The 144179-nt window shown below is 42.4% G+C and overlaps 1 protein-coding gene across 1 annotated transcript; it reads right to left on the bottom strand.

Moving 5' to 3' along the window:
- Positions 1-24511: 24511 nt before the first annotated feature.
- ADGRG4 (adhesion G protein-coupled receptor G4) lies at positions 24512-141434 on the bottom strand (the record flags this gene model as incomplete). Its single annotated transcript, XM_082264164.1, has 23 exons — positions 24512-24625; positions 27189-27353; positions 29461-29562; positions 31955-32235; positions 36912-37020; positions 42006-42274; positions 49431-49552; positions 60102-60205; positions 61866-61911; positions 63520-63642; positions 64137-64268; positions 69004-69169; positions 81694-81898; positions 85076-85194; positions 86491-86614; positions 92588-92733; positions 106479-106543; positions 110872-110957; positions 111335-111715; positions 118772-119293; positions 120606-121118; positions 123377-123464; positions 141144-141434. The coding sequence occupies 23 exons, from the start codon at positions 141432-141434 to the stop codon at positions 24519-24521; spliced, it is 4266 nt and encodes a 1421-aa protein (XP_082120290.1). The 3' UTR covers positions 24512-24518.
- Between the last annotated feature and the right edge of the window lie 2745 nt (positions 141435-144179).

The raw sequence follows: 144179 nt of genomic DNA, 5'->3' as shown, positions 1-144179 counted from the left end.
AAGATTCTACAAATAGATATTGCAAACCTCTGATGTTTCAATGTAACCTGTCAGGAAAGCAAAATGGATGGTACAATGATATCTATCTATATATATATATATATATATATATATATACAGTGCCTTGCGAAACGCTCTCCATCCAACCTCACCGAGCTTGAGCTGTTTTGCAAGGAGGAATGGGCAAAAATTTCTGTCTCTCGATGTGCAAAACTGATAGAGACATACCCCAAGCGTCTTACAGCTGTAATCGCAGCAAAAGGTGGCGCTACAAAGTATTAACTTAAGGGGGCTGAATAATTTTACACGCCCAATTTTTCAGTTTTTTATTTATTAACAAAGTTTGAAATATCCAATAAATTTAGTTCCACTTCATGATTGTGTCCCACTTGTTGATTCTTCACAAAAAATTACAGTTTTATATCTTTGTTTGAAGCCTGAAATGAGGCAAAAGGTTGCAAAGTTCAAGGGGGCCGAATACTTTCGCAAGGCACTGTATATACACACAGTATATATATAGTGATTTACCAATACCTAAATGTGGTGACTGCATTAGTTTTATTGTTTTCTATATTTAAACCTGCCAGTAATACATTTCTGGTCCTAGGGTATTTCCACTCGGGATGGACAAGCAATAGAGACACCTTTGGACAGCAGCATTGTTCATCTGGGGAGAGTTTAGTGTTATATGGACTAGCAGATTTAGATGGGCTTGAATTTAAAGTTGAACTCCAGCTAATAACTTTTGAGCAGCGACAGCAGTTTTTTTCCTTTTAGTATAAAGGCTTTATATACACTGATACAAGTTGACCATTGTAAGCACCCCTGTCAGTGTTAAATTGTTTATCTAATCCCTCACACTTTCCCTTTTGCTAGACAGCATGGTCTAATAAAGAGGTTGTAACCCTAAAAAAAGAAAAAAAAGGAGATCCTGTTCCTTTAAAGCAAGTTAAACAGTGGTTTAACCTGGTTGATCCTGTCTGATCTATGATACCATGGTCAGTTTATGTGACTCTGTCATCCTGCAGTCTCTCCTCTCTCCCCCTTTCTCCCTGCCTATCAGCTCCTTTGTGTGAGTGATCTCCTCCCTGCCCCTCCCCTCCTGCCCCTATTAGTAGCTGACAGTAAAGTCAGGGTAGGATTATTACCAGCCCCTCTGTTTTACCAAGGTATACTACACAGTGTAAATGTTTGTTTTAAATGATGCTGCTAAATACCTTCTTTCACATTGCCTCTGTGGGGGTCTCGTTTTGTTTTAATGCCGCATTAATACAGGGCTCTTTGTACACGGCCACGTCAGATAGGGAGAGTGACAACACCAGAGCCAGCCACCAGAGCCACCTGTGCAGCAAGATGATAGCTCAGTCCTCCTCTTCCACCTCCAGATTGCTGACAGACTGGAAAAAAGGCACACACTGGCACCTGTACAGAACTCCACTCCGGGACTTTCTGCTGACAGTGGTTGGAATCCGGTTGGTGCATGCATCCACCCACTGTTCTTGTTCCTGGATAGGGACTCAATAAACTTTGAAGGACCTGTGGCAATGGGCTTTGGGCTTATGTCTATGGCATCAGATTGACAACAGTCTAGAAGCTTCTTAGATCTATTAGAATTCATTGACAGGAGCATTTTACATTTGTGGGAATGCAAAACCCATCATATTGTGGCGTAACCGGTATAAAGTCAAAGAAAGTCTTCACTGACAGTCATTTCGGTGGAGCCTGGGGGATACCGTTACATTAGAGCCAGCTTTTTTCAGGTAGTTGTGAGAATATGCTACCATACATGAGTGGGACCATCTCTCCTTGCTTTCAGGGTGGGTTTCTTTAGTCGGCCATATTGTAAAGTTGATTTTATATCTGTGAGACACGTGCCTTCGATAATAAATTGATAGTTTAATTATCATGGGCACATATGTAAGCATTTCAGCCTAGAAGCATGGTTATATATACTTTGCAAGATGCAACTAGGTTCAGCTGTTCAGTCTCCTATGCTATTTACTATTTAGACCAGCCTTTCTCAACCTTTTCAACACAGAGCAACCCTTGAAATAAATTTCTGGTCTCTGGGAACCCTTGCTAAAAATTAAAAATCTACAACTCATGACACATTAGTGTGACAGTTAGTGGGAAGAATTCTCCTTACTCTTGTCATCATCGGGAAGAATTACCCCCTTATAGCTAAAAGGAACAAAGGTGTCCTTGGGAACTTATCTGAGAGAAATTGCCCATTTCTCAAGGAACCCCTAGCAACCTCAGGACGAACCCTAGGGTTCCATGGAACCGTGGTTGAGAAACCCTGATTTAGACCCTCTTTCACTGCCCTTGTTAATGTGACATTTTGTTTATCTCCAACAGCTCTTGTGGACCTTGTAAGCACCCTTCTCTGTAATCCACCCTGCGTCCCCCTTCTCAGGTTTTTCATTTATGATTCTAAATCTAATTGTTTACAGGGGACACTGTTGGCCACAAATTATGAAAGACATTTTTTTTTTTTTTTGCTTACACGTCTTATGGTGTAGAGGGGGGGGGGGGGTACAGTGTCTATCTCTGCACCCTTAAAATCAGTCAGCTTTGCCAGCAACCTTATTTTTATCCTGATATGTGCTTTGTAAATCTGAACTTCATGAAAACAATTAAATACATGGCTAAAATAAATAAATAAATAAACGTGAAAAGTATTTCTAGCCAATATTTTTGCAACTCTGTTCTGCCACTCTTGCGATTTACCTCAACCTCTGGACTATAGAGTCAGGGATATTTTTTTTTTTAATTTACATTTTTATTGAATTATATAGAACATATAAAAAAAGAATACTCAATAATAAAACATTTCTAATTGATTTTGCAAGAAAAACCCCATCCCATCCTCCCCCCCCCCCTCTTCAAACCTCCTTCCAATATCATCTCCTTTAGTCTGACTCTACTTCTTTTCTTAATTTTATATACTTTTTTAATAATAGTTGAATATGTTAACCCAAACTAATTTTTCTCAGTAATTCTCCTCCTATTAGGAATACCACATTCAAACTCTTCTGATATTCCTATATTCCTATCACAACAATGGGTACTAAATATTAATTTACAATGGGTACTAAATATTAATTTACAATGGGTACTAAATATTAATTTCTATAAATTTACTAGTTTTTTTAAATTCCGCCCATTTTTCCCATTTTTTGATCATATGCATTGGATATTCCTCTTGTCTGCTACTGATATACTCCATATTATAGACATGGTTAATTCTACTGCACCATTCCTTGAAATTTGGATCTTCTACTTCGCACCACCTTCTGGGGATTGTTCCCTTTGCTGCATTTAATAAGGTTGGAACCAAGGTTGTTTTATATTGTTTTAGTGGAAGTGTCGTTTTATGGAATAAACAAACCCATGGGTCATTGGGAATTACTGTTTCAGTGATCTCACCAATGATTTGCCGCACATTTATCCAATATTCCCTGATCTTGGGGCAATCCCACCAGATATGGGGGGGGGGGGTGACTACACTATTTCCAGCTTCCTGTCACCTGACTAGTCATGGGTCATTAGTATAACAAAGCTGACTGGCTCTCCAATGAGTAGGCATGAAGTGCATATGATATGGAAGAATACATCAGGGGGCAATCTGATAAAAACTTTTCATGTCACTAATGCCTCGTTTCCACTGAGTGGTACCGTACGTTTCGGTTCAGTACGGTACAGTTCGGAATGGTACACATTGCGTTTCCACTGCCAATAGTACCCTTTCATGATAGGCGTGGTGTAGCAGGAAAGCTGTGATAGATGATTCTCTGTCAACCAATCAAAGTTCTGCAAAGTGTAGCTCCACCCTGTTGGTACGGTACTAATGTGCTTGTTACCCCAACGAAAGAGTACCAAAAAGTGGTACGGTACGGTTCAGAATTAGGGTACCATTCACAATGGAAACGGCATAAATAGCGTACCGTACCGAACCAAGCCGTACCAGAAAGCTCAGTGGAAACTAGCCATAAGGCTTCCCATTAATGCGTTTTACCAGTCATAATTGCCCATGGTTTTGCGGTGTGACCCAACTCTCATAGTTACCTTAGCTACTTTAGTGGATTCAGACTACTAATTGAAGTACTCACCAACAAAAAAGAGGGGATTTGTAAAAAATGGAAGTCAATGTAGTTTGTTACACATGTCACAGTGACTGTTGAATTATCACCTAATGGCAGAATGATTATTTTACATATCACACTTTCACAACACAGGGCTTCCATTGACATATAATCATTCATACATGTCAGTCTCCTCCCTCCCCTTGTCACTATGACATGTGTCATGAATAATAACATTCTCTACAGATTTAATATGTTAATGAAATAACACTTCAGATGAATTGCCACCTCATTTTGCTGAGATGTGTGTGCACAATGCTGTCCTACAATGTCATGTATATATTATAGAGAACATGTGGGAACTACCATTCCTACCTTCTGATATCTACAGTATGTATATACTGTATAATTAATATATATTATGCTGCCAGGAAGAACATTCCACCACTTCCAGTCCAGGGTATTGCTTCCAGGGTCACCATGCTCCTAACTGATCAGTGGTGTTGATGCTGATTTACTAATAATAAACCAGTGTAGCACAACCAAAATCAACCAATAAACTAAAAAACTATACTACAAAAAATCTGAAAATTCCCATAAACTCAAATTATACTGTGTACAACAAAAATGATGTTCACATTCTATAATTGTGCAAAATCAAACTCTAAAGTCCAATCAATAAATAGCGCGATAGCCACTGTGCCACTGCTATCCAAATAAAAGTGCTCCGTATCTGCACCACCATAGAAGTTGGCCACTCACCTCATGGCCATGACCCCTGCATTATTGCACTCCTACTGAATAAGTCCCGTTTTCGGAGTAATGTGTTTAGGGGGGAAGAGCCTTGGGCATAACTGGCCATCTTGCTACAGAGCCGAATGCCAGCATATGTGTTTGACATGTGCATTTAAGTTAGCACTGGCGGAAGTGCTTTACTGTGTAAGTGTGATACTTATCTTATATTATATATTAAAACTTTTCAACCGAGAGCATTAGATCTAGTGAGCTTCCCTTTCCTTCTCATATATATCTGGTGTTCCATAGTGTCTGAGGACCTTTGTATTCCATTGTGAGGAGAAAGAAGTAAGGACATTCCAAGCGTCTTTCAGAACCAATATCCCTGAGGGGAACACAGCTTTCTTAGACCTTTCTGGTAATGCAGGGATCTAGGCCATGAGGTGAGGGGCCAACTTATATGGTGGTGGAGATATGGAGCACTTTTATTTGGATAACAGAGCACAATGGGGATAGTACTATTTATTGATTGGACTTTAAGCACTTAAGGCCCGGAAGGTTTTACCCCCTTAATGACTAGGCCATTTTTTGCGATACGGCACTGCGTTATTTTAACTGGCAATTGCGCGGTCATGCGATGCTGTACCCCAAAAGAATTGATGTCCTTTTTTTTCCCACAAATGGAGCTTTTGGTGGTATTTGATCACCTCTGCGATTTTTATTTTATGCGCTATAAACAAAAAAGGGGCAACAATTCTGGAAAAAAAAAACAATATTTTTTACTTTCTGCTATGAAACATTCCCAATTAAAAAATGTAAAAAAATCAAATTTTTTTCTTCAATTTAGGCCAATATGTATTCTGGCACATATTTTTGGTAAAAAAATCCCAATAAGTGTATATTGATTGGTTTGCTCAAAAGTTATTGCATCTACAAACTATGGGATAGATTTATGCCATTTTTATTTATTTATTTTTTTACTAGTAATAGCGGTGATCAGCGATTTTTAGTGGGACTGCTACATTGCAGAGGACAGTTCGGACACCTGACACTTTTGACACTTTTGAGGGGACCAGTGACATTAATACAGTGATCAGTGCTAAAAATATGCCCTGTTCTGTACTAATGACACTGGCAGGGAAGGGGTTAACACCAGGGGCAATCAAAGGGTTAGGTGTGCTCCCAGGGGATGCTTTCTAACTGTGTGAGGGATCGACTCACTGGATGAACACAGAGACCTATGTTTCTAAATAGTAGGAACACAGGATCCCTGTGTTCATCTCTGACAGAACAGTGGTCTGCCCTGTTTACATAGGCAGACCGTCATTCTGTCTTCATGGGGAGCGATGGTGGGTGGCCAGTGATTGGCTCCCCAACGGCTAATTGGCGCGCGGGTCCCCACTATCTATTACATGAAGCAGCGTATATCGTTTTGCGTAATAGAGCCAACCTGCCACAGTAAAACAACAGCGGCTGGTCAGCAAGTGAGTAAGGGCCTGGTGCGATGGAAGACATTGCATGGGATTCACACAGCACTGCTCTGCAATTCACATGCAATGTCTTTGCCATGCAAATTCAGCCATACAGATTGTATGGCAGAATTTGCATCGCATTTGGACCAAAGTCGAGCAGGACCCTTTTTTTCTTCCGCACCAGAATCGGATCGCAGGGGTGTGAACACCCCTGCGATCCGATTCCTGTCCAAATTGACAGTTCATACTGCAATATGCGAACTAATCTGGGGATGTCATTAACTTTGTATTGAAACTCTCAGCAGTTTACATATGAGTTGGGTGCTATGCGGGAACCTACAGTGGATTTGCAGGGTTCCCGCATCGCACCAGTGTGAACCGGCCCTAAAGTTTGATTTTACACAGTTCTGGATTGTGAATGTCATTTCTGTTGTACACTGTATAATTGTCACATTTTTTGTAGCATAGTTTTTTTTATTATATTGTAGATTTTGGTTGCGCTACACTGCTTTTTTAAACATGTATGCCATCATTATTAAAGCGGAGTTTCACCCAGTGCACGTTTTTTTTAATAAAAATACCCCCGGGACAGTCAGGGCTAGTGCATTCCACAATGGCTAGCCTCTGATCTGTCCCGGGTTGCACTTACCTGCAAGAAGAAATACTTACCTTGAAAATGTATTCTCCAACGCTGCCATCTCAGGTGTGGGCAGCTTGAAGCCATCGCAATCCTCTTCTGTGTCCTCTTCCGTCTTCTTCGGTCCCATGATGCACTGCACCAGGCCCGCCGTCACTTCCGGTGCCTCAGCGTCATCCCTTCACAGCTTCTGGGCATGCCCAGAAGCTGTTTTGCAAGGTATGACACGCCTACACCGGAACTGACGTCGGGGCCGGTGCAGGCACATTGATTCCTGGGAGCGATAACGTTCAGCTCCCAGGAATCATTGCAAAGCGGAAGTGACGGCGCGGGCCGCGGCCGAGGAAGGAGGAAGTGGATGGTAAGGTAAGTATATTTTCTTCTAAACGAGGTTAGTAAAAAAAAAAAAAAATTAATTGCGATTATCCATTTGTTTTTCAGGTGACCCGGAGCGAGAAGATGGAGGTAAGTATCATTTTAGGGTGGAACTCCACTTTAAGTGTTGTGAATTCACCTAATTGGCGTTAGCTGGAAACATAACTTTAAATATTCTGATTATTTTGAGCACAGGTAACTCATTTATTACTGTTGCTACGCTAATTGATTTTGTATCACATTGATGCTGATTTACTGTCCAAATAATAGGCTGGAGAAGGAGAGGGGACATAGAAAGTTGAATGGCTCAGCTAGCAAATACACGTACAATGGTGTTCCACCTTTCCTGTCTGTGCAGTGTGTAAATCACAGCATTAGCCAAACAGAGTTATAAACCCAAACTGCATTTAAATGTTTGCCTGGACGTATCCTTTAAGAATAATTAGGGACATTCTTGCATGTACCATATAATGCAGACCATATAGTACAGGCTGGAGCATTAAAAGAGTTAAAATGCATTTCTTTTCTTTATATGGCTCATGGCTTTGGGTATAGCTTTTGACACTCACTTAAAATAATAATTGTAGACATCATGAATGTAAATCATTTTCAATTGGTCTCTTTTCTATTGTGTATTATGTATTATGTATTCTGTTTTCTATTCTGTTCTAACAATCCTGCACGCAATTATGTAACAGGATGTGAGCATTAATGCAGCGGAAGAATGTACTTTTCTATTCTATCCTACTTCAGTATAAAGACAATTACACATTTTCATTCAAAGTGACAAGTTAAACAGTTTGAAACATGCAGAATATCCAACCTGGTTACAAAGAAAACTAAAACAGAAAACAATAAAAATGTTATAACAGACCTAAAAGGTACTTGCAGATATCGAGTGGATTTAAAGTCACTGTGGGAATTATTGGTCTCTTCTAACGTTTTTGATTAGAACTCCAAACATTTGTTAGAAACACAACTAATATGCTTATACAGTATTTTATAGGCATAGCAATGATGTACCTACAGTGTCTAACACCCAAAATGTATACTTACTTTTTATACCCCATTCTCTATACAACTAAATTATTTTCAGTCAGTATCACAAAATGAAAGAAATGTTAATAATGGACTGAAAAGAAAAGCAAGCAGTGCAGCAGTTAGGAGTATGTAATGCATAGCACAACTTGCATAGTGAGATGGTCAGGAATATGTAATACATAGCACAGCTCATAGAGTAAAGCCGCCAAGAGTATGCTATTTACTGCTCAGCTTACAGCACAGCAGTCTAGGATATGCAGTGTGCTGAGTAAAAGTTGTGGTCCATGAAGAAGTGTCCTCTTACACTTGAGGTCAATGGTTAAATGCATAATTACAGTACATTGGTTGTCACTCAGAGCAAATTTTTTAAAAGCTTCATTTAGTACTAACATTAAGCCACACACAATCTGCAGTTACTTCTATGGTCCTAAGCTTCCACAAAAACCTTGTACTGCAAAAAGGCACTTGAGGTTTAGTGTGCAAATGGCATAGGAGCTCTTTGACACCCTCATAGAGAAAAAGTGTGGTGTACCACAAATTAAAAAGTAGGCATGGTTAACTCATATGAACAAAAGGGGGTGAATATTGCGCTCAACAATATAGCTCACAATAAAGTGCTAATGTGCATAATATAAAGCCAATATAAGATCTAAAATGCTAAAACCATAAATAGCAACAACTGCAATAATGGATAAGAGCAAAAGACCAGCTTAAATGAAATTAAGAAATATAAATAAATATATTGTGAATAAATATATGGTTAACTCATAGAATGGTTTAAGTTGCCCACATATGGTAGTCAATGTGCTTACATGTACTATTTTTTGTTCTGCCATTTTGAAGAGATTGCCATGTGCAGATACTGTCTTGAGAATTCCTGTCATATGAAGCAACTGCTTTGAGGGGGGCTTTTATTTTGCAGACTGCCCTGAGAGAACCTGTCATGCATAGAGACTGTTCTGAGAGCTTACATTATGCAGGATTGTCCAAAAGGGGGGCCATATGAGATGATTACACTGACAGAGCTTGTCATTTGTAGAGGCTGCCCTATGAAAGCCTAGCATGTGTGGAGGCTGTCCTCAGAGAGCTTGCCATGTGCAAAAACTTCCCTTAGAGTCTGCTGCCATATGTAGAGGTGGCTCTGAGGGAGCCTGTCATGTGTAGAGACTGCTCTATGAAAAGATTGTCATGTGTAGAGACTGCTCTATAAAAAGCTTGTCATGTGTAGAGACTGCTCTAAGAAAAGTTTGGCATGTGTAGAGACTGCTCTAAGAAAAGCTTGTCATGTGTAGAGACTGCTCTAAGAATAGCTTGTCATGTGTAGAGACTGCTCTAAGAAAGGCTTGCCATGTGTAGAGACTGCTCTAAAAAAAAGCGTGTCATGTGTAGAGACTGCTCTATGAAAAGATTGTCATGTGTAGAGACTGCTCTATGAAAAGCTTGTCATGTGTAGAGACTGCTCTAAGAAAAGTTTGGCATGTGTAGAGACTGCTCTATGAAAAGCTTGTCATGTGTACAGACTGCTCTAAGAATAGCTTGTCATGTGTACAGACTGCTCTAAGAAAGGCTTGCCATGTGTAGAGACTGCTCTAAAAAAAGCGTGTCATGTGTAGAGACTGCTCTATGAAAAGATTGTCATGTGTAGAGACTGCTCTATGAAAAGCTTGTCATGTGTAGAGACTGCTCTAAGAATAGCTTGTCATGTGTAGAGACTGCTCTATGAAAAGTTTGTCATGTGTAGAGACTGCTCTAAGAAAGGCTTGTCATGTGTAGAGACTGCTCTATGAAAAGATTGTCATGTGTAGAGACTGCTCTAAGAAAGGCTTGCCATGTGTAGAGACTGCTCTAAGAAAAGCGTGTCATGTGTAGAGACTGCTCTATGAAAAGCTTGTCATGTGTAGAGACTGCTCTAAGAATAGCTTGTCATGTGTAGAGACTGCTCTATGAAAAGTTTGGCATGTGTAGAGACTGCTCTAAGAAAAGTTTGGCATGTGTAGAGACTGCTCTATGAAAAGTTTGTCATGTGTAGAGACTGCTCTAAGAAAGGCTTGTCATGTGTAGAGACTGCTCTAAGAAAGGCTTGTCATGTGTAGAGACTGCTCTATGAAAAGATTGTCATGTGTAGAGACTGCTCTAAGAAAAGCTTGTTATGTGTAGAGACTGCTCTAAGAAAAGCTTGTCATGTGTAGAGACTGCTTTAAGAAAATGTTGTCATGTGTAGAGACTGCTCTAAGAAAAGCTTGTTATGTGTAGAGACTGCTCTAAGAAAAGCTTGTCATGTGTAGAGACTGCTTTAAGAAAATGTTGTCATGTGTAGAGACTGCTCTAAGAAAAGCGTGTCATGTGTAGAGACTGCTCCAAGAAAAGATTGTCATGTGTAGAGACTGCTCTAAGAAAAGCTTGTCATGTGCAGAGACTGCTCTAAGAAAAGCTTGTCATGTGTAGAGATTGCTCTAAGAAAAGCTTGTCATGTGTAGAGACTGCTCTATGAAAAGATTGTCATGTGTAGAGACTGCTCTAAGAAAAGCTTGTCATGTGTAGAGACTGCTCCAAGAAAAGCTTGTCATGTGTAGAGACTGCTCTAAGAAAAGTTTGTCATGTGTAGAGACTGCTCTAAGAAAAGCTTGTCATGTGTAGAGACTTAAAATCAAGGGGGGAATCCTGCGCTTAATGGTAGATGAGTTCAATATAGTGAAATGACATAAGCAAATGACATAAGCAAATAGCAGCTAGAACACTGGAATCATAGCAATCCCATTCAGTATATATATCAAGTAGTGCAGCGCTATGAACAACAAAATAAATTGTGCTTAAAAAAGGATAAACAAATGCAATATGGTGACATAATATGCATCAAAAACGTGAGTCCATTCAGCACATGGAGATATAAAGAGTCCACTTAAAGAATGAAGATCCCAAGATGTGGAAAACAGAATGGAAAACAGGCACCCGTGCAGATAGACAAGGTGGCAGCTTACCACAATGCGTGGGCCTCCAAATTAATGGAAAGGCCACTGAAAGTATAAGATGTTAGCTCTTATGGGCTGGACTCTCTCCTCTGCACGAACAGACCAGGTTTGCACTTCAGTTATCCTCCGCCTATTCATAGATCCAGGAATGACTCCGGAGTATATGGCAATATGTGGAGGAATGAAGATAACATAGTGTACTCCCGTATGGTAAAAAATGCAGCTTTATTACAAGTTCTACTTACAAGAGGATGAATATGCACAAGCGACTGGATATAAAAAGCGGCGTCCCGCTATGGTAAGCATGCAGCCGGCGTCCTGGGGGCGTGGCAAGCGCGATGTCCGGAACCTCCCGACCGGTTTCGTCAGAGTGACGTCGTCAGGGGCGTGGTTACCGGACATCGCGGGCATGCCTCACATATACCCCATACAGTAATTACATCCGGAACTTCGTCCAATCACGGACGAGAAAGGGCGGAAGTGACGCACCCGATGTCTGGCCATTGAGGGCGGAAGTGTCCGGAGACACAACAGCGATCAAGGAGGACACAAAACTCAAATCAAATGAGTAATCCGCCATCCTCAATATACAGAAAATATAAAAACAAGGGCTACTACCACTTGCGCGGTAATATAAATTATGAAAAAATAAACATATATGGATAAAAAACGGGACTCTATAAATATACCACCGATATAAGAAAAACGCCATCTGGTGGCCAAACAAAGTATTGTCCCGGGAGAGATGTTAGAAAAAAGAGACCAGGCCAGAAAACGAATTGCAGCACTTTTCCCTTTAACATACAATCCATCTAAATGACATAACAGTAATCTCTAACAAATCGATAAAAGGACCATAAAAGATTAAATGCCACTTACTGATAAATGGAAACAATAAACAATGAATAAAAAAATATATAAAATTCCGTAATAGTGTACATATAATAATGAAAGGAAAAAACGTGGCTTTACCTTTCCTGTCTTTGGCAACACTGTTATTAATGAAACAGTTAATGTCCCATTCGACATTAAGGCCATGAGGTACATAGGTTTTCAAAATATAAATCCATCGCGTCTCGGCGCGAGATAATTCCCTTTTTGCGTTCGCCCCTCGCCAATTAGGAGTAAACTTGTCAAAAGCCACAAACAACGTGTTTCTGGGGTCTTTGTGTCGACAGTGGTCAAAATGTTTTGACACGCTGTGGCCAGGGAACCCTTTACGAATATTTGCCACGTGTTCTCCCATGCAAATTTGCATATTCCTCAGGGTTCGTCCGATGTACTGCTTCCCACATTTACATTGAAGTAAATACACAACATTTTGTGTTGAGCATGTGATGAAGGATTTTATCGGATATTCTCTCCCGGTGACATGGGACCTAATTTTCTCAATCTTTCTACCTTTAAATACATTTAAGGCGCAAATATTGCATCTCTTGCAGGGATAAAACCCTTTTAGTTCGGGTAGAAACATGGGCCTCTCTGGTTTTTCAATGACATTGTGGGCCACCTGGTGTCGTAGTGATGGAGCACCTCTAAAAATAACATTAGGTCGGTCTGGGAGAGCCGGACCCAATACTCTGTCATTCTTAATAACTGACCAGTGTTTCAGCATAATTTTCTTAACCTCATAGTGCTGTATGCTAAAAGAGGTGATAAAACAATTTTTAAATGGTTGACAGTCATTGTTTCTAATGCGTAGGGCTAATAGGTCAGATCTATTCATATCAGCTACTTCCCTGATGGTCTTATCCAGGGAGTCAGCATGATAGCCCCTGTCCAAAAATTTACTTTTGAGTTGTGAGGCCTGTGTGAGAAAAGTATCGAGATGGGTACAATTCCGCCGTAGCCTCATAAACTGTCCCTTAGAGACAGCTTGTAACCATGATTTATGGTGACAGCTGTCAACTGGGATGAAGCTATTACGGTCGGTTTGTTTGAAGAAGGTGGAAGGGACCAACCTGTCCTCTTCAACTACCAGGTTAAGATCCAGAAAGTTGACACTGGTTGTACTACTGGTACAGTCAAGTTTAATGCCTCTATTGTTCTCGTTTAAGGTAGACATGAATCGGTCAAGGGAACATTGATCTCCATCCCATAGGAGGAGGATGTCGTCTATGTACCTACGCCACAGCACCAGCTGGGGCGGCCGGTCCCTATAGACGACATCCTCCTCCTACCTGGCCATAAACAAATTGGCCAGGCTGGGGGCAAATTTTGCCCCCATAGCCACACCACGACATTGTAAGAAATACGTATTATTGAACCAGAAAAAATTGTGAGTCATTGCAAAGTTCAAGATCTCAAGAATGAACTCAATCTGTACTCTATCTAAACCCCTGAGAGTGTTCAAACAGTATTGTACTGCCTCATATCCTAATTGGTGCGGTATGATCGTGTACAGGGACATGACGTCCGCTGTAGCCACGATCATGCCTTCCTTCCATGTGATATCTTTAAAGATATTGAGGACATGTGTTGTATCCTTAAGGTAGGAGGGCATCTGCGATACCAATGGTTGGAGGAAAGAGTCCACGTATCTTCCGACACGGGAACAAAGGGAGTCTATCCCGCTGATAATAGGGCAGCTGGGAGGTTTGATAGGATTTTTATGTACTTTTGGAAGGAAGTACATGACCGGCAGGCGGGGAGCCAGAGGTACTAAGAATAATTTCTCCTTCTCCTTCAAGATGCCTTTATCAAAGGCTTGGTTTACAAGAACCTGAAGCTCTTTTTTGTATTTAATTGTTGGGTTCCCTTTAAGGATTTTATAAGTGTCCCTATCACTCAAAATGTTATTCATCTCAAGGACATAGTCATCCTTGTCGAGCACGACAATACCACCGCCTTTGTCGGCCGGGCGGATGACTATGTCCTTGTGTTTACACAATGTTTGCAACCCAATTTGTAAAGAGTTGTTGGTTGGTGGCTTTTTTATTTTAATCCTTTCAAGGTCTCCCAGCACCAGTTCCTTGAAGACCTGTACAGAGGAGGAGACCTTACCGCGTGGATTAAAAAGGGAGGCGTTGGCCAGGGTGGTATGAGTATATTTACTACCATTATTTGATGTTGTTCTGGGGTTAGACAATATATGTCTTTGTATATTCAACTTCCTGATGTATTTTTGGACATCAATAAAGGTGTCAAACTTATTGAGTGTCCTAGGAGGTGCAAACTTTAACCCGCGGTTTAGCACGGATTGTTCCTCTTTTGTGAAAGAGGCTTTAGAAAGGTTGAATATACCCGCATCATTTAGAGTCGCCTTCTTTTTTGCCCTCGCCTTCCGCCCCCCTCTGGTCCCTCTCTTAGTTTGGTGTCCCTCTGGATATTTTGGTTGCCCCTGGGAAAATCCCCCTGGTATGTATTAGTATTAAATGGTGGAAGTGGACGGAAATTTCGTGGTGACTCAAATTGTTCATATTCAGAACCGAAGCGGTCACCGAAACGATCACCGTTATCATTCCACCCCCTAGGTTCCATCCTAGGATGTCGGGTAATGACCCTGTTATTATTAGGGGAATCCCATCCACCATCATCCAAAGGGGTGAACCGATTGAAGGTGGGCACAGTGTATCCTGGTCTAGGTGTATAAGGGGCATTCTGATAATCATACTGCGGTGGGCCCCGTCTGTTATTAACAAACGGTTTTTGTCGGTTGGTAGATTGGGGTCTATTAACATTTTTGGTGTTATTGTAATTTTTAAACCCTCTATTAGGTAAAGCACCTAGGGGAAATTTAAGGTTTTGACCTCTCCCACCACCAATAGGTCTATTGTTAGCCCCTCCAGCAATGTCCTGACTGTTAGGTATAGAGGTGGTTGCTGTAACCGTGTCCATGGGTTCACCCTGAAGGTTATTACTAGTGTTGGTATTACCAGCAGCCCTAGTAATTTGCCATTTAAACACTGTATCGTTTTTGTAGTCACCCACATCACGATTAAATTTCCGTTTTTTCTTATTTTTTTGATCAGAGGTTTCCTTCTCTAGATGTCTCACAAGGAGCTCAGACTGTTTTTTATAGTCATCCTTCTCCTTAAATTCCTCCAGAGATTTTTTCAAATCACTGATTTCGCTATCAATCTTGGATAGCTTACTTCTTTTCCTACTGATGAGGAATTGTAGAAAATGGATCCCAGCCTCATTGAAGTATTTAAACCAGCCATCCAGATCTAGTTCGTCATTCTGAGGATTGACCTCCCACCTGAGACTCCTGGGTACCATCTTGTCTGCGATATATCGTTCTAAGAACGCTATATCCCAGTTGGTGTGTACTTCGGTAGTCATCAGGTTCTTGAGTCTCGTAAATCGACTCCCAATATCATCAGTAGAGACGGGGGTGCCGGTAAAGACATCCTCCATATCAAGAACCTGCTGGGTTCTAAACTCAAAAATATCCATGTTGAAATGAGTGATAAAAAATGAGTAGAGACTGCTCTAAGAAAAGCTTGTCATGTGTAGAGACTGCTCTAAGAATAGCTTGTCATGTGTAGAGACTGCTCCAAGAAAAGTTTGTCATGTGTAGAGACTGCTCTAAGAAAAGTTTGTCATGTGTAGAGACTGCTCTAAGAAAAGCTTGTCATGTGTAGAGACTGCTCTAAGAATAGCTTGTCATGTGTAGAGACTGCTCCAAGAAAAGTTTGTCATGTGTAGAGACTGCTCTAAGAAAAGCTTGTCATGTGTAGAGACTGCTCTAAGAAAAGCTTGTCATGTGTAGAGACTGCTCTAAGAAAAGCTTGTCATGTGTAGAGACTGCTCTAAGAAAAGATTGTCATGTGTAGAGACTGCTCTAAGAAAAGCTTGTCATGTGTAGAGACTGCTCTAAGAAAAGCTTGTTATGTGTAGAGACTGCTCTAAGAAAAGCTTGTCATGTGTAGAGACTGCTCTAAGAAAAGTTTGTCATGTGTAGAGACTGCTCTAAGAAAAGCTTGTTATGTGTAGAGACTGCTCTAAGAAAAGCTTGTCACGTGTAGAGACTGCTCCAAGAAAAGCTTGTCATGTGTAGAGACTGCTCTAAGAAAAGCTTGTCATGTGTAGACTGCTCTAACAGAGTCTGCCATGTGCAAAGACTTTCCTGAGTGCAGAGAGAATGCCTGCCGTGTGAAGAGAGTGCCCTAAGAGAACCTGCCACATGAAAAGACTGCCTTGTGAGTGCCTGAGATGCGGTGGAACTCCTCTGAAATAACCTGCCATGCCTAGAGTGATATCGACCAGTTTATGCATAGTTGCCAACATTTAAAAAACATTTTAGGGACACTTTTTTTTGTGTGTCCAGAAAGCTGCTGTAGGCAGAGCATGTACTTTAATGAGGGGCGGGGCATTAATTAAATATGGGTGTGGTTCTACAACAAGGTTAATCATGTGCTTCCACCAGGGATCTGACAGCAATGAAATAGTTAATCATGTCCAGCCACCAGGGATCTGCAAGCCATAAAAGGTTTAATCATGGCTGTAGCCACGAGGAATCTTAGGTTAGTAATATCTCTGGTGGCTAGAGACATGATTAACCCTTTTATTGCCAGCAGATCCTTTCTGGCCTGGTGGCTGGACATAATTAACAATTTATTTGCTGTCAGATCTCTGATGGAAGCACATGATTAACCCTTTCTTTAATGGCTGAGCCCTGGTAGAAATGCATGATTATCCCTTTATTTTAGATAATAAAGGAGTAAATGTGCATTTGCAAGAGGGATCTGATAGCAATAAAATGGTTAATAATCACGACTTTCAACACACAGATCTTGGAGCAAACAAAGAGTTGATCACACATTTCCAACTCATCTGCCAGCAAAAAGAGGGTGAATGTCACCAGGGAACATCTTCTAGGAATGAATGGACACAGTGCTGCCTCCATTGCCCCCCCCCCCCTCCCTCCAGCAAAACACTGCCTGAAAATGTGCCCCCCTTCCCTCGTTACAACTCTGTGTCCAAGAACCTCATCCCCATTGTTTGTGCAGTTACAGTACCTACACACCATCTTCTTCCTCATTCTCCTATTCTGGCAGGAGTACATGCTGAGGCAGACCTATAGTGTTTTAGCAGCCCACATGTGCACAAGCAACGTATCTATGCAGAAGCTGATGCCTGCTTAGGAGGAAAGGTCCCACTCACTCCCTCTTCTGTACTGCGGCTACTAATGGAGAGAAGAGGTACTGCAAGGCTGTATCCATAGACTGTCAGGCTGTGAGCTCAGCTGGAATCATCTCGCAAATAAAACACTTTATACAGCCTGTATCTCCGGGACAACAGCCGGGACAAAGTTGAGGCGGGACATTGAGCTCATTTTCCGGACTGTCCCAGCGAATTCTTGAGTGTTGGCAAGTATGGTTTATGCGCTTGAAAAATTGCATGGGAAACTACATGTACCTATTATGACAGATCAGACCTGATTCCGTGTGTATTTTATGAACATTGTTATGAAAAGTCTGTATATTTGACGGCTTGACAAATGTCAGTTGCAAGTAGTTCAAAATTTAATTTGCTTTTTATTTTCAATCTTGGATTCTCTACACCAGGGGTGTCAAACTCAATTTCATTGCGGGCCGCATCAACATTATGGTTTCCCTCAAAGGGCCAGTTATATCTGTAGGATTAGATATCCAAAGCACCCCCCCTTACATGAGATGTCAAGAGCCCCCCCCCCACCATCAGAAGTCAAGAGTCCCCCACCCTTCCTTACATCACAATGCACCCCCTTACCTTGTGCTACTGCCAGGAAGAAGATGCGGATGGAGGACCAGAGGAGGGCTGGAGTCAGCTTACAGAGTCTGCTGAATGCTGAGACCAGGGGAGGCAGAGACAAGGTGGTGTTGTGACTGCAAAGAGATGTGCAGGATCTGTAGGAGGAGCTCTGCCCTCCCTGCTGCTGACTACTGAGACGAGGTGGGAGCAGAGATAAGGGGGGTGCCGTAGCTGCAGGAGAGGTGTGAGGGCCACATGAAATGACCTGGGGGGCCCGCATTTGGCCCGCGGGCCTTGTGTTTGACACCTGTGCTCTACACTGTTCGACATTTGTTCATTCAAGGAAACCATCCTGCTTCTTCCAATTTTCTCATCACTGCAGTTAAAAACGAATGTTGATTTTACCCCACTAATGATTGGAAAATTTAACAAATGTTTTTAAAATGAACAATCTCAAATGAAATTTTACTAGTGTATAGCCAACTTTATTACCTAGTTATGTCTCCTATAATGCTACATTCTTGGCATGTTCAGCACCCGATATTGGCAGCAATCTCCTGCTGGAAGAGGAGCTTTCTTTCCCTTAGAAACTCAGCAGGTCAGTGAAGCTGATATTATGCATTAGGCCGCAGTAATTTCATCCCATGGTACCACCTTTAGCAATCATAGGGCCAAGACCTAGAACATTTTCTAAGAGAAGCCACTATAGTGAATAAAAATTTGATTTGTATTATTAATTCATTTGCCAACCAGTGCATTCAAGAGGCAAAATGCAGACCCAGGAAAGCAGCTGTTATTATAGCATGGCTTATTTTTTAATCAGTCTTGTAACATTTCTCTAGTTTTTACTCATCCCTTAGCGGAAAGAAGATTAGGCATACCCTATTTGACACATCATATTATTTTTACATCAGAGAACATGGGAGTAGCATACAGAACACATTTTAGGTAACTTTATTTGTCTTCCACATTAATAGAATATTTATTGCAATATTTTTTGCAACAGATTTACAAGAAGCATTAAGCAACATAAATAATTCTATGCTCGTAGTTTAATCATTAAACAATTCCTCATTGCAACAGATACAATTATTAAATAGGATTCTATTGGTTATTCAAAAATTTGGATTACACTTTAAGGTATAAAATAGTTGTTATAAATGTTTTCCTATACACAGTTAAAAAGGCAAATCTGACCACAGAAAACATATTCAATCGTCAGCTAACCCAAAAGCAATTTTTAAGTTATAGGTAAAGCATGATAGAATATGTCTCCATCTGACTTAGTATTTCTCTTGTTGGGGGCAAAACCCCACTTCTATAGTGCCCGACACTATTACCACCCTCCTCAGGGTCATGAAAATTAAGTTGACTGCTCTCTTTCCTTCTTAAGAGCCCCTTCGAACTTTAGTGTTTTTATGTTTTTTGTTTTTTATAAATTCATGTATTTCAGAGTGCTGAGAGGCAGGTATGCTTGTTTTGGCCCTTAAAGGGGGGGGGGGGGGGGGCACGCTCAGTACAATGTGCATGACCCTATAGTATACATACGTCAGAGTTGAAGAGCTTAAAGTGACACTAAATGATATTCTCCAAAAACAATTCATACACATCCACCACTTATTGGCCCTGTAATGTGTTTTAATGAAAACTTTATTACTATGTTTTTCTGCTTTCTTGTAACATGCTCTGTGAGCTCCTAAGCATTGTACACATGAAGATACAAAATCTTCAGTATGCAGCACCCCCACAGCCCTCCCCAATTCTTACCTGAGCTCGATCATGATCCAGCAATGTGCATGGAAACGGGTGCTCTACTGGGTTTCTGCCTCCCGATTGGCCGAGAGACAGCAGAGGAAGCCATTAGCTCATGCTGCTGTCAATCACAGCCAGTGAGGGGGGAGCAGGGGACAGGGCTGAGCCCCATTCCTTGTGTCTTATGGACACACAGAGTGCAGATCAGGAGCGGGCATGCACTATTGCCCCCATAGCAAGCAGCTTGCCATGCAGACACTCAAAGAGGAGGAGGGACCAGGATTGATGGCAGGGAACCCGAGAAGAGGAGGATCAGGGCTGTTCTGTGCAAAAGCATTGCACAGAGCAGGTAAGTATAACATGTTTGTTATTTTTTTTAAATGAAACTTGTATCTTTATGATCACTTTAAAGCGTAACTCCACTTTTGTTGAGAAAAAAACATTCCCCTCTGGGTGATCTCTGTACATTACAAGGATTTTAACAAAGTTTTTTGCTGATTCCTACCTTTTGTTATTCTGAACAAATCATTGTTTGTTCCTCTGTGTCTCTGTGCTGAGTGGGTCTAATGGGAGTGGTTTCAAAATGATCTGTCAGCTGTGGCAGCTGCATGGCTCTAATGAGGAAAGCTGCTGGGCCTGCGTTCCTATTGGGAATATCTCACCAAAAATGACATTTTTGTTGCAGAGGATGCCAGAAATCTGACTTGTATCTTAGGCAGACTTCTGGGAAAATTGGTGAGCCAATCACACAAGTAGGAAATTATGTTTATGGGGTGTGGTCAGTACACATTTTGTGTACAGAACAACTCCAGGTAGCCATATTGCATTGCATTTTCAGAAAATTACAACAGCTGCAGATTGAAAAAGAAAGGTCATTTTTAATAACATTCAGTTGCAATATGATTTGTGTCGCATATGTATACGCTATATTGTTTTTTCTTTATTTGCTATTTTTTTCCCCACGAAAGTGGAGTTACCCTTTAAGAATATATACTTGAATACAAGTTTTGGTTTTAAAAGCCAGAGATTAGTGTTACTTTTGGGGACAGTCTGCCCAAAAGTGGGACAGTCTGCCCAAAAGTAGTATGACAAACTGGTGAAATGAGTCAGGCTTGTTATATCAGCATTTCTTACATCAGCAGAAAGATCTTCTTGCAGACAGACATTCCTTGGTATTTGCTCTCAAACTTTTACATTTTCCATAACTTTTATTTTATGACTTTTACTTTATTTTAATAAGAAAATAAAATAAAAGTCAAATAATGAGAGAAAAAAATCCCTCATAATAGGTATGGACCTGGGAACTCACATGAATAAATATCGCTGTCATCTAAGAGATGTAAAAAGCAGTTTGGCTGATTTAAATCTTCAATGTCCATCAAAAAATAAAATACGTGTTCTAAGAAGACTGACCCTTTCAAGGTTATTCGAATAAGGCAGTGAAAATGCATAAATTATGTACTAGCGAATAAAAATCAATCATGTTTCTGTTTAGTGTTCTAAATTGTAAAGCTCAACTTCCTCTTTTAAAAACAATTTAAAAATGAGTTGGCCCAACAGTTGTAAAAAATGCAGTTTTGCTACAATATTTACTTTCCTCCCAGCTCTGTCCCCTGTAGAAACTCCACGTAGTAGCTGCAATCCCACTTCTAGGTGGAACGACACCCAGTCTCACTCAACCTGGAAGTCACCACATAGTCTTGGCCCACCCCTTGTAGTCCACTGGACACCAAAAAGTGTCATCAGCCCACATGCACTGGCAGCCAGTCTCTGTGTACAGCTCTACTCACTGGCACCTGCTAAATAGGGAAGGTCAGAGGTCACGTAGGTGACACTTAAAAAAAGGTTCAGTTAGGTAGAAAGGAATTTTGTAAAAATGAAAAAACACACTATGTGTAGGGAGTGGGAAGGAAAAGGGTTAAGGGTTTTTAATGAATGTTGATGCTATGGGGCACAGCACTTTGCGCATAGTCTCTGCACTTTGTACTGTGCACATTTTTATCTCATTGTGCTTTGCTACACTTGCTATATTTATGCATTTATGAGAAAATTTGTGAATAATGAGCATTATATATACCCTTCATCAAAACACATATAAACACTGCATTTAAAAAAAAAGGAAATGCTTGAAAAACAGATATGTTTAAATAAATTTTAAAATAAAAATGAAAGCCCCAAAAACACCCCTCCTTAATGACTTGTAGGATCCCCGTGGGTTGACAATGACAGTTGGGATGTTGCAATGTTTTTCCACTAGTTTGTGCTCCCCCACCCCCCAGGATCAGATGTCCTCAGGAAGATCTGGCAGTGTGACAGTGACTTCAGTGTAGTAACAAGCAAATGTTACTGATACAAGATGGGTAATTGGATACGTTGTCATGGCAGCAGAACTTGAGAACGCTTCTTACTTGTAATCTATTATAGGCTTAGTTGTAGCTTTGAAAATATTTTGCCGGATGAGAGGGAATTTGGCATCTCATTCGTAATCTGTAATTTGTGCCAAACTCTTTACTGCTAAGAGGAACCTCAAAATGTAATTTAACGTGCTAATACCAAAATCTCCCCAGCATCCTACAGAGTACTAAAAGTGGTTCACATTATAAATAGCTGAAGAATAGAAGATCTGGAAGATCTGTTCTTTCCTTCACAACATTGTCATACTAAATTTAATAGCAAATTTCTCCATACTGCCAAATAAGACTACCTTCTTTGACATAAGTATAATGAAATGTACTGACACCAAAATAACACAAGCTCACACACTAGTACTTACAGATTACTGTGTAATGGTGCCATTTACTTCTTATGATCAACAAAGTAATTTGATTTTTATAGTTATTTTCCCTTTTTAGACTTTCTTTTAGCCTAGTTTTAAAGCCTAGGGTACAGGGATGTTGATGCTTGTGCATTTCTGTGCTTTTGTCTTCCATTCATTTTGACTAACATGGAGGAATAAATGCAAAGCACAAAGCCAAAGTATAGTAACCATTAGTGTGCTTCCCAGATAATTAGCTGTTTGGAGCCTAAAGCCTCATACACATGCAACGAATTTCCGCCGACCGCTCGTCCGTCTTTTGTCCAGAGTGGGTGTCTGTTGGTTGGAATGTGCTCTAGACTGCACACGAATTTTCCCGCACGACAGAATTCTACTTCAGAAGTGATGTCATGTTTGGATTGCTTTCTATGTGTTCTTTCATCTCTGAGCATGCCTAGTCTTGCTCATAAGATTTTTCCCTGTCGAAATCTGTACTAATGAGACGAAAATCGGACGTGTTTTGAAGGAGGAAAAAAATTTTATTGCCTGCACACAAGGATTTTTTCAGCCGAAAAGTCTAAGTCGGCTGTCGGAAGCACCATACTAACAAGCCGGAAATCGGCAGATCGGTCGTCGGACGACATTTCCCGGCCGAATTTCTTCTCGTTTGTACGGGGCTTTAGTAAGCATTGCAAACAAATGAAAGCTAGGTGAGAGGTAACTCTAGCTTCAGCCAAAACTGTTTTTTTTTTCCTGCAGTAGGGTCTTAACACCTGTCAGCTTTTTTAGCTTTCTGTATCCCTGTTAAGAAAGTTTCCTCTCATTTCAAGTTGCAGGAAGTTGGAGGAAATATACATATCAGAACTAATTATCCCTCCCCATTCCATCAACAGCAGCACTAAATGTTTTTGCTGAAGTTTCACTTTAATATACGCTATGTATACCGGCCACTTGATAGAGATGTCGGTGGGTGCGGGACTAGACCTGGAGTTGTATCAGCCTATCAGCATTTCCCATGTTCCTTATCACATTTACACTCAGACGGAATATGTTAGCTGACCTGTGTCAGAGATCTCTGCTTTCTGGACCATGGGTGGGTTGTTTGCTTGATTACCATGTTAGCTTTTATGAGTTCTGTATTATCTTTGTTCCACTTGTCATGCTAGTCTGATTTTATGCAATTGTTCTCGACTGTACTGTATGCCTTATACCTCTACTATAAATAAAGAATTTGAAAAAAAAAAATATATATATACGGTATGTATGTCTTGGTCACCATGTCCCTTCTCTTCAGATGATAGGTAGCATCTAAAAATGGAGGAGAAGATCACCAAAGCAGCTCTTTGGTTAGCCAGGAAATAAAAGTATGTTACTGCTTTCTCATTTCTCCTACTGACATATTCCTTTTTCAGAAAATTAGTTTTGTTGGCCAACAATGACATTCCACTGCCTATGCTTGATATAAACAATGTCTTCTGTCTAGACCAGCCTTTCTCAGCCTTGTTTTCCCCCCAGAAGGACCCATAATAAATATTTTCAGGTCTCAGGGAACCCCAGTTAAAATAATTTCATTAGTGGTCAGTGGGAAGCATGCTCCTTACAGTGGTGATCAGAATTTCATCCATACAAACAGACAGAAAGATCATTGGTGTTATGCCAAGTGGCGCTGGACCCAAAACCATGCAGGCATTATCAGATTGGAGGTCAATTAGCCGCAGCTCTAGGAACCCCTAGCAAACTCCGGAGGTACCCTAGTTAATGGTTGGTCTAGGCACTAGCCTTGTGTGAATTTTTGGTGTTAAGCATTACTTCTGAATGGTACATCATCTTCTAGTATGCACAAAATTCTCCTCTCCTTGTGGCCTTCTGAATAACTAACTTGAAACATGAAGATTCAGAGTGAAAATGTATTTTTGTGTCTGACAGTAAATTCACTTAAAAGCTTTTTTCATGTTTTTTTAGCAAACAGAAAACATGTATTTTCATGGGAGGGGAGGGGGGATGCTATGTCAGTTCCATTTAGTGTGTGCCAAAATCCAAAAATGGCAATGTTCTTCTGGAGTCCGGATAGGTGGTGGCACCATTGAAAGGTGCTGCATGAGCTGAACTGATGAATATTCCTCCTCCTACACAAAAGAAAACAATAAATTCAGCTACAATTTTGGCTCATGCTATATAAAACTTAAAAGCGACAGTCAATTATTTTAAATGACAACTATGAATTTCTAAATAGAGCAACAGCTATTTTTTGCACTTGTCAAAAAAAAAAAATACAGTATAGCAAAATGTGAGCAAGTAAGAGAAGTTCATTGTTAGGGTTTACATTAACTTTAACCACTTGCCTACAGAGCACGTTCACCCACTTCCTGCCCAGGCCAAATTTGAGCTTTCAGTGCTCTCGCACTTTGAATGACAATTGCACGGTTATGCAGCGCTGTACCCAAACAATGTTTTGGTCATTTTTTTGGAGACAGATAGAGCTTTCTTTTTTTGGTATTTAATCACCACTGGGTTTTTTATTTTTTGCTAAACAAATGAAAAAAGACTGAAATTTTGAAAAAAAAAAAAGTTTTTCTAGGTTTCTATTATAACATTTTGTAAATAAATAATTTTTCTCTACTGATGTGCGCTGATGAGGCTGCACTGATATGCTGCACTAATAGGCACTGATAGGCTGCACTGATGGGCCCTGATAGGCAGCACTGATTAGGCCGCACTGATGGGCACCAATGAGGAGGCAAAGATGAGGCTGCATTGATATGTGGCACTGATGGGCATTGATAGGCGGCACTGATAGATGGCACTGATGGGCACCTATAGGGAGCACTGATAGATGGCATTGATGAGCGGCACTGATAGGCAGCACTGATAGATGGCACTGATTGACACTGACAGGAATCACTGATGGGCACTGATTGGCAGTATTGATGGCACTGATGGGCACTGATAAGGTGGCACTGATGGGCATTGATAAGACGGCACGAATGAGGCTGCATTGATATGCGGCAATAATGGGTGGCACTGATAGATTGCACTGATAGGCGGCACTCATGGACATCACTGATAAGTGGCACTGAAAGGCATCACTGATGGGCACTGATTGGCAGTACTGGTGGGCACTGATTGGCAGCACTGGTGGGCACAGATTGGCAGCACTGGTGAGAACTGTTGATCAGGATACTGATAATCAGTGCCCTAATTGTTAGTGCGGATGTCCCCTGTGTAGATTTGCCAGTTTTTGGCTCTCCTCTCCTCACATCCTGTGAGAGGAAGATTGCCAATAACTGGCAAATTCTACTTACATCCGTGATCAGCTGTGATTGGACACAGCTGATCACTTGGTAAAGAGACGCCGTGATTTGCTCTTTAACCTGATCTGTGATCAGCTGCATCCGAAGGACACAGCAATTATAAATCACTGCTGATGTGTGCTGCAGGGAGTGAAAAGGTAGTGGAGCACAGGAACACAGGAGGACGTCATATGATGGTCTTCTGGCAAAGTGCAGTTGCGCTGTAGCCATCATTCAGCTATTGCGTGGTCATGAAGGAGGTAAATACATTTAACTCATTGTTTAAGCTGGTCATACACGACTCGAATATTGGCCAATTCCTGTTTAATTGTCTGAAATTCAAAATGTGAATGGCCCTCTTGGCACCATCCAGCTCGACGAAAGACAATTTCAGAATCAAAGGAACCAGGTTGATTCCTCCATCCATACTGTTTAGCATGCAAGGGACAATTGATTACCTAGAGAAATATAAGCATGTATGCCTATCGTTAGTGCTGTACCTGCCTTTGTTTGCTGACAGAGAACTGCCGTGCTGAACATGATGCATTCCATAGCACTCATTGTTAAAACAGTTGTAAAGGCTAAAAGTTTTCTTCTAAAATAACAAATGATATATTTACCTGCTCTGTACAAACTGCTCTTCTGGGGTCCTTCGGCAGGGCTCTTTGCTCCTCCTAATCCATGTGTGCCACCATATCAAGCCTCTTGCTATGGTGGCACACCTGCGGGCTCATCCCCAAACAGGACTGTGTGCTTCCATAGATGCACACAACACGTTACAGTTCACCCACTCCCTCCTCACAAGATTTGATTGACAGCAGCAGGAGGAAATAGCTACCGCTGTTGCCACTATGCCTGTGAGGAGAGAAAGAGAGAGCAGCGCAACTGCAGGTGGGCACAGCGCTTCATCGAGATAGGACTCAAGTAAGTATATAGAGAGGTAAGGGGGGCGATACAAATCCTGGACCATTTTTTACCTTAATGCAGGGAATGCATTAAGGTAAAAAATGTCTTACCTTTACAATCACTTTACCTGGCTGGCAGCTGCTACTGAACACACCCCACTTTGCCTCATTAATTGGCTTTGGTATTATCTACCAATGTCATAGAATTTACTAAAACTGGAGCAGACATAATCTGAATCAGCTATGTATGGCAACCAATCAGCTTCTAGCTTTCATTTTCAAAGATTAATTGAACCGGTTGATAGCCTGATCCCTGGCTGGTTGGGCAAAAATATTTCCACACAATCTTTCTAAATATGTGGCAATGACCAGCCAGACCTAAGTACCATCAAAGGCTCCAGAGTCATTGTACCTCCCCCCCCCCCCCCCTCAGTTAGGCCTTCCAGACGCCTTTTTGCAGGCCTAGACTATGAATCAGAAATCTTCCCACTTACCATTTTTATAGGTCCATCCAGAGTAGCCATCTCTAGAGAAGCCTGACAGACTGGATGAATTAGTAGAGGCTGTGTTGTTTGATCTTGTTGACTGATAGGAATCGGAGGGTGACTGATTTATGCGGCCAATATATTTTGTGTCGGCATTGCTCAACCTGCTCCAGTCTGAAAAAAAATAAAATATCACAGCTTATTACATACTTAAATGAACATAACAGACAGACATGTAGTATATGACTCAACACTTGCATTAGCACCTCAGAGTCTCTTGCTTCACACATGCTATATTATATACTGTGCCCACATTGTATAATATAAAAATCAATGCAGAGAAGTATCTGAGATTACGCTATTTGGAATCCAATTTTAATTTATCATAGTTGGACTAATGAAACCTTGTTCCTGATCTTTAATGTTTTGTGCACATGCCTAATTATTCACTGTTTAGCATTTCTGATATATGAAGTATATTATAACAATTATAACATACCACCATGTGGGATATGTGGAGAAACTTAAATAACTGACTTCTAGTGAAATTACTTCATTAAAACAGGTTTGATTTTGCCCAGATATGGACAAGGTTTGGCATTCAATGTGGTTCTGATTTTTTTGTTTTTTGATGATTAGATTCACAGTGTGAAAATTGGGTTGAGGGGCATGCACATACACTAAAGTAACAGCTATTGTATGACTGCAGCAGGAAACCACACAACAAGGTACATATTATGGAACATATTATGTCACACAACTGCCAGGTGAACTTTACAGAAGTATCATACTGACAGAAAGTCTTGACACAGAGGAAACTGCCAGGACCTGGCAAAATTTCTAGCTAAGAACAAACCTTAAAAAGTAGAACAACAAGAGGAGATTCAAGGACCACTTGGTATAGGAGCTTGCAGCTCCTAATGGGTGTGGCAGGGCTTAACTTAGGGACCCTCAAGCATCACTAACCTCCCTGATAGCTGGGGAATATACTCAACTTGCCTTACACGTTATTCGACTTGGATTAACAAGAGGAATGGTTGCAGCAGCCACTGCTGTCTCATCTCATAGTTGAGTATTGGAATGTACAATCACACCCATGGAATTTTAGAACTGTTTTCTGCCAGCCCAGCCACACAGACATATCTTAACTGTGCACACGAAGGACGGATTTCAAAACTCCCAAAGTACTCTGCCCAATCTGCCCCTCAAAATGTCACATGGAGTCTTCCGTGCGCAAAAAAAAAAAAAAAAAAAATATATATATATATATATATATATATATATATATATACACAGTATCTCACAAAAGTGAATACACCCCTCACATTTTTGTAAATATTTTATTACATCTTTTCATGTGACAACACTGTAGAAATGACACTTTGCTACAATATAAAGTAGTGAATATACAGCTTGTACAGTGTAAATTTGCTGTCACCTCAAAATAACTCAACACACAGCCATTATTGTCTAAACCGCTGGCAACAAAAGTGAGTACACCCTAAGTTAAAATGTCCAAATTGGGCCCAAAGTAATGCCTCGTACACACACATTGATTATTGGCCGGGAATTTTCGGCCAACGTCCGATCGGCCGATTTTCGGCTTGTTAGTATGATGCTTTCGACAACCGACTCCGACTTTTCGGCCGAATAAAATCTGGTGTGCAGGCTATAAAATTTTTGTTGGCCGACAAAAATCTGATGAGCAAGACTGGGCATGCTCAGAGAAGAAAAAACACACGGAAAGTAAACCAGCACATGACATCACTTCTGAAGTAGATTTTTGTTGGCCGAGAAAATTCGTGTGCAGTCTAGGCACATTCCAACCAACAAAACACAACTCCGGACAAAAGTCGAACGACCGGTCGGCCGATAATCGTTGCGTGTGTACGAGGCTTAAGTGTCAATATATATATATTTATTTTAGAGTATTGAATACATCTGGCTGGCAGCTCCACACATGATCTGCCTAGAGCTCACTAGTAGCTAAAGCTGTTTGAGTAGCCTTGACTTCCTCAATTTATCTATCCCTTGCTGTCTCCCATGTTGACTTCAAAGAAAGACCTATGTTCATTCAGGGCTGGGGAAAATGGAGTTTGTAGACATTACATAACCAGCACATCAAGAAGTTACAGGTCAAGCAGCAATCAACAATGTGCAGTGGCAAGGGCCAGGCACTAGAAAGCATAGCACACTTTTCACAAAAAGTTCAATAACACAGAATTATTATATTTTTTTTAATGCAAGGCCCACTTTAACCTAATATAAAATAGGTTTTTACCTGAATAATTGTCAAGTTGGCACCTTCCACAGCATAGGTACATCCTCCAGTGTTTTCTTACATTCTCCTTAATCAGACAGTGAAATACAAAAATAAAAAATCCTAATAAAAAGAGAAAAAAGAATTGTAATGCTTTAAAACAAACTTGTTTTTATATAGGTTGTATAGACATGAATAAAAAGCTTAATGTTCCCTAATTAATTTTATCTTTTTGTATGACTACCTACATAATGGTTAACAAAAAGGCGTACTAAATAGCCAAATGCAAAGAGCAGCAGTGTTTAGTAACCAATAGCAACCAATTACAGATTCATTATTAACTGCCTAGCTACATTAGACTGGTAAAAGGTCAATTCAGCATTCAATTTTGTTTTTAGTCAAATCAAATCACTTTCGCTCTCAGGTCCGCAAAGGATGTAAATCTTTGATTTTGCAAATCTAACTTAATTTATATAAAACTGTCCCCTGGAGCAACCACTAATGTTACAGTTGTGGCAACCACCTAAACACCAATTGCTCAAATATAAAAGCACCGCCAAATGTGCTAAGCACTCCATTGGCTTTGGAACTATTAAGCCAGTGGAGTGCTATTAAAATAAATGGACATAGGAAGAAAAAAAAAGCCAGGAGGAGAGCTCAGGCATGACCTGCCAAAGTTATGTAAGCAACCTCTCAATCGTGAAGTTTTCTATGATGCGGTAAGTAGAGAGAACTGTGTGGGAGACTGCAGGATCCGCATCGCTTGCCTGCATTTTATGAACTAGTTGTAAAATGCCAGTCGCAGTGTAGACTAACATTGCGGTGTATAGCAGAGAACATGTAGGGAAATCCACTCTCCATTATAAGAGCCTGATTTACTAAAGAGCACATTTTAAAATTGTCTATGATCATTTTATATACTCAGCTGCTTTCACAGAAGTTGTAATAGGGCATGTTATGAAGATAGATTTCAAATTTCTCAGATTTGCTGGGACAGTCCATTGCCTTGACCCTAGACATGTGCGGTTCGTTTTGTTCCAAATAAATATTCTGACAACGTTTTTGTTATTCTGAGATTCGGATATATCCGAATCCCCAAATTACGGTACAAATGAATTTGACTGAATTCTCAGAATAACGAAATTAAATTTGAATAGAAATTCGACTCGAATTTTACATCAAATTTCATTCAAATTTGAACTGTAAACATGTTGTTGTAATCAAAGACTGTGTGTGTTGTTAGTGTACCGTTTCAAAATAATGCTGTTTTTGTTAAGCCAAAGGTGAGCCATTGTAATTATTTAATGAAGATTTTTCTTTTGTTTGTTCACTTGTGTATTTTTATTAAATGTAATATTAATACATACAAGAATAATGTGTATAAATAACAATCAGATGTTTAGTTACTTGGCTGCCGCATTTGAATCGAAAAACATTATACAATTTTAAATTCGATCAATTTGAAATTTATCGATTCGAACACTTTGAACTAAAGCCTCGTACACACGTACCGAATGTCGGCCGAACGATCGGCCGTCTTTTGTCCAGTGCTGTCCTGTCGGTTGAAAAGTGCTAAAGACTGCACACGAATTTTGTCGGCCAACAAAAGCCGACTGCAGAAGTGATGTCATGTGATGGTTAACTTTCCGTGTGTTTTTTCTTCTCTGAGCATGCCCAGTCTTGCTCATCTGCTGTTTGTCAACCGAATTCTGTACTGACTGGGGAACAATCGGCCATTCTGGTGTTGGCCAACAAAAATTTTAATGCCTGCACACCAGATTCTGTTCGGCCGTAAAGTTGCAGTCGGTTGTCGGAAGCATCATACTAACAAGCCGACAATCGGCCGATCGTTCGGCGGCCGAATATTTACGGCCAACAATCGCTACGTGTGTACGGGGCTTAAGAAAAAAAAAATTAGTAAATTTGAAGAAAATAGGAAAAATACATAGAACTAATTCCCAATACGGAAACTAAATAACTAGATTAACTAATCTAAATGAGACTAAACTAAACAATTTTTTTCATCATGCACATGTCTACTTGACCCTCTACTTGACCCTCTATTCTGCAAATGTCCTGGGCTATGTCCTGGAATCAAAGCATCAACCTTTTCTGAGTAACTGCACATGTGCAGTAGCACAAAAAGGCATTAATTGCAGGAAACAAGGCCATGAGTGGGCGGTCCCTGAATGGAGATCAAGGTCTGGGCAGGATCAACACGATGTGGACATTATTGGCAGTCCCTGAATATTTTAAGGAGGAGCCTAGGTAATTCAAACCCATAAAGTGGGCATGATGGCTAGTCTTCACATATTAGGAGGTGGGGTCTGGGTGGGACAATCCTAAAATGAGTGTACTTCTTTGTGTGTTCACGTAGAAAGGGAACTAAATGCTGACCATGGGCAGGGTTAACAGTGTCCTGGTATCTGGATTTTATAATGTTGGCAAGTATGTATGTGACCATATTAAATTGTTTCAACTACCTCTCTTTATTCTGTAGAAATCATGTACTTACCCTGTAAAGTATTAAAAATAGTGAAAAGGTACATGAAGGCAATTCGAACAGGATCCCAGGCAAAGAAGGCAAAGCCCCAGGTTAATCCAAGCAAGAAGGCAAGACTGAGGGTGCTTTTAATATCATGGAAGAAGAGAGTCTTCCAATCCTTTATCTTTGTAGACTTCAGTGACTTGATTTGAAGAAGTACAACAATGAACATGGCTATATTGGTCAGAAATATAATGCAGAAATAAGCCACGACTGTAACATAGAAAACTACATTGTCTCGGATCCAGCAGCTGAAAAAAAAGACAAAATATGAAAATGCTTTTCATTTCCATAGAGATTCTACACTCTCTCTCTTGAACAATGCATAAAACAAGAATCGTCTTCTGTAGACCCTCTGGGGAGAACAGGTGAAGAAGGCATTGTCAGAGAAGTACTGCAATCTCTTTAAACAGACTAAATACACAAAAGTGCTACACTTAGCATGCTGAGGGTTAGAGTTGAGTTGAAATTGTAAGCTGAATTTATATTGTTTTTAATAGCATTTAAGTTATTGGTATTGCTCTCAGTGCCAAAACTTCTAAGCCAAAAACAGCCAGCAGGAGGGGTGCCTACAGTATCTCACAAAAGTGAGTACACCCCTCACATTTTTTTAAATATTTTATCATATCTTTTCATGTGACAACACTGAAGAAATGACAGTTTGCTACAATGTAAAGCAGTGAGTGTACAGTGTAAATTTGCTACAGCCATTAATGTCTAAACTGCTGGCAACAAAAGTGAGTACACCCATAAGTGGCACTGTCCAAATTGGGCCTAATTAGCCATTTTCCCTCCCCAGTGTCATGTGACTCATTAGTGTTACAAGGTCTCAGGTGTGAATAGGGAGCATATGTGTTCAATTTGGTGTTATCGCTCTCACGCACTCATACTGGTCACTAGAAGTTCAACATGGCACCTCATGGCAAAGAACTCTCTGAGGATCTGAAAAAAAGAATTGTCACTCTACATAAAGATGGCCTAGGCTAAAGGAAGATTGCCAAGACCCTGAAACTGAGCTGCAGCACGGTGGCCAGGACCATACAGCAGTTTAACAGGACAAGTTCCACTTAGAACAGGCCTCACCATAGTCGACCAAAGAAGTTGAGTGCACATGCTCAGCGTCATATCCAGAGGTTGTCTTTGGGAAATAGACGTATGAGTGCTGCAAGCATTGCTGCAGAAGTTAAAGGGGTGGGAGTCAGCCTGTCAGTGCTTAGACCATATGCCGCACACTGCATCAAATTGGTCTGCATGGCTGTCGTCCTAGAAGGAAGCCTCTTCTAAAGATAGTCTAGCCTACAGCAAGCATGGTGGTGGGAGTGTCATGGTCTGGGGCTGCATGAGTGCTGCCGGCACTGGGGAGCTACAGTTCATTGAAGGAACTATGAATGCCAATATGTACCGTGACATACTGAAGCAGAGCATGATCCCCTCCCTTCGGAGACTTGGCAGCAGGGCAGTATTCCAACCTGATAACGACCCCAAACACACCTCCAAGACGACCACTGCCTTGCTAAAGAAGCTGAGGGTAAAGGTGATGGACTAGCCAAGCATGTCTCCAGACCTAAACCCTATTGAGCATCTGTGGGGCATCCTCAAACGGAAGGTGGAGGAGCGCAAGGTCTCTAACATCCACCAGCTCCATGATTGACACTTTGGGCCCAATTTGGACATTTTCACGTAGAGGTGTACTCAAGTTTGTTGCCAGCGGTTTAAACATTAATGGCAGTGTGTTAAGTTATTTTGAGGGGACAGCAAATTGACACTGTTATACAAGCTGTACACTCACTGTTTTACATTGTAGCAAAGTGTAATTTCTTCAGTGTTGTCATATACAAAGATATAATAACATATTTACAAAAATGTAAGGGGTGTAATCCCTTTTGTGAGATACTGTAAGTCCCAGGAAAAGCTAAACAGTTATACAAATATTTTGGAAGGTAAGACAATTCATGCACAGCTTCTTTTTTTTTTTTTTTTGTATCCTTTAAATACTCGTTATTTAGTTTGCCTAAAGAAGTTCAGCATTAAATTGTATGTATCGCCAAAGTGGTACAACCCTGCCAGTTTATTTTTTGCACGCTTTGCACCATTGGGAAAATGTACCTTTACTTCCTGTTCCACAGATACAGCAGGAAATTAGAGGAAGTCTCCTAAAGTCAGGGGAATTCCACTTTAGGACAGTTTGTCCCGGAACAGTTTTCCGCATTGGAAGATTGCCCCTTAGCTCTTGTTCCTGGGTCAACTCTAAAATTTCAGATTTCTCATCCTTTTCTTTGACTATAATCACAAGTGCAAGCAGGGAAGCGAATCTCTATAATAGCGACATAGCCCAAAAGTTGACAGAGGGTCTAACCCTTCCCCTTTTTTCCCCCAAAAATTAAAAAAAAAATTTTTTTGCCTAGAGCTATACTTTAAAGCTGAACTCCAAGAATCCTAAAAATCCTTTATTACAGTGGGGCTGCTTCTGAGCTGCAAGGTTACCTGCGCGTTTCTTTTTAGGGGACTTGTAAAAGCACTTTTACTTATCCGATCCTCTGCTCCTGCAGACTGCTCTGTGCTACTAGTCCAGTGTTCTATCAGAATGGCGCTACCCATCAGATTGTGCAAAGGAAGTGACGTTGGGATCAAAAAACGCTTACTGCCCATGTGGGATAATGGGTAGCAGTAATCTGATAGAACACACATGTGGACATCTTATACATCCAACTATGTCTTTCATTTCAGAGTAATTTTAGCAATAAAGTGAGTGTATATAAATAGGCATAGCATATTGATATCTGTGATGCTGTTTGGGTGTTTCATTTTGAAAGCATAAAGTGTTAGCGATGAGGAGTGTGGGGTGTACCAACATGGCCTCCACCACTTTCCTACTGTTGGCGTCCAGCTTCTTTAAAAATGGAACATCAAAACAGCATCACAGATGTCAATATACTACATATTTTTTTTTTTATATATACGCTCATTTTATCGCTAAAATACAAGACGTAGCTGGGTGTAGTAAGATGTCTGCATGGGTGTTCTATCACATTAATGCTACCCATCAGATCATTTAAAAAACAAGGTGTAAACCCTCAACCTGCACACTCTAGGTTACACCAGTTGCAAACCCAACAGTGTATTAAAGTGAATATAATCAAACCATCAAATCATATTTACAAACAATACAAATTAATAAAGTTAAAATAATGTGATTACAAATATTAAAGCAGCTGGTTGTGAGGTTAGCAAGTCTGAAAATTGTGAAAATGACAAATTAGGCTACAGAGGCTGGTGTTCTATCAGAATGCCGCCACTCATCAGATTGTGCAATGAAAGTGACGTTCGGACCAAAAAACACTTACTGCGCATGCACGATGTGTTCCACGGCCTATGCATTCCAAACACTTAAACACTTCATGATCTAATAGGTAAAAGTGACAAATTAATAACTGCGCTCCCTTTTGCATAAGTTCCCCATCAAAAAATCAACTTATAAAACATTTGTAAAATGTCTATACACGACCACTCTGTGCTTCAAACAGTGAAAAATCGAGGTGTTATAAATCTTATCAAGTGGTTCCACACATAAAAGTGAGCTGTGCCCTCTTCCACCGCCATTAGGTACACTCCCTACTCCCCAGACACAGGGAATTAAATACGTAATAAATGCTATTACGCATTTAATTCCCTGTGTCTGGTGAGTAGGGAGTGTACCTAATGGTGGTGGAAGAAGGCACAACTCACCTTTATGTGTGAAACCACTTGAGAAGATTTATACCACCTCGATTTTTCACTGTTTGAAGCACATGGTGGTTGTGTATAGACATTTTACAAATGTTTTTATAGGTTAATTTTTTGATGGGGAATTTATGCAAAAGGGAGCACGGTTATTCATTTGTCACTTTTACCTATTAGATCATGAAGTGTTTGGAATGCACCGCCTAATGAAGGAGCACGGATGCTCCGAAAGCTAGCAACGCCCATCTTTCCCTCCGTCTAACAGGAAGTGATGTCGGGCTGACAGGAAGTAGGAAGTGGAGCCCCACTGAGAGTCCTCCACCACCACAGCACCATCAGACAGGCTGCCAGACAACAGCCTCCACGCACCACCGACACCCCGCACCCATCCTTTCTGCAACGGTATCCAGGACAAGAAGATAGATGATTCCATTCACCTACCGTACTGGCCTTTACTTACCTAAGAGTAAGTCACTATGTGTTTTTTGTACTGATATACCGTATGCTTCACTAAGCTGGCGTCGCTTTCTTTTTGTTTATTCTCCTCAGAGCCTCTCCTTGCTCTAGCTGGCAGCCGCTTTTCGTGGGCCCCTTCCCCCCTTCCACCTCATTCTTTTTTATATTTTTCTACCCATTTTTTACTTTCTATATTTTTACCTCTTTACCTCATGGTATGCCACCCACCATCAGAGAGCGCCATGTAATCATTGACTTTGGAACGCATCATGCATGCGCAGTAAGTGTTTTTTGGTCCGAACGTAACTTTCATTGCACAATCTGATGAGTGGCGGCATTCCGAAAGAACACCGGCCTCTGTAGTCTCTTCTCCCCTGCACTCCAGTAGTCTAGGGTCCTTCACTGAAAGTGAGGACACTGAAGAACAGTCCACTGCTGTCTCCTGGGGTAGGACAGAGAATCAGGTAAGAAAAAGTGCTTTATCATCTCCTAAATATAAACAAGCAATTAACCCTTGCAGTGTGGGTACGAGAGTTTTTAGGTTTACTAGAGTTGGGCTTTAGGGGAAACTTACAGTGTTTATTACTTACAGTACATAGTGACGTACATAGTAACTTACAAAGTATTTATTTTTTAGACTTGATAAAGTCACATTGAATGTCACATCAGGACCATATCTGTTTATGTGAAAAATTTACTTGTACAGTGTTTGGTGCCAAACTTATTTGTTAGGAAAGAAAGATTTACTCACAACGATGCAGAGTCGTCACTAGGATCGATGTATTGATTTGTTTTGGATACACCTCCATAGATATCAACATTTATACTGAGTGCAGCCACAACTATAACTGCTGGTATTCCTGTAAGAAGCAAAAACAGTTCATGTAATCTAAACAGGTAGAAAGTATATTTTTCATCTAATTTTAAGGCCCCATGTACACCGGATGTTTTTTTCAGCTGCTCCCAGGGGCTTTTTTTCCCCTGCCTCTAAACCCCTATGCATGTTAGCCTGTGTGTCCATGCACACATACAATCTGCCAGGAGAAGAGGCTTCGACCATATTTCCCCAAAAATAAGACCTACCCTGAAAAAAAGACCTATCGCGATTTTCAAGGATGGTTGCAATATAATCCCTACCCCAAAATTAAGCCCTAGTTAAAGTAGTTGTAAAATCCTGTAATATGCTCTGTTAAAGGATTATATAATGTGCAATGTGTGTGTTTGTGTAACATTATGCAAAATACCTTATGTACAGTGCTGCTGGGTGCTCACATGACCTCCCGGTGCTCTCCTCCTGTCCTTCCGAATGATGTGAGTGGGGGATCTCATGCCCCTCCCTCTGCAGTGCTTGGAGCGGGGAAGAGAGCTTCGGCAAGTTACGTGAGTACCAAACAAAGCTGTAAATAAGGTTAATTTGCACAATAATGTTACACAAACACCCGCATTGCACGTTATATAATCCTGTAACAGAGCGGATTACAGGATTTCTTAATGCTAATGCTAAATGCTAATGACTCCTGAACTGACAGGCAGGGAGAGAGGGGGAGAGACGACAGGGTACACGTACTGGCAAATGAGAGTAGAATGTTCAATAGCAAAATATGAAGCTACAGTAATTTATAGACAGTATTTATTCACTAAGAATGTTTTTTTAAAACAAATTTTATTGTTTTATTCCTGTAAAAAAAAAAAAAAGAACAAATGCGCAAAACAGATTTCCTTTCAATGCACAATTTGGCAATATTTTAACAATAATAATAGAATAAATAGGACATCCCCTAAAAATAATCCCTAATGCGTCTTTTGTAGCCAAAATTAATATAAGACCAGGTCTTGTTTTTGGTAGAAGAGTTTGCAAAACATCCACTGTGCATGATGCCTAAATCCTAAATGAATATAACCTGGCAGCCCTGGAAGTAGAATGAGAAAGATCTCCTACTTTCAGCCCTACTGATAGGGAACAACAAAAAAGCATCTACCTGGGATATAGTGGGCTCAAAGTTTTGGCTGACCTGGTTGCATACACTGTAGAACGTATCTCTGCAGCTAGCATAAATTCTACCAGATTGATACAAAATACATGCTGACCAAAAACATGTTCCTCTTGCTAAAGTATGCATTTTTTCAAACAAAGGTAAAAAAAAAAAAATGGTGGATATTATATGTGTAATATTAGGTTAACACATAATTAAAGATTACAAAAGTTTAGAGTTTTTTACTAGCAAGACAATTCCTCAACATACAGTATCTCACAAAAGTGAGTACACCCCTCACATTTGTGTAAATATTTTATTCTACCTTTTCATGTGGCAACACTGAAGAAATGACACTTTGCTAAAATGTAAAGTTGTTGTGAGTGTAAAGCTTGTATAACAGTGTAAATTTTCTGTCCCCTCAAAATAACTCAACACACAGCCATTAATGTCTAAACCGCTGGCAACAAAAGTGAGTACACCCCTAAGTAAACATGTCCAAATTGGCCCCAAAATGTCAATATTTTGTGTGGCCACCATTATTTTCCAGCACTGCTGTACCCTCTTGTGCATGGAGTTCACCAGAGCTTCACAGGTTGCCACCGGAGTCCTCTTCCACTCCTCTGTGACGATATCACGGTGCTGGTGGATGTTAGAGACCTTGCGCTCCTCCACCTTCCGTTTGAGGATTCCCAGTCCATCACCTTTACCCTCAGCTTCTTTAGCAAGGCAGTGGTCATCTTGGAGGTGTATTTGGGGTCATTATAAGGTTGGAATACTGCCCTGCGGCCCAGTCTCTGAAGGGAGGGGATCATGCTCTGCTTCAGTATGTCACAGTACATATTGGCATTCATGGTTCCCTTAATGAACTGTAGCTCCCTAGTGCCAGCAGCACTCATGCAGCCCCAGACAATGATGCTCTCACCACCATTTTTGACTGTAGGCAAAATACACTTGTCTTTGTACTCCTCTGAACCAAAAGGGTTTATCTTGGTCTCATCAGACCACAGGACATGGCTCCAGTAATCCATGTCCTTAGTCTGCTTGTCTTCAGCAAACTATTTTCGGGCTTTCTTGTGCATCATCTTTAGAAGAGGCTTCCTTCTGGGACAACGGCCATGCAGACCAATTTGATGCAATGTGCGGTGTATGGTCTGAGCACCGACAGGCTGAACCCCCACCCATTCAACCTTTGCAGCAATGCTGGCAGCACTCAAATGTCTACTTCCCAAAGACAACCACTGGATAGGACGCTGAGCACGTGCACTCAACTTCTTTGGTCGACCATGGCAAGGCCTGTTCTGAGTGGAACCTGTACTGTTAAACCACTGTATGGTCTTGGCCACCGTACTGCAGCTCAGTTTCAGGGTCTTGGCAATCTTCTTATAGTCACCTGAGACCTTCAAACACTAACAAGTCACATGACACTGGGGAGGGAAAATAGCTAATTGGAACCAATTTGGACATTATCACTTGGGGGTGTTCTCACTTTTGTTGCCAGCAGTTTAGACATTAATGGCTGTGTGTTAAGTTATTTTGAGGGGACAGCAAATTTACACTGTTATACAAGCTGTACACTCGCTACTTTACATTGTAGCAAAGTGTAATTTCTTTAGTGTTGTCACATTAAAAGATATAATAAAATATTTACAAAAATGTGAGGGGTGTACTCACTTTTGTAAGTACTGTAATTCCAAGACATAGTAGTCCAAGACTGAGAGAGCTAAGTACAGGAAGTGAGCACTGGACACAGGACAGCTCTGCATTTCGGACAGGTGTTTTTTGAACAGATATAACAAAACATTCTCAATTGTATATTTAACGTGATTCTAAGGCAGAACATTTTTTACCTGCATTTGACCTGATTGACACTGATGCACTTCTGCATGATGCATTTTTCATGGGCACAGCAGCCCATTCATTTTAATGTGCTGCTGTGCCTCTTGAAATGCAGGAAAAAGGTCCCTTCTCCTCTTTTGGAATCGCAGCCTGCACAGGAACTGCAAGTGCAGTGCAGTTCCCAATGTGGGAGCAATTTCCAGTGCATGTTGCAATCCATTAGGATTAATGGCACCTGCAAACATCTCCTGCATTTTTCTGTGTGGGAGGTTGCAGCTGCGGGAATAGGTGTGGTCCCACAGCAGCAATCACCTGACAGATGTAAACATAGCCTTAAGGTATTAAAACTTCGGCATGCTTCTCCCCCCCAGCCCCTCCTTATACTCACCTGAGCCTGACCTCGATCTTGCAATGTTTATGTGAGCAGAGGCTCTCTCGGCTCTCAGCCAATGGCTCCTACTGCCGTCAATCACAGCCAGTGAGGAGGGAGTGGGGGCACACAGAGCCAGCTTGGGAGCGAGCACCCACGAGTGCCCCCCTAGCAAGCAGCTTGTATGGGGCACTCTGTGTGAGGGGGGGGGGGTACTCAGTGAAAAGATGAGCCAATTACACTGGGAGCCAGTAGAGAAAATGCAGCTTACTTTGGTGATTAGTGGGAAAAAAAGCCCCCTAAAACAAGATAGCTAAAAAAATTATTGCTGTAAGTAGTTACTTATCTAAAAGGCAGAAATTGTTAAAAGAGATGTAGGGTCAAAACATTTTTTGACCATACTTCCCTTGTGGGTCACAGAAGTACACTTACTTTTGGTCTCTTGTGACCCAGAGTCAGCTTATAGCGGGCTATTGTCACTCTAAACTCTGGAAGGATCCCAACAGTATTGTCGGGATCCACACAGATGCCTAACTAGCAGCTGACTCAGCCTCTCAGTGCACTCAGAGCTAGCTGTTCTTGCCCCTCTCCTGCCCTGCGCTACTGCGAGCGCTGGAGGAGCAGAGTGGTGACTTACAAGATTTTCAGAGTTCTCCCCATCAAAACATAGGGGGTATCTGTGAATTTTAGGAGGATATTACTGAGCCAATGCTCGTAAAAGGTTATACTGTATATAAAAAATAAGCTTATGCTACTTCCAAAATTGTATTTCGAAAACCCTTTAGCTTTGCTAAATCTAATAACAGAAGTTTGTACAAATACTCAAATTCTTCTTTTGACATTTTTGTTTACTTACAATGTGTAAGTGATGGTCACTCTCAGTTGATCTTGTTGATGAGCATTGTGGATCCAGTGAGTGTGCCCAATGAGGTGACCTGTGCTATACTGTTTTTTTTTCTGTACTACTGTGTGTCTTAGGCCTTTTCCCATAGGTTGCCATGGGCAGTAAATACAGGTGGATAAGCTGCTTTATAGCCCCCAGTCACCCATTTAAAAGCTAAACAAAAGCCGGAGGAGACTGTTTACATGCTGCAGCCATGATGCTTTGCGTCATGGTCATGACAAATGTACCGCAACATGGCCTGTCAAGCTCGACTATTCAAGTCAATGGGGCTGATCCGGAAAAAAAAACAAACAGGCATTTAGATGGCAAGATCACCTACAGAACACCTTAGTGTGGCTGCTTAACTGTTCTCTAAAAAGTGATCGCTTTTCAAAGCATTGGGTAGTGTGAACCTAGCCTTAATTTACACTTTTCTTAATCTTCAATAAATATTTACTGAAACAAAGAAAAATGTGATATTTACTAATCTACACCGTTATTCATACATATTTACACTAATGATAATGTGTTTTATTATAAACATGATACGGTAAAACATTTTAACCAGTAGAAAACAATCAGACTTCCAATGTAGCCAGATAAGGAGTCTGTAATTAGCTGCTATGTCCTATTGCCATTTGCACACTTTTACTGCAATCCTAGCAACAAACAGCACAAAGTTGCCTGCTATGTCCTACTGCCACTTGCACACTTTCATAGCAATCCTAGCGACAGACAACATAGAGTAAAGATAAATAACTATTAGCACTGTGAACTTACCCCAACCAGCAATGCATAATTTTAAAATGTATTTATGGATGTATGAATTGAAAACCTTGACAAATGCAAAATACATATGTACAGCTTCCAGTCCCATCCATGTAAAGGACGTCAGTAGAAAATAATGCAGGAAGGCAGCAACAGTGACACACAGACCATGAATTCTGAACGTCGCCAGCCAATCATCAACCAAGAAAATCAGATTCAACATTAGCAGTGAAAATGACAGATTCATCAGTATTTTGGAAGGGTAGTCTCTTCTCAGCTGCCTGAAAAGAAGCAAATGTAGAATTAATAGACATCTATTTACACCGGCACAGGGTAATGTGTAAAGTGCAATACATAATAGCAATTCAATCTGTCTATGGCCAGCTTGTAGGTGGGACCCTGGCTGTCTTACAAGTGGCCTTAAAAAGTAGCTGGGTCACCAACACCACATAGTATACAGGTTAAAAGGGCCCAAACGACAGTCCAGACTAAACCACATGTTAAAACGTGTATAATTAAATTTGGGTCCTGGGTCTCGTACTAACGATTGGGAACTGGGACTCTCGGTTCGCGGGCACCTGATCACAGTGATACCCTCTTATTGGCTATCACAGTGATCAGTCACTTTGTTGCCCACTTAACGTTTTGTTTCTCTTCTGAATGGAGAAAAAGATACATTGGGGTTGGCTTACTTAAACTTGACAGTGAAAAATCAGGTGCAGCTGTGCATAGTAGCCAATCAGCTTCTAACTTAGCTTGTTCAATTTAGCTTTGACAAAAAAATACTGGAAGCTGGTTGGTTTTTATGCACAGCTTCACTAGATTTTTCACTCTCCAGTTTTAGTAAATAACCCCATTGTATCTTCCTCTCCTTGCTGGGGAGAATGATGTAAGCAAACAAAAGTGTATACAAAAAAATTAAAAAAAGAAAACAATAGCTAGAATCATGTTTGATCTAGGTCAGTGCCAGGGTTAGTGTTGGGGTCAAGGTAAGGGTCAAAGGTCTAAGTAAGGGCAAAGGTCAGTATCAAAGGTCGGGGGCATCAGCATATTTTAGGGAAGATTATTTTTTAAATTAAAATCAGTGTCAGTGTGTTTTAGGTAGGTTTAAAGTGGTAGTATCCCCGTACAGAAAAAAAAAAAAAAAAACCCTGCGAGACAATGGCATACTAGCACATTATGAAATACTTACCTTGGAACGAAGCCCCGACATGGTCGCCCAGACACCGCTAAGGGAGCTGTCATGTTCCCTCGGCATCTCTTCCTGGTTCGGCGACTCCGGCACTGTGAGTGGCCGGAGCCGCGATGACATCACTCCCGCGCATGCGTACGGGAGTTCACTTTCCAGCAAGGAGCCGTCAAGGAGCTCTGAAGGTCCGCTGGACCTTCAGGGTGCATGCGTCGCTGGTGTCAGCGGCTGTATGCAGGATGAATATCTCCTAAACCGTGAAGGTTTAGGAGATATTAAATTTACCTACAGGTAAGCCTTATTATAGGCTTACCTGTAGGTAAAAGTTAAAAAGCGGAGTATACTACCGCTTTAAAAAAAGAAAAACGTAATGCGCACTATTATTTCTGGGCCCTACTATGGGTGCAAACAGCAAATAATATACACATAGCTGGTATTGCTGCCATTGTCAGGAGAATTTATTTTGGGTTGTTCTTTGGTGGTAAGTTATGGTAATAGCAACAAATATACAGCTACATTTTTTAGAATAAATTAGTTTTTTTTACTATTTTGGGCCAATTTTCCTTTGATAATAACATAAGAATCATGGAATATCCATTACCATTTACCACCAAGCGAAAGCCCAATATGTCTTGAAAAAACAAGCTATAATCCACCTGGATACACAAAGTACTTGCGATGAAATGTACGGTTTTACTATCACATGTCAAAGTTGCAAAATTGCATGTGTGCAACTAAAACCCCGTTTTTAACGCATACTGTTGGACAGGTGAATTTGGTTGGTCGCAGGTAAGGAGAGCTTGGAAACCTTTTGTGTCTTGTTATATACGTTGCCCTTCCAATGCTCCTTGCTGCAGAGACCAGTTACAGGTGTGGGCAGTAACCATTTGTTTATGCTATGGATTATATTGACCAGGCAACGCACTGACACCTTTGCTGCCATTGTGCTATAGGCTGGGTGTTCAGTGTCCCCCTGTGTCTTTAAGAAGGGGTGGGCTCCCTTCAGGTATATCTGCCCTACACCTGTCCATATAAATGCATGTGCTTCCATTGTTGGAGACTCACAGAATTTAGAGTTAGGACCACAGATAGTGGGGTGCTTTGTCAGGGCTCTGTTGCTTATGCATGTATTTGCAAATGTGTGCAACTGGTGGTTTAATGCATACTGTTGGACAGGTCAATTTGGTTGGTCACAGACTGGTCATTAAGGAGAGCTTGGAAACTTTTTGAGAGATGTAGCGAGGCCTCCGGAGGAGTACAAGCATGTAGTTATAGTATATAGTGCACTTCCGGTATCCAGTAGCAACAGTTGGACATGTTAGTGGGAGTGAGGGGACAGGAATTGATATGTTGTTGGATTCCATTACAGGCTTTGCGGTACCGGATCAGGAATGTTGCACACCTGGGGATGTGGTGTTCCTTAACAGCAGCTGTGTTCAGATAGCTTAGTGTTAACATTGTAATAAGTTTGGCCACAGGTTACAAAATAGTTAACTGTGAAAGTTTCTGCTCGCATGTAAGTCTGAAGTTGTGCCTTATTGTTGATTTCACATGACTGCAAACTCCTGCTTAGTGTTTAGGCATTAGCAAGTGCTAATACACTAGGGTGTCTTAATGTAATGTTCTGGTACCTCTGGTACCCTTATTTCCACATTTCTCTCTTAATATTGCGTCCCATCTTGCTATCCAAATGGAACGCATACACCTTTAAGGGCAATGACGTCATCGCCGGGCGCCGATATGAGCGGCTATTTCAATCGCCGGCTTTCTCTCACTCATTGCTCGTTCAAACCGCATGTTGCCTTGTCTTGTCCAATGCTGCCGGAGCTTCAAGCTATTCCCCTTGCCTGAACAAGACCGGAACCTCGCTACCGATCCAGTATCTCGCTACCGGATTACTCCATTACTCTTGGACCTTGCTACTACTAACCCATCTAGTGATAAGTACCCCGCAGGGGATTCCTTCCTCAACCTAACTTTCACTATCTACTACTGCATACTAAAGGGACTATTGCTATCTAAGCTATTTCTATCATCTGCATAGGTGAAAAGAGAAATAGGTGCGCGAACCTTTATTGAGAAAAAGGAGTGAAAAAAAGCAGCACTGAAAAATTATAAATATGTGAGGGGTTGTAACAAATGAAAAACATCAATTACAGAGTGCGCTAAAAAATTATGGAACACAAATATTCACAAAAATGGTGATTGCTGATGTCCAGCTAAACACAAAGTCTATATTCTAAATGATGAGACTGTGCAAAAGTCTTGAAAATCCAAAGAATATAGTGAGGTTGGGGAGTGATGAAGGATAAGGGTAACCTCTTCCCAAACGGTGATCCAGACAGTGCTCAAATGTACACGTGATGCACCCAGTGTTAAGAAGGGACTCTTACCAGATGATGGAGAGATGCAAACATATAGTGTATAACCCTGGAGTCCGTTAGGTCAGCTTGTAGGAGAGAATTCACAATAGGAATAAAAGCGACCATCTGCTTCCAAAGTGTAGGGATCTAGAGGCTTCCACTCAAGGGGATATCGCCACCAAGAACATGCCCAAGGAAGAGAAGGGGACTATAGTGCATTACCTCACTTTATTGAACCAATAAGAAAGAGTAACACTTACATTGTCAGGAGAAAAAACAGCATATGTAAATTTTGGATCGAGGACCTCTGCAGTAGTCCGGGATCATAGGCAACACGGCTAGCTCCCCCCGACGCGTTTCCACTAACAAGTCGGCTTCTGGGACTGGAGCTGTAGCCGTGCTGCTCGCATCTCTCATGTAAATAGTGTGGCTGATGGACACTTCCGGTGCGGCCGTGGCGAGGACCCGGAAGTGTTGTGACGCACTTCCGGTTCAAATGTTAGCCAATCACGGTATGTTGAGATGAAGACCCGGAAGTTCTAAAAAGCGCTTCCGGAGGCTTCTGCGGCCAATCACATCGGATGTCAACAAAACTCATCATCCATAACACCGGAGTATAAATAACATAACTGTTCTTATCGGTGCCAAGAATATTGGAATTGTATATGAAGGCAAGCGATTCCATCTGTCTATATAATTATCAAAAAGGAATCCATTATAAATAAAAGGCAGACAGGATTCTCTTATTAGAAGTATATGTCAGATGTGTAGTCTATTCAGTTATATTAAAAAGGGTTTAAAATTAACACATAAATTCCCAAAAATGCCACAGATTTGGTCTAAGGACCCGGAAGTGGTTTTAATAATTGTGGCTAAAGCATTTACTATATAAAAAAATATGTAAAAAATATATAAAAAAATATATAAAAAATTTTTTTAAAAAAAATTTATTTTTAAAATTTATTTTTAAAAACATCTAGGGTCATCAAAATTACACAACGTTTGATGACCCTAGATGTTTTTAAAAATAAATTTTAAAAATAAATTTTTTTAAAAAAATTTTTTATATATTTTTTTATATATTTTTTACATATTTTTTTATATAGTAAATGCTTTAGCCACAATTATTAAAACCACTTCCGGGTCCTTAGACCAAATCTGTGGCATTTTTGGGAATTTATGTGTTAATTTTAAACCCTTTTTAATATAACTGAATAGACTACACATCTGACATATACTTCTAATAAGAGAATCCTGTCTGCCTTTTATTTATAATGGATTCCTTTTTGATAATTATATAGACAGATGGAATCGCTTGCCTTCATATACAATTCCAATATTCTTGGCACCGATAAGAACAGTTATGTTATTTATACTCCGGTGTTATGGATGATGAGTTTTGTTGACATCCGATGTGATTGGCCGCAGAAGCCTCCGGAAGCGCTTTTTAGAACTTCCGGGTCTTCATCTCAACATACCGTGATTGGCTAACATTTGAACCGGAAGTGCGTCACAACACTTCCGGGTCCTCGCCACGGCCGCACCGGAAGTGTCCATCAGCCACACTATTTACATGAGAGATGCGAGCAGCACGGCTACAGCTCCAGTCCCAGAAGCCGACTTGTTAGTGGAAACGCGTCGGGGGGAGCTAGCCGTGTTGCCTATGATCCCGGACTACTGCAGAGGTCCTCGATCCAAAATTTACATATGCTGTTTTTTCTCCTGACAATGTAAGTGTTACTCTTTCTTATTGGTTCAATAAAGTGAGGTAATGCACTATAGTCCCCTTCTCTTCCTTGGGCATGTTCTTGGTGGCGATATCCCCTTGAGTGGAAGCCTCTAGATCCCTACACTTTGGAAGCAGATGGTCGCTTTTATTCCTATTGTGAATTCTCTCCTACAAGCTGACCTAACGGACTCCAGGGTTATACACTATATGTTTGCATCTCTCCATCATCTGGTAAGAGTCCCTTCTTAACACTGGGTGCATCACGTGTACATTTGAGCACTGTCTGGATCACCGTTTGGGAAGAGGTTACCCTTATCCTTCATCACTCCCCAACCTCACTATATTCTTTGGATTTTCAAGACTTTTGCACAGTCTCATCATTTAGAATATAGACTTTGTGTTTAGCTGGACATCAGCAATCACCATTTTTGTGAATATTTGTGTTCCATAATTTTTTAGCGCACTCTGTAATTGATGTTTTTCATTTGTTACAACCCCTCACATATCATCTGCATAGATTGCTAGCTCTTGGGACTACCATCACCTATCATTGCACTAGGTTACTCTCTCTTGCATACTTCATCTGCTGTCCCCTACCACCTGTTACTATTCATGATTGCTAAAACCTATCTGCATACTATCATCACCTACCACTCTCCTGAATACTACTACTAAGTGCTCACCATTCTATTGCCTGTCTCTCACCTCTATTCTATCATATACATTCTATCACTCCAGGAACATCATATCGAGTGTATGTATATTTGCATAACAGGCTGTACACAGTGATGAAGTCCTGAGAGTTGGATATGTTGTTCAACACATTCTCTACATGACTACTGAGTGTAATAATTCTGCAGCTGCAAATCCATTCACTAACAAAAAACGCATGAGCGTTACACTTAATGTGCTTCTAAAGCCAAAATGTTTTTTTTTCTACCTTAATACATACCCTGCATTAAGGTATAAAACGTTTTATTGCTTCCTGTCCTTCTTCCCTGTGTAAGTTCCATCTCTTCTTCCCACTGTTCCTCTTCACACAGGCACTCAGGCAGCCATTGGCTCCTGCTTTTGTGAATCAAACGCCGTGAGGAGGAAGTGAAGGGCTGGGCTAAGTGCCATAAACCCACACAGCTGTGTGCCCCCCATAGCAAGTGGCTCACTATGGGGGCACATGAAGATGAGAAGCCAAGATTGCCGTGACAGAACACGAGAAGAGGAGGTTTGGGGCCGCTCATGTGCAAAATCATTGCACAGAGCAGGTGAGTATAACATGTTTATTATTGTAAAGGAAAAAAAAAATTACCCTTATTGTCACTAATTGACACTAAAGTCACGTTGGAACAGGAAGGGGCCATCCTCAAACTATTCCCACAAAGTTGGGAGCATTAAATTGTCCAAAATGTCTTGGTATGCGAATGCCTAAAGAGTTCCTTTCACTGGAACAAGCCCAACCGCTGAAAAACAATCCTACACCATAATCCCCCCTCCACCAAATGATTTTGGACCAGTGCACAAAGGAAGGTCCATAAAGACATTTTTGAGCAAGTTTGGGGTGGAGGAACTTGACTGGCCTGACCTCAATCCGATAGAACACCTTTGGAAAGAATTTAGAGCACAGAACTTCTCTCCAATATCAGTGTCTAACCTCACAAATGCACTTCTGGAAGAATGATCAAAAATTCCCATAGACACACTCCTAAACCTTGTGGACAGCCTTCCCAGAAGACAATTATAGCTGCAAAGGGTGGGCCAACTTATCATTTAACCCAACGGGCTAAGACTGGGATGCCATTAAAGTTCATGTAGGTGCAAAGGCAGGTGTCCCAATACTTTTGGTAATATAGTGTAACTTTTAGGAAACCAGACTTGTTCTTTAACACTACATAAATAAGAAACTCATCTTTAATATCTTTTTATGCTATAAAACTCACTGAGACATTCCATATGTTACAGAAGACAGCTATCATAGGAGAGATAAATAAGTATGAGAAAATATGAAAAACTTATTTTCACTACATTTTCATGGCATAAAACTAATTTAAACATTTCATACATCACAAGAGATAGCTATCATGGGAAAGATGAATAAGTAGGAGAAAATATGAAAATGTGAGAAACTTATTTTCATAATATTTTGAAGTCCTAAAACTCACTTAAACATTGCATAAGTCACAAGCGTGACCCCAAGAAACAGGGAGGTGATGCCACATCCCACATACGTCATCAGACTCATTACGTACTCATCAAATGGGTTCATAGGTTTTCTTGACAAATCCTGAAAAAAAAATTAAATTAAAAATTAGTATGCTTGTCTTCAGCATCTCACAAAAAATATATACCTTGACAGTATGGACAGAAGCAAATATCCCAAAAAGAATATGTAAACCCAACAATTCATATTCCTAATATGTGCCTGCTGTGCCAGTTGATTGAACATAGGCAAGGATTAAAAGGTAAAGAAGCTGCTTATGTAAGTCAGCTGCTTAAAGTGCTTAGAAACGGAGGGTTTATTATCACTTTAATAGTTTGGTAAATGTGCAATGGCTCAGTTATAATTTCTCCAGTCTCCAAGTCTCATCTTGTACCACTAGAGGTCATTTACAGATCACAAAAAATTGAGTTATATGACTTCTTCGAGCACAGTTTGCATTCATTTCCAATAACTGAATGGAACAAATGTGTCTGTGTTCCCATGGCATCCTACAAGGTCATATTGTATTGTCTAACTGACATAAACATGAAAACTGACTGCTGAAATATGGGTGTAATATGGTCTTAAAGCGGTTGTATCCTCACAACATAAAAAAATAAAAAATAAAAACCTGCAAGACAAAGGAATATTGAGCTAGGGTGCATCGCATACTAGCTTATTATGAAATACTTACGTTAGAACGAAGCCCCGACACGGTCCCCCGGACAACGCTGAGGGAGCCGTTATGTTCCCTCGGCGTCTCTTTCGGGTTCGGCCGCATGCATGCGCGCGGGAGTTTTCTTTCCGCCAAGGAGCCGGCAAAGAGCTCTAAAGGTGACACCGCTGCTGTCAGCAGCTGCATGCAGGGCGAATATCTCCTAAACTGTGCAGGTTTAGGAGATATTCATTTTACCTACAGGTAAGCCTCATTATAGGCTTACCTGTAGGTAAAAGTTTAATGGCGGAGTATACTTCCGCATTAAATGTAGTTTTGTTACTCTCTTTAGATAACATACTGCAGCACAGGAATGTCTATTAGAGTAGGAGACCTGATCTTTCTCCAAGGCAGTTTCCCTTTTACTTACAGACATCCTACCCCCTCGGTGACTGGACAGTGAAAGCAGAATCGGACAACTCATAAAACCAGCTCTCTGTCACTCTGCGCTTTCCTCCTGTTAGGATTTTCCTTATACTGCAGCACATTTGACTGGCTGCTTGTGCTACTTCTCTCTCCCTCTCTCTGAGCTCTGCTGTGCAGGCTCTAAAAAAGAGCAAGAGGTTGATACCACGTCAAATTCAGGTAATTACTTGCTTGCATTTAAATATTAAAGCATTTGAATGTATAAATATTGTTACAGAACTTTTATATCTGCCTGGAGTTCAGTTTTAGAGGCTACATTCACCCACCTTTTGGGGAAAAAATAGTAAGTACAGAAAAAAATGTACATTTATTATTCTTCCCTGCTGGATTCTGCAGAGCATTGCTCCTATGATCAGTAGTCACCCGTACGGGCAGACAGTAACTAAAGAGCAGGAAGAACCAGTGCCCTCTTAGTTATTTGAGAACTACAAGCCATCTGATGTGGTAGAAGGGACTTGTAGTTTATTCATTCACAGATCACTGTGAATGACGCAGCTGTGTAGGGGGAGCCCTGCACAGTCCTGCTGTGTTTGAAAAGTGACAGCTAATGTGGGGAGAGGACCCCCCCTCCCCCCACAGTCATGGAGGGGGGCCGCTGGAGCATGTTACACTTTACACCCTAAATATAGGTCAGGTGTAATATGTAGCATGCTCCCAAAGGTGAACTTATCCTTTAAAGCAAATCTGTGCTCTGACCATGCAAGAAAAGCTACAAGTTTTCTTAAGGCCCTGTTCACACCTGACCATTTTTCAGGTTGTAAAATGCTCATCTCTGAAGTTCCAAAACGCCCAACAAGCAAAATCCTATTCATTTCAATGGCCCCTGTTCACATATGGGCGTTTTGTCGCCTGAAGCAAAAAGCTTGAAGCTTAAAAAAGTACATGAGCTTATTTTTTGGCAGACTAGCATTTTTAGTCAGATGTTGATGCCTGCCTCCAAACACCTGTAAAAAACGCCTAAAAAAACGACTAAAAAAGGCCTGAAAAATGCCTGAAAAAGCGTCTGAAAAATGCCCAAAAAAAAATCATGAAAACAAAACGCTCAGGTGTGAATGGAGCCTTAATGCGCCCATTCTCAGCAGCACATATTTACCTTTCCTGTGCTTTGCCGACACACTCTATATGTGCTGCAAGAAAAGAATATACCCTTCTGGGAATGGAGGAACATGTGACTCAATCCCCTTTGCCTTGAAGTAGAACTGTGGGCACAGAATGGGCAAACAAATATTTACATATTCTTAAAAAGCATTATATACATTTTAAAACAAGCCCTCACTGCAGCCACTCTGGAGTAATTAATCCTCAAGTGTCTCTTACTAAGCGCCCATTCACACCTGTCTTTTTACAGGTTTTTATGTGCTTTTTTGCACATTTATGTAGCACCCTCCTAGGTAGGTGCTAGAGAGAGAGAAAGTATAGTTTTGGATCTTTTCTGCTTACCAGAAGAATTGCCAGGTAAATATATATTGTTCTATGCCTACAAGAGAGCGGGATCTGCTAGTGAGGTCTGCTCATGGTGCTCTGGTGCAGCTCAGCCAGCTTGTCTGAAGTGTTTCACACTGGTCCAATAGGGAGGCATATTGGAAAGTGGAAGGAAACCTGACAAATGAGTGCACAGGCATTTAGTGCAGCCCTGGTGATTGGCAGAGAAAAGTGCATTGGTGCACGCTGGGATACTGTATAAATGCCAAGGGTACATTTGCTCGGGGTCTTTCAGCTGGAGAGCGGGGTCCCTCCTCTGTGGAAGTTGCCATGTGGCCTCAGGTGGTCAACCTGTGGGCCTAAGAGTTAGAGGGGAACTGAACCCGGAGGTCCTGCAGAGCTGATTGGAAGGGAGACAATGGAAAGGATCTGATTCTGCATACAGTGGGTACAGATCTGTGTGAAGAGGCCTGTCCTGAGGGGGGCCATCCCTTCAGCTAAAAGAGTCAGTGGACGGATGTCAGTAAAGGGGATGCTAAAGAATGTTCTGAAGATAATGTATTTCATCAAGTCTGTTGCTGGAGAGAGAGCAAGAAGTCTTAACCCTTCCCATACAAGTGGCAGTATGGTTAAAGCAGTGTGACTGCTTCCACAAGTAACCTGGTGAGGCTAAGTGAGAGTTGTCCTTATCACCTGTAAATAGTTTAAGTTGGAGTATCCCACTTCTCCCTTCTCCCATCCAAGTTCCACACTAAATATCAAAAACCAAAACCCTTGAACTGTTTATTAAGTAACAAGCCATTGGTAGTAAGGATGGATGCGGGAACTGTTCCTAAGTGACTGTCTGCAGTTAATCAGAGGAGACCCAACAAGTCATCACACAACAAGCCCTGCTGGGTGTCAATTGGCCCAGAAGTTGAAGTACTCCAGTTCGTCCAGTGAGGGGAAGGCAGGAGCCATTGATGTGGGGTCACCCAGTTTTCAGTATCGCTGTGGGTCCCTTGAAGAGGCAATCGATGACTGGGGATCAGGAGTGGAGGCTAAGTGGGACTGGGGAATTGAGGGAAGAAGTCGTCCTGCAGATTACAGTTCACTCAGTGAAGAGACAGAGGCAGCGGTTGTTTGAATGAAGTACACAAGGAACTCTGGGTTCTGTGAGGTCTATGCCACTAGGGTCCCAGATCTATGTCCACCTCAAACCTATGCCCGGGCTCGGGCACAGAATGACGGCTACTCCAACCTGATCAAGAAAGTGGAGACCCCTTACCCCCCACCTGGGAAAGGAGACAGGCAGAAACTCCCCAGGTTCTCACGTTTTCAACGCCTTGTCCAAAGGAAGGTGGCTATTGAGGCGTTACCGATGATACAAAAGTATCTCTAAACTCTGTCAAGATATCCCACACCTTGTAGCATTTTTTAGGCCATCCCCTAGATTTGTATGTGAATTTATACATTAGGATCTTATTGTTGACAATAAACTTCGAATAAAGTAGGGGCCTGCGAAGATTTCCATTTAAGGAGTATAGACTTGCGTGCATGCATAAAACAATAAAAGGCCTATAAAAGTTCTCATAGCAATAGAGGTAACCAGTAAATGAACTAGACCCAAAATACAAATGTCAATAGAAAATGGTACCGAAATGGTAGTAACCGAACTTCGGACAAGAATAGTCTTATGCCCGGACACTCCCAAAACACATGCATAAACGTGGCAGGATCTCCCGTACAGCGCCAGCATTGAGAGGAGTGTGAGGGATAAATCTTATGTAACCTTTGAAGAGTTAGATAAACTCTATGGAGAATCTTAAATTGCCTGAAAGGCATGTGTCAACTGAAGGTACCAGAACAAGTACGAATTAGGGAGAGCATATTTCATTGTAAGGGTATCAAAGGTCTGGAGGACGCCCCCTTCACAGATTTAGCTAAGATATTTTATCCCTTTAGAAACCCACACAACAGGGTAAGGAAACATGGAGAATTGCTTGAGAGAGGGTTTGTGTCATAGCGATGTATGAAGTGAAAACTTTTTAGAGGACTCTGGATGTAGCAATTGCCAAGCCATTTTAATGGCTCTCATATAATGGTAATTGGATATAAGGCTGACGGGCCTCTATATAGCATACTATGTAAGGCTTTGTAAGAACCCAAGTGTGCTGCCTCAAGCACTACAGCAGCATTGGTCTCCTATGCTACCAACCAGTTGTGTGCCTGAGTAAGTAAAGCGGCAAGGTAAAAAGCAAAGCAAAATGATCTGCATGTGACAGTCCACCCTCTGTCCATGGTCTTTGTAGTATTGCCATACGAAACCTAGACTGTTTTGAGCCCCATAGAAATTAGGCCATTGCAGACTCGAATTGCTAAAGTGGTTCCTAGGGGCATGACAAAAGATGCATAATATAGAAGGAAGCAACTTCATTTCTATGAGATTATTCCTGACCACGAGGGAGAGGAGGAGATGGGATCACGCCTACAAACGCTGCTTTGCTAGATATAATAGAGGCAATAGATTTAGGTCAGTGTATTTTGATGCTTTGGAGGAGATCATGACCCCCAGGAGCTCCTATTTAAAGGGCCATACACACTGGCTGAATATGGAGCGGCATCGGCAGGTTCAATAGAAACCGTCTGACAATCGGCCCGTGTGTACGGCAGCTGGTCCGACAGTAGCCGGCTGTTCAGCCAGCTTTTGTCGAAGGATCATGATCGAAAAAGCTATGCCGATCGGCATCTAGTGTCAGGCGCCTTTACTATGATGAGTGAACAGGCACCATTTTAAATAATAGTTTTTTTAAAGTTATTTAGCTTTGAGCTACAAAGTGCTCCAGTGTGAACGGAACCTAATTTATTCCCTCCTCAACCCCTCCACTACCAACATTAAATTGGCATCTTGCCAGCCTACTAATGTTCAGTGTAAAGACAGAGCATGTGCACAGTATGAGGAGAAACCAAAAATAAAATAACTGGCGCACAACGGGGAATAAATATCACCAGGGGCTATACCAATGTCACTGGACACACAATTAACCAGAGTGAATGATAATCAGTAAAAAGGGCAGATTGAGAAATCCATGTATGGCAAAGTCCATAAAAAAGTCCATAAAAGTCCATAAAAAGCTCAAGGTGCACTCCTGAGGCAGCTCTAGTGACAAGTAGAAGATTTGCTTGGGGCCAACTAGAACACAGGCGCCACTCTAAGTGCAGTAACTTGAAACTTTTTTATTTGGATAAACCGCTAGATAGGGGGGTACTCACAAAAGGGATGATTAAAACAGCTCATAAAACACACTCCGGTAAGGATCAGGATGGCTCGAGCGGTGACAAGTAGACAGGCTGTAGCGGTAGCTGCCGCACTTCCTCGTCCCGGGGACACTCGGCCTGAGGAAGGAGCGCATGCTCCGAGAACGCGTCGCCGGCGCCATGACGTAATCACGCTCGCGGAAGTGACGACGGACGGTCATCTGAGTGTCCCCGGGACGAGGAAGTGCGGCAGCTACCGCTACAGCCTTTCTACTTGTCACCGCTCGAGCCATCCTGATCCTTACCGGAGTGTGTTTTATGAGCTGTTTTAATCATCCCTTTTGTGAGTACCCCCCTATCTAGCGGTTTATCCAAATAAAAAAGTTTCAAGTTACTGCACTTAGAGTGGCGCCTGTGTTTTCTTACAGTATGAGGAGAGAGTGCAAAGTGCTGTGAACCAACTTGAACAACTTCAGTGAACCTGTTGCAGAAATGGGGATGGATTTCTCTGCATTGGCTGTAACTACAGAGATTAGTAAGGGCTTAGTTTAAAGCTTATTTAGTGCTTGAAAAAAAGATGTAAAAAACGAGAAAAACAGGGGAAAGGGAAAAGGATAAAAAAAGCACTGGAGAGATGTCGGACTTTACCGGTATCAAAAAGGAGGACTGTACACAGATATCTCTGGCCTAGGGACAATAATAATTCATTTGAAAGTTACACTATATCATTTATCATGTAATAACCCCACAGGTTGAGATAATATCAATGGGAGGACTCCCATACCATGGTGGGCGATTATCTTGATCTGGTTCAGAAAATTTAAAGCTAATACCAAGTAAGTGGAAATGAGCCAATAAGTACAATTAGGTTTTGCCCTTAGGGATGTTGATCAAATGGTTGGTTGATAATACAGTATCTCACTAAAGTACGTACACCCCACACATGAGTGTACATCTTGTATAACAGTGTAAATTTGCTGTCCCCTCAAAATAACTCAACACACAGCCATTAATGTCTAAACCACAGGCAACAAAAGTGAGTACACCCCTAAGTGAAAATGTCCAAATTGGGCCCAAAGTGACAATATTTTGTGTGGCCACCATTATTTTCCAGCACTGCCATACCCTCTTGGGCATGGAGTTCCCCAGAGCTTCACAGGTTGCCACTGGAGTCCTCTTCCACTCCTCCATGATGACATCACAGAGCTGGTGGATGTTAAAGACCTTGCGCTCCTCCACCTTCCATTTGAGAATGCCCAACAGATGCTCAATAGGGTTTAGGTGTGGAGACATGCTTGGCCAGTCCATCACCTTTACCCTCAACTCCTTTAGCAAGGCAGTGGTCGTCTTGGAGGTGTGTTTGGGGTCAGTATTTTGTTGGAATACTGCCATGCGGCCCATTCTCCGAAGGGAGGGGATTATACTTTGCTTCATTATGTCACAGTACATGCTGACATTCATGGTTGCCTCATTGAACTGTAGCTTCCCAGTGCCAGCAGCACTGATGCAGCCCCAGACCATGACACGCCCACCACCATGCTTGACTGTAGGCAAGACACGCTTGTCTTTGTACTCCTCACCTGGTTGCTGCCACAAACGCTTGACACCATCTGAACCAAAAAATGTATCTTGGTCTCATCAGACCACAGGTTCCAGTCCATGTCCTTATTCTGCTTGTCTTCAGCAAACTGTTTGTGGGCTTTCTTGTGACTCCTCTTTAGAAGAGGCTTTCTTCTATGACAGCCATGCAGACCAATTTGATGCAGTGTTCGGCGTATAGTCTGAACACTGGCAGGCTGACCCCCTACCCCTTCAACCTCTGCAGCAATGCTGGCAGCACTCATACATCTATTTCCCAAAGACAACCTCTGGCTATGATGCTGAGCATGTGCACTCAACCTCTTTGACCGATCATGGCGAGGTCTGTTCTGAGTGGAACCTGTCCTGTTAAACCGCTGTATGGTCTTGGACACCGTGCTGCAGCTCAGTTTCAGGGTCTTGGCAATCTTCTTATAGCCCAAGCCATCTTTATGTAGAGCAACGTTTTTTTTTTTTAGATCCTTAGAGAGTTTTTTGCCATGAGGTACCATGTTGAACTTCCAGTGACCAATATGAGAGAGTGAGAGCGATAACACCAAATTGAACACACCTGCTCCCCATTCACACCTGAGACGTTGTAATACTAACGAATCGCATGACACCGGGGAGGGAGAATGGCTAATTGGGCCCAATTTGGACATTTTTGCTTAGGGGTGTACTCGCTTTTGTTGCCAGTGGCTGTGTGTTGAGTTATTTTGAGGGGAACGAAAGAACAACAGCTGTTTAAAACAACTGTACATATGTGTGGACTTTATGGGCACACCATGAGACAGGTGTACACAAAGGTATATAAAATAAACATTTATTAATTCAAATATTAAAACCAATAACCATCTAAAATGGTGAAACTGACCAAATAGGAAAGGTCCAGATCACCAAACATTTATGCAAACGAACATAACTACTGAAAGTAAGTCATGTACACAATAGAAATACAATACATATCAAACAATGCGTGGATATGAGAGTACGTCTGTTCAAAGGTCAAAGCGTTTCACGGTAAGCTTCATCAGGACTGTATACAGCCAATTATATTCTCCTCCAAGCAAACAAGGCAAATACTTGGCTTTGGGTGGACACAGGGTGTAAGTGGAACCAACACGCAGGTCGCTATTTGTAGAGTAAAATGCAGATGGTGTGTGCAGGAAATCCGGACATTAGGACTAATAAATATCCACTGCTAAAGGTGTAAGTTTCTTGATGAGACCAATACACACAAGGCTAAATGGTCCAGATAGAGAAGATTTGTAATCTTGAGGGTAGGAAGCCTAAAATCCAAGGCTCCATATCCAGTAGTAGGCTTTGTAAAACTGCATATAAATAGTATCCCCTTGACCAGACGAGTGGATGAGTTCAGCATGTGCTGGAAAATAAGAATAAAAACAGTTGGCATAAGCAGGATAAGGAACTCCACGCCCCCATTTCAATGGCATTTTCCAGCATGTGCTGAAAAATAGAAAAAGAAACAGTTGGCATTAGCAGGATAGGGGACTCCACGCCCCCATTTCAATGGGCTTTAAATTCTGTTGTTGCTGACATCTCCATGATTTGACAAAGCGCATGTGCGCGAAATGCATCGTCACCAAAACCCTTCTCCCCTCTGCGTTGCAGGATGGTCAACAGGCATCTCATTCCAGTCCAGCACTTCTGCCTTGCACTGCGTTGACATCACACGGGAGCGTCAGGTGGACCCGGCTTGGCTCCCGTACGTCCATAACTCTGTACGAGCAGCTGCATGCCTGCACACCAGGGCAGTTTTTGCTCTACCTTTCTACACTGGTTATGGTGGCCATCAACCCTCTTACATCTGGAGCCACCGGTCTGGTACTGTATTTGGCTTTTATTGACTAAAGGTTTCAACGGAATTGGGTGCAATATACTGTATTGAGACTTTCCATTGGCCTTCATCATTTATAAGGAAATAGTGGTCATCATCCCCCCAGATAGCACTGTTCTTTCTGTTGCCTGCCTATTTTAGTACCTCCGTATACTAACTGTGATGGCTGCACTGGGTTGGCCCTACCATAGGGACAGTACGAATCTAAATATGGCTTAGCGCTTGGGACACCTTGCTGTTAACCTTCTCCTATTATTCTGATTGATTTTGGAGTCTGTAAAACTTGTTTTGGGAAGAATCCCATACATTTACTTCCTTGGCTTCTATGGCGTGTATTCACAATGGCCTGTGAGTAGGCTCTTATAGTTGCCAAATTGTACAATTTAATTTTAAAAACTGTATGTACACAAAGATTTATCATAATATGGACATAAAACGCTAAGAAGGTATTTTTAGTTAGTAACAATTATTTATGTATTTGTTTAGCTAGCTAATGATACATGACTGCTGCCACATTAGAAGAAACTTGAGCCATGGATGGCACCACCCAGCTCAACAAAAGCCAGCTTCAAAATTGAAGGAGCTGACATCAGCCAAACACTGACTGCATCATATCCCCATAGAACTTATTTAAAGTGATTGTAGTCTTGTTATATTTTTATTTTGTTAAATAACAAACATGTTATACTTACCTCCTCTGTGCAATTGGTTTTGCACAGAGCAGGCTGGATCCTCCTCTTCTCGAGTTCCTCTTTGCTTCTCCTAGCCCCTACCTCCTATCGAGTGCCCCCACAGCAAGCAGCTTGCTATGGGGGAACCCAAGCTGAGCTGCAGCTCTGTGTGTCCATTCAGACATGGAGCTGCCGTTCACTCCCCCCCTCCTAATTGGATAACTGACTTTGACAGCCGTGGGAGCCAAGGGTGCCGCTGCTGTGTCTCAGCCAATAAGGAGGGAGAGTCCCGGATGGCCGAGGGACTCGTGGACATCGCTGGACAGAGATGGGGCTCAGGTAAGTAATAGGGGATGCTGGGGGGACTGCTGCACATGGAAGGCTTTTTATTTTAATGCCTATAATGCATTAAGATAAAAAAAAAAATCTGCCTTTACAACTCCTTTAAACAAAACCATAACTGCCATTGCTGTGTATTATTGCTAAATAAGTAGTTTAGAGAAGGAACATAGCCAGCCTGACTGATCATGGATCCGAATTCAGCCAGTCCCTGCTGAAGTAGATGAAGTTCGATCCATGTATGACTGGCTCAATGAAGCACCCATATCTAAGGAGGTGTAAGCTGCAATACATAACATATTTTTTTTCTTAGGTTTAGATATCCATTAAGTCATCATATCAGTCCGTACAACTTGCTACAAAAACTACACATCTGTGTATACTTACAAGAAGAACCCCAAAGTGAGTAAGGTGGGAGCAGCTACACAAAGTGTAAGTAACATCTGTATCATCCATTGAACAGCCAGATTCATTCCATCCACCTATATTATCTGCACCAGGAAGAAAGGACACAATAATCATATAATCAGATCATTGTCAATTGTGGGTGCCCTAAGACATAACTTTCCCAGACAAGAAGGGTGCTAAAAGTATTTAGTATATTTATTTTCACAGGCACTTTTATAGCACCGCCAATTTACACAGCAATTTGCATACTTCACATTCACATTAGTCCCTACCCTCAAGTAAATTACAATGTGGGAGGAAACTAACACAAGCACATGGAGAACATGAAAACTTCATTCATATATTGTCTTTTCTGGGATCCAAACCGAGGACCCCAGTGCTGCAGGCACTGCTGTATTTTGGCCTAGGCCGACAAGGCCTAGGCCTAGGGCGGCACTTTGCGGGGGGCGGCAAAAAAGCTGCCCCCGCATGAAAAAAAAAACCTGATCCATTCTGTGAGTCCCGTCTGCTTGTCTGCTCCTGCCGCCTCTTTTACACACACAGTCTCCGGCTTTCGGCAGTGAAGGGGCGTACGAACTTGCTAGGGAGGGAGGCGTACAAACTTGCTAGGGAGGGAGGCGTACGAACTTGCTAGGGAGGGAGGGACTGGCACCCCCATAGAGCGGCCAGTGACTGGCCAGATCGGCTGCACTTAATTCAGTGGGTGGGGCGGAGCCTGTAGCTCCGCCTACCCTCCTCCGCACGGCATGTAAGGGATACTAACTTCTCCCCAGGGCAGGTCTATGTAGGAGGAGAGAGAGGAGGACAAGGGAACCCCAAGGACATCCGACAGCAGGTAGGTAGGAATCCCGATTTTAGGTTATCACTGCTATGGCTACAAATAATAATTCCATTTAAACTTTGACTTTCACTGCATGTGAACTGTTAAATGAGTTTGCATTCGTTTCAGCATGTGCAACCTGCTCCATGCATGCTGAAACCAATAGAAATGCATTTAACAGTTCACATGCAGTGAAAGTTCATGTACTGCAAACTGCTACAAGCTTTAACCACTTCTGGACCGGAATATTTTCCCCCTTAATGACCAGGCCACTTTTTGTAATTCAGGACTGCGTTACTTTAACTGACATTTGTTTGGTTGTTCGACTCTGTACGCTAAAAAAAATGATGTCCTTTTTTTCCCACAAAAAGCTTTCTTTTGGCGGTATTTGATCACCTGAACGCGCGCTTACCCCCAACAGCGCTCCTATGAACCAATGTACCCATACGTTGGTTCGCGCAGCCGAGCCAGCCTTCCGCAGTAATTCTGCGGAAGGCAGTCAGCAAGTGGTTGACCACTTGCCGACCGCCCGCTGCAGTTTTACTGCGGCATGTTGGCTCGGCTGCGCGAAACAGGAAGGGGTGTGGCATTTACATGAAGGGGTGGGTCGTAGTTAAATTAGGGGGTGCACGAATTTAGTCCGGCCTAGGGCAGCACAAAACCTAAATACACCACTGGCTGCAGGGCAGAAAGGTTAACCACTAAGCTGATAGAATTTCAGATTTTTATTGTTTTCCAAAAAGACTGCACTGTACTGTATTCCTTAGAAACTCTACTAATGCAGCTGCATAATCTGTATTCATAACCCAATAGATAAAAGATGGTTTAAAAGATTCCATAGCTTATTAATCCATTGCTTTATTTATTAAAAAATGTGTTCTTGCCAGTCATGAATCTAAAAGAATTAGAACTTTTTCACTTACCGTTTTTAGTGATGTCCCAAAATACACACTTTACTGGAAGCATGTCCTAAAAAAACAAAATAGAGTAATTTAAAAGGACATTGTAGTAACCAGGGCTGGAGCCAGCAGAGACCTTTGTGAAATACAAGTGGCATACTGTTGCTCTCTTTATAAGAGCAGATCCTATATAATTCTCTATTTTGTTTTTAACGTAAATAGTGTTAATTTTCCTGCCCTGAAAAAAATGGAGGTTGCCATTACTGACATCTCCTTTTTAAAATTCTAGTTTCCTAGCTGTCATGCTGATGCTCTTGCTTCAATACCTTGGGTTTCTGGCTCAGAGCAAATATGCAGAGTCCTAACTCTGGTTATCTGGAGCTACATATTGGTTCTGTGTCAGTGACAAGATAACCAGGCAACCAACATTTTCAGGGGAAGGTCTGCAATAGCAACTCAAGCATTTCCCCCATTACATATTTACTTAAAATGCAGCTAGATCCTAACTGACAATAGCTGTGAGGTTCTATAAAGTGTCTATTGAGAAGAACAGAGAAGCGTGTCCTTTGAAGTTGAGATAAAACACACAACTGTGAGAAACAGAGACTCATTCCAGTAATGCAGCCGTTAAATCCCTCGCCAGCTGCTGTCATCTCCTCCTGAGTTACTTCCAGGTGCCGGATTTTTGGCCTCTTTATTAACTATTCGAGGAATGACAGTAGGGATCGACTGATTATCGGCAAAGCCAATATATCGAGGGCCGATATGCACTTTCCCCGATATATCGAAATCGGCCCCTGAGGTTACCAATATTGCCGATATTTCAGGAAAGTGCTTGTACCAGAGTGATGCCTGCAGCTAGAGGCATCACCCCGGTACCGGAGTCCATAGACGACGGTCGGCTGTCTTGTAATGGCAAGCAATGCGGCTGAGAAGCCACTCGGCTGTCATTACAAGGAGCGGGAGGGGACGTCCCCCCTCCCGCCGCCTTCCGCGGCTCACCCGGGTCTCCCGTCTCATCGGGAGACCTGGGCAACCAGCCTGCACACCCGACGAAGACCCGATCAAAGCCACATTCAGTTCTGTTTGGGTTTCTGTGTAAAAACCTAGAAGTGATGTCAAGACATCACTTCCGGGTACTCTGCGCCAGTTTAAAAAAAAATGACGGCATTCAAAACAGCCAAACTACTTGGCGTTGTGAATGCTTTTAAGTGCAGAGGAGGGGTTTGGGGTCTTTTAGAGCCCCGGATCCCTCCACAAGAGTACCTGTCAAGTGATACAAAAAAAAAAAAAAATTTAAATGTACGAAAATATCGGCCAATATCGGTCAATACTGATATGCAATGGCCAAAATTTTGGTATCAGTATAGGCAACGAAAAACCGATATTGGTGGATCACTAAATGACAGCATCCCGCTCATGCACACAGGAATCTGTCATTTTTGCACAGCTGGCGTGTCATGGGAATGCACGCAGAGCTGCGCATGCACAGCTCAGTGTGCATTCAACACAAAGCTGCGGGCAGGCAGGTAAAAATTTGTTATTGCAGAAGAGATATAGCATACCTCTTCTGCAATACAAATCTACCTGCTTGCAGTTTTTTATTACGTAAGTTTAGTTCCACATTAACCTCCAAGCTTCTACATTTGTAATATACCCTTATGGTAATATAACTTACCTCATTGGCAGCAATGTGCTGTAGCTTGATTCTAACTGGCTGGTCTAATTTCTGTATGGTAACTCCTTCTATAGTGGCACTGATGACATAAGTGTTTAATTTGTATTCATCTAAGGTGTGATCCTACAAAAAGACATTAGTAAATGATAAACATGAATAAGAATTAAATCTTTAATGCATTAAATTCATGTTTGCATATATGTATAGTATATATAAATATATATGTATAGATAAAGTATATGAGATATATGAGATAGATAGATAGACAGCATAGATAGATAGAATCATGCTGACTATATCAAATGTTATACCAATTATAGAATGTCTAGTTTGATAAAAAAAAAATACTATTAAAATATATTCATATTTTATTAATTTGGGAGGATTTTTTCAGAATGTCAAAATAATATCGAGACAGGTCAGAACATTTTAAATCATAAAAGATAGATAGACAGACTGACAGACAGACAGATAGAGTTAAATACAGTACAGTACATCATAGAAGGAGAGACAGATGAACATACTGTAAATGAAGTATGTGAAAATGACTCTGGAGTCCATTTTCCTTTCACTTTACGTTTGAAGCCTTATTGAACATAACAGTTTTGCAAATTTACCTTAAAAAGTGATACATTTCCTAAAAAGTTGAACTGCAATTTAGAGGCTGTTAATCCAGCTTTGTCTCCTATTACTTCAGGCAGATATATGGAGGCAACAACGTTTTCAGTTGGAGGTTTTTCCGATAAGATCTGTTGGAAGAAATTACTTTTACAAACCCGTATATATTGTCTATTATATTCAACAATAATCTCTACACAAAAAAAGCTGAATAGAAAAGAAAAGATGGAACTGTGTGCCTGCAGTTAAAAGTTCATTGTCAGACAGGATGTTCCTAGGCATGGATAGATATACTGAGTGATTGGGGAGAGAAACAGACATGTCAATGGCTGAGAGGACTCATAATTTTATTTCATCATTGTACTTGTAAAAAAAAACAAGCCACCACATTTTGGAGATTTATGGGACCACCTTTATCAGAGCTCAATCTCTGGTGAAATTTGGACTGGATTGATGCAAATAAAATTCAAAAGGCTCAAAGTTGAAATCTTAGTTCAGCATCAGTTCAGTCAAGTGTTTAACAGATAATATCCCCTGATAAAGGATGAAACTTAAAACCCTGAAGCAAGTTAGCTTGTTTCTTCCCAATTTACTATGATGAAATTAAAATATTTGGACCATTGTAATACTCCTCCCCTTTAAATCATTTAGATTTTGCCCAAAGAACCCTCCAGAATCTCTTTCCTGCATTAAAAAAGGCTAACCTGAGTCACTGCACTTTATATACATTACTCCACTCTTCCAAACCTACTTCAGTATCTCAGATTTATTCCTATTCAAAAATGTACATTGTCTGACCTGTGTTTGGGTAGTAGGTGAGATGTCAGCAACCCACATAGAATGTGCTGCAAGCATCACTTCTTAAACCCTTATACTTTTGTCAAAGATTTAGGAATTTGTTACAATGTAAACAATATAACACAAGGATTCTGTGGTGAGCATTGAAAATATGTCAAATGCAGGAGAAAAAAGCACCCCTTTGATGACATGTGGCAGGACAACAAAGTGTAGTAAAAGGCTGCTGAAAACATTCAACAATTTTTACTACACACCTGTACTAAGGGGGTATAAAGACTATCACTGCTAATGACTACCTCTGGAAATACTAGTCCAGACCCTGGAACAAGTATGTAGGTCAGAAATTCTGGATGTGAACCCTCACATATACCCACTGAAGTGAACAGCCTCAGATAATAAACAGAGATGGGACAAACCTTCCTACATAAGTTCTACATGCATATCTGCTGTCTTCAGATTTCTATATGCTTTAGAAAGTGCACACCGTGTTAAAAATTTGTTCTTCCTGTATCAGCAGTGGGAGTGGAGTCTGGGCATGCACTGTATGTGAGCTAATTGGAGAAAAGGGACACACCCCCACTCCACATAGGCAACAGAACAAAGAAACTTGCAGAGCTGTGCTGTGAATAGACAAGCTCATTGCTTATCTGTCTCTAAGTCCCTTCCCCGACACAAATTTTCGGCTGTTTTTATCTTCTGTGTCGGAGAGCTTGTCAGAAGTTATTATGCTGATAACAGAGGAACAGAGCAGCAGAAAGGCATGGGACTTAGGGCTTTGGAGAGAGATAGGTAAACACGACAGATATATGTGCCTAGGTCAGATTTCATGAATGAGGTTTACATCCCATTTAACTTCTTAAGCTCAATGACTCAGAGTACTGATCCTAAAGACAACAGGGCCACTAGCACTTTAAGAAGGGGGTCTGCAGTGGCAGCCTTTGTGTTTCTCTCTGATCTCATCAGATGCAGAAAGCAAAGAATTGTGAAGACAATGCATGTGAACAATTCTAGCTTTACTAATTTTACTGGCCCTTTAAATAGGAACTATGGTAGGAAGTGGACCAGGATGTAGTGTAAGAGTCAGCTTTTATAAAACCCTAAAGGTTCTACGGAGATTGCTTTATGTTCCTTGAGCAGTGAGCACTGGGCATTGGGGCTCACTCGGAACAGAGAGCAGTCACTAGTGATGTACCACAAGGCTCCGTACTGGGTCCTGTTCTATTTAATCGCCATGTAAGTGATATAACTAAAGGTTTGTTGGGCAAGGTATGTCTTTTTTTGCCGATGATACAAAGATGTGTAAAAGGTTTGATATCCCCGGAGGTTTCTGTAACATGGAACCTGATTTGGCATTGCTGGAAGAATGGTCAAAGCAGTGGAAACTGCAGTTCAATATTTCTAAATGTGAAATAATGCACCCAGGGGAAAAATAATCCATTGACAGAGTAAAATATTGGAAGTACAGTATTGGCCAGCTCTTCAGAGGAAATGTTTTTTGGGGTACTTTTTTCAGATGATTGCAAAATGAGCAAACAGTGCAACAATGCAGTGAGAAAAGTGAATAAAATGCTAGGATGCATCATTGGAGGGATCATTCACTAGCAGGATAGAGGTGGTCCTGATTCCCCTATATAGATATTTAGTTAGACCCCATTTAGAAGGCTATGTCTTATTTTGGAGATCTCAATTACAAAAATATACTGATAAGATGAAACCAGTTCAGAAATTGGCTGCAAAACTTGTTAACGTTCTGAGGGATAAAAGATATCAGGAAAGAATTCAGGAACTTAATGTGTACAGTCTGGAGGAAAGAAGGGAAAGGGGAAATATGACTAAAACCTTTAAATATATCAAAGGGGTGAATAAAGTTCAGGAGGGCAGTATTTTAAATATGAAGCCAAGACCAAGAACTCGGGGACATGACCTCAAACTAGCAGAAGGAAAGTTAACATAGATCTATACTCAAAAAAAAAGTAAAACAAAAACAGAAATTAAAGCGGAGTTCCGGGCACAGATCTCATTTTTTAATGAATATACCCCCGGGACAGTCAGGGCTAGCACATTCCACAATGGCTAGCCTCTGATCTGATTCTCGCACTTACCTGCAAGAAGAAATACTTACTTTGAAAATTTCTTCCACAGCGTTTCCATCTCTCTTGTGGGCAGCTGAAGCCGGCGCGGTCCTCTTCGGTGTCTTCTTCCGCGTCTTCTTCTCCCAGAATGCGCCGCACCGGCCCCTCTCGTCACTTCCGGCGCGGCGCCGCATTCCTAAACAGCTTCTGGGCATGCCCAGAAGCTGTTTAGCAGGGGAATGCGGCGTCGCCCGGAAGTGACGTGCGGGGCCGGTGCCGTCGCATTGATTCCTGGGAGCGATGACGTTCAGCTCCCAGGAATCATCGCGAGGCAGGAAGTGACGGGGTGAGCCTCGGCGCTGGAGGAGGAAGCACCCTGAGGTGAGTATTTACGATCTTCGATTACGAGGTAAGTATACAAAAAAAAAAAAAAAATAACTATCCAATTCCTTTTCAGGTTATGTGTAGCTAGCGGAGGGGCACAAAAAAAAAATACCGATTTTGTGCCCGGAACTCCGCTTTAACATATATATATATATATATATATATATATATATATATATACTTTATATATTTAAAAAAAATTGGGCAGACATGATGGACCACTTGGTCTTTTTCTTTACCACCAGTGTAAGAAAAGCTTTTTTTCTGATTTTCATTTTAAGGGGTCATTTTATACTAACCATAAGTATGTAAGAACATTTCTCCACTGATGGGAATTTTTCCACTAACCACTAATGTAAAGCAACACTACAATTTTTACTGTCCACATTTCTTTTCTAATCATTATTAGTATTATATTTTTCATTGTATGATTATTACAAAAAGCAAAATGGAGGGAGATATTGAAAAATCATCTGCTCTGGGTGTCAAATATGTTAGATATACAACATTCCTTATTCCTTTTTTTCCAGGGCTTTTTTTCTCAGAGAATAGTTGCAGGAACTCCCCCCTTCTGAGTCCCCTTTGTCTCCACTCCCTACCCTCCTCTGAGCATCGTCCCTTGGTTCCACTCCCTACCCACCTCACAGTACTGCCCCAAGTATCATTTTTTGGTGCTAAATAATTTGTATGGCACTTGTTCTTGTCTAATAACAATAAAAGCAGTAAAATAGATCCCCTAGAGCCAGCAACAATAGATCCTTTAGCAACAATAGATCCCTCACACATTAGGCTCCCCCAGCAATGGGCCTCACCCCAGCAACAATAGGTTCCCCCAGCTACAGTAGACCCACCACAGCAACAATGAACCTCGCCTGGTAACAACCGCCCCCCAGCAACAATATAACCCACCACAACAACAGTAGATCCCCTACACAACAATAAACCCCCCACACATTGACAATGGACCACTCACTGCAAAATACCACCCCCAGCAACAAAAGATCCACCCCAGCAACATTAGGCACCCCAGCAGCATTAACAAATCTCCCAGTAGCAAGCATCAATAGACCCTCCAGCAGCCAGCAACAATAGACCTCTCCCTCAACAGTAGATCCCCACCAGCAACAATAGATCCCCAAGCACCCAGCATCAATAGACCCTGCATCATAACCCACACCCCTTGCTATTACATACATTCAGTGCTGAAGGTTCCAGAACTGCGTTCCCCCTTGTTCCTGCTGAAAAAAAGTCCTGTCTTTTTTATTATTATCCTTATAATCTACTGATCATTCTAATGTACTATGAGCCAAGGATATCATTTTTCACAGGGCTTCCCTGAGATCCATAAATAGTTTAAAGAATTCTTCTGTCTCAAAAAGATTTGGAAAGGCCAGCATGAGTAATGCACCTCTCTGCCTGCTTAAACTACCTGTAATCACTTCTACCAGGTCCCACCATCCTCTACCCTCCTCTGCCATATGACTGATGCTTTATTATAGAGTGCAACAGGGTTGCAATATATTGCAGAAAGATTGTCAGGTAGCCTGACTGAGTTAGGTGAAAACGGGTTATGAAGATGTTTGCATGCATGCCAAGGCAGCAGCGACCATACCTCCAAGGTCTGTGTTTGCGGATAAGCTGTTACAGTGAAATAATGGTCTTGAAAACTACTGAAGTTAACATGTGATACTAGTAAAGCCAAAGAATCAGCAGTGACATTTGCACTCTCCCCAGGAAAATTCATTCTGAATCCAATTTCCTCTGTAATGTTTAGGATCCTTTAAATGAAAACAAAGTTAGAAGAATGATTAGTAATTTAAACTCAGTCATAATCAATGTTTTTAGTGTAAAAAGCTGAAATCCAGACAAGCATCTAAATAACATGTTAAATACATATAAAGCCAACCTGGGCAAATTTTGGCCCCTTGGCCACATCTAACCCTTTTGCTGTCCCTATCCAACCCTCGATGACTCTGCTGTCACTAAGGATGCTGACAGGCTCAGAAAGGCACATTGACAGATGTCTGTGTGGAGAGCTGAAGGAACTGGAAGGAGACGGCCTGAGAAGCTGATCAGTACAGTGGGGAGGCTCAGTTCTGGTGGGAGTACATTGTCCAGGAGACATCCTGATGCTCTTCTGCCACTCTGCTACCCGGCCAAGTTCTTCCTGTGTTAGCTGCATGCTGCAAACCTCAGGAGCCTTGCACCTGTTCTTCACTCCAGGTCAGGATCTACAGAAATCCCTGCTGTACAGATCCCAAGCTCTCTCCTTCCATTCACAGTGTTTTTCACAGGTGGTGAGGAGGTATTACATCTCTTCCTCACCGCCTGGTTTTCCCTATAATGCCACACTACCACACCACAATCGCATGCATTGCCCATGGTTGTGGTGTAGTCCCACTGAACTCAATGGTTGAGTTTGAGAAGCGGTGTCAAACTTTGCACCCCAAGTTAAAAATGTGCAGTTGTAAAGCAAAGCATGGTGGCCCTTCCGACTGCTGTTTTACAGTTCAGGTGGGTAGCCAGAGAGTAGTAAAACCGAAGCTCAGCTACTAGTTTTTACCACCCCCTGACCATCCACCTGAATGAAACCTATTTTTGAGCAGTTCCTAGTGCCAGGTATTTGTTTTCCATATGTGTATGTACTTATGGACCTTTCCAAGTCCAAAATTAATATTGAGCAGAATTAAGTTTGGCCCTCCACAACAGTCTGTTTCTCATGTGGCTCCATGGAAAAATGAATTGCCCACCCCTGTTTGAAGCTTTTTTGCCTATACTTTTAGTCTTGAGATTTAAACAGCCCCATCACACAGCACAGCCACTTTCTCTATTATAATTATGGCCCCATGCACATGGGTGTTTAGTACTTGAGAATGGGGCTTCTGTGTTCAGCCTCGGGTGGAGGGCACAGGTGTACCATCTTCCTAGCTGGCAGCCTGTCAAACTCTATGAGAGGCTGACAGCTGCTGCGGCTGGACAGGGTTCGGTGGTGCACTCAACAGTACTTCTGTTTAGGACAGTATGCGCCAAGGGACAAATTTCCTGAACATGGACTTCCATTCTGGGCAGTCATCCCTGGGTGCATACTGCACTAAAAGAAACTACATCTAGTGAAACTGTCTAGCCGCAGCAGCTGTCATCCTCTCACAGAGTTTGGTTAGGTCCTGAAGAAGCTCACAGTGATTGGCAAGGGAAACATATCAACATAAAGACGGCATCACGCCTGGATGATGATCTGAATGTGTCCTCATGTTCTATGGACTATAGCTGGAAGGAGCTGAATGTGGTGGCAGGCCCGCAACAGGCCAAAAGTGCAGTGTGGAAATGGCTCCTCTTGAACTAGGAGAGACTGAAGACACGTAAGTGTGGAAGGGGCAGCAGAAAGTGAGAGACCCTCAATAAGGAGAACGTTACAATAACATTACTGTGCTCCTGCTATGTGTGTATCTCTCTGCTTGCCCGAACTCAGTTTATTCTGCGTTTCTTCACTGCCAAGTTTAACTTTAACTCTTACCTGGCTAAACACATGTGGAAAGTGATTGTTAAATATCTATGGAGAAAACGAATTGTCTCTGTGAACTGACAGATTATTGCTTTCATCTAAGAGCATGCTGAGCATCAATTTCAAAACCACATGTAATTCAGCTGTGCTTGCTTTTGCCATCTATGGATTTCAACCCAAGTGCCTCATTTTGCAATCTGAGGTTAAGGCTTGCTTGCTGCATCTAACGCTAATTCTGAGACTCTGCATTAACAGTTATTGTTTGCGTCTGCATTTCCACTTTTGATGTTGAAGTTTTAATCAGCTTAGTTATTTCTTTGACATAATTAATAGGGTACTTATTTTACCATACTTGATTATAATAATCTGATTTTGCTGGTCGGTTGCTGTAGATGCCAGCTTGAATTACCATTATTGCTGTAATTTTTTTTCTTATGTACCTAGGTATGTTTGCACTGTATATCTGGATCTTATTGGCTCAAATGACATGTTATCGGCCAAAAGGATGCTGCAATTTCGGACTCATTGTAAAGGGCTAGCAATATCGTCATCCCACTGTTGGAAGGTGTTTGTTGATATATATATTTTTCTAATTGCAAAAACAAAGAGTTAAATAATGTATGTCCGAAGAGTCAGTCTCATATAATAACTCACCCCGCGCACAGTAATCAAATGAAAGATAAGTGGCAACAAACACTAAATTATAAAAGACGCACAGTCTCAAAGCAGCTGCTATACACAAAGAAATGTTAGGAAAGGTGTTGAGGATATTAAACCAAGTAAAACAAACTGAACATTAGCAGCGCTACAATACACAGGTCTATTGTATAAAACAATATCCTTAAAGACTCATATGATATGTGTGTATACAGTCCATGCAGTGATAAACTGGCACAATCCGTCCACCTGGGCAGGGGAGTGAGGGGTCCTGTCTACTCTCCCAAAATTCAAGCCCACTCCAGTGCTCCCCCCCTTAGATTGAACACTCACCAGAAACTGGTGAATATAGAGCCTTCAATGAGGTCCACCAATCAGCGGGTATATAGATCACTGCTGGGCTGCTCCTTCCTCCAACTTTTCCTCAGTTCAAGAATTCATGTAATCGAACAAAGTGGAGGCAACAATAGTGTAATTCCGTAACACTTTATTAAGATCACACACAATGCAAACCCCTCTCCCCTCCAAATGGCTACTTACAAGAGGGCAGTAGAGTGCAGGCATAAAGCTCAAAATATGTACACCTGATGACCATTCCAAACCATTCCTGTAGCAAATAGGAATAACGGATGATATCCAGTGTGGAAGGTATAGCGACCGCACACATCGGCTCTGACGTTTCATCCACTTGACTTCTTCTGAGAGCCCGATGTGCGCGGCGCGGTCGTAATCCTTTAATGCAGACGCCGGCGCATGCGCACCAGCATCCGTTTAGGGGTCACCCGGAAGTGTAAGGTGTTTAGTGCACATCCTGCATCGGTGTTCCGATGTTCGGATGTGCACTTCCGGCCGGACGTGATGACGCCCATCCGCCGTCAGCCTGAGACCCGATGATCGATGACAACTTCCGGTTACACCCCGGAAGTTCATCATCGTCTACCTCGGAAAACACCGGCTCTGCAGACACCCCTTAACATCGGGCTCCAGACTGGGCAATGGATCTTACTGGACCCATACAATCACCAAACCGGATCACCCTCCCACTCGACTATATCGCTGTATACCAGCATATATACCCGGGGCAATTTACACCAGTATTAATAGTACAACGCATCCATATTTATCACTGAATGCCTTGCACTTGACATCAGCAAATAGATGAAAAGTACTAATATTATGCATACAATAAAAATATTAAAAATCGAGCATCACATATGCAGTCTGATACATATAGTACATTAATAGAACTACATCAATAATACATAAATAGCAGCAAAAAATTCATAAGCATGTATATCTAAAATATTAAAATATTAAAATCTTCCAGAAATGTATAAATATACGTACATATAAGGACATATATAAACTCCAATTTGGAGTGACCGTAAACCCGATCTTAGATCAATAAATAAATAAATAAAAGAATACCCAATATATCAAAATTATATATAAAAACAGACACAAGAAAAAAGAACAAAAAAGCAACACCAGGGAAAGAAAAAAGGTTCAGCACCTGATCTTTCTACAAACCTATATACCCACATCAGATGATTACAAAATGGATGTTAACCTACATATGATGCAATACGTGCTGCCACCCAGAAAACTGGATAAAACCCCATCCTTACAATTAATAATTGCTGATAAAGCAGTTAATATCCAGATCAACATTTAAACCTTTGGGGTGCAAACTATCCGTCAGGTAGATCCAGTGTGTTTCGCGCTTCGAGACCTCACGAACCCTATTTGAGCCCCTCCATACCGATTCCACTTTCTCTGTACCCCAAAATCTGAGGTGAGTAGGGTCCCTATTGTGGAAATCTCGGAAATGGAGTGACACACTGTGATCCTTAAAACCATTACGGATATTTGTAATGTGTTCAGACACTCTCGTGGTTATTGTCCGTTTGGTCCTCCCAATGTACAGTAAATTGCACGGACACTGCAAACAGTAAACCACATGAGTGGTATTGCAAGTGATTAGGTCTTTTATTTCGAAGGTTTGAGCATTTGAAGGCGATGTGAAACTGGTAAAATTCCTCAAATGAGTATTCACCTGTTTACATGTCTTACACCTCCTACATGCAAAAAAACCCACTCTCTCGCCCCAGAACATGACAGGTTTCTTGGGAGGGTCTAATACTTTTTTTACTACCTGATCCCCAAATGTTAGTCCCCTTCTGTAAATGAAGTTAGGAGGAGAGCGCCGGCGTCTGCATTAAAGGATTACGACCGCGCCGCGCACATCGGGCTCTCAGAAGAAGTCAAGTGGACGAAACGTCAGAGCCGATGTGTGCGGTCGCTATACCTTCCACACTGGATATCATCCGTTATTCCTATTTGCTACAGGAATGGTTTGGAATGGTCATCAGGTGTACATATTTTGAGCTTTATGCCTGCACTCCACTGCCCTCTTGTAAGTAGCCATTTGGAGGGGAGAGGGGTTTGCATTGTGTGTGATCTTAATAAAGTTTTACGGAATTACACTATTGTTGCCCCCACTTTGTTCGATTACATGAATTCTTGAACTGAGGAAAAGTTGGAGGAAGGAGCAGCCCAGCAGTGATCTATATACCCGCTGATTGGTGGACCTCATTGAAGGCTCTATATTCACCAGTTTCTGGTGAGTGTTCAATCTAAGGGGGGGAGCACTTGAGTGGGCTTGAATTTTGGGAGAGTAGACAGGACCCCTCACTCCCCTGCCCTGGTGGACGGATTGTGCCAGTTTATCACTGCATGGACTGTATACACACATATCATATGAGTCTTTAAGGACATTGTTTTATACAATAGACCTGTGTATTGTAGCGCTGCTAGTGTTCAGTTTGTTTTACTTGGTTTAATATCCTCAACACCTTTCCTAATATTTTTCTAATTGTTGAAGATTTTAAGCGTATTGTTGGAATAAATAAAGTTGTGTCAATTTTTACTAAGCTATACTGCAGGGTGAATTGTTATTACCACCTTTTGTCAGCCTGTCCTTAACAGATGAATTATTTTTGTGGTACCACCAAGCCCCACTGCTGGCAGCCTGTCAAACTATATGAGAGGCTGACAGCTGCTACGGCTGGACAGGGCTGTGTGATGCACGCAGCAGTACTTCCATTTAGGACAGCATGCGCCAAGGAAAACATTTTCTGAACACAGACTTGTGTTATAGGCAGTCATCCCTGAATGCATACTGCACTAAAAGAAATTACAGCTAGTCACACTGTCTAGCCACAACAGCTGTCATTCTCTCATAGAGTTTGACAGGCTGGTTGCAGTGGGGCAGGACAGCACTCCTATATCCTCTGCCTGTGTAAACTAAATGCCAGAACCCCATGCATTGGAGCTAAACACCCAGTGTGCCTAAGGCCTAAGAAATACACTGCTTACACCACCTTACCTCAGCCCCAGTGATTTAACAATGAAGAAGCAACAGCAGAATGGCCAGGCCATCCCCCTGCTCACTCTGCTTTCCTATTAACTTGATCATCTTCAGCATATTTTTTTACACCTGTTCTGATTGGCTCCCAGCACTGCTCTTCCCAGAAAGCTGTACAGGGGATTTCAAGAAATAGGATGCCAAATTCTAGCACTTACACTGGTTACATTTAAAAAAACAGAATTTTTGTAAAATCTTACCTGTAAAATTCCTTTCTCTGAGTCCTCCGACAGTCGCCGCCACTTCATATTCATCACTAATGGGGTTATTGACCTTTGCTCCGCAGGAGTAGCTAGGCAACAAAATAGTTAATATCAAAGCTTTTAGCATATCCCACCCCTAGGGGGTGGTCCCCTCAGTCAATACCTCCCTGCTTCCTGCATTCCCAACTCAGTTTCAGTAGCATAGCACTAGAGTACAAAAACAAACCCCAAAAGAGGGGCGGGGGCGGCGACTGTCGGAGGACTCAGAGAAAGGAATTTTACAGGTAAGATTTTACAAAAATTCAGTTTTCTCTTACGTCCTCCGACAGTCGCCGCCACTTCATATTCATCACTAATGGGGACGTCCCATAGCAGTGTAAACATGAGGGGTGGGAAAAAACGCAGCCGCGCCTAAAGCAACGCAGTACCCACATCAGAAAAAAGGGAACCTTACCAAAGTAAGAAAACCAACTGGGCAACATGAAAAAAGTATGCTCAACAGGAGCAACAACCCAGGAAAAAACAAGTAACCTAGGGATAAAAACATCCCAACAGCCAAGGACCCAAACAAGGGACCCTAAGGCACTGCCGCACTAAGAACTTTACGGCCAAAGGAAGCATCTGCCGATGCCTGAACATCCACCTTGTAGAACTTGGAGAAGGTGTGAACGGACGCCCAAGTCGCCGCCTTACACACCTGGGCCACAGAAGCCCGATGATGACAGGCCCAAGACGTACTCAGAGATCTGGTAGAGTGCGCCTTCACAGGTAAGGGAGGAACCTTTCCCTTCAAAGCATAGGCCTGCTCAATGGTCTGTCTGATCCATTTGGCGATGGTGGAAGCCGAAGCTGCCATGCCCTTCCGAGGTCCCTCTGGAAGGACAAATAGAGAATCCGACTTGCGAAAGGACTTACTCGAAGACAGGTAAACCCTAATCGCCCGAACAACATCCAAGGAATGCAAAGCCACCTCCTTCGGATGTTTAGGCTTCGCGCAAAGCGAAGGCAAGACAATGTCCTCATTGAGGTGAAATTCCGAGATCCTTTTCGGAAGAAAAGACGGGTTAGGTCGCAAGACCACCTTTTTTAAATGAATCACTAAATACGGAGATCTGCAGGACAAAGCTGCCAGCTCCGACACTCTGCGAGCCGAAGTGATCGCCACCAAAAAGGCGACCTTCTTGGACAACATAGACAACGAGATCGCCCTGATCTTTTCAAAAGGAGCATGTTGCAACACGGACAGAACAAGGTTCAAGTCCCATGGAGGCAAAGGTTCCCTCCTAGGAGGGACCAGATGTTGCACCCCTTGAACAAAGGTGTTAACCAAAGAATTAGACGCCACAGGGCGTTGAAAAAGAACGGCCAGCGCAGAAATCTGACCCTTAATCGTGGCCAACGCCAAACGCTGGTCCACGCCCGTTTGAAGGAAAGCCAACACTCTCGATACCGAGTAAGAACGAGGGGAATACCCCCTGGACTCACACCAGGCAAAATACGCCTTCCAAGTACGGTAGTAAATTTTACCCGAAGAGGCTTTCCTAGCCTTGATCAAAGTGGGAATGACTTCAGGGGAGAGACCCCTATCCTTCAGGACCTGGCTTTCAACAGCCAGGCCGTTAAAGCCAGCGACCGTAAAGCAGGATGGAATATCGGTCCTTGAGACAGGAGATCTTCTCGAAGAGGCAGACGCCACGGAGCGTCGACCGCCAGATTCACGAGGTCTGCGTACCAAGACCGGCGAGGCCAGTCTGGCGCCACCAGAATCACCGTGTGCGGTTTCGAGGCTAACCTGCGAAGGAACCTGGATAGCAGCTGAATCGGTGGAAAAGCATACATCAGACGATACTGACGCCAGGGCGCCACTAACGCGTCTGAAGCGTCTGCCCGAGGATCGCGCATCCTTGACACAAACTTTTCCACCTTGTTGTTTAGACGAGACGCGAACAGGTCCACATCTGGGGACCCCCACTTCACGCACAACATCTGAAAGACATCCGGGTGAAGGGACCATTCCCCCTGGTCCAAGGTCTGGCGACTCAGATAATCCGCCTGCCAATTCTCCACCTCCGGTATGTGAACTGCAGGTATCGCCGGGACGTGTGTCTCGGCCCAAGACAGAATGTCGGCCACTTCTCGAGCCGCGCGGGCACTCCTGGTGCCCCCTTGGTGGTTGATGTAGGCCACCGCTGTGGCATTGTCCGTCTGCACCCGAACCGGACGGCCCTGTAGCCTGTCCATCCAACGCAGAAGGCAGAGGTAAATCGCTCGCAATTCCAGAATGTTGATCGGAAGGAAGGATTCCTCCTTCGACCAAGTTCCCTGGAACGCCCAGAACACCACCCCAGCCCGACAGGCTGGCATCCGTGGTGATCACCATCCACGAGAAAGGACGAAAAGACTTGCCCCCCGACACCGCCGGGGACCGGAGCCACCACAGAAGATCCCTTCTGTTGCTTTGGCTCAATGAGATCCATAGATCCAGAGATTGCGGTCGCCCGTCCCACCTGTTCAGAATCTCCGCTTGGAGACCCCGCGTGTGAAACTGGGCGAAGGGAATCGCCTCGAAAACCGAGACCATCAAACCCAGACACCGCATACATGTCCGGAGGGACGAGCACTGATTGTCCCTGAGGGACTGAAATTCGTCCTGAAGCATCCGTAGCTTGTCTTCCGGCAGGAAGACCTTCGCTTGAACAGAGTCCAGGATCATTCCCAGGTAGGGAAGACGAACCGATGGACACAGAGTCGACTTTGGAAAATTTATCGTCCACCCGAACTCCTGCAGAGTCTGCATCGTGATGGACAGGTCGTTCACCAGGCCCTGACTGGTCGCAGACCGAATCAGGATATCGTCCAGATAACCCAGGACAGAAATGCCCTGGGCTCTCAATAAAGCCAGAACCGGCGCAAGTAACTTGGTGAAAACCTGCGGAGCCGAAGCGAGACCAAAGGGCAACGCCACAAATTGGTAATGATCCTCCGCAATGGCGAATCGAAGGTACCTCTGGTGACCCTCGAAAATGGGGATGTGAAGGTACGCATCCTTCAAGTCGATGGAGGCCATGAATTCCCCCGCAACCAGAGCAGCTACCACTGATCGCAGGGATTCCATGCGGAACTTGCGAACCCGCACAAAGTGGTTCAGCGCTTTCAAGTCCAGAATCGGACGTACCTTGCCCTCCTTTCTGGGCACAGTGAACAGATTGGAATAGAACCCCCGGAATCTGTCCCGATGAGGCACCGGAACCACCACTCCCTGGGCCCGCAGGTCCCGTATCGCCAGGTGCAGATCCTGCAAGCGCTCCGGAGACAGCTGAAGATTTGAGGGGAAAAATCTGCCCGCCGGCCGAGAGAGAAACTCGATCTTGTATCCAGATCGAACGATTTCCTGAACCCACCTGTCCCGAATGCGGTCCAGCCAGGGTTGAAGAAAACCGAGCAAACGTCCCCCCACCCCAGAACCGGGTGAGGGCGTCCCTTCAGGCCGTATTGTTATGGGCAGTGGACCCGGACTGGCCGGACTTCTGCTTACCTGTCCACGGCTTCTTCTGGGAACCTTGACCCTTGAAGGGCTTGCCCTTATAGTGCGAGCGAAAGGCACGAAAGGACCCCTGAGAGGGCCTAAACGAAGTATTCTTCTTACCACGAACAAACTTATTCTTGTGCGTTTGGGGCAAGAGAGTGCTCTTACCCCCAGAAATTCCCTTTATCAGAGTATCCAAGGATTTGCCAAAAAGGCGGGATCCCACGTAGGGCAAATTAGCTAAAGTCTTGCGAGAAGACTGGTCAACAGACCAGCATTTCAGCCATATCAGGCGACGGTTCAATACCGCCACACTTGAAAGACGCGCAGCCAAAGGGACTAAATCTAAGTCCGCATCACACAAATACATGACACCCTGATGAATTTGATCCACCATAGCCAAAGTTGTCGGTGGAGCAGAGTCAGCCACCAGGGTGCGTCTGAGCACCTGCGTCCAATCCGCAATAGCCTGGGCTGCCATAATGGAAGCAAAAATAGGCTTCAGCATAGAACCAGCAACCGTATAAGAATGACGGGCCAGAGACTCCAATCTCCTGTCCGTCGCGTCCCGGAACACCGGGGTATCCTCAGCAGGGATCGCAGTGGATTTATTCAAAATCGCTACTGCATGATCCACCTGAGGCGGCACACACCAACGTTCATCAGTGGCGGGTGTAAATGGATAACGCAGTTTGAACCTGCTCGGCACAGCAAAAGGCTTCTTTAAATTGCGCCATTGCTCATCAACTGCGCGCTGAAATTCCGCAGAGCAAGGAAAAACCTGCGATGTTTTGCGTTTCCTTTGCGTCCCATAAGAGGACATCAAAACAGGAGGACATGGTTCATCCTGCAAATGCAGCGTTTGCTTGATAGAAGCAACCAACTCATCCATGAGTGCAAGCTCTTCAGACGAGCCAGGGGGAGAATTATCAACCCCTTCTACCTCAGCCTCCCCCTCAGACCCCACTAGGTCCAGAGATGAGTGAGACCCTGAGAAGGGCACTCCAGCCATAGCAGCCCCATCGCCCTCTGAATCAGAGGAAATAGACACTCTGGGCCGTTTTTTGGATCGGTCAGCCACCAGCATCTGCACCTGAGCAGCCAAATTTTCCACAATAGTAGCCAGATCAGCCCCCTCAGGGAAGCAGCAGCCCCTTGGCCCCCCACCAAGGTGGGAGGAAACTTGCAATCCTGAGAATCCATGCCCCAGCAATATAAGGAAAAAGGAGTACTGCCCATTTAAGATCGCGGCGAGCGCAGCCCACCGCACCCACTGATACACCGACCCCCACAGGGATAAGAACACTGGGAAAGGAATACAGGAAAATAGAAAGGTAAAAACCTGGAGAGGTCACACAGGCTGCTGCCACCGATCGCTGTCCCAAAGCAAAAGGAAGTGATGCAATGCTGACCGCCCCTATAAAGCCTATGTAAGGCTACACAAACATGGCCGCTCGGCTGAGGATTTCTCAGGCAAATAGAACATGGCGCCGACATGTGGCCTGATCGATCGCCACTAAAATGGCGGCGCTTGGCGCCTCGCTTTACCATACAGGACCGGCCACCATAATTCTGCCCAAAAAAATGGCGGTTTGCCGCAGGGATCGCCTCACAGCATGCCTAAACCCAGCCTGCTTCATGCATTCACCCAGCAGAGCGGGAGAGCCCCCCCCCGCAGCCCACACACAGGCAGCAAGTCCACACAGGGAAACTGACAGGGAGCTCAGCAGCCACACAGACATGCAGGGTCACACAGTCCCAGACTGACACCCAAATAGACAGGTCCCCACATAGAGTTACACTTACCAGTCCGGATGGCGTGGGGAGCCTGCTCCAGCGACCAAACCGCTGCACTGAGGACAGGGAGTGTCGCAGTTATGACGCAGTGTAACTGCGGTGCGAAACCGCAATGGCGTCCAGTGAGGTAGCCACCTCACAGATAGCATCCCTGCAGCGAACAGGGATGGGTCGTTCAATGTGCCAGGGAAACCTGCGCTGAACGCTCGATGGCAGGCTGGGAAGCTCCTGGCCCTGAGCCCTGGGATCCAGGGTGGCCAGTCCGAGACCCAGCTCCGCACGATCATCTTCATCCGAAGAAGCTAACTAATGCTGAAAATTAACAGCTAAGTAAAAGAAAGGGAAAAATACTCAAAATAAAATCAAAAAGAGAATAGAGGCTGAGACTGAGAGCCCCAGCACAGGAACAGCCAGCCTACTCCTAAGCTAGGCATTAGAAACTGAGTTGGGAATGCAGGAAGCAGGGAGGTATTGACTGAGGGGACCACCCCCTAGGGGTGGGATATGCTAAAAGCTTTGATATTAACTATTTTGTTGCCTAGCTACTCCTGCAGAGCAAAGGTCAATAACCCCATTAGTGATGAATATGAAGTGGCGGCGACTGTCGGAGGACGTAAGAGAAATATATTTTATTGTTAATAAATAAAGACTTTGAATTATTGGTTTCTTATCTATGTCTGCCAGAGTTCAGCTTTAAGTGAGAAAGTCAGATTTTCTGCACATGGATAAACAATTAAATACATAGTCTGCTGGGGATATTTACTTGTTACATTACTTTTATCTCTTACTCACTTCTTACTTTTAAAGGCTCTAGAACATCAATACTTAAGCTGGCCATAGGCAGTTAAAATATCGGCCGGTTCAGCAGGGACTGGCCTGAGATTTAAACTATGTATGTGCCTGAGTTGATCAATGGAACAACTTTGGTAAAATGAGCCTGTTGGATTTACTATGTGATTATTGCCAATGGCAATAATCAATGTGTTTTTCTGGTAGGGATGGCTCCGCACACCCCCCCACCAGAAGAACACAATAACTCCACAGGTGGGATTCCCCAACTGACTGTGTTGATGGGGGAATTGAGCAATTTGTTGCAAGAAAGAAAATAACTCCATCTATGGCCGGCTTTAGCTTTAAGTAACTTTCTCATTTTCCTTTGACAGAACAGATAATGGAAATAGTATACTCACCGATTTGTAAATTTGTAAAGAAATCTAGCTTTGGTCAAGATGTCGTTTATAACATTCAGATGAATCGTGGCAAATTCAACGTCGGTATCTGCCAATGCTATTATTTCAGAGACTTTGCTTAGAATGACCCTTATATCACTTTCTGGCAGGGATTGCGCCTTTGTTGTCATGTTTAAAATGTGTTCTGCCAAATTTTTAGCATTTTCTATAATACAAACAGAGCCGAGGACAATAACTTAAAAATAAATATTTAGTATTTGAAAAAAATATGTATTTAAAATAAAATGGGGTATTGGATAAGTACAATTGCAAAGGAAGGCAGTTCTACCTGCTTAATGCAGAGAAATTGTGGTGTTGTACAGCAAAGCACTGACACTGTTGTAGAGGGAAGTATAGAAAACCAAGACCTGGAAGTGCTCTAAAGCTTATCCTAAATTGTTAAATGGATAGAGAAAGTAAGGGTTACAACCCCTATCAATTTTTTTTTCCACCATCTGTATCCAATTTTGGAGATTACCCTTCACTTCCTGTCCTATAGCTAAAGAGGAAGTAAAGGGAAATCCTTGCAAATTAAGCTCCTGATGGTGGAGATTGACTTTTCTGTGTGTTAGTACCAGGTTGTGGTCCTCAGGATGGCCCCTCCAGGAGGTGAGCAAGCCGGGGTCCAAAGGCAGATAAGCAGGTAGGGATCAAACAGAAGCAAAGTTGAGGAACAAGCCAAGGGTCAGTAATGAGTAAATGCAGGTTGGGATTTGGCAGAAGCGTAGTCGAGGAACAAGCCAAGGGTTGATAACAAGTAGTAGTAAAATATGGACAGCAGCAAGGAAGACACAAGCTTGAGAGAGCACAATAATCTGGAAAACAGGAAGTGCAGAGACATGGTTTAGATCATAAAGTTCATATAAGGAGCAAGGAGTTCAGGGCTTCAAAACAAACAAGGTTTAAGACAAGATCATTCATGGAATTGTAGCCAAAACTCTCCAGCATTCAAGGTAGCTCAGCAAAAAGAAACATTGCCTGACACAGCAGAGGTTCTGCATTCAAATCCAGGCCCTGACACCAGAACTAGTTTCCCCATTAGAAGATTTCCCCTCTATTAATTTTCTGGGGACAACCCAAAATTTGGGATTTTCTTTACCTTCACTTTCATTGATAATGTTAAACAGGACAAATAGAGAGGGTGAATCTCCTTAACAAAGCATAGACAGCAATAAAAGCTGACAGGTGTTCAAATCCCTCTGATAATCAACAGAAAAAATGTGACCGCACTCAGGAGAAGATGCAGATGGAAGTGTTTAATTACCCATACACTTGAATATACACAATGCTTCACACAGACACGGGACAAGTAAACGCGTTTCACGATTCCACAGATCGCTTATTCATTACCAAAGGTAATGGTAATTGGTAATGAATAAGCGATCTGTGGAATCGTGAAACGCGTTTACCTGTCCCGTGTCTGTGTGAAGCATTGTGTATATTCAAGTGTATGGGGAATTAAACACTTCCATCTTCATCTTCTCCTGAGTGCGGTCACATTTTTTCTGTTGATTATTGGACTACTGGATGACGGATCCGACCTGCACCGGAGCACTTTATCTCACCTGAGCGGCTTTTTTCTGTTACCTGCATTGTTTCAAATCCCTCTCCACTCTATCCAAAACTAAGAATAAAGTTTTGCCTTTAGTTAAACTTTAAAACATATAGTATGTTGCATCAAAATTCAAGAAAAACATTCAGTACATCTCTCCAAAACATGTCACCAAGTTTTATCACTTATAAAATGCTGCAGGTATCAAAAAATACCAGTTGACCTGCCAGAAATCCAATGTGCACATAATTGAGCTACCACAGAGCCTTTGCTGCAACTAGCATTGTCAGTCCTGTCTGTTGTACTACAGAGCTCTGCGTGTCCCAAAACCTTTCTGTCCTTATCATCATGCACACAGTGATTTATTTCCCAGCAAAACAATTCTATGATTATATGCCTGATTCTCAGTGAGATAGTGCTCTCACAAGAACACAGTGGGCAATCAATCAAATGAGCATTCATAATACCAGTATCAAAAAGAAAGTCCTAGGTATAAGGTGGCATCTGCTACTGAAATATAAAAAAATACAGATAATTTTATTAACCACTTGCCGACCGCCCCCAGTATATTTACTGCTGCAGTCAGCCCCTCACAGGCAAAGTGACGTAGTACTACGTCACTAGCCTGTGAGGCTCCCGGAGGCGTGCTCCCGCCCCTGCTTATTCCTGCACATCCCCGAGCGTGTGACCGGCGGACCCGTTGTCTGCCGGCCACCCGCGATCTCCCTGTGGAGAGGGAGAAAGGCAGGCGGCTGATGTAAACAAAGCCACCTGTCATTCTCCCCTGTGTAAGAACAGAGATCATACGGTCCTGCTATGTAGGATCGTATGTCTCTGTTGTTACACCACTAGCCACGCCCCTTTACAGTTAGAAGCACGCCCCTAGGGACACACTTAACCCCTGCATCACCAATAAAGTTAACCCCTTCGCTGCCAGTGTCATTTTTACAGTAACAGTGCATATGTATAGCACTGATTACTGTAGTAATGTCACTGATACCCCCAAAAGTGTCAAAAATGTCAGTCAAGGGTCCAATCTGTCCGCCGCAATGTCGCAGTTCCGAAAAAAAAAATCGCAGATCGCCGCCATTACTCGTTAAAACAAACAAACAACAAAAAAGACAAAATCGTTCCCTTAGTTAATAAACACAATAACTTTTGTGAAAACCAATCAAAATACACTTATTGCAATTTTTTTTACCAAACATATGTAGCAGAAAACAAATTGGCCTAAAATGTTAAAAAATTTTGATTTTTACATTTTTTTGGGAAATTCATATAAAAAAATGCGAAAAATATTGTTATTTTTGCAAAATGTACGCTCTTTTTTTGTTTATAGCGCAAAAAGTAAAAATCGCACAGGTGATCAAATACCACCAAAAGAAAGCTCTGTTTGTGGGGAAAAAAAGGACATATATTTCGTTTAGGTATAACGTTGCACGACTGCGCAATTGTTCGTTAAAGTCACGCAGTGCCGAACTGCAAAATAGGGCCTGGTCAGGAAGGGGGTAAAATCTTCTGGGGCTTAAGTGGTTAAAAAGATGTATATAACACCAATTAACACAAAGCATAAAGAATGAATATTAACAACGCTTTCCCCACAAGCAAAAACAAATCTTATTCTTCTGATCAAAGTTTTATGTATGTTTATTCAGTTTATTTATTATCTATGAAAATATGACTTTTGGTGAAATCCTCAAAAATGCATGTGTCATCAATAAAAAAAAAAAAAAAAAAAAATGCTGTACCCTGTTAACAATGATAAATAATAATCAGCACATCTGTTATTACCTGGTGTCACAGTGATGTTATCAAGATCCTCAAATGAATTAGGAAGTGATGTTAGAAGAACACATCTGCTGAAATCAGGGTCTTTCCACTCAGCCCTTTCCGAAATTACACTGATAGAACTAAAGGGAAAAAAAAAAAAAAATCGACCAGCACGAGGAAGGACAAACACTAAGTGGCCTCAGTTTGAGGACAAGTGAGCTTATAATGACCATTGGTGCTGTGTTATTTACTGTATACTGCATTAGCAAAATCACAAGCTAACAATCACAAACTGAGATGATTGATGGTCAATATGGCTGTTTTGGGTATTTTTATCGTTTGCCACTGATAGCTCTGGCACCAAAAAAAAAAAAAAAAAACTGGCAATAGATAGAGTAAGTGTTAAGAAGGAACTTAGTTCGTTTTAGGTAATTGTCTGGGTCAAGGTTTAGGGACTTAAAGTTAGGATTTTGAAAAATAGGAAATTGATTAAAGGAGATGTACAGCCAAAGCTTGTTTGGTTGTACATCTTCTATGCAGTTCGCTCTGGACTCCTGTGACCTGTTTTCAGTAGAGAGTCTGAAGTCTGCTCTCTGCTGATGTCACAGATGTTGGTTCGGGCACTGCGTTATCACGACCACGGAATCTGGATCCACCAGGTGCCTGGACTGACACTTGGCTCAGCCTCTCAGCAAGCCGCTGAGAGCCTAAGCTGGCCACTCCCCGTGACTCCACAGCTCAGTGCTCCAATGAGCGAGGAGGGGGCAGAGCAGAGAGCTGTGACTGACAGTCAGCATCTCTCTACTCAGGAAGCTGTCAGAGCCGAGCGCTTGGCGGTTTTCGATCAGAGCAATGCTGTATCCACATAGGTAAGTATAAATAGACAATAACACCAAACCCCATACTTCTTTTTTAAGTGCTGGGGTGGATTAAAGTGGTTGTAAACCTCAGACATGAAACATGAACAAAGCATATCCTTCTATAGTGTGTACGTGTCTCAATCCAGAGCACTAAGTGTCATTTATGTCTGTTGGTTTTGACAGAGGAGGGATCTCCCGTAGAATGACAGCTTCAGCTCTGTTTCTATGAGCTGTGTGGAAGGGGGTGTGTCTCTTCTCTCCAATCAGCTCACAGAGCTCTCCTCACAAAGCTTTGCAGTGTGTAATTTCAGCTCTTCTGTCTGAACTCTTAAACAAACTTTATAAATTCTGGTCTTTGAAGGGATGTATAGAAGGGCTGTATAGATGTGTAGAAGAGAATACTGCAGATGAACAGGTACAATGTATGCAGGAGCATTTGTTTAATCTCTGTGTATCACCTGAAGCTAGTCACTTCAATGTGTGTATGGAAGGGCTTACAAACACTTTAATGTAAAACTGCCCAATCCAAACTCATTACGCACCACATGTATAGTTTACAAATATTTTTGATCTTACCAGTATCTTAAAACAAACTCATCTGGATTGGTGTAGCATTGTATCTGTGCGGTCATGGTAGGGTTTGTTTCCTTCCACTCATAAGTAAAATGATAATACTGCTTTGTCTCAGCAGGGCATTTCTCTAAATTAGTCATAAAAAAAATGTGCATAAGGATTAGGGTCATCCAAAGAAACTCAATGTTAATTCATATTCAGAAATACAAATATAAGGTTGATTAATGAGATTATTTTCGGCTAGAATTTCAGTTTATAACATGTTCTTTTCAAAGCAATGCAGAGTACAAAAACAACTATTTTGTAATATATACTATTAAAATAAACAATGATGTAAGGCAATATATACAAGGGTTTAATTGTGTATAGCAGCAATTATTTTGTCCCTTGCCTTCCCTGGACATGAGACATTCTTTTTTTTTTTTTTTACAAAGGACATGAAACATTCTAATTCGTTAAAGTAGGAATATCGATTGACTGTTTGTTATGCAAATACAACATCTTGATTAGTTGTTTAAGCAGCTAAAAAGGCAAGAGAAATGCAAATATGTCCCCTTCTGTACTACAATGCAGCAAAAATGTAAACACTAAGGGCTCTTTCACGCGGCCGCTCCGATTTCTTCTTACGCTGCGGCACTTTTTTTTTTTTTTTGTTGACGCATTTGTGTCATCCGCTCCGTATGTCCGCATATCATCCCATCCGTTTGCGGATGATATACGGACATAATGTATGTCTATGGGGATTGCGGATGTCAGCGGATGACACTGCTGACACCCGATTTTGCATCCTTTCCGTTTTTTTAACGGAAGAAAAATAGGGTTATGTTCCATTCCAAAAAATGGAACAGAACTGAAAGGACGAAAATCCGCTGACATCCGCAATCCCATTGACAAGCATTATGTCCGTATATCACCCGCAAACGGATGGGGTGATATACGGACATACGGAGCGGCCGTGTGAAAGAGCCCTAAACTGTACCAAATTTTACATGAAATTATGTGAAACTGTATCCTGCATTGTTGAGAACTTTTGCATTTTGTTTTTTCGAGAGGGTTAAACAAGACTGAGAAAAGTTACAGATACATTTGAAATCACATTTAAAATCCTTATAGTAAATACAATCTTTTGAAGCAGGAAACATGAAATTTGACTTCCCAGGGGGCTGGTACAAATAGGCAGCATACTGCAAGCAGAAACAGTCTTGCCTGCAGTGCTTTACCAGTCGCAAAACACATTGAGGTGATACAAACCTGGAGAGTGCAAAACCTGGTGCAGCTCTGCACAGAAACCAATCAGCTTCAATTACGCTCCTTGGTTGCGAGCAATACCTAAAGGTCAATACCTTCGCATTAGGCGTAATTGCACTAATTTCCAAGAATTTGAGGCTCAAGCCCATATTTTGACAGAACGGTTTTGGATAAAGGGTATGATGGTGAATTCCTTCATCAAACCTTAACTGAGGTTAGTCAAGTGGATAGAGACTATTTATTGAACAACCTGGGTAGGGCAGACCGTAATGATTCATTTAGCTTGCCTTTTGTCACATTTTTTCAAGCCAGCATATGAGTATAAAGAATATCATCAATCGCCATTGGCATATTCTCAATAATGACCCGGTCCTGCGAAAGACCCTCCCTGACCGTCCACGAGTGGTCTTTAAAGGGGCTCCTACTTTGAGAGATAAGGTGGCACCAAATATTTTGGAACCACCATTACCCAAACCTACCTTTCTAAATCAATTAACCGGCTTTTATAAGTGCAATAGATGCCGAATATGTTCTTTGAATTCCAATAAACATACGACAGTCAAGGAATTTGTAGCAAAAAGCACAGGTAAAATCCATACTATAGAGCCCTTTATTTCCTGCATGAGCACTGGGGTTGTGTATCTGCTCCATTGCCCATGCGGGTATCAATATATAGGTAGGACGAAACGCCCCTTACATGTTAGATTAAATGAACATGTGTCAAACATTAAGAAGGGTTTTCCCAAAAATTCTGTGTCCAAGCACTACGCCCTAAATCATTACAAAGATCATAAGAACATTTTATTTTTAGGGATTGACAAATTTGTGCCCCATTGGAGGGGGAAGCCTCTTGTTAGAGGTATCTCAAAATTAGAGATGGCATGGATTTACCGGGCCAAAACATATACGCCTTTTGGTCTTAACATCGATGTTGAACTAAACGCTTTTATTGACAATGCATAATCTAATATTAGCTTTAGTTACATCACTGGGTATTAATGATTTTTGTATAATCTGGGACATTTCTATTCTACCAAATTAGTACCTTTATTGGATTGGCTTACACTTATATAACCATCGATCCCATTGGAATATATAATTAATACATGATATTGTCCTTACAATTCATGATGGATCCTATGGTATATTATACTGTTTACCTGATTTTTTGTATTGATAATGCCAATTTTTTGGGTGTGGACTATAAATGATTATTGATAAACATCAAGCCTGCTGATTTAATTTTGTGTATTGGCTTATAGTTGACGTTATTATTATACATTTATTCATAACTGACTCTTTCATCACTATTTTTAGGATGACATTTGGTAATAAGAGTGGCTAAATTACTTGGCCTCTTTATTACAAAAAAATTATATTTTTTATTTAATTTTCTTAACGAACCAGATTCTTGGTGTCGTTGGGTTAATATCGATTTTGGCCCGTTTCCTAGTAAATCATCGAATTTATATTAGTGTATCGGTGTATAATTATTTGTTATGTTGATAATAATAGACAAATGGAAATGTTGGTCATTTTATTATACTGGATTTAGACATAAGATTTCAGTATAATTTATAACCACTAGGTGGTGCTATTTTTTATAGAATGTGGTAGTGATATATTATATCATATGATTCAATTATTAATAATGAATTAATCACCATTGATATTTTTATGTAATTGTTTATGTTGTTTTGCTGATGTTATGGCAGGTTTCAATATTTGTCTATCTCAGCATTTATTTTATCTATTTCTTTTTAATAATTTCGGGCACTTGGTTCTGGTTTTTGTTGACTTTACTGGTCCCTCTTTTAAGATGGCTGAATTAGTATCACCAACTTCCGGTTACCCAGCCCAGCTCTTCCTTAAATAGATGGCGTCAGCCGTCAGTGCGCCGTCCGCACCTTTGAAAACGTCATCTGTGACGAAACGGCTTAAGGACACGGCGTACTGACGTCACCCTATAGCGTTCAGGAAGTGCGGATGTGCGGAGCCGTCCGGCCGGCGGCTTTCACATACGATCATTTGTACCCCTGCATGTGAGTTTTATATCCCTTTTTTTGAATAAATTTATATGCGGTTTTACACTATGGAGGCTTCTCCTTTCTTTTTGCCGGTGATTACTTTGGGGGTCTCTTTTGGAGTCATTCCGAGTCGAGCCTGCACAGATTAGAGGAGTTCCACAAGCGCCTATATCATTTGAATTTGGGTTCCCCATAAGCATATACAGCTTATTAGTCTGGTAAGAGGCGATTCTACATGGTGGAGGATAAGCACTATCCTTTGGTTGTTTCATGTGATTGCTAGTTTGATCTCTGGTAAGGAGTATCTACAGATGTCCTTCTGCACTGGACCTTATCTCCCTCTGATTTGTTTCTGTGCATATCCATTTGTGTTCTGGTAAGCAGCGCAAATATTGGTGGAGGATTTCATTTATTCACTATTTGAGCACCAACTTTTTTTCTTTTTCTTTAATCACTGGATATATTCACCTTGGTGTCATTTATGGTATTGAATGTATCCATTGTTATTGGGTTTTACGCTATTGCGGTTTTTCTTTTATTATTTATGACGTAACGATTTCACTATTACTGCGAGCATTTCTTGGTTTTTCTTCAATCAAGTTGACAAGGCCTTGGTTATAAATAACTCGCTTTATTTGTTCACCTTTTGGTAAGCACATGTCCATTGGGAGTCTGGATTGAACATCACGGATTCTTATTACTAATTTAATTTGTTGGACTTTCTATGGACTTTAATTTGATCCATTTAAATGTTTAGCGTGACTTAATTTATATTATTTCACTGGGGTGTGGTCAGACTTGAAATTGCAGCTATAATGTTTTGTTCCACTAGCGCGGTTATTAATTTTATTTTTTTATTTTTGCAATGTTAGGGAAATGACTGCACTTTATGTTAAACTGTTACTGGTGAATTTCATCATGGTAATTTATTATAAGTAAAGTTAAGTTATTTTTAAGTTAAGCTTTGGAAACTTTGCCTCTGCCTGGTCTGAAGTTACTAAAGGAATGTAATGCAAGTAACTGGAACATATAGTCTACAGTTGGGTCACTAAACACATTGGGGTATGAAGATAACGGTACAAGAGTTATTGAAGTGTGAAGAATAAGTGGTTACCAAAGGTATGGAAGGTTTATCGAGCAGCCTGTCATTAAGGGTGTACATGGGGCAGGTGAGATAGCCTCTTACAGCTAGGAAGATATTGACAGCACTTCTTCAGCAGCAATCTGTCTTCCATAGCAATGGGAGCAGATCTGTACTACTGAGGCCCATGTCCTGTGCACAGGTATGAAAGAGTTAAGTGAAGTTCATGCATAGAGTCCGTTTTAGATGCACAACAGGGCTCTATACCTTCTTTTGAAGTGGGGTAGCAGTGATGTGCTTGACAGGTGGAGAGTGCAAGAGCTTTGCATGTCCTTCCTAAATGCACAAGCCGCCGTGGTGATATACAGAAATATTATGGGAATTTATTAGACATCAGTCAGTTGTTCTAAGAAAAGCTACCCCTGTGAAAGGCAGTGACCCTATTTAAAGTGCCTAGTGTATCCCAGAAGAACCCACCCCAGGGTAGGCCTCTCATGCAACCCCTGCTTGGCACCCAACAAGGAGGGGAACATGGAGGATGTGATGACCACCCCATCACCCTACCCTTACATGTTTCTGTCAGTTTTCCAGTAAAACAAGAATGCGTGCAGCAGCATCTGGCAGATAAAAGGAGAACATTTTGAATATCATGTACCTTACTGACACACATCTGCACTTGCTCTGTTAGTGATCTTGAAATTCTGAAGGACTAATTCAGGAAAGCTTGTCTGATCACTGAACATATGGGTTCTTTGACCAAATCCCAATGTGGATTCACTTAAGGGCTTAACAGTGAAATAATGGTGCTGCTGTATTTATTCTAGAGAAAGTGTGGGTGCGGCAATTGGGGAAATGAATTGTAAGACAGAACTAAAAACAAGAGCAGAACTGCACTTCTTCCCAGTTCCACCCACATCTTCTTCCTGGCAGCAGCACAAGGTAAGGGGGTGCATTGTGATGTAAGGAAGGCTGCAAGACTCTTGACTTCTGATAGTGGTGGGGGGCTCTTGACATCTCATGTAAGGGTGTAAGGGGGCGTGGGGTGCTCTGGACATCTAATCTTACAGGTACAACCGGCCCTTTGAGGGCAACCATAATGCTTATGCGGCCCGTGATGAAATTGAGTTTGACACCCCTGGTCTAGATTTATTCGGGGAAAAAAGAGGAAGTCAATGAAGAGCCAGGTGTGGAGGACCCCCTTCCCCCATGATGGGTTCTTTACAGGGTTGTCAAAACTTCAGTAGGTGGGGTGATAATATTTATTCCACAGGGTTCTAGCCCCTATTTTGAAGAGGCGTCTGATTTCTCTTTAAAAAAAACTGCAACATGAGCATCTTAGTGGACCTTTAGTAAGGTATGTACATTGCAGAAAGACATGTCAGAGCTCAAACTTCAGTGCTGATAGTCACATTTTGCATATTAAACGCTCCTGTGTGGGCTCTGTCAGGTTCCCTTTTACTTTTTATGTTGGCTTTTTATTTACAGGCTTTACTAGTTTACATATAAGGTACAGTATATTTACTTTATAGCAGGTGAAACAATTAACTCAAAGCCCACACATTAGTATCCCGTAAAACTGAATTGTGCAATTGTTATAAGGCTGCTGCCATGTTGTCATATTATTTTTAGGCATACATGGTTAACTGTGAAGAGCTAGTCCATGAAAAACAGAAGGAAATTGAACAGTAAACACAAGGTTTATAGGTTAGCTTTGCATGTAATGCTTTGTAACAAAAATAATTACCCAAGGTCTTTATGCTCACACTCTCTATGGAAAAATTGATATTGCCCTGTTCATCTTTAAGATCTTCCAGAAGATTTTGCAACTTCGCAGCAAGGGATTCTGGAGTGCCTGAAGAGTTTGCTTGGATGATTAATTTTGAAATGTAACTACAGAAAGAACAAATAATAAATGTAAATAGATATATGTAAAAAATATTCACAGTATCATTCCATGCCCATGCAAAACAGACATCGTTCCACTTCATAATGATAATGGCAAGTAAGCTGATATGGGTCCTCATGAAACTTTGCCTCTCCAGAAAAATAATAAACCAGTGATTCCGCATGCAGCATGCCTTGGAACAGATAGGTTTTAAAGTAGATCCCCACTTTGTTTTGAGGGAGTGGGGTGGTATGGGGAAGTTAGAACCTTCGAAAAAAAATTTTACTGTCTATGCCCCAAATGAAAAGTTTCATCAACAGTCTATACTAAAGTAGAAACATTTTTTTACAAAAAAGTTCTACTTGAAGCAATCCTTTTAGATGAAAATAAACTGTTATTTGTAACATCCCAACACACCACGATCACACACAATAGTTATACTAACTTGGAATCATCAGAGTTCATACTGGCCTCTCTTTTCTGGTAGCACAAAAAAATTAAATAAATGGAAGAATTAAAAAACAAAATCAATACATATATAATGGTATGATGAATACCGGGGTGATGCATTAGGAAAGATAATTTCACAACATAGTGGCATTGCTTCCACCTACAGCCCCCCCCATGCCATACTTGGGTGGATTTTAGTACTAGCTGGGTACATCTGAAAGATTTACAGAATCTCTACATGCTTTGCCTTTGTAAAAAGAATCTCAATGTGTGTAAAATGTTCCCCACAAAATGGGTTAATTTATTAGCAAACACATGTTTAATTTATTTGCCAAGCAGTAATAATATTTTTCAAAATCAAGAATTTGGCATCCATCTCTGCTCTGACATGTTATCAACTTTACTATTTTTTTTTACAGGTACTTACAGTATATAGTGCTGTCAACGTACGCAGCGCTTGACATATATATTGTACATTCACACCAGTCTGCATTTATGCAAAAAGCATAATATATCTGGCTTTATTAAAGATATAGGAAGAGCTCACAAGTCTACTACAAGACAGGGTCTGAAAGTAAATTTTGAATGTTTGTAATGAAAAGTAGGTTGAGGGTGGAATACTGCATTTGGCACTAACTCCTGGATACCATAAAGCTCATATGCCAAGAAATCTTCCTTCCTTTCTTCCTTTCTTCCATCCTTATTTCATAATAGTTTGTGTTTTAAAGACACTGCTAAGCTGTCTTTAATGTAAAGTTCCAAATTGCAAGAAGACTTGTCAGAAATCCAACTCCAATACAGCATTTGGCACTTCTCACCCCTGGATACCATAGAGCTCATATGCTGAGCTAGCTTTTTTCCTTCCTTTCTTTCCCGGTTCCCTCCTTCCCTCCTTTCCTCAGTATAGAACCAATGAATGCGCAATGCGTGAAACTGAATTGTATGATTTTGTATGAGGGTGTTTCTATGCTGTTACAGTAGTTTCCTGATATACATGGGGGTTTACAGTTTGCAACAAGCAGTGTCAGAAGAATACATAACTCAACCCAACAGAGGGGCGGGTGCTGTGTCCATCAGTGAACCTCAGAGAAAAGGATTTTACGGTAAGACAAAAATCCAGTTTTCTCTTTCGTTCACTGATGGACACAGCTCCATATCTTCTTAGACCCTTGGGATGTCCCAAAGCAGTGTCAATATGAGGGGTGGGAAAAAACACAACAATAGATTTAATTCCAAACAAGGGCTAAACATAGTCAACCAGGAGCTCAACCAGGAACAACTGGAGCTCACCACTAGGAAAAAATACACTCTCAAGAGGCAGGAGCCTCTGCAGCCTGCAAAACTTTGCGGCCAAACGCAGCATCTGAAGATGCAAGGACATCCACCTTATAAAACTTTGTGAATATGTGCACAGATGACCCCATAGCCGCCTTGCACACCTTAACCACTGACGCCTGATGACGGAAGGCCCAGGAGGCACTAAGCGCCCTCGTAGAATATGCCTTGACAGGGAAAGGAGAAACCTGACCGATAAAAAAACTAGGCCTGCACTACCGTCTGTCTGATCCATCTGCAAATGGTCGCAGCAGATGCAGCCTGCCCCTTACGAGATCCATCCGTAAGGACAAACAAAGAATCAGATTTACAAATTGACTCAGTCACCGCCAGGTACACCCTGATTGCCCAAACCACATCCAAGGAGTGTAAGGCAATTTCTTTAGGATGTTTTGGCTTAGGACACAAAGATGGCAACACAATATCCTCATTTAAATTAAACCCCGAGATGACCTTAGGAAGGAACGCCTGACAGGGTCATAACACCACTTGGTCCATGTGCACCATCAGGCAAGGTGACCGACAAGACAACGCAGCCAACTCTGACACCCTACTCGCAGAAGTAATAGCCACCAAAAAGGCCACCTTCTGTGACAGAGTGATCACAGGAAGTCCTCAAATATTTTCAAAAGGAGGGTTTTTAAGCACCAACAGTACCAAATTGAGATCCCATGGAGGTACCAGGGATCTCATTGGAGGAGCCAGATGGCGAGCCCCCTGCACAAATGTGTGTACCAAGGAAATCCCAGCCAATGGCCTTTGAAAAAATATGGCCAAGGTGGAAATCTGTCACTTGATGGTGCCCAGAGCCAAACGTTGATCTAAACCTAGTTGTAGAAACTCCAGCAGACGAGACACAGAAAAGGAACAGGGAGAAACCCCCGAGACTCACACCAAGTAATGTATACCCTCTAAACTCGATGATAAACCTTCAGTGAAGTAGATTTCCTAGCTTTCAACAGCGTAGGAATCACCAACCTCGACAGCCCTCTGTCCTTCAGCACCTGGCTTTCAATAGCCATGCTGTTAAAGCCAACGACCGTAAAGCTGGATGGAAGATCAGTCCTTGAGACAGAAGATCCTCTCTGAGAAGAAGTTTCCAAGGAGTGCCCGCTACCAGCCTTACTAGACCTGCGTACCAAGACTGGCGAGGCCAGTCTGGTGCCACCAGAATGACTGGAATCCCTTCCACCTGCATAGCAGTCTCGACAGAAGTTGTTTTGGGGGAAAGGCATAAATCATACGATACTGAACCCAAGGGGCCACCAGGGCGTCTGCGGCGTCGGCCAGAGGATCCTGAGACCTTTACAGGAACCACCACGCCTTCCTGTTGAGACAGAAGGCCAACAGGTCCACATCAGGAGTCCCCCATCGGAGACACAGTTGATGAAACACCTCCGGATAGAGAGACCCTTCTCCCTGATCCAATGTCTGTCGACTGAGGTAGTCCTCCTGCCAACTCTCTACCCCAGAATGTGCACAGCAATGGGGGCTGGAACATGTCGTTCTGCCCATCTTAGGATGCCGGCTACTTCCCGGGCAACCAGGGCACTTCTTGTGCCTCCTTGATGATTGACATATGCCACAGCAGTGGCATTGTCTGATTGTACCCTTACAGGGCACCTCTGCAGGTGATCCGTCTATTGGGACAGACAAAGCCTGATTGCCCACATCTCCAGGATGTTGATCAGCACACTGGACTCCTCCCGAGTCCAAACTCCTTGAGCTGTGTAAATGCCCAAGACACCTCCCCACCCGGACAGGCTGGCATTCGTGGTAACCACTATCCAAAACAGGGGGAGAAAGGACTTCCCTAGACAAAGCGCCAGAGAGCGGAGCCACCAGGTTAGAGAGCCTCTTGTACCCCACGCTCAACAGGATCAGATTGTCTAGCGACTGTGGATCCTTGTTCCATTTCACAAGAATCTCCATTTGCAGAGGTCTGGTATGGAACTGAGCAAACGGAACTGCTTCGAAGGTGGAAACCATTAGGCCCAGCACTTGCATGCAAGTCCTGAGAGACGACCAACGGTTGGACAACAGGAGTCGAATTTCATCCTGCAACTTTAACAGTTTCGCCTGTGGAAGAAACACCTGGGCCGAGGCTGAATCCAGCATCAGGCCCAAGTAGTCCAGCCTGGTGGACAGATTTGGAGCTGATTTTTGAAAATTCAGTGTCTAGCCAAACTCATGCAAAGTTCGCACAGTAATGTCCAAATCAACTTCTAGAGCCGATGAAGACACTGCATGCAGAAGCAGATCGTCTAGGTATCCCAACACCGCGATGCCTTTCTGCCTGAGCAAGGCCAACACTGGCATATATTGAGATATGAAGGTATATTGATATCGATAGAGGCCAGAAAGTCCCCTTGATAAAGGAATGCCACTGCCGTGCGAATGGACTCAATCTGAACTTTCTGAGCCCGCACAAAGTGGTTCAGATCCTTGAGGTCCAAGATCGGGCGGACCTTGCCTTCCTTCCTGGGAACAGTAAACAGATTTAAATAAAACGTTCAGACTCTTGAACCGGCACAACGACTCCTTGTGCCAACAGGTCCTGCACCACCCTGTAAAGGCCCTGCAGCTGATTGGGAGACAGGCGTAGTTGGAAGGAAAGAACCTTGCCAGAGGCAAGGACCAAAACTCGATCTTGTAACTGGACCGAATCAACTCGGTAAGCTGAGAAAAAAGGACCATATTTACGACGAGGTTCCTTGCTCTTAGCAACCTGCGGAAGCAAAGTACTTTTACCTTCCATAAGACCTTTAATGATTTCCTCCATTGAGGCACCAAAAAAACGGTCTCCTACAAAAGGGAGATCAGTCAATACCTTTTTAGAAGCCTGGTCGGCCGACCAGTACTTCAACCATATCATGCGGGGAAGAATCACAGCCGTCGCAGGTGCTCTGCCAGCCAAAGGGACCGCATCTCAAGGATGCGTCACAGATGTACTGTAGCCCCTGAATCAACTGCTCTGCCAGCTCAGGAGGATGTTGATCCCCTTCCAGATCCTGGAATAAAATTTTTGTCCATTCCGTCAAAGTCTGGGATTGCAAGGTGATAGCAAACACCGGCCTCAAAATTGAACCCTCACGGTGAAAAGGTATCGGACCAGAGCCTCAGCGCTCTTGTCCACAGGGTCATTAAAGGATAGGGAATTCTCCACCAGTAAAAGCATGGCCCTATTCAACCTGGAAACCTGACAGTCCACCGTCAGTGGAACCGTCAGCTTCTCCAAGAGAGACTCCTCAAAGGGGTATCTCCTAGCAAAACGCTTAGGTATTCCAACCATGCGTTTCGGGGATCCCCACTGACTAGTGACAGTCTCATCAAAATAGGCAGGAAAGGGACTCATCTTAGTCACCTGGGATGAACTGTGGGTGCCAAACTGCAACGGCGTAACCGACTCAACATCAGCTGAGTCCACCAACTTTAAAGTTTCCCGCACTGATACAATCAGTGCCTACACCAGTGACTTTTTATGCGCGGTTGCAGTGGAAGAGGATTCATCCTCACTGTTAGAACACTCAGGGTGCATGGACACAGTCCTAGTGGGTTGACTTACGTCTGCGGTAGCCGAATCCATCTCCAACTCTGAGGAGGCAGGGGATGCAGGTGAAGGTGGGGGGCGCTTCTTGCCAGGCCACTTTTGCAGGGCCAAATCAACCTTTGACACAAGTGACTGCAGGGCCGCCGTCATGGCCGCCAGGCAGACTGAGACCCCCAGGGTCTGAGAGTTGGTCAGGTGGTGATACTCGCTCCAGGTGCTCCATGATTAACCACTTCCGGACTGCCCACCGCTGATTTACATCGGTACTTTGACGTTAAATTACTTTTTGAAATTGCAGGCGGTCCTCTTTCACATAAGGGTGGTCCCAGCTGCGGATTCACCACATGATCACCCTTACCGTGAGGCGGGAGAGGTGCCCCCTCCCTCCCGCCGCTTCCCGGTCATTTTCCCCGCTTACCGGACCGGGAAAACAATCCGGTCCATGCTCCTCACAGGCAGGAAGTCTCTATGGTCTTGGAGGACAAGAGCAACACATTTAAAGCGGAGTTCCAGCCTCACACACTCACCTGTCCAACGGTCCAGAGATGCGGCCGCCCGAAGCCTCGCTCTTCTCTCTCTCTGTCTGCGGCGCCGGCATCACTGGTGTGGGCACCCGGCTGTGACAGTTTTCGGCTTCACAGCCGGGTACGCACTGCGCATGTGCGAGTTGCGCTACGCGTCGTGATTGGCCGGCAATCTTCTGGGACCTCTGACATGTCCCAGAAGATTGCAGGGAGGGAGGGGGAGAGGAGAACTTCCGCTCAGGGAGCAGCGGCGCTCCGAGCGGAAGTGGGAGCGGGTACCTGTCAAAACTAGGTACCCGCTCCCCCCCCCAAAAAAAATGAAATGCCAAATGTGGCATGTCAGGGGGTTAGAACTGCATAAAGCGGAAGTTCCACTTCATCATGAAAAAAAAATGACTCTTTTTTAGTGGTGCACCGAAATTTCGGCCTATCCCATTTTGGCCGAAAACGGGTCAAAGATGCAGAAAATTAATGGCCGCCACGAGGAAGGGGGGTGCAGCGCAGAGCAGGCGAAGTGTATATGAACACATAGTCACGTAGTAGTGACATCACTGAGAGGCCGGCCGCCGGCCAGAGGTGGGATTTTGAAAGGAGGACTCAAGAGGAGAGGAGCAGAGATTTTGCCTGCCTGTGACATGGAGGAGCCAGCGTGCGGGAAGAAACAAGCACATTGTTAATCCCACAAGTAAGCACTAAGCAGATTGCCATCATTAACTCTTTGGGGGGGGGGCTGAGGTGAGGTTAATTACCAATGGTTTGGTGCACTGGAGGAAGAAACTTTAACCCCGCGGTCCTTCGCCTGCTGTATGTGGCTCGTAAATTGATTTCCAGATATTGGATTACCTCCCGTGTACCGACGACTGCGCGATGGATTGAACAAGTCAATAATTTGTTGATTAGAGAAAAAGTTACCTATCAACATCATAAGGCTCCCAAAAAGTTTTACTCTCTGTGGCAACCGTGGTTGGATGACCCGTCTCGGGCTCCTTCCCGGTTGGTGATGGACAGACCTTGATGAGCCTTATAAGCTCTCCTAATGCTGTCTGCATGGTACTATGTTTTCTCCAGTGGAAATGTTCCCCCTTTCCCCCTTTCCCACTTGTTTCTTCCCCTGTTTCCCCCTCAAAAATGCACACTATTCTTTAGTTAGGATAGTTTTGTTTATATGCCCAGTTATACTGTGATTGAGCTCTGATCTTTGCACTATGGCTGTTCTACCACAGTTGCACTTATGATTGATCGTGACCTGATTGTATGTGAATCTCTATATCTTGTCCTGTATGGAACTGTGTTTCCCAAAATGTTTGTATTATGTCACATTCTTTTTCAGCTCAATAAAAGTTTATTTTCTTGAAAAAAAAAAAAAAAATACCAATGGTATTTGTATTATGCAGCATGAGGGGGTTACTGTATTGCCACTGCTGGTCACTGATGCATTAGTGACCGACCAGTGGCAGTTAATTAACCCCTTTGTGCTGCATTAATGCAACCAGTCTCAGTGTCAGTACAACCAGTGGTAATTAACACTGACACTGGTGCCACTAATGCAGCACAAAGGGGTTAATTAACTGCCACTGGTCGGTCACTAATGCATCAGTGACCAGTGGCAATACATTAACCCCCTCATGCTGCATAATACAAATACCATTGGCAATTAAATTAACCACTTGCCAACCCGTCACAGTACATATACTGCGACAGGGTGGCAGCTACAGGTGTACGTCGCTGCCTTTTTCTGGTGTATGCCCCTTTTCCATCTATTTTAAAATCATTTGGGGGAAAAAAGTAATTTTCGGTTTCGGTTTTCGGCCAAGGGCATCCTGAATTTTCGGTTTCTGTTTCGGCCCAGAATTTTCATTTCGGTGCATCCCAATTTTTTTTTTTTTTTAGTGTAGATGTGAGGTCTGAGGTCTTTTTGACCCCAGATCTCACAATAAAGAGGTCTTGGTCCATGCTTATTTCTATTACAAGGGATGTTTACATTCCTTGTAATAGGAATAATAATGATAATTTTTTTTTTTTTTAGAACTGGATAAAAATAAAAAATAATATATAAAATAAATAGGAAAACAAAAAATGTAAGCGCCCTGTCCCTGTTAGCTCGCGCGCAGAAGCGAACGCATATGCAAGTCCCGCTCACATATGTAAACGGTGTTCAAAACACACATGTGAGGTATCGCCGCGATCATTAGAGCGAGAGCAATAATTTGCTGTAACTCTAAAATGGTAACCTGTAGAAATTTTTAAAGTGTCGCCTATGGGGATTTTTAAGTATCAATGTTTTTTGCCATTCCATGAACGTGCGCACTTTTGAAGCATGACATGTTGGGTATCTATTTACTCGGCGTAACATTATCTTTCACATTATGGAAAATAATTAGGCTAACTTTACTGTCTTCTTATTTTTCAATTCAAAAAAGTGAATTTTTTCCCAAAAAAATGTGTTTGTAAGACCGCTGTGCAAATAAGGTGTGATAACAAAATTTTGCAATGATCTCCATTTTATTCTCAAGGGTCCCTGCAAAAAAATATATATATATAATGTTTGGGGGTTCTAAGTCGTTTTCTAGCAAAAAAAAAAGTTTTTTTTTGCAATAAAACCCCCTTCAAACTGCTACCACTGTGGTACTACAAGGATCAGCTCCCCAGCGATGCTGCTATAGCAGAGAAGGGGCTGTATACCCACAGGGACTTACCATTATACACTTAGAACTGGATAGAGAGCGCAAAACTGCCTGCCACGCTGCGATCAGAAAGGAAGAGGAAGTGCTGACACTGTCACTAGAGGCCCCCCGCTGCATGTCACTGCTCCAGACTTTAAACAAATTGCAGCCGCATTGACCACAATGGGAAACTCAGACTGCACAAACATGGCCGCCGAGGCTGAATACAGCCATCTACAACAAAATGGTGGCGCCGTGCGGCAACCAGGACCCCACTGGACCCTGAGGTACTGGTAGTCCGGGGGGCGAGCCCCCGCAGGGACCCCCACACAGCCATTGTCACAGGCACACCAGAAAGAAGCCGCCGCTGGTGCGCTCCCACCGTCCAGCCCATCACCAAACAGGGACACCCCTCATCCAGAAACGCCTGTGCACCCCAAGGGGGGGCTAAAGGGGGAAAAGGGGGGTAGGTGAGGGCAACCATTACAGGGGAACCCCGCCAGTGAAAAGGGGGGATCATGAGGGAAGGAAGGGCACAGAAGGGACCTACCATCCCAGCATTCCTGAGAGAAGAGAGGGGGGGCACTGTTCACCACACTGGGGAACCAAGCAGGCACCACTCCTGACAGTCCACCGTGCCATCTTGGAATGGGGGTGCTGCGGCCAGAGGTATACGTTGCGACTCTGGTCGTGACCATTGTCGTGACCAGGGCTATGCGTCCTCATGGGGTGTTTCACTCGCTGGCCAGCCCCAGTCAAGTGGGGCTATGTCGTGGCCATCCTAGCGCAGAGCTAATAGTTGGGTCGTGCTCACAGACCGCAAGGATGCATGATATCAAGTGCGTCGCCCAGTCCAGCTGTTGATTATAGTTCACACAGGAATGGAATTGATTGTAGTTCACACAGGAAGAGAAAATAACAAAAGAAGAAAATTCCATTCAAAAAGGAAAAAATGCCAGGACCGCTGATCCCAGCAGGGAGCCAGGTCCTTATTCCAGACTAGGCAGAAAAAACGGAAGTCCTATTGCAGGAAGTGAGGGTATACCCCCTGAACTGCCTCAGGGGCATAGCCAAATTTGTTTCTGCCTAATCCTACTCCTGAAGAGAGAGCAGCATAAGCCCAAGGGTCTAACAAGATATGGGGCTGTGTCTGTCAGTGAACGAAAGAGGAAAACAGCATTTTTTCTTGCACATGATTAGATGATAGAAATCAGCATAGCTTCTCCTAATTACAGGTTTTCCCCTCAGATCTAACGTGACTGCACTTCCAAGCGCACTTGTAGTGCACGGTGGATTTGCCTTTAGTAAATCAACCCCATTGTTAACTTTGTTAAACTAGTAATAAAATACACTGAATTGTGGACGCTAACTTCCTGACATTACAAGGTTTATTATTTTCTGTTTGCATCATATTGAGGCCAGTTCCTACCATGGTAAAAAGCAGGAATCTTGCCTGAGGTGGCTCCTCCACAACTAACATCTAACCATCAATTAATACATGTGGAATGAATTTTACCTTTCTCTATCGTCCATTGACAGACGCAGCCTCCATCTTCATTAGCCATTATTATGCTCCCCCCTGCAGGAGTAGTTCTAGGCGGGAAAAATTTAAATCTCCAAGCCCATGGGGCTGTCCCTACAGGCATAACCCACACACCCTCTGCTCCAGCAAACAAGTTATTCACTCAAGGGTCAGGTTCCTCCTTTCCCTGTGAAGGCACATTCTACTAGAGAGCTGAGTGCCTCTTGGGCTTTTTGCCATCAGGCCTCTGTTGTACAAGTTTTTAAGGCAGCGACTTGGTCATCTGTGCACACTTTTACAAAATTCTACAAGGTGGATTTGTTGGCAACTTCGGATGCCTCTTTTGGCCACAAAGGTTTTGCAGGCTGCTGTTTCGTAAAAGAATGTTTTGTTTCTCTTAGGGTTTTTTCGCCTGGGTGAGCTCCTGTTGTTTTGATTGAGCTTCATGTTACCTCGTTGGCTAAGTTTAGCCTTTGGAGTTTACGTTACTAACTGGTTGCGTTCTTCCCACCCCTCATACCTACACTGCTTTGAGACGTCCCAATGGCTAATGAAGATGGAGGCTGCATCTGTCAATGGACGATAGAGAAAACAAGATTTTTGTAAGATCTTACCATAAAATCTGTTTCTCTGAAGTCCATTGACAGACGCAGCACCTGCCCCTCTGATATGGGGATGTTTTTTTTCTCTCTTTTTCACTGCTTACAACTAAACTTGTTTGCTGGAGCAGAGGGTGTTTGGGTTATGCCTGTGGGGACAGCCCCGTGGCGGGGAGATTTACATTTTTCCTGCCTAGAACTACTCCTGCAGGGGTCAGCATAACCCAATGGCTAATGAAGATGGAGATCTTACAAAAATCTTGTTTTTTCTGCACTCATATTGGTAAAATGATTCCTATACTTGCTTCTTCACTGTCCTTTATACTGTAATCCCCTTTTAGCATATTTCTTCAGTTTATTTGCTAAAGTCTACTTTACAAATCCCATAATCCAATACTAAACAGACATTCACTATCACAGAGCCCTAATGACAGCCTAGTATAAGGGAAGTCATTTTTACCTTTTTATTGCTTTTTTGTGAGGGGACATTCCCAGGTTCATTACTGTGACAAACATTGAAATAATAACATTAGATCAGAAGATAAGATTTGATTATAAATCATTTTTTAAAGCAGCTGCAACATTTCGATTTAGCACAATCCATGATCTCTGGCATAATAAGACAAAGAAATATTATATGTATTCTTCATAAATTAACAGTTCCCCCAAAGAATAGCATTTTCATAATTTGCTGTATTTTAATCACGTAAAAAAAAAAAAAGAATTGCCATAGCCAGCGTATTTTATTCCCAAAGCAGAGAACTGCTAAACCCTCTCTTCTCCATGCAGCAAAATTATCTTCAGTAATAATCATGAAATTAAGCACAGTGTAATAATGGGCAGAAAAGAAACATTTACACACCGATCAGCCATAACATTATGACCACTGAGAGGTAAAGGGAATATCTCATTATAATGGCATATGAAAATTGGTGGGATATATTAGACAGGTGAAAGCAGAAAAAAATGGGCATCGCAGTTTGTTGTGTATGGGGCTGTGAAGCTGTGACCAATGTCCAAAGCCAACAGCTTCTACAATGGTCACATGAACATCAGAACTGGACTACGGAGCAATGGAAAAAGGTGGCCTGGTCTGATGTATCATGTTTTCTTTTACATTATGTGGATGGCTGGGTGTGTGTGCCCCATTTACGTGGGTAAGGGATGGCACCAGGATGCGGTATAAAAAGGCAAGTCGGTAGAGGCAGTGTGATGCTTTGGGCAATGTTCTGCTGGGAAACCTTGGGTTCTGCCATTCATGAGAATGTTACTTTGGTGTCCATGCCTCAATGGGTCAGGGCTGCTTTAGCAAAAGGGGCCATACTCAATATTAGGTGGGTGGTCAAAATGTTATGGCTGATCGGTGCATATAGTACAGCAATCAAGAATACATGTACAGAGCAGCTTGCAGGGATCAGGGGTACGTAACGTACAGCACAGTTTGCAGAGTGCAGTAGTCAGGAGTATGCAATGTGCCCCCCTGTTTTTAACACGTACTGTTGGACAGGTCAATTCGGTTGGTCGCAGATTGGTCGGTAAGGAGAGCTTGGAAATCTGTTTGTCTTGTTATATGCATTACCCTTACAATGCTCCTTGCTGCAGAGACCAGTTACAGGTGTGGACAGTAACCAGTTGTTTTTGTTATAGATTATATTGACCAGGCAACGCACTGACATCCTTGCTGCCATTGTGCTATAGGCAGGATGTGCCCCTGTGCCTTTAAGAAGGGGTGGGCTCCCTTCAGGTATATCTGTCCTACACCTGTCCATTAAATGCATGTGCTTCCATTGTTCGAGACTCACAGAATTTAGAGTTAGGACCACAGATAATGGGGTGCCTTGACGGGGCTTTGTGGCTTACGCATGTATTTGCAAATGTGTGCAACTAAACCCCTGTTTTTAACACGTACTGTTGGACAGGTCAATCCGGTTGGTCGCAGATTGGTCGGTAAGGAGAGCTTGGAAATCTGTTTGTCTTGTTATATGCATTGCCCTTCCAATGCTCCTTGCTGCAGAGACCAGTTACAGGTGTGGACAGTAACCAGTTGTTTTTGGTATGCAATGTGCACCATAACTTACAGTACCCTTTTACATTAGGGATCAATGGTGACATGGTCTCTTATATTGGTGGTGGTCGATAGGAACTAAGCTAAGTAGAAAACCAATGTAAATGGTGATATTCCTACTACCTGCATACTCGCATACCCCTATTACCTTTATCTAATGATACTCATTGCTACCGCCCCACCCATGGTATGCCCCTGTTACCAAAAATGTCTTTAGATAAAATAAATACAATAAAAATTATACATTATATCTCTGTTTAAATTATCCAGGCAACAAACAGTAATAACAAATACAAATGTCTAAATGGATAGTTCTGTTAATAATTTAATGCTGCTGAAACACTACTTAAAATCATAAAGATTTTTAAAGTACAGTCAGCTAAATACAAAAATTAAAACATATATTTACTGTATGTGTAAACGAATCTTTTATTTGAATGTCACAACTCTGATCTGTATTTATAGATATGTTGTCATTGGCATATTGTTTTAAATGTACCATTATCTTCTAACAAATAGGAATACCACTATTTTTAAACATGATCTGTCTAGATTATACCATAGTATTTTCAGTAAACAGTAAAGGAAACCTGTACTGAGGATATAAAGGCTGTTATTCCTGGCCTTTTCCAAAATTGCTAGCTCCATGGCAGTCATATTGGTAAAATGATTCCTATACTTGCTTCTTCACTGTCCTTTAAAAAGGAAGTAGATAATAAGTTATATTTTTTTTATTTATTTCTCTATCTATTCTGGGTCAGTGTCTCAGAAAATATTGCAACCACAGACACCCCAGCCCAGGAAGTCAGAAAAAATAAATTCATATTTTCTCAATCCAGCTTTTCTTAAAAAAAATATTCACTGGGAAGTATTTCAAAAATGAAAAACATAAATAATTTGTATTATTTTTAAAATCAAATGCTTGCTTCCTAAAACGTTAACAATGTTGCACAACATAAAAAATAAAGACAGCATAATCTAATATTAGAAATAGGAATATAAGACATGATTCTACTCATGTATCTGGCTTGACCTTACATACCTTTGTCCCTCTGAAACAGTTATTTCCAGCACAGAAAAATCTGATTTATTAAAAAAGGAGTCCATCTAAAGAAGAAAACACAGGTGTTATACAGTGTTTTATCACAGAATCACACACTGAATTCATCATCATAAACAAGTACAGAAATGTATGGCAGTAAAGTCATAAACAAAAGTTTTGCAATATGTAATTATAATCAGTAGATGTTTTGTGCTAACCTAATAAAAAAGACATTTCCAAACAATTGTACTTGGAAAAGTTAGTGTAAGTAATAACCTGATTTTATGAAATGTATATACCCTGCATTCCCAAGAAAAACTATGTGAAAGTTTAATTAAACCATCCACCATCTGTTCTTCATTAGAAACATGAAGATACAGTATATTCTAATGATTGCTTATGATTAGCCCATTTCTCACCTTGCAAAAATGTTACCATTCCCTAGGCTGGAGTGTAATTACTCAAAAAGGGGGAACTGGATGGGACATTAGCTGTACCAAATTGACTAATAAAAGAACATGTTGTAAAATATACACTATATGGGAAAAGATTAATAATTACCATTCATTAAGAATATAGAACAATCAATAGTTCTGCATCATATGAAATTCCATCTATTAAGGTGTCATTGTGATGGCAACAAGAAAACCTCAAAGCATTTCAACTCATAAAGAGTCTTCATCAGGAGGAAAATTATTTATTACCTACTTCAATGTGCATTTATAAAAAATATAGGAATGCATGACCAAATGAGAGACTCCAGATAGGAAACTAGATAGGATACAATGGAGACAAGGCTCAACTGACTCCTCAATGATGGTAAGGAATAATGACCTTATACAAATCGGTGACAGAATCTAGGGCTCCAAGAATCGCTTCGCTGGTAGTAACAGATCCAACACAGGGCCAGCAACAGTGCTGTTGCTAACAGCATGTGTGTGTTTTTAGATGATACATTTTTATATACATATTTTTTTATTTAAATCCCGACAAATCTTTGGTGAAATATTTTGAATGATTATTTAGTGGGTGAGTTGCCAATGAATTTTAGAAAAATATACCCCTTAATTAATTTTAGAATGACTGCATACAGATGCTGTGTATATACCATGAATTCAAATTGTTCCATCATATATTTACAATACCAAATAATTTCCCTGTGCACAGCTTAATTTTTTACCACGCTTGTTGATCTAGGTACTGGCCCAATAAACAACAGAGTAAAATTTACCTTGCGACCATTTGTGGCTAATACGTAGAGTTTACAATCTTATTAAAACAGTCCTAATTAAATGTTAGTAGCCAGTCAAAGTGTATTTATATTAAAAGTGCTGCGCTTTCAAAATATATGTGTAAATATATCTAATAATGAAAATATAGTGGTCAAAAAATTATAAAACTCAATAGATAAATTAATGTGTTGAAGTGTGATGACTAAAAATAATCCACTATATAGCCTAAATATGTTTATGTGCTGATACCATGAAGTATTATAAAACATAAAATCCTAATAAATGCAAACAACCCACCATGCTAATAATCCCAAATAACAATATATGTGTATCAAAAGATCCAAAAAATTTACCTGGTGACATATACACTAAATAAAACTGCTAAATGAGAATGATAGCAGTCTTTCATACGTGGTGATATAACAGATATAAACATGCCACTGAGCAACACAGTATCATATAAAGATCAAACTCCTTATTATTGTTGAATTCCAACCACCAATTTTCCATTTAACCTTATCCTGGATAACTCTGTGACTGCTATATAATACTGGAGATCTCCCCTTCCTCTTGAAAGTCCTCCTAATGTTATGTGCTCACCTCAATAGATGTAATGCTGCGCTCAGATATATTTCAACCCAAACCACACCGACAGGAACTAGATGTTAGCCTCAGGATAATCAGCTCAGCTGTCCACTGGGATCTGCCACCGCATCAATCTGATAGGAGTCCTCCAAAATCAATGGTTTCTAATCCTCAGATGTGGCACTCAGCCATGGATATACGTATAAAAAAAGGATGCAAAAACACATAGTGCAAATACCATTTGATACAAAAAAATATCAAATGGTATTTGCACTGTGTGTTTTTGCATCCTTTATTTAGCAGGGGGGGGGGGGGGGGGGCAAAAAACAGTCTCCTTCTGGCTCCCGCACGAAAAGGGTCCCTGCGGGCTTGCGCTACACTTTTAGTATAGTGCCATTCTTATGGTGCAAATTGGGCCAGAGGGCAGGGTCCAGGAGACAAATCAGTCTGGCACCTCCATGAAACAGTCATACTGCGGTGAGGACATTTGGACAGACCGCAGGCCACCGACCACACATAATACAACTGGCCTTACGGCTGCCAATGCGTGGCACTGCAGCCTAATGCTCTGCCTACCCTTCTCCCCCAGGTATGGCAGGCATCATGTCAATAAAATCATTTCATTTCTTTAAACATCCTTGTCCTTGAGTGAGCATATTGAATTGCATCATATACAATTAAGACTTTTAATTGTATATGATGGCAATAATATTTTGGACCTTCTCACCTGATTTGTGCTATCGCAAAATGTCACTGGGTTAGTAAGATTACTCCTTTCTTATAAGATATTTGGACTTGTGTTTGCTGCCTCTGATTAATTTGCTTGTTTGTATAATGACTATGGACTTCATAGTCATTACACAAATAAGTGAAATAATCCTATGATTACTTCTTTCTTTTAAGATATTTGGACTTGTGTTTGTTACCCCTGATCGTAATCTTACTAATCCAGTGACATAAGGCTGTACTAATGGCCACTGATATCGCTACACTGATGGCCACTGATGAGGTGGCACTGATAAGCTGCACTGATGGGGGCTGCACTAATAAGGCAGGACTGATATGCTGCATTGATGGGCACTGATATTCTGCACTGATATGCTGCACTAATGGACACTAATAGGTTGCACTGATGGGCACAGATATGCTGCACTGATGGGCGCTAATATGCTGCTCTGATGGCCACTGATGAGTTAGTAATTGCGGGTACTGATAAACTGCACTGATGGGCCCTAATGAGGCTGCACTGATAAGGCAGCACTGATATGCTTCACTAATTAGGCTGCACTGATGTGCATGAGGTGGCACTGATAAGCTTCACTGATGGGGCTGCACTGGCATGCTGCCCTGATTGGCACAGATATGTTGCACTGATGGGCACTAACAGGCTGCACTGTTGGCTACTGATGAGGCTGCACTGATGGCCACTGATGAGAGTGCACTAATAAGATGCACTGATGGGGCTGCATTGATAAGGCAGCACTGGTGGGCACTGATATGATGCACTGATAGGTTGTACCAATGGGCATTTATAGGCTGCATTAGTGGCCACTGATGGGGCTGTACTGATGGCCACTGATGAGGCTGCACTGATGGGCAGAAATTAGGTGGCACTGATAAGACTGCACTGATGGGCACTGATGAGGCTGAACTGATGAGGCTACGCTGATGGGCACTGATAGATTGTGGTTGTGGTCTGTGGTTTACAGATGACAGGGCGGATCATAAACAGGTAGGGGTGTGGCCTTTACAGGAAGGGATGGGTCATATTTAAATTAGAGGGTCAGGCCTAGGGCAGCACAAAACCTAAATACACCACTGTGTCACCAGGTACATTTTTTGGATGTTTTTATAAACATATATAGTTAGTTGGGATTTTTAGCACGGTGGGGTGTTTACATTTATTAGGATTTTATGTTTTATAATACTTCATAGTATCAGCACATAAACATATTTAGGCTATATACTGGATTATTTTTAGTCATCACGCTTCAACACATTCATTTATCTATTCATTTAGTTTTATAATTTTTTGACCACTATATTTTTCATTATTAGATATAGTTATCCACGCATTGTGACCTAGGCCACGCCTACAGTTAGTGCGTACCCTCAATGCTTCTCAGACGGGACGCCGGGTCGATCCCATATACGTATCACATTGTTACCTGTTACTTGATTGTTATATGCTGCAGTTCTGTATTTCAATGCGACTTGTTTTATCACGGCATGTACCTAATCTTTCAACCGCATGTTACTCTACCGTATTTCTTTTGCCTTCAATAAAAACCGTTTAAAAAAGAAAAGATATAGTTACACATATATTTTGAAAGCGCAGCACTTTTAATATAATTTAGATGATTGCACTTATTTTAAGGGAAGTAACCAGTGCAGGCAGCTTTATCAATTAAGTTGCATTCCTAGTAGCTCACAGGATCTCATATATATTGCAGAATGTATTTATGCCAGCAACTATATCAACCTTTCTGGAAAATGCTCTGTTCTGTGATATTTATGAATGGTTATACACAGAGCAGTCAGTATCTTGGTTTTTCAAGAAAATGTCCATGTCTCACCATGCTTTTCACGAGGGAAGCAGCCTCATCTGCATCAATCACTGCATCTGTGAATTTCAGGGACATGCTGACAACGAAGTAACTGACTAGGAGACATTTAAGGAAAAATATTACAAATAAGCAAATGCAGCTATTGAGGTTAAATGGTATGCTTTTTTATTCTATGCTAACACTTCTAGTGCAGTACATTTAACAATTATAATATTTGTTTAATAATATCTGTATTATATATTGAACATTGATCCAATTTAGTAAGTCATACTCTTAGGTTAGGTATTTGGCTCAACTATGGGAAAGCTCCAAGGGCAGTTGCCTTGCGTAAAGACTGGGATCAAAGTATATTCAATGAATCTGAACTTACAATTAATCTAAATATATTTTAAGTAGAATTGTGTGGTCTTGGGCAAGGTAAAAAACAAAAGTGTATGGAAGTGGTAAGGAAAAATGTAATTTAGCGCCATACCTGTTGTTACTTGCCCGGGTTTCTTGCTGTATTCTGAAGTTGCAGTGCTTGTGAATACTGACTCTGATAGTAAAGATTCTGTCATTCCAGAAAGAGTAGGTGATAAAGTAGAAATAGATGTGTTAGCTGTATTTGGGAAAAATGATGGTGATGTGTTGACTTCCACAGAACTGCTACTAGGATGTGATGAAGAAGGTGATTGAGTAAAAGATGCTGTAGTAGATACACTAAAAAAGCCGTGTGTTGTTCTTTTAAAATCACTTGAAGTGCTAAACGGGCTCTTTGTGGTGGTCAAGATGCCAGCTGGTGGTCTTGTACTATTAGATGTCATACTGTCAGCTGAGGAAGTTTCAGTAATTCTTGTAGTTCCAGCCTGTGTGTCTGCAAATACATTTCATAAAAATGTTAAATTAGTTTTTAAATATAATTGCCCATGATATAACTCTCATGAGGATAATATATTTTCTATACTGACCTATCCTTGTGGAGTTTACTAAAGAGGAATTCCATCTTATTCAATGTAGCTTTCAAACAACATATATTAAAGGCAAGTATTTTTAATACACACAGCTAAAGGGAGCTTAACACCTGCACCCGGAGTGAGCTGACCGACAGATCAGATCCAGGTCCGACTGTAAGAAACTTAGGATGTCCTGGACTGTAGGAGCACCGCACGGACTGGTTCTGGTGGACATATAGTCCGTGAACCTAGACCATATTCTCACGTAGACTCTGTTAGTGCTCTTCCTCCCAGCATTTAAGAGTGTGGGAATTACTTCCTCTGGACAGCCTAGAGCCTCCAGCCTTCCCCTCTCAAGAACCAGACCTTCAAGTGCAGATGAGCTGGGCAAGGATGTAGGGTAGTGCCCTGAGACAGAGGGTTCAGTCTAAGAGGTAGAGGAATCTGATCCCGGTAATTGAGTAGCCTCAGTAGGGGAAACCAGGGCCTGTTGGGCCAGTATGGCACTATTGCCACTACCTAGGCTGCTTCTGTCCTGAGTCTCTGTAGGAACTGGAAAATAAGAGGGATTGGAGGGAAAGCATAGGCTCTGCGAAACTCTGCATTGATCCGTGAGGGCATCCACCCCGAAGGCTTAGGGGTCTCAGAACCTTGAGTAATATTTTGCTAGTTTTTTTTTGCATGGGGACGCAAAGAAGTCAACCTCTGGGGAGATCCCCAGGGTCAAGACCCTCTTGAAGACCTCCTTGTGGAGAGCCCACTCGTTGTAGTCCAGCCCGACATGAGAGAGAAAATCTGCTTGAACATTCTGGACTCCAGGAACATACATTGCTGATATGTTGGACAGATTCTTCTGCGCGCCCAGGTCATGATTGGCTCTACCTCTCATAACAGGGACAGGCTGCAAGTTCTTCCCTGTTTCTTTTCATAGGCCACTGCTGTTGTGTTGTCTAATCTGAGCATCACTAAAGACCCCAGCGTTAGATGACGGAAGACCTGTAATGCCTGGAATGCTACCAGTAGCTCCAGATTGTTTGAAACTATCCCTCTAGGAGGGAGTCTTATCTGCCCTACACCATTTCCGTTAGACAGGGGGCACCCCAACCTACATTGCTGACATCTGAAGTTAATGTGACCCATGAAACGGGGGCAATGCAATGGCAATTGAGGATATGTTTCTACTGAAGCCACCAAGGAAGGCACTCTCTCATGGATGGCGTTAAGTAGATGTGTTGGTCTTTGTTCTCCGACCACCATTGCTGGAGGAAGTCTCCCCATGGGTGCCATGGCGACCATGGTACCGATAATCCTCAGACACTGCCGAGCATGGAGATGAGTTGAAGAGAGAGCCAGACATATCCTGTCCCAGACCACTGGGACTTTCACCTTGGGCAGAGAGATGGTGCCTTTCAAATCAGCCCTGAGAAACACGAGGGACTGTGTGGGCTCTAAGTGACTCTTTTCCATGTTCAGGAGCCACCCAAACTCTTGGAGAGTGGCGATTACTTGACCCCTGTGACCCAATAGTTGATCCCTGTCTTGGGACAGGAGGAGAAGATCATTTAGCTAATGGTGTAGACGAATATCTTTGGTTCTTATCAGGGCTAGGACAGTCAACAAGACTTTTGAAAATGTGCGAGGCGATGTCAAAAGCCCGAAGGGGAGATAGGTAAACTGTAGATAAACCCAACCATTGGCAAATCTGAGAAACTGTTGGTGAAAAGTTTCTTGCTACAGGAACATGGAAATAAACATCCTTTAAGTCTATAGACACTAGCCAGTCTCCTGGTTGGACCAACTGTTGAATCCTGAACAGTGTCTCCATTTTGAACCTCTCCTTTTTGATGAAGTGATTTAGATGGGTAAGATCTATGATGTGCCTCCATGTGCCATTTTTCTTCTGTACCATGAAGAGAGGTGAGTAGATCCCTTGACCTTGTTCGTCTTCTGGGACAGGTACAGCAGTGCCCTGAGTTAGCAGGGATTTTACGTAAGACAGAAGCGTCTGCCTCTTTTCTGCTGAAAGCAGAAGAGAAGTAGGGACGAACCTGAGCCTGGGAGTGCTGATGAAGGTCCAGGCATGCCCCGAAGAGACCGTTCTGATGGTCCAGAAGTCCTGGATTGAGGTCACCTAGACATGTCGATAGCGGGAAGACGAGTCCCCACCTGACATTTCTGGGCGGGCCCAATCTCAAAAGTGGTCTATAGGTCACTGGTAGATCCACCCTTAGAGGGTTTCCAGAAAGAGGGTTGTCTTTACTTACAGCTTCTCCCAAACTCTCAGCCAGGCCTGTTACTACGAGCCTCCCTAGCACGTTCCAGAGTCTGCTTCCTCAGGTGAGCCAGCTTCTGGTTTAGCAGGTGCCGGTCCTGGTGAAGGAACTCCAACTTACCACCTGTGACCCGGGCTATGGCGCTATCTAACTTGTTGCTGAAGAGGGAGGAGCCCTCAAACAGAATCTGGCACCACACCTGCTTGGATGCAGGGTCAGCTAACCATGGCCGAAGCCAGAGGGGGGACTAGGCGGTGACAGAGGAAAGCATATCCCTGGCCACAAGGTGGATGATGTCGATGGAAGCCTTCCCCAAAAAGGCTGATGCCATCTTCAGCTCCAGAATGGGTGAGCTTCTGGCCACCTCTTTTGGAGCCACTCTTTAGGGTCTCATCCACGCTGTCTGTTCAGATCTCCATTTACTTGGACATTGCTGCTAGGGCTGGTTTGCAGGTCATGCCTGCTTTAGATCTGCTTAAGATGGGTATCAATCCGTCTTTCCAGAGCGTCCTTGAAACACACTGTATCTTCCAATGGAAGGGTCACATGTTTGACAAGCCTATTCATAGCTGCATCCACAAGTTGCGGAGACTCCAGGTGTTTCCCCTCTTCCTCCTTAAAGGGATGGACTTTCATAATTTTTGAAAGCATGGAATTTTTCCTTTCCACTTTACTTCATTCATTCGTGATGACTTCACCCAGTTCTCCCAAAAACGGGAAATTCTGGCGCTCCCTGTTTAGTTGCTTAAAAACTCTCTGCTTTGGGGGGGGGGGGGTAACACCCCTGGTTCCTCCCAGCTTAGGGCTTCTCTCACTGGGGGGAAACTAGGGCAAAATCGAAGCCCGGACAGGGATCTTCTGCCTCCAACTCACTGTCGGAAAAAGCTGCCGATGGGCGGCTTGGTTGTGACTCCAAGGTATCCGAGCCCTGAGCATCTCTTGCCGGAGAGCATGGAGGGTGTGAAGAAGGACTGTGAATATGGCTAGCTCCCAACTCATTTGGGGATTCTTTAAGGATTAGTTTGACCATAGGCTTCAACTTTTGGTCTGTACTTCCTCTCTCACCCACTGCCTGAGCGTAACAGAGGTCACAAAGGGATTTTCCTTCCGGGACCCAAGACCCACATCCCCAGCAAACTCTTCTGTCTGAGTGAGCAGGGTAATGGTAAGACCTGTGTGAGGAGTCTGGGTCCTTTCTGTGGCCCCTTGAACTAGAAGGGGACCTACGCCTGGAATGCTGGTGCTGCCATTTCAAAGAATCATTTTTTTTGTGTGCGCAGGGAAGAAAGAAAAACAAACATAAACATTGCTGCCATGGAAAAAAAAAAGGTACACCTCACCACTCCTGCCATGATTCCATCAGGGCCAAGAAAGCATAGTCACACCGATCTAGGGAAAAACACGGGCCAACCGCAGCAGCTAAGCTATTTGACCATCCCACCGCTTGCCTGCCAAAGGCCAGGCTTAGCTCTTCTGGCGCCTCTTCTATTTGCCCACTTCATACCCTGCTAATAGCTAGGCCTTATAGGAGTATCACAACCTATCTTCCTCTAGTCGCAGATTGCCCGTCCTTGATCATGGACTAATATTCAGGATAGGAACAGACCACCATTCAGGTTCTTTGGAGGAGGACAAAAAAATGCTGACTCAGAGCAAAGATTTATGGGAGTGGGGTCCTATAGGGTAGGAGTGGAGGTGGGGCTAAACCCAAATGTATGCATTATTCATTTTTTTGTTAGGGACCTTTAAAGCACTGCACCCGCGATCAGCAGATTGTGGGTGTAATGCCACGGTCCTGCACACTATCTGTGTAGCTGTCTGCCCATACCTCCGATATGAGCAGGCAGTTACACTCTTACAGGAAGTTCAATGAACTACCTAGAGCAATCAACAGTGTTCTGGTAGTTTATTGAGAATTACAAGCCGACAGCCGCAAAGCTGGTTGGAACTTGTAGTGTACCCATTCACAGAACACTATGGAGCCCTGCACAGCCGCTGTTTTTTTTTTTAGATTGTGACAGTGAGCGGAGGAGAAGGATCCCGCTTGCTGTAAAAACAGGAACTCGGGGGGGTTGGTGCATTTGTATAAATATGGGTGTAACATGTTACAAAAGGTGGACTTTTCCTCTAAAGCAATTTTAACTACATTCAAAAAGTTCAAGTATTTATTCAAAGAAAGACAACTAATGCTATCAGTTTGATAGTTTCACTTTTTTGATAGGAACTATTGGTGGAATGTTGCCTTGGTCCCTTCGGTCATTTTTGCACTCTAAGGGCCCATTCACACCATTGCATAGCCGTAACATACACCTAAATGCAATATGTGGCAGCACAATTTACAGACGTTGGAGCATATTACACTATTGCTGTTTTGTTTTTATTTTGTATAAAAAAAATAGTTTGAGGAGGTTGGCATGGATTAGAGGAGCATCTTTTGAAGACCATGGTGTTGTGGACTGATGTGCGACTGGAAATTTGTGTTTTCGATAAGGATACATACAATAGGGGAACAGAAAATGCACACAGACATGCAGTGCTAAATGACATGCTATTACATATGAGCATATTTTGAGAAAATATTTTCCATGTGATTTTGGGTACTACACTATATGAGTTTTTTTTTTTTTTGCATCTGTGTGTGAGGATGTATGAAGAAAACCACTAGAGAAGACAGTTGGAGAATAAAAGATCCACTGGATCCATTTATTTGTATATGGGTCAATGAATCTGGGATATTGAACATGCACAGAATTGTTTAATAGAGGAGTGTTTGCTATAAAGTGCTGTATGTGTAGTGCTATATGTGTAGTGCTGTATGTGTATGTGTGTATGTGCATGTGTATATGTATGCAGTGGTGTATTTAGGTTTTGTGCTGCCCTAGGCCTGACCCCCTAATTTAAATAAGACCCATCCCTTCCTTTAAAGGCCACACCCCTACCTGTTTGTGATCCGCCCTGTCATCTGTAAACCACAGACCACAACCACAGTCTATCAGTGCCCATCAGTGTAGCCTCATCAGTTCAGCCTCATCAGTGCCCATCAGTGCAGTCTTATCAGTGCCACCTCATTTCAGCCCATCAGTGCGGCCTCATCAGTGAGCATCAGTACAGTCCCATCAGTGGCCACTAATGCAGCCTATCAGTGCCCGTTAGTACAGCCTTATCAGTGCATCATATCAGTGCCTACCAGTGCTGCCTTATCAGTGCAGCCCCATCAGTGCAGCTTATCAGTGCCCTCTCATCAGTGGCCATCAGTGCAGCCTGTTAGTGCCCACCAGTGCAACATATCAGTGCCAATCAGGGCAGCATGCCAGTGCAGCCCCATCAGTGAAGCTTATCAGTGCCACCTCATGCACATCAGTGCAGCCTCATTAGTGCATCATATCAGTGCCTACCAGTGCTGCCTTATCACTACAACCTCATTAGTGCCCATCAGTGCAGTTTATCAGTATCCGTGATTACTGCCCCATGAGTGGCCATCAGAGCAGCATATTAGTGCCCATCAGTGCCGCCTATTAGCGCCCATCAGTGCAGCATATCAGTGCCAATCAGTGCAACCTATTAGTGTCCATTAGTGCAGCATATCAGTGCAGAATATCAGTGCCCATCAGTGCAGCATATCAGTCCTGCCTCATCAGTGCAGCCCCATCAGTGCAGCTTATCAGTGCCATCTCATCAGTAGCCATCAGTGCAGCCCTATTAGTACAGTCTTATGTCACTGGATTAGTAAGATTACCATCAGGGGTAGCAAACACAAGTCCAAACATCTTAAAAGAAAGGAGTAATCATAGGATTATTTCACTTATTTGTATAATGACTAGGAAGTCCATAGTTATTATACAAATAAGTGAAATAATCAGAGGCAGCAAACACAAGTCCAAATATCTTATAATATAAGAAAGGAGTAATCTTACTAACCCAGTGACATTTTGCGATAGCACAAATCAGGTTAGAAGGTCCAAAATATGATTGCCATCATATACAGTACAATTAAAAGTCTTAATTGTATATGATGCAATTCAATTTGTTCACTCAAGGGCAAGGATGTTTAAAGAAATGAAATGATTTTATTGACATGATGCCTGCCATACCTGGGGGAGAAGGGTAGGCAGAGCATTAGGCTGCAGTGCCACACTTAATAGCATTGGCGGCTGTAAGGCCAGTTGTATTAAGTGTGGTCGGCGGCCTGCGGTCTGTCCAAATGTCCTCACCGCAGTGTGACTGCTTTATGGGGGTGCCAGACTGATTTGCCTCCTGGACCCTGCCCTCTGGCGCAATTTTCACCATAAGACTGGCACTATACTAAAAGTGTAGCGCAAGCCGGCAGGGACCCTTTTCGTGCAGGAGCCAGGAGGAGGCTGTTTTTTTTTTGTGCGGGGTGAAGCTTTTTTCTGCCCCCCCCTGCAAAGTGCCGCCCTAGGCCTGGGCCTTGTCGGTCTAGGCCAAGATACAGCACTGTGTGTATGTGTGTGCTATATAGTGCTGTATGTGTATATAGTGCTGTATGCTATAGGTATAGTGTATGATGTGGACTAAATTTGGTTACCATCCACCAGGGGGTGTTGTGGATTCATCTGGCTCCTGTGAAATTCATTGTGGGGACACTTGAATGCTTGATAACAAGATATGAACATTGCTACCACATAAACCAAAAACAGCACATTGTGGGTGAGTTTGTTTTGGTCCTTTACACCATGCCTTTACCTGTAATTGAAGAAGGAGATGGTTTGGCTGGAGATGACCTCCCAATGGAGTCAGTAGTAGTGACTGGTAATGTCCCTGAATTTGTTGTCACATATGGAGGTGTAGTTGCAGGTGTACTGGAAGTTGTCACTTGCTGTATAGTTGTATGATTTACCCATGGTGAGGTTGTCACAGTAGGTGTTGTTGCTGCTGGATGAATGGGACGGGATGAAGATATCTTTCCAGTTGTAGAAACATTGTTCCCGGTTGGTAAGATGCTACTTGAATTCACTATTGGATTCTTTTCAGAGAAAGACTCTGTTGTAGAAGATTGTGTAGAGTTGTCTGACAGCTCAGGCTGATCTGTAGCCTTAGATTCTGGTGGCTTCACTGATATTGAAGTTGTTCCCATCTTTGTTACTGATGTGGAGTAAATTTCGGGTGCAGGTGTTAATTTAGAAGTACTTGTTGTGGCAGCATTTAAGGTCTCAGTGGATGACAAGTTAGGATCTAGTGGTGTTGTGGTGGTGGATGGTGGTAAAGCTGAAAAAAATACGGTATATTGCATAATAAGAAAAAAATCGAATTTCTGTCATATGATGATAACAGAGGATATCTACGCCTTATTGTAGACCACATTGCATTCATTTACATTTACATTCAAACACCTCCCTAATATTTGTATGATTGACATATGTGGAACGACAATTTTGTGATGTTAATCAATGTCCTACAAGATTCGGTTAAAGCTGAATTCCAGGGGGGTGGGGGGGGGGGGGGGGTGGTGCATTTGTATGAATATGGGTGTAACATTTTACAAAAGGTGGACTTTTCCTCTGAAGCAATTTCAACTACCTTCAAAAATTTCAAGTATTTATTCAAAGCAAGACAACTAATGCTATATCAGTTTGATAGTTTCACTTTTTTGATAGGAACTATTGGTGGGATGTTGCCTTGGTACCATCGGTCGTTTTTGCACTCTAAGGGCCCATTCACACCATTGCATGCGTAACATACACCTAAATGCAATATGTGGCAGCGCAAGTTACAGGCGTTGGAGCATATTACACTATTGCTGTTTTGTTTTAGTTTTGCATTAAAAAATTGTTTGAGGAGGTTGGCATGGATTAGAGGAGCATCTTTGGAACACCATGGTATCGTGGATTGATGTGCGACTGGAAATTTGTGTTTTTGGTAAGGATACATACAATAGAGTAACAAAGAATGCACACAGACATGCAGTGCTAAATTACATTCTATTACATATGAGCATATTTTGAGAAAATATTTTCCATGTGATTTTGGGAACTACACTATATGTTTTTTTTTTTTCTTTTCATCTGTGTGTGAGAATGTATGAAGAAAACAACTAGAGAAGACAGTTGGACAATAAAAGTTCCACTGGATCCACGTATTTGTATATGGGTCAATGAATCTGGGATATTGAACATGCACAGTAGTGATTGCTATATAGTACGGTATGATGTGGACTAAATTTGGTTAACATCCACCAGGGGGCGTTGTGGATTCATCTGGCTGCTGTGAAATTCATTGTGGGGACACTTGAGTGCTTGATAACAACATATGAACATTGCTACCACATAAACCAAAAACAGCACATTGTGGGTGAGTTTGTTTTGGTCCTTTACACCAGTGTTTCTCAACTCCGGTCCTCAGGGCACACTAACAGGCCAGGTTTGCAAGAAAACTGAAATAAATCACAGGTGATATCATTTGCTGCTCAGTGGTTGCAGTATTCTAGTCTGCATCTCCCCAAGGTAATACTTAAAATCTGGCCTGTTAGTGTGCCCCGGGGACCGGAGTTGAGAAACACTGCTTTACACCATGCCTTTACCTGTAATTGAAGAAGGAGATGGTTTGGCTGCAGATGACCTCCCACTGGTAGTGACTGGTAATGTCCCTGAATTTGTTGTCACATATGGATGTATAGTTGCACGTGTACTGGAAGTTGTCACTTGCTGTATAGTTGTATGATTTACCCATGGTGAGGTTGTCACAGTAGGTGTTGTTGCTGCTGGATGAATGGGACGGGATGAAGATATCTTTCCAGTTGTAGAAACATTGTTCCCGGTTGGTAAGATGCTACTTGAATTCACTATTGGATTCTTTTCAGAGAAAGACTCTGTTGTAGAAGATTGTGTAGAGTTGTCTGACAGCTCAGGCTGATCTGTAGCCTTAGATTCTGGTGGCTTCACTGATATTGAAGTTGTTCCCATCTTTGTTACTGATGTGGAGTAAATTTCGGGTGCAGATGTTAATTTAGAAGTACTTGTTGTGGCAACATTTAAGGTCTCAGTGGATGACAAGTTAGGATCTAGTGGTGTTGTGGTGGTGGATGGTGGTAAAGCTGAAAAAAAATACAGTATATTTCATATTAAGAAAAAAATCGAATTTCAGCCTTACTGTAGACCACATTGCATTCATTTACATTCAAACCCCTACTAATATTTGTATGATTGATAAATGTGGAATGACAATTTTGTGATGTTAATCAATGTCCTACAAGATTCTGTTAAAGATGAATTCCAGGGGGGTTAGTGCATTTGTATGAATATGGGTGTAACATGTTACAAAGGTGGACTTTTTCTCTAAAGCAATTTCAACTACCTTCAAAAAGTTCAAGTATTTATTCAAAGAAAGACAACTAATGCTATCAACTTGATAGTTTCACTTTTTTGATAGGAACTATTGGTGGAATGTTGCCTTGGTCCCTTCAGTAATTTTTGCACTCTAAGGGCCTATTCACACCATTGCATAGCCGTAACATACACCTAAATGCAATATGTGGCAACGCAAGTTACAGACATTGGCGCATATTACACTAATGCTGTTTTGTTTTTGTTTTGTATTAAAAAATTGTTCGAGAAGGTTGGCATGGATTAGAGGAGCATCTTTAGAACACCATGGTATTGTGGATTGATGTGCGACTGGAAATTTGTGTTTTCGATAAGGATACATACAATAGGGGAACAGAGAATGCACACAGACATGCAGTGCTAAATGACATGCTATTACATATGAGCATATTTTGAGAAAATATTTTCCATGTGATTTTGGGAACTACACTATATGAGTTTTTTTTTTTTTTGCATCTGTGTGTGAGGATGTATGAAGAAAACAACAAGAGAAGACAGTTGGAGAATAAAAGCTCCACTGGATTCATTTATTTGTATAAAGGTCAATGAGATATTGAACATGCACAGACCTGTTGAATAGAGGAGTGTTTGCTATATAGTGCTGTATGATGTGGACTAAATTTGATTAACATCCACCAGGGGGCGTGGTGGTTTCATCTGGCTGCTGAGAAATTCATTGCGGGGACACTTGAGTGCTTGATAACAACATATGAACTAGGAGTGTTGAATTTAATCGTAGCATCGATGCATCGCGATTCAGCCACCCACGATTCTACATCGATGCTGCGGCCGGCTTAATCGATGTGCTAATGACGTCATGTAGCGCCGCCCCTCCCTCTCCGAACAGCAATGGCTCTTTGAAATCCATCTGTTTTCCCACCTCCCGCTGCCATCATCCCCGGCTGCCCGGCGTCGCTGCAGGAGGAGACACGAGGAGCGAGCGTCCCTGACTCTCGGATAGAGATGAGCTCTGGTGTGTTCGAGTTTCCACGTGCCTGATCCCACCAGTATGCTGACACTGCACTCCGCTAATCACAGGCAGTGAGACATTTCCCGATCAGCAGCTGCACAGATCGGGAAATGTCTCACTGCCTGTGATTACCGGAAAGCAGTGTCGGCTTCCTGGCGGGATCGGGCATGTGAGGACTGTCATCTCTACTCTCGGACAGTCTGCTGTGGGAGACTTGAGTGTCGGAGCGAACATCCCAGGCTCCCACATGCACGCTGGTCCTCCTCCCCCAGTGAGTGTCTGTCCTGACCGTCCTCCAGCGAGTGTCGTCCGTCCTCCAGCGAGTGTCCTCCATCCTCCAGTGAGTGACCACTGTCCTCCGTCCTCCTCACACAGGCCTCTGTGGGCAGAGGGAGACCCCCAAGTGAGCGTCCGGACCCCAACTCCCAGTCCTCCTTGGCTCAGGTGTCTGCAATCTGCAGTGACTCTGTCATCATCACTGATCAGATACTAGTCTAAGTCTTCTAATACTATTACAAAGGTTGTAGAACACATTACACTGCCAGAGGGAATAATGAAGATGTTCGAGAAGCAGACTTTTTTTTTTTTACTGCTCACTTTGCTCAGATGTTAAGAGACAGTTAATTTATGTGCAAATTATAATCGACCTAAACAATAAAGTGACTGTGTGTGCAATGTGCATGTGTGAGTCAGTGATGAGCAAAACCATAAATCATGAAAAAAGGTAATGAAGTATTTGTGAATCGACGATCACTAAGACATAAACCAAACCATAATTATTGAAATGGCATACGTTTGGGGACATTTGTTTTGTTGTAACGGTTTGTGTCCTTTGTACCTATAATATATTAGAATATATTTTATTATTATTTAATAAATTATGGTTTATGTCTTGGTGATAGATTCACAAATACTTAATTGATACCTTTTTGTATGATTTATGGTTTTGCTAATCATGGGACGAAACGTACGTCGGGTGGCGCTCGAGGTGACGCTTACCATAGCGTGGAGGAGACACGGCGGCCATTTTCTTGGTTATCCATGCATTGAACGCCAAGTTACCATCCGGGGAGGACCGTACACCACTCTAAGAGATGCGAGATACACCTTTTTATCTTGTAAGTGTTACCCACTCGTGTGCAAATAAAGATATTTAGCAGTCTACGCTATGTTAGTGTCCCTGCTCTTTTTTGCATATACCATCTACCAAGTCTGCTTGCCTGGGATTGGAGAGCGGGATCATCTGGTTCTCAATCGTGCATAGAGGGGCTTGTGAGATCTCTGTTATGGGGATCCATTGCAGCTGGTAAGGATTGGTGATTGGTGTGCTGTCCGGTGGTGGTATTTCGGTTCTGAAGCTGCCTCATCCTTTTACAAGTGTGGGATGCACCTTTATGGACTGCTGTCTTCTCATTTATTTGGGACTGTATTTTAGGGTTTAGCGCCACAGATATTGTTTTACTATTTTTTATGATCTGTAATGTTCCGGATTAGTGTGGCTGCTTTTCCCGCTAGAGATTTTATTGTGAGTTACCATCCTTAGCGCAGCAATATTGTGTTTTAATCTTACTTTTTGTCCAATTTTTTGGAAATGAAGAAGCATGTTGGTACTGAGGAGGTTATAGTTCTGATACAGTTTAAAGTAAAAGTCGAATAGTATTTGCTGTTTTTTTTTTTTACCAAAGAAATGTAGCAGAATATATTTTGGCCTAAATGTATTAAGAAATATTGTTTGCAATGTTTTATAAAAGAAACCGCTTGAAGCAGGTTCGATTTAAAAAATGTGTTTCCCTTATATAGTAAAAAAATAAAAATAAAAAAAATAAACTGTGGTGATTAACCATTTAAGGACCAATCCTATTTCTGACACATGTTTACAAGTTAAAATCCGTATTTTTTGCTAGAAAATTACTTAGAACCCCCCTCAAAGTCAGGAGGTGACGAAACGCGTCAGTGTGCGGCCACATGACAGACTGAAGGATTGATCGAGGTGAGCGGAGATGTCCCTCTGGCTCCGTGGACACAATGTACCCAATGCTGCAGCATCCCGGAACTAGAGTGAGCTCTCCTATCCCTCTCATTTGTGCTATTTGATTTGTATATGCGCTTGGCAAGTTAATTACATGTACAGGCATTTTAAGTTGTTTTGCTCATTCAATAAAGTGGTTTAATGGTATTGCACCAGCGGGGCTCCTCTTTTGTATGTTTTTTGCACATGGTTTGGAGCTGTGGAAAATTCCCCATCTATCTTGTATTTATGAGGGCTGCTGTCTGGATTGCCAAGTTGGATTACTATATACTACTATATACAGCGATATTTGCCTCATCCACGAGAGTGGTAGCCAACAAATGAGGGTGCGTTGCTAATTTGAGGGGTGTGGATCACATCAGTGGTGGATCTCTTTTTGGGTGTCACCTTATCCTATTAGCACTGGAATCTCACAAAGATCATCTGGTCTATCACTAGACTCATTTTCACCATCAATATAATATTGATTTTGGACTTCTTGTTTTTTCACTCATTATATTATGGTTTTTGGATTTTTCAGTTCATTTGATGATTGTTTTTGATATATCATGGACTATATTTCTGATCATTCGGACACAGTCATATTGATTTATCACTTATAACACATTTCTAATATATAGGTAAATTCACGGGTTCAGTGATTGTCTTTATTAATGTTTGTTGTGCGCAACTAGTGTTGTTTTTCTTTCACTAATTTCTATTTTAAAACACTGTTAAAAAAAAAAAAAAAATCTGATCACTTTTATTGTTGTCACAAGGAATGTAAAACATCCCTTGTGACAGTAATATGCAGTGACAGATACTCTTTATGGAGGGACCCAAGACCCCTCCACTACACTTCAAAGTATTCAAAATGCCAAAATCTGCATTTTTGAATACTGATCAGCATCATTGGCAACCCAGTCAAATGATTAAATGCCGGAGATTTTAATTCCATACTTGATCTCACTCTGGATAGACCAATTCCCCCTAGGTATTTCTCCATGGACCTTCTCGCCTGGGCTTAGGCGGCAGGCTTGTCGGAGGTTTGGCAATGGAAAAATCCTCTAACCAGATCTTATTCCTGTTTCTCAATCTGATCATGCCCCTTTGGTCCTTACACTTCATCTCCCTCATTCCTGTAATGCAGCCTTGTGGAGACTGGGACCACATTGGGTCTCTCACCAGGAGGTGGTTGACAAAATCCCGCCTATTCTTACAGAATACTGGGAGATTAATGTGAGGTCCTCCACTACAGCAAATACATGGCATGTAAAGTATTATATAGTGCTGCGCTGTGTTAGACTTTCAGTACGAAATAGAAATACATTTTTTATTATTACAGGTCAAGAATTGTGAACTTTGAGGCCTCAATTGACCTTGTTACAGTTTAAGCAAAACCCATTCATTTTGAAGCACACAGTGCGTCCATTGTTGAGATGGTTGTATTTACATGTACTTTGAGATGAGAAGCTATGTCATCTGCCCCCAAGAGGAGCTGTGTTTGACAAACTTTTGAATACAATGCTCAGGAAGGCAGGCAACTAAATTGCTTATCCCAGGTGGAACGGCCTTTGGGGGAAAGGTTTACATAAGACATTCTTCCCCTGGTCATGAGACGTGTTATCACACAATGGCCGAAACTCAAATTCAGGATTACACCTGTGTTCAACCATCCACCAGCAAATAAACTATTGTTTCCACCCTGAGAAGACAAACAAACGGAAACGGACAAAGACTAGAATCTATCATTCATTTACCTACAAACCAACAGGGGGGTAGAGTTGTTGGAATCTACATGGGGTCAAATAAACCTTGTCACTTAGACTGATGAGAACTGCAAATCTCAAATGAATTTCATATAATCATAAACTGATACAACATCTTTGCCCCATCATATACAAAAGGTGTTGTGGAACTATGATGTTATGACAATCTCCTACTGAGAAGTACATTATATCTATCATATAGTAGTGTCAAATGGTCAGAAATTTCGCCCATATTTTATAATCCAGTCCCAAATCATGAATGTACTGTTGTTAACACAATAACCCCTTAAGGGATAATATTCTGATCGGAAATAACCCATGTGTAGAAAAGTTTACATATACAAGCTGTTGTGTATCAATATATATAACTGTATATGTATCTATATAATTTTTACTGCTACTAAATGTAAAGTATATGGGTAAATCAGTAATTTCCAATCAATATATATATATTGTATTAGTAATATTCTTAATTCAATGGTATTAAAAGGTCTAGTTACCAGGTCCAATCTTTACTTCATGGTGGATATTAGATGGACACGTATAGAGGATGAGAGCATGGATAAATTATTATGTTGTTAGTTATGATAATCTTAAATGGAGAAATTATACAGATTTAATATCCCATATCTTGGTTAACTAGTAGAGGTGTCGCCCAATGACCTCGTCAGTTAATGGTTAAGTAATCCCAACCAATAGGGGTAATGTTCCTCCCACTGGGTTTGGCTTATGATAATTTTTACTGCCCTTTTGTTCAACACAATATAAAAAGGAACCAGAGATATAATAGGATACACAAGACACATCACATTTTGCCCAATATACATCACACTTACAACATACACACTACTACAACCATGCATAGACTCATCTACACAGACTCCATTTCACTCTGCCATGTATCTGAAACTTTGAGGGACGCCAAACGAAACTCCTCACTAACTGGTCACCATCTTGGAAAAGCAGCCATCTTAAGGAACCTGGTAACAACTATTCTAAGCTAGCGGCCATTTTAAATATGGTAATTATGCCTTGCTGTTATTTGATTATTATTCAATATTGTTTATGTACTTCCTTAAATGTTTTACATTTCATATTTAAAGGGTAACTAAAGTACAATCCCAGCCGTATAAACCATATGTAGATTTTTCTCTAAAGAGATGATTTTTGTTTTTATAACATTTTTATTAATATCAGATTAAGCGCATTATTTGCGATTTTACGTCTTCCGTTTTGCATGGCTTATTCTCACTTCATCTGCAGTGGAATGACTTTCGGCCGTGTGATTCGCAGGCAATTGTGGTCTGATTATATAGAATATTCATTTATGGTTTCTACTACATCTGGGAAAAATGTAACCTTGCTTTAGATTCACTTTCATCGTTTAGCTAAATATCACATTGCATTTATCGTTTTAAGTTTGTATTTTATGTAAGGTTACCTCTTTGTGTCACTCAAGTCTGATCATTTATGGTGAAAATATGTCTTGCGAATAAATATTCTTATAGATATATTCCCTACTGTAGACTGTTTCACTAAGATTGGTATATGCTTTTAAAAAGAAATTAATCGATCAAAAAGAACTCGGGAAAATTGCGTGGTATACTATGAGTGTCTGAACAAAATTGATTGGGTTTTTCTTAGTTATTAAATTATTTGCCGTAATCGGCTGGAGGCACTGCGTCATAATTCTATTGATAGTTCAGACATCGCCTTTTAGTAATTAATTTAAAATAATCAAAATAATATTCTCGAACGTATAAAACGCACAACGGCTGCCTCTCTTAAAGTGCAATGTAACAAAAATAAATGAATAAAAAAGTAAATGGTATGTGTGTGTGTGTGCAATGGCGAAGATAAATACGTTAAAACTCAGTACATCATAAAGATATTATAATCTTGATACAAATTAATGCTACACACGGTAAAATTAATAAGATACTATGTGGATATAAAAATAAAGATAAAGTGCTAAGTGTTGTGGAGGTCATAGAGGTTGGGTCCTGGATGGGTGTTACATTTCACCAATATTTGGGCTGTGGTCCCTTTAAGGGAAGTATGGGATCGCAGGAAGGCAAGGGTTAAGCCCTCTCCCAGAGAGACCAGCTCTTAAAGACAGGAAGTAGTGTCAGTGGGTGTGGAGAGTAGGAGCTGGAGATACACCTGGGAGACGGAGCTGCTAAAACAAGAGTGTTTGTGTGCTGCATGGTGGCTGGAGACAAGCTGCTGCTTGGGACTACATACCTGGGGTAAAAACCCCTACCAAAAGCCTGTATTGTTTTATCATTTCCATTTTTGCTGAAGTTAAGCAGACTTTTAAGTTATGCCTGTTTTCTGAACTGTTTGCTGCTGGAAGCCTTATTTTTGTTTTGGAAGAAAATAAACCACTTCTTGTTTAAGTTTACTCGGCTTGTGCACGTCATCCCTTGGAGCTATCACCCCAAATATCACAACTGGTGTTTCGGATGCGGGCAGTGCTTTTAAACCGAAAAAAAACTATTTAAAAAGTGACTTTAAAGAGACAGTGTACCCATTTGCATGTCTTGGGTGAAGTCTTTGCATAACAGCAGGAAAAGACATGGAGGAGGTTGTGGCAGGCGCAGCACAACAAAGTGCCTTATGCGCTGTGGCATTAGAAGAATTGGATCTCTCTGACTTCAGTCTAACCAGACTGTCTGTTACTCTATAAATTCCTCTAATACCATTCAATGGAAAGCAGTAGGTTTAAAGAGCACACCAAACGCTTAAGATATCTTCTTTATTAACTTCAACTTTTCTTCATAGATAACAGTGACACTTTTGCAGCAGACAGTCCATGTACAAACATGTGCTGAATACAGTATAACAAATGGTGGATATATTTCTCTCTCTATTGCTGTTTGCTGTTTGGATTTTACATAGTTACATAGTAGGTGAGGTTGAATAAAGACAATAGTCCATCCAGTTCAACCTGTGTAGGTGTGTGTGGCTGTACTCATCTCACATACCCCTGAATGTTCTGATCCTTGAGATGTAAGTCTAAGAGTCTTTTGAAAGCCACCATACTACCCGCAGAAACCACCTCTTGTGGTAGAGAATTCCACAATCTTGTAGCCCTAACAGTAAAGAACCCCCCACGTTGCCTGTGGTTAAAACGCTTCTCCTCTAATCGCATTGTATGCCCTCGAGTCCTCATGCAATCCCTTCGAATGAACAGCTTTTTTTCTAAGCTGGGATCCCCATTAAGATATTTATAAATTGCTATCATGTCCCCCCTCAGACGTCTCTTCTCCAGGGAGAATAAATCGAGCGATTGTAGACGCTCTTCATAGTCAAGGTCCTCCAATCCCCTAATTAGTTTAGTTGCCCTTCTCTGGACTCTCTCCAGCTCCAACACATCCCTCCTGAGGACTGGCGACCAGAACTGGACAGAATACTCCAGATGCGGTCGGACCAGAGTTTTATAAAGTGGAAGGATTATAGTCTTATCTCTGGAATACATCCCTTTCTTTATGCATGCTAATATTCTGCTGGCTTTGGCAGCTGCCGCTTGACATTGCATGCTGTTGCCTAATCTATCATCAACCAAGACTCCCAGATCCTTCTCCATTTTTGATTCCCCCAAGGGTTCCCCTCCTAACGTGTATTGTGTTTTTATGTTTTTAGTCCCCAAGTGCAAAACCTTACACTTCTCCACGTTAAACCTCATTTGCCATGTCGTTGCCCACTCTGTAATTTTGTCCAGGTCATTCTGTAGGATATCTGCTTCATGCTGTGCAGTTATTGCCCTGGCCAATTTTGTGTCATCTGCAAAAACTGATAACGCACTACTGATCCCGTCCTCAATGCTGTTTATGAATAAATTGAACAAGGTTGGTCCCAGGACTGAGCCCTGGGGCACCCCGGATTTGTTTGCTTGGGTTTGGTTTTGAGTTGTTAGAGTTGTTTGGGTTTGTTCGATAGTTTGAATTCGATATAACTTTTGAAGTTTGATAAAGAAGATATCTTAAGCGTTTGGTGTGCTCTTTAAACCTACTGCTTTCCATAGAACGGTATTAGAGGAATTTATAGAGTAACAGACAGTCTGGTTAGACTGAAGTCAGAGAGATCCAATTCTTCTAATGCCACAGCGTATAAGGCACTTTGTAGTGCTGCGCCTGCCACAGTGGAACTATTTTTGGCCACTTGCTTCCATAAAACTGCTCTGTGGATCTGTGTGTCTATTCAGTTCTCTTGCTCTGTAGTGGAATGAAAGGGCTGGCTAAAGCATGAGGCTTCAGAGAAAAAAAAAAAATGGGTGTAAGGCTGGCTGTGATTGGCCAAGACTGTTGCTGAGTGTGAGATTGGCTGTGATTGGCCACAAACTCCTTATGGGTAATAAAGTTTAACTCTGTGCTTTCTGGTTTAAATTCTGCTGTGTCTGAGCTTACCTTACAGGCATATAAATGAATCCTACAGGCAAATTTCCATTTGCTTCTGTGAACACAACATACAACTGTTATGTGACATCCAAACATGAAATCACAGTAAATAACTCTGCTTTTGTCTCTCACATATAAACATATGCACTGTATTGAGGTTATTAACAGGTCTAGCTGTATATGCATGTAGGTGATATTAGCAACCTAGGACAGGTTCTAGCTGGCCAGCTACACTCCCACCAAAATTACCCAAAATTCTATGTTCTCTATAGTAGGATTTGAACATGAATTTGGGGAATTTTCTATCAGGTTCTCAACTTCCAAGTGTCTTTTATCACTTTCAAGTAGAACAACTAACTGCTGTATAGGACGTTCCAACTTGAGTGGAGTAGTGAGACGTTTTCCCTTTTTGTCAAGTTTTGAGTCTCCTATTTGTAACAACGCTCTTCTTACTAGTCTGTCTTTATCCTTTTGAACTTCTAGAATTTTAGCCAATTTCCATTGACTTCTAGGTAAATCTTCTTCTTTCACTAATACTATGTCACCAACTTGGACATTTCTTCTGGGTGTTTGCCATTTACTTCTTAGCATAAGATTGGCTAAGTACTCTTTCCTCCATCTATACCAAAACTGTTCTGATAGATATTGAACTCTTCGCCATCTCTTTTTGGCGTATAAATCCTCTTTGGTGAACTTGCCAGGTGGTGGATGTATGTAATCAGACTTAAGGTGAAGTAGATGGTTGTGAGTTAAAGGTTCCAAACTTGTTGGATCATTGATGTTGTCAACTGTAAGTGGACGACTGTTAACAATAGACATTACTTCATAGAATAGGGTCCTAAGTGAAGCATCATCCATTCTTCCGGAGTTCTTTTTCAACATTGAACTTAACACATTTCTTACAGTTCTGATTTGTCTTTCCCAAACTCCTCCTGTGTGGCTTGCATGTGGAGCATTCATATAAAAGTCACATTGATTCCGTGACAAATACTCAGTTACTTTTTCTTTGTCGATCTCTATTAGAGCTTTCTTCAATTCATTCCTTGCTCCGACAAAATTGGATCCTTGGTCAGATCTAAGCTCTCTAACAGTACCTCTAATGGCTATGAAACATCTCAAGGCATTGATGAATGCATCAGTTGACATACTGTATCTTCTAACATTTCCAGATGAATTGCTCTGGAGCTTAGACATGTAAATATTAGTCCATATCTCTTGTACTCCTTGCGGTTTTGCTTGGTAATGAATGGGCCGAAACAATCCATTCCACTATAAAGAAATGGTGGTGATGGGTTTACACGATCTGTCAGTAGATCTGCCATTCTTTGTTCTTCGGTAGGTCTACGTGCCTTTCTACAAGTTACGCATTTACTGATATACTTTGCAATAACTTTGCTTCCTTTCACAATCCAGTAACCACCTTCTCTCAAACAGTTCTGGGTAAAGCTTCTTCCTTGATGCAAGGATTCGTTGTGGTAGTGATCAATGATCAATTTTGTGAAGGTAGAATTTTTGGGTAGAATTGCTGGATGCTTCACTCTGCTGGGTAACTGTAACGCTCATGCGTTTTTTGTTAGTGAATGGATTTGCAGCTGCAGAATTATTACACTCAGTAGTCTTGTAGAGAATGTGTTGAACAACATATCCAACTCTCAGGACTTCATCACTGTGTACAGCCTGTTATGCAAATATACATACACTCAATATGATGTTCCTGGAGTGATAGAATGTATATGATAGAATAGAGGTGAGAGACAGGCAATAGAATGGTGAGCACTTAGTAGTAGTATTCAGGAGAGTGGTAGGTGATGATAGTATGCAGATAGGTTTTAGCAATCATGTATAGTAACAGGTGGTAGGGGACAGCAGATGAAGTATGCAAGAGAGAGTAACCTAGTGCAATGATAGGTGATGGTAGTCCCAAGAGCTAGCAATCTATGCAGATGATAGAAATAGCTTAGATAGTAATAGTCCCTTTAGTATGCAGTAGTAGATAGTGAAAGTTAGGTTGAGGAAGGAATCCCCTGCGGGGTACTTATCACTAGATGGGTTAGTAGTAGCAAGGTCCAAGAGTAATGGAGTAATCCGGTAGCGAGATACTGGATCGGTAGCGAGGTTTCGGTCTTGTTCAGGCAAGGGGAATAGCTTGAAGCTCCGGCAGCATTGGACAAGACAAGGCAACATGCGGTTTGAACGAGCAATGAGTGAGAGAAAGCCGGCGATTGAAATAGCCGCTCATAGCGGCGCCCGGCGATGACGTCATTGCCCTTAAAGGTGTATGCGTTCCATTTGGATAGCAAGATGGGACGCAATATTAAGAGAGAAATGTGGAAATAAGGGTACCAGAGGTACCAGAACATTACAGTAACAATGCATTTTCCAGTCTCCCTCCCACCTTCAGTGTACCATCCTGTAGAACAAGATTAAGCTTGTACAATGGGTGGTTGTTGGGAAGCCTTTTAGGTTCCTGACTAAGTCTCTTCAACTCTTCACTATAGAATCTCTGTTGAATGAGTCTTATGACTGTTTCTTCAGCTTTCATTCTTTCCTCTACATTCAATGATTCCTTCTTTCTGATTCCCTTTGCCAAACGTTGAATTCGAGCTACTATGTTTATGACTGTATTCCATTTTGAACATCTGGCTAGTCTTTCAAGTATTTCATCTTGACACTTGGCAGCAGTGCTCAATGTTTGTACAACTTTTACTTCTGGATCACCCATGGACAATTCGGTGTCACCTTCACTGGGTATGATCTCCTTTTCCCAAAGGAACTCTAGACCGGTGAATCAATTTGAATTTCTCAATTCTGTTACATTCAGGCCTCTTGAAGCATGATCTGCTGGGTTATGCTTTGTATCAATGTGATGCCAATGTTCCGGATTTGTTATTTCCCGAATTTTCTGAACTCTGTTGGTGACAAAGACATGGAATCTTCGAGCTTCGTTATTTATGTATCCTAGGACAACTCGTGAGTCTGTCCAAAAGTATTCTTCATCTATTTTTAACTCTAATTCTTCTCTCAGAAACTTGCTTACTGATGCTGAAACAACAGCTGCTGTCAGTTCAAGTCTTGGTATTGTCTGAATACTGGTAGGTGCGACTCTGGTCTTTCCCATAACCAGGGCACAGTGTATTTTTCCTTCTCCTATCACTCTTATGTAGGAGCACTGACCATAACCATAACTACTGGCGTCTGAAAAGTGATGAAGTTCTATTTTCTTGTACTCTCCAAAATCATGAGGTACAAAACATCTGGGTATCCGAACTTCTCTTAAATTCTGCAAGTCTCTTATCCAAGCCTCCCACCTTGGCCTCAAATCTTCAGGTATGGGTTCATCCCATCCCAACTTCCGTCTGCATAATTCTTGTAGTATTTCTTTTGCTTTGAGGATCACTGGGGCCAAGAATCCCAATGGATCATATATAGAAGCCACTGCGGAAAGAATGGTATGTCTAGTTGCAACTTTCTCTTCAAAGGATACTTCAAAGAAGAACTAATCAATCTCTACATTCCATCCCAATCCAAGTACATTCTGAACTGGAAGATGATCATAATTGAGATCTACATCCTTCATTGTTGATGCACGTTCAGAGTCACTGATGGATTCCAGTACCTCTCTGTTGTTTGAGATCAATTTATGAAGGCGCAGATTTCCTCTTGCACATAACTCTTGGCTTTCTTTTACTAGTTTGATTGCAGATTCTGTGGACTCTAGACTTATAAGACCATCATCTACATAGAAGTTTTTCTTAAGAAAGTTTGCTGCTGATGGGCAATCCTCTTCATTTTTGTTGGCCAGGTACTTCATACCATAATTGGCGCAACCTGGAGACGATGCTGCTCCAAACAAGTGTACTTTCATTCTGTATTCTGCTGGCTCTGTATCTGTATCTCCGTCCTCCCACCATAGAAACCTCAGGAAGTCTCTATCTTCATTCTTCACATGAAACTGGTGGAACATCTTTTCAACGTCACACATGACCGCTACGGGATACTTTCTGAATCTACAGAGTACTCCAGGCAGAGTGTTTGTAAGGTCTGGTCCTTTTAGTAGATGATCATTCAATGCAACACCATCATACTTTGCTGAGCAATCAAATACTACTCTAATCTTATCTGGTTTCTTTGGGTGGTAAACACCTTGATGTGGGATGTACCACACTTCTCCTTCTTTAGGTTGGTTATTCACCTTCTCTGCATGTCCTTCTTCAAGGATGCCTTCCATGAATTTAAAATAATCTTGCTTGAATTTGAGATCTCTTCCCATCTTTTTCTTCAGGCATCTCAATCTTGCTAGGGCAAGATTTCTGTTATTTGGCAGACAAGGTCGTTCTCTAAAGGGTAAGGGCAGTTCAAGATAACCTTGTTGATTCTGCTGAATACTTTCTTCTAGAGTGTGTACGAACTTTATGTCTTCTTGAGATACACTCTTTTCTTCAGAACTTATGTCTGCAAAGTCAGACTCAAGGATCTTGATTACTTTTGCTGAACTTACAGTTGGTAACTCTTGGACGGATATTCAATGACACAATCCTGTCACCTGCCTTGAGTTTGCAATCTGCTGTTTTCCTCCAACAACACCCCATCCTAGATCAGTTCGAACAGCGTAGGGTTCACCCTTTCCTCCTGGGATTACCTCTCGTGGTACCAAAGCTTCGGGACAATCGTAGCCTATCAACAGTCCAACACCAAACTCCTTCAGCGGGGACATTTCATGTGATATGACAGATAGGTGTTCCCATTTATTGGCTGTTTCACAGGTAGGTATGCGATCTCGATCTAGAGGTATATCGTCTTTCGTATAGGCTGGAGGTAGATTTAATGTGAGGTTTGAATGAAGTCCTCTAACTCTCAATCCTTTGACTCTTTGACTGTTCACTAATGTATCTCTCCCCGTCATTGTGGTGAGTTTGAGCTTCACTGGTTCTGTAGCCACTTGTAATTTCTTGCAGATTTCTTGATCAATGAAGGTAACATCGCTTTGGGCATCCAATAGTGCATAGGCATATACCTTCTTATTCCTCCTTTTAGGATTTGAAATGCACACTGGTACGACCATTGATGTGCCGTTGCTTTCTCCTTCCCTTACTCTGCAAGAGAATACTGATACTTTCTTTTCTTCCTCAGCATCTTTAGGTATTGAGGATTCATCCTTCCTTGGACGTTCTTCATGTAGTGGTGTAGGATGGCGTCCTTTGCAAACACTACATGTGGCCCTTTTCTTACACTCCTTAGTAATATGTCCTTTTCTTATCCAAAACACAGTTGATTATCAAGTACAAATTTTTTCTTTTCATTTGAGGACTTCTCTTTCAATTGTTGGCACTTGTGTATGGAGTGTATGGAGTGGTTCTCTTCACAGAACATACACTTAAAGGTAGTCTGAGGATTTGTCAGTTCTGTCTCTCTACTGATCCCAGTAGTGACTTTGAACTTGCTCTCGTAGGTATCTAGACCTTTAGCTGCTGTGTTGGTTGCAAAGCTAGCTGCTCTTGAACGTCTTATATCTCTCGCAGGCCTTTCTTCTAAGGATTTTAAGGCATAAGATGCTGTTACTGGGTTACATGCTATTCGTGCTTCCTTATTGACAAACCCAAAGAACTTTTCAAAACTTGGGAAGTCCTTATTTAGATCTAACTGTTCAGTCACATAGCGATTCCACCTAGAAGCCACTCCTTCAGGTAGTTTAGCTAGCATCCTGTGGTTTTCCAGATAGTCGTTCAGTACTTCTAGTCCTCGTACATGTGGGATGGCATTGCTGCATGCTTGCAGGAAGTCACCATACTCTTGGAGTTTGAAATGTCCTTTAGGACCTATCTTAGGCCAGTTATTCAATTTCTCCCTCAAGGCTCTTTGTACTAAGAAAGGATGACCATATCTTGCATTTAACTTTTCCCAAGCTTGCTTGTAGGCTTCTTCGTCTGTTCTATAGAAGTTACCTTCAAGAGCTTTCTTTGCTTCTCCACCAACATATTTCTGAAGGTAGAATAACTTGTCAACTGGCCTGGAGCAATAGTGCTCAATGATCATTTCAAAACTCGCCTTCCACTCTATGAACTTCAGTATGTCTCCTGAAAATACAGCAGGTTCTGGAACGGGCAGTCTTGCTGGGACTGTTCTCTGTCGTCTTGCTGGGACAATAGTTGCAACATTTTCCTGATCATTGCAGTGACATCTAGGAATAGGATCATCCAGTTTTATTTTCTCAACTAGTTCTGAATTAGGTAAGTCTCTCTCTTTGTCTTTCTGAGCAGGGATAGAAAGGCACTGACTTTTTTCTTCAATACATACAGGTGATTTCCTTTCATTCTCCTGGGCGTATGAAAGGAAGTAGGAGTCTGCATCTTCACTTAGTACAGATTTGGACTTATGATTACTATTCATGTCCTCTTCGTGTACTCTCAGTCTGGCTTCTATAATCTTGACTTCTTTCAGCCTTTCAAGACTTTCCATTTTAGCTTCCATTTCAGCTTTTCGTATCAAGGCGCTAATGCAAGCCACTGTGTCCCAGCAGCAAGCCTCCATAGAAGCGAACCGTCACCATGAGGAGGCTATAGCATCTCAGCAGGAGACTACCCGCTTGCTGGTCACCCATCTTACAGCCCAGCAGGAGGCTACACAAACGCAAGTGGCGGCCCTAAAGGAGGCAGTACAGCATCTAGCTCAAGGACGAGAGCAAGTAGCTGTTGGCCCTGGCAACCAAATAGCCATGAGAGCCAGCCATGTTTTATAGAAACTGACTCCAAATGATGATGTAGAAGCCTTTCTGTTTACTTTTGAAAGGATAGCGGAGCGAGAGGGATGGCCCCATGACCAATGGGCTGGCATCATTGCCCCTTTCCTTACCGGTGACCCGCAAAAGGCCTACTTTGATCTTCCGACGGAACACATCAAAGACTATGAGCGGCTGAAGGCTGAGATCCTGGCCCACCTAGGGGTGACTACAGCCGTTAGGGCCCAAAGGCTGCACCGCTGGAGGTACCAACCTGACCGCCCACCGAGGTCTCAGATGCATGAACTGGTCCAACAAAATAAATTGTCTCCACCGTGTGACTTCAAAATAATGAGTGGTTGAGTGCTGGAAATCAAACCAAGTGCTGTTCAAACATGTAAGCAAAGTGACTCCCACCATCACCAGGCTTTCCTCCTTACCGGACGGATATGTAGTAAGGTGCAAATAATATCCAAATATAGCCGGCTTTAAGGAAGAAATCTCCCATTGCAGTTTCGCCCTGTGTCAAACACACCTATGAGCCTCTTACCAGATGGTACAAGATGAACACTGGGAAAATCTCCTATTGAGATCTAAGCTCGATCAGCTGGCTGAATATGGATAATGAACTCCACGGTCATATGTGTCTATACCTCCACATGGTACCATATGAGGAATAAAAGATGGCAGACAATAGTGCATTACCCCCGATATTTATTTCGTAAAACGGTAAAACCACTTACATCAATATGCCTTGTAGGAGACAGTGATAAGAAAGCCTGCAGAGACACCTGTCCAGCTGCAGCACGGACAATCATTGACGCGAATGAAGGCACGACACGCCTCCTCTCTGACACGTTTCCTCGGAAATGACTTCCACTGAGCCCTCCTATCTCAATATTCAATATACAGGAAACCGACTGACCGATGCAGCTATCTCCATAGTTCCAGTTTTCCCCACCAACACACTAAACGGGCCATCATACACAGCCAGGCCATCAGATACCACCGAATATGTTCAGACCCAGAAGACCGAGATAAACATCTCAGAACACTAGAAAACTCCTTCCGTAAGAAAGGTTACAAAAACAAAACCATCAACACCAGCATAAACACAGCCTTGAAAACCCAAAGAGAAAATCTTCTCCAATACAAAGAGAAAAAAACAAAACCGTGTACCTCTAGTCACCTCATACAATCCAGCACTAGAAGGGATAAGAAAGATAATCAAAGATTTACAACCCATCATAACAAAAGATGAAACTCTGAAAGGAATATTCCAACAACCTCCAATACTGGCTTTCAGACAACCACCCAACCTCAGACATAAACTAATCAGCAGGAAACTTCATTCTGATTATGAAGTCACAAACAGGGCCGGCCTTTGGGGTGTGCGAGCTGTGCGGCCGCACAGGGCGCCATGGGCAACAAGGGCGCCGTGCGGCCATCACAGCTCGCAGAGGATCAGGCTGAGCTGTGTGAGAGATACACAGCTCGCCTCACTGCAACAATAGGTGATCGAGGCACGGCTGCACAGCGGGAGGTGAGCGGCGACTGCGGCCTGGACAGGGTTAACACAGGCCGCGGCCGCCGCTTACCTCCTGCTGTGCAGCCGTGCCTCGATCACCTATTGCTGCAGTGAGGCGAGCTGTGTATCTCTCACACAGCTCAGCCTCCGATCCTTCCACTGAATCCACGCTGACTTCCTGCCCAGTGCCCACACATCCCCGGGAGTGTGGGCGGGCGGGAGGAGGAGAAGGGGCGGGGTGAGGAGGAGCTGACGATCTCTCCTCTGGCGTCAGTGCAGGGAGGGAGGAGAGATCGTCAGCTCCTCCTCGCCCCGCCCCTTCTCCTCCTCCCGCCCGCCCACACTCCCGGGGATGTGTGGGCGGGAAGTTTAAAGAAAAAAAAAAGCTGCAGACAAAGTAAAGTAAGTGACATCTCTCCTTTAAAAAATGTAAGGGGGGGGTCTGTGATGTAAGGGGGGGCTCTGTGTGAGGGGGGCTATGTGTGGGGGTCTGTGATGTAAGGGGGGGCTCTCTGATGTGGGGGGCTATGTGTGGGGGGGACTCTGTGTGGGGGGGGCTTTTTGTGGGGGGTCTGTGATGTAAGGGGGGGCTCTCTGATGTGGGGGGCTCCGTGGGGAGGGGGGGTCTGATGTAAGGGGGGCTTTTTGTGGGGGGGTCTCTGATGTGAGGATGTGAGGGGGGCTTTGTGTGTGTGTGTGTGTGTGTGTGTAGGGGGTCTCTGATGTTAGGGGGGCTTTGTGTAAGGGGGTCTCTGATGTGCGGGGCTCCGTGGGGAGGGGGGGTCTGATGTAAGGGGGGCTTTGTGTCGGGGGTCTCTGATGTGAGGGGGGCTCTGTGTGGGGGGTCTCTGATGTGAGGGGGGCTCTGTGTGGGGGGTCTCTGATGTAAGGGGGGCTTTGTGTCGGGGGTCTCTGATGTGAGGGGGGCTCTGTGTGGGGGGTCTCTGATGTGAGGGGGGCTCTGTGTGGGGGGTCTCTGATGTAAGGGGGGCTTTGGGTTGGGGGTCTCTGATGTAAGGGGGGCTCTGTGTGGGGGGTCTCTGATGTGAGGGGGGCTCTGTGTGGGGGGTCTCTGATGTAAGGGGGGCTTTGTGTCGGGGGTCTCTGATGTGAGGGGGGCTTTGTGTCGGGGGTCTCTGATGTGAGGGGGGCTCTGTGTGGGGGGTCTCTGATGTGAGGGGGGCTTTGGGTCGGGGGTCTCTGATGTGAGGGGGGCTTTGTGTGGGGGTCTCTGATGTAAGGGGAGCTTTGTGTCGGGGGTCTATGATGTGAGGGGGGCTTTGTGTCGGGGGTCTCTGATGTGAGGGGGGCTTTGTGTTGGGGGTCTCTGATGTGAGGGGGGCTCTTATGTAAGGGGGGCTAAGTTATTAGTGATCATAAAAAAGAAAAGTCAAATAAAGTGCAAAAAAGGTGCAAGAAAATTCACGCGGGGGGGGGGGGGGGGGCGCCACGGGATTAGCTCGCACAGGGCGCCTGATCACCTAAGGCCGGCCCTGGTCACAAATAATGGGAGCAAACCCTGCCATAAAAAACGCTGCAAACTGTGCAACCAGATAAATCTGAAAGTGTCACACACACAAATGGGACTTTTAATATAACAGGATCATACAACTGCACCTTCAGTAATGTTGTGTACTTCATCCAATGGAAAAGATGTAGCAAAGGATCTTATGTAGGCGAAACAGGACAGAAGTTGCAAGCGAGAAAGAATTTCCACAGACATACCATCAAGGAACATAAAGAAGATAGTTTCTGCACACCTGTGGGACATCATTTTTCACAACCGGACCACACTATAGAAGACCTCAATGTTTTAGTTCTTAAAGGGAATTTCAGAACTATCCAGGAAAGGAAAACTTTTGAATTAAGAATGATACTTCTTTTTGACACAAAAAATAACGGCTTAAACTTCGACGGGTTTCCTTGCACATTATCCCACAGTTTTATGACCCCCTCTGTGACTATCCCCCCCACCTTCCTCCCTGTCTTCAGCTCTCCCTCTGTCTTATCTCACTAACTATGCTAGTTTTATTACCATTGCCAGTTAAATTTGTTTATGTTTGTTTGGTTTTCTCTTTTTTTTCCTTTGGCTTAGAGATTTTGTGTTTTTTTTTTTACCATTCTGCTAAACATTTTGTGAATCAGTACTGTTTAGACCTTGAAGAAGGGGACATACCCCAAAAGCTTGTCCTGAAAAATTGTACGTTAGTGCAAATAAAAAAAGTATCACGGACAGTACTCAATTGTCTCTGTCCTAAGTGCACTAATACGGCTACAATGACCTCAAGCATATAAAGCTGCAAAAACAGTCAACCTATACTTCTCTGGCAAGAATAGCTGACATACTCCATTGGGTTCTTCCACAGCATTTACCCGGTAAACCACTCCATCTCTCAATTTCATCCGGTCCCAATCCCGATGGACCACCTTGGCTCCCAGCACCGGACTCTCTGTCAGCACTTTAGGGTCATTGGCCTTCAGGGCTCTCTGTATTACAGCTCCCAGGGGATCTTCTCTCTGCGCCTTCCTCACATCCTCCTTAGATAACTGAGGAAGTTCCTCACTTCTCACTTGCGTTAGGTCACAGTAACACTTAAGCACCCCTGCAGGGGAAACTCCAGCTATTTCAGCCCCCATGGCTTCTTTTAGGCGGTACTCGACTTCTTTACACACAGCCTGTACTCCCTCAGAAGTGAGATGCACCAGGGGGCATGGCTCCGAGCTCTGTGATGGCTGCTTAATCACAGAGCTCCGCCGAACCGCTGAGATATCCGCCACATAGAGGGCTCCCACCTACCTACAAATGGCAAAAAACGGTCAGTGAGCCTCCCTCTTACCCCAGGAATGCCGCAGGGAAGGAAAGGAAGGCAAACTCAGCCTCACAAACTGCTGCCATTCTCGGGCTCAGGACCGCTCCACAGGCCTCAAAATGGCGGCGGCCCACACAGACAGGGTCCTGAGGTAACTCAAATTTCTACTGCTAATTTAGGGGCTTACACACCTCCCACCCTACACAGTGAGGGGAGTTTTCATTCAGGGACCAATACTCCATCTACTAGGAGCCCTGCAAGGTCCCGCCAGAGAATAGACCCCACAGCAGGTGACACTTGGGACCCTGACATGGAAGTTAGCAGTGTTTTACCTCAGCAACAACAAGCAACCGCCATCACTGACCCTATTGCTGGATTCCCTACAATGGGCCAGCCGGTCTCAGACATAATACTGAAAGACATGTTAATGTCCCTTAGGGACTCAATTCATAATGACCTTACAGCTTCAGTCGCAAGATGTCGCAAGGAGGTATATGAATTAGGTGACAGAGTTCACCAAATGGAACAGGCCATGGGTGAATATTCCACTTCATACAACACACTGGTTGATGCCCATAGTGCCCAAACAGAAGACATACTATGGATTAAAGAGAAATTAGCGGACCTGGAGGACCATTCCTGTAGGAACAATTTAAAACTCAGAGGAGTCCCAGAAACAGTTCTACAGTCCCAACTTCCTCAGTATGTCCAGGAAATGTTCCATGCGATTGTCCCTTCGCTTTCTGAACAAGATCTTATTGTGGATAGAGTACACAGAAATCCCAAACCTAATTTCCTGGCTGATGACATCCCTAGAGACATCCTCCTGCGGGTACACTATTATAAAACAAAAGAAGCCATTATGGAGCAATTTCATAAAATAGATCAGAGACCATGGAGACCATGTGGCAAGAAGCCCTCACACATAAAGTGGACATTTTATGTGTTCAAGAAACACATTTTGAAGCCTCTAAAAGTCCTATTTGCTCTAATCACAACTTCCCCCATGTCGTCCTCTCTTGTGCGAGCAATAAAACAAAAAGGAGTCTTGATTGCAGTGCAAGATACAGTCAGTTTCCACCTTCATAGCTCCACCATTGACGAAAATGGAAGATTCATCATACTGACATGTGATATCAATTCCAAACCTTACACGATTGTATCCCATTTCGCTCCTAATGTCCACCAGATCCGTTCCCTAAATAAGCTTTTCAAAAAAATACGTCTTAAATACGGTGGAATTATTGTTTGCGGAGATTTCAATGCTGTACCTAATTCAGTTCTGGATGCTTCCAAAGGCCCCTCTAAAGGCCGCCAGGAACTTGGTAGTCTGCTCCACATGGAGGACCTATTTGACGTCTGGAGATGCAACCATTCCAACGAGAGAGACTACACCTTCTTTTCTCCCAGACACAACTCATATTCCCGAATAGACCTGTTCCTAACGGACAAATGGCTGCTCCAAAAGATTGCAAGATCACATATTTTTGATATTACTTGGTCTGACCACGCACCCATTTTGATCTCCATTTCTGATGGTTCGGAGGGCGGTAATCCCAATCTAGTTTGGTGATGTAATACTAAACTATTGCAAAACCCTGAATGTATTAAGACATTATCTGCTAACCTTACTGAGTACTTCCGTTTTAATGCCCCCTCTACCTCTGATGCTTTTACCTTATGGAACGCCCATAAGGCGTATATTAGGGGCATGTTGCTGCAACAGGGGGCCAGATTACGGAGATGCTATAACTCTCGTCTTGACTCAATTTTAGATGATATTCATACCCTAGAACAACAGAACAAATTGAAATCGTCAGAGGCGCATTCACAAACTCTTCTGCGGCTGAGGGAGGAACACGCACCTTAGACGATTGAAACTCACAATGTATGCTAATGCCAATAAAGCCGGTAAATACCTGGCTAATCGCTTGAAAGCCGCTAGAACTAAAAACAGGATTGCGTTTCTTGTACATCCTTTATCTAAACAAAAAATTCATAATCCCCAAGATATAGCAGACCACTTTGCCGAATATTATGGTACCCTATACAACTTAAGAGATGATAATACTATGTCTCACCCTACTGAATACCAAATCTCTGATTTTTTTGAATACTCTTAACCTTCCTTCTTTGACCCCACATCAAGTGCAACTACTGAGTGACCCCCATTTCAGAGCAAGAAATTTGTTATAGCATCTCTCCCACAGGGTAAATCCCCTGGTCCTGATGGATTACCCAACGAGTACTATAAATCTTTTTCTACGATCCTTGCTCCTCATATGTCATCGGTGTTCGCCCGAGCGGCTGCCTCTTCCGCCTTTCCCAAGGAAAAGCTGCAAGCCTACGTAGTAACTATCCCCAAACCAGGGAAAGAGCCAACTACGCTTTAGACCCATATCACTCTTAAATTCAGACGTTAAAGTCTATGCAAAAATTCTTGCCCTTAGACTATCAGACATTATTCCACTTTTGATCAAGAATGACCAACAAGGGTTTGTAAAGGGGAGGCAGCCTTCGGACGCAACCCAAGAATTTTGAATGTGATACATTATGCAGAGACCTCCCGAAC

This window comes from Pelophylax lessonae (assembly GCF_965119305.1).
Source record: "Pelophylax lessonae genome assembly, chromosome: 7".
NCBI classification, from domain to species: domain Eukaryota; kingdom Metazoa; phylum Chordata; class Amphibia; order Anura; family Ranidae; genus Pelophylax; species Pelophylax lessonae.
This window is presented reverse-complemented; position numbering and strand designations above follow the sequence as displayed.